Source organism: Camellia sinensis, chromosome 2 (assembly GCF_055761805.1).
Source record: "Camellia sinensis isolate YWXY chromosome 2, ASM5576180v1, whole genome shotgun sequence".
Lineage (NCBI taxonomy): Eukaryota > Viridiplantae > Streptophyta > Magnoliopsida > Ericales > Theaceae > Camellia > Camellia sinensis.
In genome coordinates, this window is record NC_138962.1 from 175,694,296 (window position 1) to 175,838,474 (window position 144,179).

At 38.0% G+C, this 144,179-nt stretch overlaps 2 protein-coding genes, 1 long non-coding RNA gene and 1 other non-coding gene across 51 annotated transcripts; 2 read left to right on the forward strand and 2 right to left on the reverse strand.

The window, feature by feature from the left end:
- Positions 1-7,268: 7,268 nt before the first annotated feature.
- On the reverse strand, positions 7,269-107,051 carry LOC114264260 (subtilisin-like protease 4). Of its 48 annotated transcripts, none has more exons than XR_014362083.1 (9): positions 106,839-107,047; positions 106,601-106,730; positions 106,166-106,279; positions 105,998-106,039; positions 105,129-105,182; positions 103,495-103,558; positions 91,042-91,090; positions 90,787-90,838; positions 87,137-87,609 (listed from the first exon to the last, which is right to left on the reverse strand). XR_014362083.1 is itself a non-coding variant. In XM_082916212.1 (8 exons), the coding sequence occupies exons 2-7, from the start codon at positions 106,617-106,619 to the stop codon at positions 89,367-89,369; spliced, it is 303 nt and encodes a 100-aa protein (XP_082772338.1). In that variant the 5' UTR covers positions 106,620-106,730; positions 106,839-107,051; the 3' UTR covers positions 87,137-87,526; position 89,366. The 48 variants fall into 48 exon arrangements, 20 of the variants coding, with proteins under 20 accessions (XP_082772328.1, XP_082772338.1, XP_082772337.1 ...); XR_014362064.1 differs by adding an exon at positions 89,366-89,393 and having other exon boundaries at positions 90,787-91,090; XR_014362065.1 differs by lacking the exon at positions 105,129-105,182 and adding an exon at positions 89,366-89,393 and having other exon boundaries at positions 90,787-91,090.
- LOC114264262 (uncharacterized) lies at positions 7,603-20,576 on the reverse strand. The gene is made up of 4 exons (XR_014362086.1): positions 20,348-20,576; positions 20,121-20,228; positions 19,945-19,999; positions 7,603-8,192 (listed from the first exon to the last, which is right to left on the reverse strand). It is a non-coding gene; the product is annotated as an uncharacterized LOC114264262 (long non-coding RNA).
- On the forward strand, positions 91,894-94,657 carry LOC145820474 (ethylene-responsive transcription factor 11-like). Its single transcript, XM_082916196.1, has one exon. It carries the CDS (start codon positions 91,894-91,896, stop codon positions 92,611-92,613), a length of 720 nt encoding a protein of 239 aa, XP_082772322.1. The 3' UTR covers positions 92,614-94,657.
- LOC114264275 (small nucleolar RNA R71) lies at positions 97,624-97,730 on the forward strand. Its single transcript, XR_003629922.1, has one exon. It is a non-coding gene; the product is annotated as a small nucleolar RNA R71 (small nucleolar RNA).
- Positions 107,052-144,179: the final 37,128 nt, after the last annotated feature.

A 144,179-nucleotide genomic window follows, 5' to 3' on the forward strand; every position in this document is an offset into this window, starting at 1 on the left:
TCCATTTTCATTCAAACGGCCTTTGGCCCATCACGGTATTCAAACGGCCTTTGGTCCATCATCATTATATTCAAACGGCCTTTGGCCTATCTTTATATTCAAACATATCAAATGGCAAATGGCCTTAGGCCCAATTCAGATATCTCAAACGTATCAAACGGCCTCATACAAAATTAGGCATATAGAATACTCATTCATATTTCAAATCAACAAATCCATGAAGTTTATACAGAAGTAGCATTTGGAAAGTAACATACTTGAAAATATCTTTACTAAGATATTACTCACAGTGATATGCCGGTTGGTTTGCCCTTGTGCTTGACCCTACACATTTCATGAACATAATGGGTCACAAACGATTCAATCCGTTTTTAATTCATACATCCCTTTTAGGCTTCTTTCTTATTATTTTAACTCATTTACAATACTTAATATATGCCTAAGAGTTCTTAGAAATGAAAGAGAACGAAAAATGAAACACAAAACATCTTTACAAAGTTTCTGAAACAGGGCTCCCTGCTCGAGCGTGGCATCTGCCGCTCGAGCGGACCCCTTTGGTCTACAAAAGTGTTGGTTGCCCCACTTTTACGCTCGAGCGTGACTTCGAATGCTTGAGCTGAAATTCAAACTACATGGCTTGGCGCTCGAGCGCGAATCTCCCCGCTCGAGCGAACATGTCGAATTCTGGGTTTTCCAGCAACCATTTTGAGCTTCAAACTTGCATTCAAACTAATGGAACTTGCATATTATGACTCATACTTCACATGCACATCTTCTAGCATGATACAAATGCTAAATTACAACATTATGAAGCTCAAATTTCATGAATTAATTACATGCATGCCCCAAATTACACCCAACTTATTTCCAACATAACAAATTCATGTGTTCAAAACTCATACCTCTATGAATTGTATTTGCATGTGGGATACAACTCTTATTCTCAACTTAAATGATGTAGATGATGATCAAAGGCAGGAATTGACATCAAATTCTTCACGGATCATAAGTATCATGCTCAATCATACAAATTCATGGCAATTATGCACATGCATGTACATACAAGCTCCATATTCATCAATTACATCTCAATTTATGTTCTTGGTTACCCAACTAGCTTGAATACACAAATTTACAAACTTATAGTCATGAATTTATGCTCAAATGCTTACCTAGGAGCTCTAATTACCCAAATTATGGTTAATTCTTGAGTTGATCTTCAAGCTCCTTGTTCAATCTCTAACTTGAGCTCCATCTCTCTCTCTACAACCGGCCCTCTCTCTCTCTAGAGTGTGTTTCAGATTTTGAGCTCAAACATATGGTGAAGTTTAAGTGTATAAGGGCCTATTTATAGGCTCATCTAATTAGACTTGATTAAGGCTAATCAATTGTACCCAGTTCAATCAGTTTAATCCAATTATTTCGCTCTGAATCAGTTTTCAATTAAATTTCACCGTAGGTTCTAAAAATTACGCTAATCACAATGGCGCAGTCAATTTCGGTTTCTGTGGCCGATAAGGCCTTCAATTTTCAGTACAGATTTTTCTACGGTGAACAGATACAAAGCCAAAATCACATATAATCATGAAATTAACACCCAAATTTAAATTAAGCACATAATTACAAACATAATCATGATTAATTAACATAGTACAGGACATGGTTATTACAATTTGAGATTTTTTCCTCTATTTTTATTTTTATTTTTTTATAAATATTTTTTCTTCTATGCTGAGATAAATGTTTGATTTTCAACAAGAAATGGTAAATGGTTGCTCTGAAAATGCTCCTTCAAAAGTAAGTGTAGACAGTTCAAGGATTTTCTGGTGCTTATTACTGTGAAATATTTCATTTTGCCTCTGAAGTCTTTTTTATGCTTTTACTCCAACTTTAGTTCCTCTTCTTATTTTCCTGTTGTTTATCCCCTTCCGTTTTAGAGTTCAAAACAGAAGCGTTTCTTATATGATATTGTTGCAAGTATACCACTTATCTCTTTTCACTTCCTTTGGTTTGTGTGTTTTATTTTGTGTTTATAATTTTTTTTCTTAACTTGCTTAGCAAGGGTGCTTTTATCTAACCGTTGAATTGTTGATAAGGAATTTGTCTGTTAACTCCCTCTTCATTTCAACTAGGAGGCTTCAAGTGTTGGAAAAATTCACAAACTTCATCTAAAGTTCACTCAATTCTTATCCTTTTGTTTTCTTTTTATCTTGAATTTCTTGGAAAGTCACATTAAAAGTAATTTTTTAAAAAAAAATTTACCATGTACATTTATTTTTATATTTAAATGTCAAAAAGTCTCATTCTAAAATTTTGCCCATTCTACAATTTTGCCTTTAGGCTCCTGATGATGGTCTTTGGCAGCCACTGTATTTTTTATTTATTTATTTTTTTTGGGACCAGCAAAACAAAATCAAATTTTATTAAAAATATGAAAAAGTACACCAAAAACTTGGGGAGAGATTGCATCATTGTCAAGAGATTACACCCTAACTACATTAGCACCCAATGCAAGACCAAGAGATTACACCCTACGTATATCAGCACCCAATGCAAGACCAATCATGCACATCCCTAAAGCCAAACCAAAGCAAGAGTTAGAGAGATTCCCAACTCACACGGCAAAAAAAAAGCAAAAGAAAGACAACCAAAAACACATCATAAGGGCAACTCCAGTTCACGAGCCTCCACCTACACAGTCTCTAATCTGCCTAAGATCATACATAGAGTCACTGATCTTAATGAGTTCGCACAGCTTGACCAAGTCAGATTGAACACCCTTGAAGACAAAATCCTTCCTATGTTTCCAAATAGATCATCGAACTGTTAAAAGGAATGGCTCTCCAAATCTTCATTCCATTTTCTTAAATCGAAATCCAGCCCACCATTGGAGCAAACCATCAAAACTGAGCCTCGCATCACACAGTAAGTTCCCCACCAAAACATCACAGCAGACCATACCTTCCAGATCAATGGACAAAACAACAGATGGTTTGCTATTTCAAATCAGATTGAAGGACAATACAAAGAGTAGAAGCATTTCCATTTAGTACACCCAAAAACTTGCTGCGACTTATATATTGCAATCCTAAGTGCTGGATGTCGTGAAGTTGTATAACTCGGTGAGTTCAAAGTCGAATCCACAAGGACCAGTTTGTTCAAAACAATTACCGACCACTAATAAAGTAAAGAAAAATATGATTTTGAATTTTTGAAATGGCTGAATAATTTGTGAAAAATAATTAATTAAAAGATAAAATAAGGTGATTATAAAAAAGGTGCTAAGGCATCAAGAATCCTCCACCAATGCTTTCTTTAAAATATTTTACATTCAATTTATATAATTCAATTGAGACATACACAAAAGGTATTTCCAATCGGAAGATAAAAATGATTATTCTATATAAAAATTAATTCCAAAAAAATTAATTACTTTCACTGATTGATTACACCATAAAAATCTAATTATTTGATTTGCAGGGAATATCAAGCTTCTATCGTGTCCTGAGTCTACAATAGAACAACATATTATACAGAATAAAAAACTTTTCCCAAATAAATAAATAAATCAATCAATTAAAATAATTTGACATTAAAAATCATGATTGAATCATAAAACGTCTATAAAGAAAACATAGGAAACATAGGGGTTTCACCCCTAGCCTTAACAAAGAAAATCAGAACATCATAAAAACAAAAAGAAAATAATATGTATTACGAAACGAATTTTCCGGAATGTTCCTGAATCATCACCTCATCTTCTACCTATCCATCTATTTATAGTATAACATCAGCGCAATAGTGATAAGCCAATTGACGCAATACACCCAATGAAAGCAATCCCTCATTTTACTTTCCTACTTCTTCAGCACCTTACACGTAGGAGAACCAATTGGAAGCTTTGGAAAAGAACAGCTTGCATCATTCTTCCAATAGTCTGAATGGCTGTGTGATGTTGCATCCCTTCCTGGAAAGAGTTTGTTTTCACTTTAGCATCCTTTTTCTTTAATTGCCATTTAGCCCCAACATTTATAATAATTGCAAATTATTCTGTAAATATTAAAATTAAATCATTAAACTCACAACTAAGAATAAAGCAGGGGAATTAAATTAATAAGAGTGTATTAATGATTAAAAATAATAAGATAATTATACATTTTTAACTATTTATCACACCCCCAACTAGCTAATTGCTAGTCCCTAGCAATAAAGGCAACTACAAAAATATAGTTCTTAACAAAAATATGTAAATTATTTTCGCAAGACAACACGACTGCATTTAGCATATGCAATAAGCCTTTAAACCCCTAAGTTATCCTTAGTGGACAAGTAATAGTCTCGTGAAGGTTTCCAGAGATGATATTCACGAACATCCAAAAATTTAACCTCACAATCTCCGTTATTCATATGCACAAAGTTCAAGAACAATAGTCATGAATTTCATTATACTAACAAAAGAATCAGTCAAAATTTAAAATACTAGCAACAAGTAAAGATATCCCAACGTATCCAAAATTTAGGGTGTGTGAATAATCTTAGCCAACATAAACACATTCTTAGCATCAAGGTAAAATGTAACTCAATTGTCTATCTGAAATATGCTTTTGACTCAAAGCTTGCCGGCTTTTACACTCAACAATTGAATCACTCAGAATATGGTGTAAATATCACTCTAAATATATGCGAGCAGAATAATGTGAACCAAAAGCAAAATTTCTCGCATATTAACTTGGTTGAAAAATGCTCATAAGAAAGAATAAATAAATAGTCTCATGGAAGGAATGCCAAATATTGAGAATTAAAATTCACACATTATTAACTATCCATCGTGTCCATATCCAAACCATACCATTCCTAAGATCAAATAGGACTTTTATTTGGTTGTAATGTAAGGGTAAAGGTGGAAAAATCAAAAGGAGGATAAAGGTTGAGGTCTTGAGAGTAATGAAAATAAATATAACACAATTTAGGAGATTATTGCAGATAGTTCATTTTTCCAGACTCCTTCAAAAATTCACCTTTTGTGCTTTTTAGTAAGCAGCCCTATAGTTCAATTTTTCTCTTCTTCTTCTTCTTTTTTTTTTTTTTTTTTTTTTTTTTTTTTTTTTTTTTTTTTTTTTTTTTTGGGTAACCCCTTCTCTACGTCTCCTTTTACATCTCAAATTTCAAGACAAATCAAGGCAAGTTGGATGTGGGGTTTAACAAAGAATGGCTAAATATAGGCTCAAATGGGTTTCAAGGTATTAATGTAACAAAGAAAAATATAAGACTCAAAGAAATAAAGATGGCCTAAAATCATATCTTAAAATCGGTATGGTCCTTCAATTTTTATGATCTCGAGGGAATAATAGTGTGACAACAAATAAATGTATTCTCAGCATTTAACCAAAACAAGGAATAATGAGACTAAACAACAAATTAGTGCACTTCCAAAGAAAAATTAAGAGTAAATGTATAATAACCCTCCAAAGAAAAGAATGGCTCGAAACTCATAGGATTAAGAGTCTCCACTATCATTCTTCAAGATTTTTAAGTCACATCCACGTATCAACTAAATATTGTATTCATGTGGCTAAAGTGCAGTGCAAAAGTTCTAAATATGAACACATGGGATACTTTATCAATGAAGATAGCATAATAAATTTCAACACAATTCACAAGCTAAGACAACAAAAACATCACAACTAAGCTCAATCACTTTAATGCACATATAAGAGATAACTTTGAGTTTTCTTTTTTCTTTTTTATTAATTTTTTTTTTAATAACTAACTCATTGCAATCAACACAAAATGATAATTAATCCCTCCCCCCAACCTAAATCGTGCATTGTCCTCAATGTAAAAAAAACGAAATAGGAAGGGGTTTACCTTAAATGATAAATCATGTTTGCGTTTCTTGCAATGGGTTAGCAATACAAACACACACACACACAAAAAGGAAAATAATGCAAAATGAAAAAGAAACTGAATCCAACTTTTTTACAGATCCTGATAAATTGGTTCACTAAGTTCCATGTTGGAAAATTTTCCAAAAATGGTTTCAGACGCTGTCCATTCATTTTAAAAACATGACGACTTTTTGGGTTTTCAATTTCGATAGCTCCATGAGGAAAAACAGTTTTAACAATGAAAGGGCCAGTCCATCGAGATCTCAATTTACCGGGAAATAATGTAATCTAGCATTATACAAAAGAACTTTTTGTGAAGGTTCAAAAGTTTTTCGAAGAATATGCTTGTCATGAAACACCTTCATTCTTTCTTTATAAATCCTAGAATTCTCATAAGCATCTCTCCAGATTTCTTCCTACTCATTCATCTACAATTTTCTTAATGAGTCAGCTTTGTCTAAGCTAAAATTGAATGTCTTTGTGGCCCAGTATGCCTTATGTTCTAGCTCCACTGGCAAGTGAGAAGCTTTCCCATAGACAAGTCTATAAGGTGACATGCCAAGCGGGGTTTTATAAATTGTACAATATGCCCAAAGTGCATCGGTTAGTCGCAAGGACCAATCTTTGCGATTCGGGTTAACCGTTTTTTCCAAAATATTTTTATTCTCCTGGTTAGCAAGTTCAGCTTGATTACTTGTCTGTGGGTGATACGCGGTTGCAACTTTATGCGTAATAAAATATTTTTTTCATCAAAACTTCAAAAGATCGATTACAAAAATGCAAATCCCCATCACTTATAATGGCTTGAGGAATTCCAAACCTTGATAAAATATTTTCTTTCAAAAATTTTAAAATAGTTCAATGACCATTATGCCTGCAAGGAATTGCCTCAACCCATTTGGAAACATAATCAACAACAACTAAGATATAAAGATATCCAAAAGATGAAGGAAAAGGTCCCATAAAATCAATGCCCCATGATCATTATGCTTGCAAGGAATTGCCTCAACCCATTTGGAAATATAATCAATAGCAAGTAAGATAAAAAGATATCCAAAAGATGAAAGAAAAGGTCCCATAAAATCAATGCCCCAACAATCAAATAGTTCAATCACTAAAATAGGGTTCAAGAGCATCATTTTTCTACGGGTTATCCCTCCTAACTTTTGACAACGCTCACAAGATTTGCAAAAATTATTACTATCCTTAAAAAGGCTTGGCCAATAAAATCCACGCTGCAAAATTTTTGCAGCGGTTTTCTTTGAAGAAAAATGGCCTCCAGGAGCTTCAGAATGGCAAAAGGAGATGACACTATTTATTTCATTATTAGGGACACATCTTCTTATGATTTGGTCTAGACAATATTTAAACAAATATGGATCATCCCAAAAGAAATTCTTTACTTCAACCAAAAATTGCCTTATGTCTTGTGCAATCCATTAACTCGGGATCATGCCTGTAACAAGTTAATTAACAATATCAGCATACCAAGGTAAATCAGTAATAGTAAACAATTGCTCATCAGGAAAAGTATCCTTTATGGGCATTGGTTCTATGGAGTCATCAAACACAAGTCGAGGCAAATGATCCGCCACAACATTTTCTACTCCTTTTTTGTCTTTAATTGTGATGTTGAATTCTTGGAGTAGAAGGATCCACCTAATCAAGCGCTGTTTGGCATCCTTCTTGGCGAGAAGGTACTTTAAAGCTGCATGGTCAGTAAATACAACAATAGGCGATCCAACTAAATAAGCATGAAATTTGTCAAAAGCAAATATTACAGCTAGCAACTCTTTTTTTGTGATAGAGTAGTTCATTTGGGCATTATTCAAAGTTTTACTAGCATAGTAAATGACATATGGCTTTTTGTCCATGCGTTGTCCCAAAACAGCTCCAACTGCATAATCACTAGCATCACACATAATTTCAAAAGGTAAAGACCAATTAGGTGGTTGCATGATAGGGGCAGAAGCAAGCATGGTTTTCAATTTTTCAAAAGCCTCTTGACATTTATTAGTCCATTCAAAAGGTGCATCTTTTAATAAGAGATTACATAACGGTCTAAATATGGTTACTAAAATCCTTAATGAATCTCCTATAAAAACCTGCATGTCCTAAGAATGATCTAACATCTTTAACAGTCTTGGGGGTAGATAGATTTGCAATTAACTCAATTTTAAATTTATCTACCTCAATTCCTTTAGAAGAAACAATGTGTCCAAGTACAATTCCAGAAGTAACCATGAATCAGCACTTCTCCCAATTTAACACAAGGTTCTTTTCTTCACACCTGGCCAAAACTTTCTGTAAATTTGTTAAACAATCATCAAAAGAAACTCCAAATACAGAAAAATCATCCATAAAAATTTCAAAAAATTGCTCCACCATATCACTAAAAATACTCAGCATGCACCTTTGAAAAGTGGCTAGAGCGTTACATAATCCAAATGGCATCCTTCGAAAAGCAGAAGTACCAAAAGCACATGTAAAAGTGATTTTTTCTTGGTCCTCTAATGAAATTTCAATTTGGTAATATCCCGAGTACCCATCTAGGAAACAATAAAATGCATGTCCAGCTGCCCTTTCTAAAAGTTGGTCCAAAAATGACAAAGGGAAATGGTCTTTCCTAGTCATGGAATTTAATTTTCTATAGTCAATGCACATACACCAACCCGTAACAACACGAGTTGGAATCATCTCATTGTTCTCATTTTTTTACCACAGTTATTCTAGACTTCTTGGGTACTACTTGTGTGGGACTTACCCATTTACTATCAGCTATGGGATAAATGATCCCCACATCTAATAGCTTAAGGACCTCTCCTCTCACAACATCTTTCATTGTAGGATTCAACCTACATTGCATCTCCCTCAAAGGTTTGGCATTTTCTTCCAAATAAATTCTATGAGTGCACACCAAGGGACTAATTCCTTTAATGTTTGCAATGGTCCATCCTATTGCCCCTTTATGTTGTCTCAAAACATTAAGTAATTTACCTTCTTGCACAGAGTCAAGTTTAGAAGATATTACCACTAGATATGTGTCCTCGGGTCCTAAAATGCATACTTCAACTTTGCAGGCAAAGGTTTCAACTCAAGTTTTGGTACTTGTTCACTTGATGGCAAAGGCTTACTCATAGAAGTTGGCAATTGCTCAAACTTTGGCTTCCACTTGTAGTCTTTCAATTCTTGTGCAGATTCCAATAAAGAATAAATGTGTGCAATTTTTGAATCTTCATCAAAATCACAAGAATTAACTAAAGCGAGATTCAAGTGGATCAAAAAAATAGAAGTTATTGAAATGCTTTTCAACAAATGTATCAATCAAGTTCACTTCCTCAATCTCATCACTATCCCTTGGTTGTTTGCAAATATTGAAAATATTCAACTCCAAAGTCATATTACCAAAAGACAATTTCATCACAACATTTCTACAATTAATCAAAGCATTGGAAGTTGCAAGAAATGGACGACCTAAAATGACAGGAATTTGTGTGTGTATGCAAAACAGGATGTGTGTCCAATACAATAAAATCGATAGGGAAATAGAAGTTATCTATTTGAACCAACACATCTTCCACAATTCCCCTCGGTATTTTCATAGAATGGTCTGCAAGTTGGAGTGTAATGGTAGGCGGTTTAAGCTCTCCAAGACCTAACTGTTCATAAACTGTATATGGTAAAAGGTTCACACTTGCCCCAAGGTCAAGCAAAGCTTGCTCTATCCTATAGTTGCCAATCACACGAGATTGTGGGGCATCCTAGATCCTTAAACTTTGGTGGGGAAGTTTGCTGAGTTATTGCACTTGTTCTGTCAAACAGGCTTTCTTTTGTACATTAAGCTTTCGCTTGACTGTACACAAATCTTTCAAAAATTTGACATATGACGGGATTTGTTTTATTGCATCCAACAGGGGGATGTTAATTTTGACTTGCTTGAAAAGTTCAAAAATTTCAACATTTTGATTTGATTTCTGAGGGGGCTGCAATCTTTGAGGAAAAGGAGCAGGAATCGGACATCTCATTTCTTCACTTGGCTTGGACTTGTCAATATCATCACCACTCTTTGATTTTGAAATATCCTTAGGCTTTGGGGCCTTCATAGGAATTGTTTTATCAATAATTTTTCCAATACGAAGTGTAGTAATAGGTTTGACATGTTCAAGCTGAGTGTTAGAAGATAAAGAATCACTCACACCATATTGTCCTTGTGGGTTGGGTTGAGCTTGAGCAGGAAATTTACCTTTTTCTTGAATGCTCAATGAATATGTCAATTTGGTGAGAGTGTTCTTAATGTCATTTATTGCCTGAGATGTCTGATTATTTATCACTGTCCATGAATTGTTGCAATGTATCCTCAAGGTTATTCTTTGGTAGGGGAGCACATGGAACAAAATTAGAATGTCCTACAGGTTGTGGGGGTAGTGCAACATTATTACTCCAACTAAAATTTGGGTGATTCCTCCATCCTGGATTGTAAGTCTCAAAATAGAGGGATGAAACAGGCTTTTTAAAAGTGTTTACGGCATTTGCTTGATCATGCAACACGTCCTTAAAAGCTGGAATAGTTGGACATTCATGTGTTAGGTGTCCCACGGTCTCGCAAATGTCACAAATATTTTCTCTTTTAGGCACAGTTGTGATTTCATGAACTTTCCTTAATTCCATGGCCTCTACTTTTCTGGTAGAAGTAGATATCTTGCACTTACATCATCTTCATCTTTTAGTTGGAACTTACCACCACCAGAAACTGTAGAAGAAGGCTTGGTTTTACTAGAATGTCCTACAGTATCAGTGGTATCCCAAGATTAGGCATTCTCTGCTAGTAAATCAAAGTACTCAAAATTCTTTAATATGCAAGTAAGGATTTTCAGAGTCAAGGCCATGAAATTAGGAAGTAACGCAATCATACCCGGTTTAAAATTAAAATTATTTGCATTTGGAGGAAAAATAATACAAGACGGGTTGCAAATAATCACGCAAGGTTCAAACAGGTTGGGCCATTTGAATTTGATTTTCATTACCACCATTATTTGCCATGGTGTCAGGTGTGAGGGTGTACAAATAAATTAAATTCAGACTCAAAGAGATTACCAAACAATGTATCTAAATCAAAATAAATGCTTACCAACCGACCAAGATACCAAATATGCCTGCAACATAAGCAAACTTTTTTTTTTTTTTTTTTTTAAAGTAACAAAACAGTGACTAACTGTAATAGGGGAAACAAAAAAAACAAATAAATAAACAAAAATTATCACAATCACACCAGCAAAAACACTACCCCACTGTTCCGACGCAACAATAGCACTACTTTTTTTTCTTTTCTTTTTTTTTTTATAAAGAAAATCAATTCCTACTTATTAACAAAAATAAAATCAAAAAAAAAAAAAGAAAAAGTGGAACGAGTTTACCAAAATTGCAAGAGATTGCAATGCAAACTTCCTTGGTACTTTTTCAAACAATGATGCAGATCCCCGGCAACGGTGCCAAAAACCTGTTGCGACTTTTATATTGCAATCCCAAGTGCAGGATGTCGCGAAGTAGTATAACTCGGTGAGTCTGAAGTCAAATCCACAAGGACCAATTTGTTCAAAATAATTACTGACCACTCAAATAAAGTAAAGAAAAATATGATTTTGAATTTTTGAAATGGTTGAATAATTTGAGAAAAATAATTAATTAAAAGATAAGATAAGGTGATTATAAAAAGGGTGCTAAGGCATCAAGGATCCTCCACCAATGCTTTCTTTAGAATATTTTAAATTCAATTTATATAACTCAATTGAAACATACACAAGGTATTTCCAATTGAAAGATAAAAATGATTATTCCATATAAAAATTAATTCCAAAAAAATTAATTACTTTAAAAATGTGCTGGATTTTGCATACGAAGATGCATAAGGAATAGCCCCCAAGGCCCGTATTGCGGTCTACAAAGCTTGCTGGTGGAAGATCTATACTTTAACCGATACTCTTGCGGCAATTGATGCTGCCATGTTTGATGGTGTAGATATCTTGTCAGTCTCCATGGGAAACAACTCCCCCAAGCCATTTTACAATGATGTTTACATGATTAGTACGTTGAAAACTGCTCAAAACGACATTTTTGTGACATTCAGCACAGGGAACATGGGCCTGACACCATCAACAATAGTTAACTCGGCTCCCTGGGTGACCACTGTTCTCCAGCATTATTGACAGAACCTATCCTGCAAAGGTCCGACTCGGAAATGGAGAACAAGTCCCCGACAACTCTCTTTACTGTGGTAAATCAGTCACTGATGATGCTTTTCCCCTCCAATTCTATAACACTTGCACCTATGAAACCATACCTTCAGATTCTATCAAGGGTAAAATCTTAATCTACAATGCGAGTGACATTGCTGCTGATGCCATTGCCTTCACTATCACAGAGGCCCAAGGCGTCGGATATATCCAATTGAATGTAAAGGGGGATGAGGACCTGAGTATTCCTCTTATCTGGAACTCACCTACAGTTTCAATAAGTTCTGTGCATTCTGTTGATTTTTTGTTATATATCAATAGCTTGGAGAATGCAACAGCAAGCCTCATTTTTTAATGCAAAACAGTAGTTGGGGAGCATAAGGCCCTAATGATTTTAGGATTTTCTTCAAGGGGGGCCCAACACAATTGTCCTCGAAATTCTGAAGCCAGACCTTTTAGCCCCCGGGGAAGCTATCATGGCTTCGTGGACAAATGTCATGCCCCGTACTATGATTGAGAATGATATCAGACACGATGAATATAATTTCGTCTCAGGCACCTCAGTGTCGTGCACTATTGTTGCTAGCTTCGCAGCGCTTATGCGCAACATTCATTCAGATTGGTCCCTGGCAATAATTAGATCTACAATGATGATAACGTCACTCGACCACAGTAACCGTTCGATATCCAGTAGCAATTTTCAACAGCTAGGAACTCAATTGGACTTTGATGCTGGTCATATTTCCCCACAATTGGCTACAGATCCTGAGCTAATCTTTGATATTGATGGTATAGAGTACATAGACTTCTTGTGTACTTTGAATTACCCTACTTCGCAACTCTACAAAATTGTGGGAGAGCAAGTAATCTGTGAAGAACCAGCTTTTCACCAAGTGTCTCGGCTCAATTATCCATCATTTTCGACCATTTTTAACAAGCTGAGGAGAATGCCAGATTGTGGAGGACCGTGACACACGTGGCAGAGTCAAGGGAAACATACACATTGACAGTGGTTAATTCAAATTCGGATATTATGATTTATGTTGTTCCAAAGCAATTGCAATTTACCAGGGCAGGTGAGAAAAATAGTTATTCGATTGAAATGAGCTTTTTTACTCTAATGGACCTAATAGATTGGATGTTCATGTTCCCATGGAGGTTCTTGCTATTGGATATGTAATCTGGGAGAGTTGTTATCATTCTGTTCGGCTCCCTTTACAGTGGTGTGGTCATTTGAGTAGTTTTTGCAATAAAATGAAATTTTCTACAAATTTTTGCTAATTGAATTCTGAGATTCGATCTTTCAACAAACAAAATAATTCAAGTAGCAGAAATTCGTAAAAAATTTTATTTTATTGCAAGAACTACTCAAATGACCACAACACTGTAAAAAGAACCCGAACATAATGACAACTCTCCCAGATTACATATCCAACAACAAGAACCTCCATAGAAACATGAAGATATAATCTGTTAGGTCCATCAGAGTAAAAAAAAACTCATTTCAATCGAATAACTCTTTTTCTCACCCGCTCTGGTAAATTGCAATTGTTTCAGAACAATAGAAATCATAATATCTGGATTTGAATTAACCACTATCAATGTGCATGTTTCCGTTAACTCGGCCACGTGTGTCACGGTCCTCCATAGTCTCGTTGCTCTCCTCAGCTTGTTAAAAAGGTCAAAAATGATAAATAATTGAGCCAAGACACTAGGTGAAAAGCTGGTTCTTCACAGAATACTTGCTCCTCCACAATTTTGTAGAGTTGCGAAGCAGAGTAATTCAAAGTACACAAGAAGTTTATGTACTCCATACCATCAATATCAAATATTAGCCCAAGATCTGTAGCCAATTATGAGGAAATATGACCAACACCAAAGTCCAACTGAGTTCCTAGTTGTTGAAAATTGTTGCTGGATATCGGACGGTTATTGTGGTCAAGTGACGTTGACGTTGTCATCATTGCAGATCTAATTGCTGCCGGGGACCAATCTGAATAAATGTTGCGCATAAGCGCTACGAAGCCAGCAAGAACAGCGCACGACATTGAGGTGCCTGAGACGAAATTGTATTCAACATGTTTGATATTATTCTCAATCATAGTAGGGGGCACGACATTTGTCCACGAAGCCATGATAGCTACCCGGGGGCTAAAAGGTCTAGCTTCAGAATTTCGAGGACAATTGTGTTAGGCCCCTCGAAGAAAATCCTGAAATCATCAAGGCCCTATGCTCCCCAACTACTATTTTGCATTAAAAAATGAGGCTTGATGTTGCATTCTTCGAGCTACTGATATATAACAAAAAATCAACAGAATGCCCATAACTTATTGAAACCGTAGGTAAGTTCCAGATAAGAAAAATACTCAAGTCCTCGTCCCCCTTCACATTCAATTGGATATATCCGACACATTGGGCCTCTGTGACAGTGAAGGCAATGACATCAGCAGCAATGTCGCTCGCATTGCAGATTAAGATTTTACACTTGATAGAATCTGAAGGTATGTTGTCATAGGTGCAAGTGCTATAGAATTGGAGGGAAAAAGCATCATCAGTGACTGATTTACCACAGCAAAGTGAGTTGTCGGGGACTTGTTCTCCATTTTCGAGTCGGACCTTTGCAAGATAGGTTCAATCAATGGTGCTGGAGCCAATAGTGGTCACCTAGGGAGCTGAGTTGACTACTGTTGCTGGTGTCAAGCCCATGTTCCCCGCCCCGAATGTCACAAAAATGTCATTTTGAGCAGCTTTCAACGTACTAATCATGTAAACATCATTGTAAAATGGCATGTGAGAGCTTTTTCCGATGGAGATTGACAAGATATCTACACCATCAAAGATGGCAACATCAATTGCAGCAAGAGTATCGGTTAAAGTACAGATTTTCCTCCAACAAGCTTTGTAGACCGCAATACGGGCCTTGGGGGCTATTCCTTGTGCATCTCCGTATGTAAAACCCAGCACACCGACATTGGAAATCTCAGCTCCAGAGCAACTGAAGCAACAGCTGATCCATGGCCTGTAGTATCTCGTGGAGACCTGTACTCCCCACCACCATCGACTCGCCGACTGATTAGAGTTTTGATTCTAGAGGCAAAGAAACGGGCACCAATGATTTTATTGTTGCAGTCATCGGCAGAGAAATTGTTGCATTCTTGGCAAATTCCTCAACATTTGCTGCTGTTAAGGGGCAACAGTCCTTCGTCACGGAAGCCTACATTCTCCAACCAAATTCTCCGTGTCGACAAACCCAATTATGATACTATCACCATATCCAGCATGGGGACATAGTCCATAGGATGTGGCGAGGCCAAGAAAATTAGGCATTCATGTCATGTGCAGTTGAGTATCGAGTGTGTCTTCCTCAACTACCATAACCCCTGGAAACAAAGAGATTTTATCAACCTCACGTGTCATGGAAGCTGCAAATCCATGTACAATGTGGGAGTACTCGTATGAAATGTTTAGCCGCTGACAAACTGCATCTAGCATGGACACATGCCATGCACGTCTATTGGTTGCACTTGGCATTAATCCACCATCTATAAGGACAATGTATGGCATGATTGTCGCACAAGACAAACCATGTAATAATTGAAAGAATAAAAACATCATAATTAAAGCCATGTTATTGTTGCTGATATTAGAGATCACACAAATGCTACAGAGATTGAAAGAAGGAAGAGAAATTCTTCACTCTCAATATTTGATTTCACTTACTTAAAACACTTAGGTAGCTAAGGTATTTATAAGCCTTAATACAAAATCTTCAGAAATCTTACACACACACACACACATATATATATTAGACTAGTTGCGAGGTGTCGCGCTTCGCACGAAAGAACATGCCCATGGTTCAAGCAATCTTATATTGCTTGATTTGAACCTATTAGTTATCAATGTACAAAAACATGAGCATAACAAAATGCAATACTTATACCATGTTGAAGGAAAATTTGCTAAGTATTGATAATTTGTGATTTTTTTTTTTTTAGTGGGCTACATAGATGCAAAAACAAAACAAAGATCATTGTCGTATTCCTCCATAACAAGCATGGACAACTCTTGCGGGAAGCACGCAAACCCCAAAGATGAAATTAGAAAAAGTACGTCACATATCATTACCAAAAATTCAAGCAACGCACTTGAAGTAGAAGCATTAATACTAATGTATAAGCTTCAAATTTCTAACCACGCAAGTGTTATGGATATTAACAGAAATTGAAAAGAGTGGTTATGGATGAAATCATTAACATGACATACCTCCTACGTTAATAACTAATATGAAGGTAGAATAAAATGATGGACCGAATTGATAAAAAAACTAACTTAGAACCGAAAACACGAACATTAAAAAAACTTTTTAAAAAAATTTTATACATAGCAATCTCTATACTTTCTAAAATGAATCGATCTGATTATCTCACCAAGGTAATCTCCAAGTTTGTATCGACAAAAGCTTTTAAGATGAATGATTCAATGTTGACCTTTAAAAAAATAAAAAACATTGCTGGACATAAAAATAGACTCTAAGCAACAATTGTTTAACAATTGTATGCTTTATATTTCCATTGACAAATCAAAAAATCTTGATTGGTTACACGAAGTATGATATCTAATTGACAAATCAAAACAGTTTCATGAGGTAAGTTCATAATTGAATGGTATGCCAAATATATGTTTGTGATTTGCATTCACCAACTTTTTTCTCCAATACATGACACACGAACAACTTTATAATTGACCATAGGTAGTAGGCACATATACACATGCTTGCAATGATATGCATAGATATATATACATTTTAAAAAACATGCCCACATTTGAATTTAGTGGTAGTCGATTGTTCTAGTACAAGAAGACAAAACAACAAATACTACAGCTAGGTATTGCATGAAATGACAGATTTGTAAACATACAATGCATTTGGAAGGCCAAAACAAAATTCAAAAGCCATATATATAGAAACAATCTAAAAATGAAAGTTTAACTCATTGAGTTACATTAAAACTATAAAACCAAACAGGGAAAAATTACCGTTAAGTCCTATTTTGTGTTTAATATTACTATTCCTATCAAGTTTTATTATAGACAACTCACAAAATTCAACTTTATAAATTTGATTATAATTTTACCCTTCTCATTTAATATGAATAATAATTTCATAAACAGTTTTAATTATGAAAATTATATTAAACAAAACATAACTAACAATCAGATCAAAAGATCATTTTCTATTATTAGAAACTATGATTTTTTATTTTATTTTATTTTATGGTAGACAATCCAAGAGGGCAAAAATTTATTAAAATTCCATCAATAGTCACAGAAAATAATACAGTGGTGAATTCATAAATTTTTCAATGGTATTATTGAAAATTTATAGGACTAAATGGTTTTATTAAAAGCAAAATAGGACTTATTGATTATTTTTTCAAGAAAGAATAAAGCATAACCAACTTCCAAGGAATAAACTTTTGTAAATGAGAATTTTAGTTCCAAATAAAAATTTTGACTAATCTTTGTCATCAATTTTGCGACCTCACATCGAATTTACACACTTTTTGTCAAAATAAAAATTCAAGAACAGTCCAACCAAATTTTTAAATATGAGGGCATAGGGCATAATCTTTTGAGTTAAATTGACAATGATAAATATCAGTGAAATAGCAAGATGACATTCTTATATGAGCAAGACTTGGTGATTAGTCTAACCAATTATGCAATGACAGTGTTGAGAACAGAATTATCAGGTACATACAATGGTTAACAAATACATAAAAGAACATTAAAATGGTTAATACTAATCACTTTGAAGCCACATTACCATTCAATGTCCTCTTAAATGTTTCCCAATTGCAAAATAGAGCTCCAGAAAAATAAGTCATAGGGTAATGCTTATCACTACTAAAAGGATAGGTCAAGTACCTATATATATATATATAGCATTGGGCCTACAAACAGGGTACTTTGCTCTGAACATGTACTCAATCCTCTAGAAAATTTCTAACATGCATATTTAAAAAGCAAATAATGAATGAAGATGGCAAACATACCTTTCTAAATATCTATCCAGCTTGCAAAGAGTGACTACAAGAGAGACCAAACAACTAATGCAGTCACAGAAATTAAAGCTTGTTATAATCGGCCAAGACATAAAAATTAGAAAATTCAATACATAAAGCAAACACAAAACTATATAGAGAAAAATATTCTACACACCAAACAATAAAGTGATATAGATCTGTGGAAGATTTTTTTATTTTTTTATTTTTATAATCTGGTAGCAAGTCACAAGGCACAGAGGACCGTCTCTTTATCTGTGAAGAAACAAAAAATCGAAGACACAAAAGTAAATGAAATGTGAATTTTATTCCCTTTCCATTTTATGAATTATGAAACTAACCACAACACCTTGTGTTAAGAACTATGGACTGCTAAATAATATAAAAGATAACCTTAGAACTTAACATATACACGACAACAAGCATAACAATGAGGGTTTAGGATTTAGGATTCGTTGAGGACTACAATGGTGTTGTCTATATTTTTCTGAAAATATACTAAAATAGATTCATGAGCATTTAAAAGACTATATGACCACTACCTCTTGTTGTTGTGTGATCAAGGCACAAGGCATGAGGCCATCTTATTCGAAATGGAAAATATATCAACCGATAAAGCAATGAATCAAATGAAAACGTCAATAAATAATGGAGACCTGCAGGTTTAAGCAATAAATTAAGATTCATATGCTGCTAAAGCAACAAACAATGGAACTTGCTAAAGCAATTTCTCCATACTAATTTGTTGTTGGTACAAAAAAAGCTACCAAACAGCTAGCATTATGATGAGCAAACATGCTATGGATTTGACCCTTAGATTTTGTGGTGCTTTGGAGTTTAACCACATATATGAATGTTTCATAAAACTAAAGTTTTGTCAAGATTTGAACCCAATTTCATAATCAACAATGGGAAAAATACAATTGAACAAACAAACAATGGAACTTGCTAAAGCATTGTCAACGAACTTGCGACACAATTTCTCCATAACTAATTTGTTGTTGGTACAAAGAAAGCTACCAAACCGCTAGCATTATGATGAGCAAACATGCTATGAATTTGACCCTTAGATTTTGTGGTGCTTTGAAGTTTAACCATATATATGAATGTTTCATAAAGCTAAAGTTTTGTCAAGATTTGGGGGTTAGCAGTTCAGATTATTTAGAATTAGATTCCTTTATTTTTGTACCATTTCTAAGCAACCAAACAAACCACTAAGAAGTGAGGCAGTAACTTGAAGAAAAAAAAAAGGTTTCTAACAATTTGCTACCCAGAAGAGGTGTTCATTTTCTAGAGTTCCAAGAATTAAAAACCCATAATACCAAAAAGAGGTTGGTCAGTTATCCGAATAAAATATATGAAAATATTTAGTGGGACTCTTTTTGAGGGGTGATATGAGCAATAATTTTTTTTATAAATGTTTCTCAATTTTCTACATCAGGATATGGGTGTTAGTGCTGTTTATCTCTTGGTGATGTTTGTCATTTATGTTCTCCTAGATGAATGCCTAGAAATTCTGCTTAGGTTCATGGTAAATTTGTTACAAACCCGATGCATATTTTTTGTGTTATATCTATTTTAATTAACAATTCAGCACTTGTAGGTTGGTTTCTTGGTATAAATTAGTCACTAATGGATGCTATTCTGTAATGAGTTTTTATTGCCTCTGCCGCTTGAAAACCAGTCAGTCAACCACTTGCCTTATTTTGTACCTTTTGTGGGTAACAAAACAGAGTAGAAAGGGAAGGAAAAAGAGATTACCTTGGTGAGAATCAGTTCAGTTCCTGCTCCACAGTCGTAAATTTCTGTTTGGTAACTGGTAAAAACAACGAAATCAACAAAGAAATAGGAGCGAGGAATTTCATAAATTAATGATTCAAAACCATTGAGGAACAATTGTAAATTTAAATAAAATAAAACAACACAAATTGCAATGCCTTTATAATTTTACTTCACAGGACAATATCAGGAAAGAAGAATTCAAGCACATCAAGGCATTTCAGTTTCATTCCACTGGAAATTGCAATGAAGAAACTGCAAAAGGTCTGCAAAAGGTCTGCAAAAGGTTAAGGAAAATAGGTTTAATTTCGAATATGTCTAAGGAAAATACTGAAACCGAAAAGGGTTGTAAGGGAAGGAGGAAATTGACAAATTGAAATCTTACGTTGCGAGCTATAAATTGAAATCGAAGGGTCGAAGGGTTGATGAAGAGGAGCGTGACGAAGGAGGAAGAGGGTTGGTGTCGATGAAGAGGAGGTGGCGCAAAGGGTGAGAAGAAGGACAATTATGGTAGAGAGGGTAGGTTTTTTTGTTCTGTTCAAGAAGAAGAGCAGAGAGAGAGAGGGAATGTGGGAGGGGGCAGACGTGGGTGGGTTGGCATACATTTTGGTGGCAACAAACATTGATACGAACCATTAATATATATTTAGAATTAATTTAAATCATTAAAATTAAATTTAAATGTATCGCTAATATATTTTAGACATTTAAAAAAATCTTTTTGGGTATTTTGAAAACTTTCTAAAAAATTCAATTTTTTGACTTTTTTATTTTTTTATACAAAAAAATCACAAAAAAAGATTAACTTTTTTAATACAAAAAAACCAAAAAATCACAAAAAAAAAGGACTAAAAAATTAACTTTTTACTAACTTCTTAAAACACCATTTTATCTTATTATATAAATAGATATATTTTATCTATGTAACGTGGCTCCCCCTTGGCTGACTGTTTCTTTATTATTTGACTTTTATCTTCTCTATTTGAAAGGTGGTGGTCCCATCTTCCATCTAAAAACACAGAATAAAGCTTGGTAGTTCAAAATTTTCGAGGCTTGATTGGCCCAAATTGGAAAACAATGTTGTTTTGCTTTGTTTTTTTGTTTTTTTTTTTTCCTCTCTTTTCTTTGAAACATGGAGAATTCTTTTTTCCTCTCTTCTCTGAAACAGGGAGAAGAGGGAAGAGAGAAGAGAGAAAAGAGAAGGAATAAAGAAGAGAGAAGAGAGGCGATGACGGCGTGACGGAGGCGATGACACAACGGTGGGTCTCTTCCTTCCTTTTTTCTCAACAGATCTATGTATGTATACATATACACAGATCTGTGTGTATACACACATAGATCTGTCTCTGATTTGGTTTTGATTTGTGGGTTTGTTTTTTATTTTGATTTGGTTTTGATTTGTATACATAGATGCTGTGGGTTTGTTTTTTATTTTGATTTGGTTTTGATTTGCATATATACACACACAGATCAATTGATTTGGTTTTGGAACTTCATTTTGGTCATGTTTGAAAGAGAGAGAGAGAGAAGAAATTGTGTAGAAGGTAAGGAAGGGAAAGGAAAAAGAAAAAAAAATTCGGGCCATTTGAGCCCTGGTTTTTCGAGCTACGTAGCATGATTGAAAAACACATATCTGCTAAAACAAAATAACAATAAAAGTAGAGTGGTACTCCATGAATTATTTTGAACTCTCTATTTCTTTGGTCATCCATTTATAATTTTTGAAACCCTCAAAATTTCTTTTTCTCCCTTCAAATAATACCAAAATTATCCTTGTGAAAACATTACACCTATTGAATGCACACCCCCAACACCCAAAAAAAATCCATCTTCCAAAAAACTCTAACAAAACTCATCAAGAAGAAGAAGAGCCAATGTGATTACTCTCTCTACTACCTTATCCACCAGTGTCACAGTTGATATGCTCTCTCTCTCTCTCTCTCTCTCTCTCTATATATATATATATCTACATAATTTCTTAGTTTTCTCGTAATAATTTCTTCTCTTGCATGAAAAAAAATTATAATAATTAGTTTTGTTGGTAGATATTATAAAATTATGAGTTCAATAGAGAACTACGCAACAATATTATCAAAGCTACGTGATGAAAAAATAACTTTTGAACTTTATAATGGATTTGAGCTACTTTCAATAACTTCTGCAAGTGTTAAAAATTTTGACCATTCAATGTATTAAGAAATTTCCATGTTCGTACTTGCATTTCCGAACTTGAAAAAATTAAAACTTCTTCAAGCGTTAATAATTTTGACTGTTCAATGTGTTAAGAAATTTTTATGTTCGAACCTGCATTTCCAAACATTACTTATTTGTTCGGGAGGAATGTCTTCCTAAACAAATAAATAATGTTCGGGCCTGTATTCCTGAACTTGAAAAAATAAAAACTTTTGCGAGCGTTAATAATTTTGACCGTTCAATGTGTTAAGAAATTTTCATGTTCAGATCTACATTCCTGAATATTACTTATTTGTTCGGGAACACCATCTTGAGATTATTATTATAATAAAGAAAAAATTAAAAATTAGAAAATCTAAAATAATTTATAAAGTAATAATAGCAGCACACTAAAATTAATGTCATGGGAAACTTGGCAAGTGCGTTAGGTGGGTATGTTATTTTTTTTATAATTTACTTTCTTTTCACATTTTCTCTTTTACAGACAATCAAACAAACAGCTCTCCGAGCTCTCAACATTTGGCGCTTTCCTTTTATCTCAAAATCACGGGTTTTATTTTGCTCTTTTTTTTTACTATGAGGGAGTCACAACCAATAGCTCTCATCAACAAAACTCACCTTCTGGAAGTAACTGACAAAAGTAACATTTGGGGCTTTTCTTCTATTTCAAAATCACGGGTTTTATTTTCTCTTTTTTACTACGAGGGAGTCACACCCAATAGCACTCATCAATGACAAAACTCACCTTTTGGAAATAACTGACAAAAGTAACACTGTAACTCGTTAACTCTCACTTTGTTTTTATTAATTTATTTAAAAATTAAAATATTTTTAGTTAATAGAAAAGAAGAGATTCATTTTTTATTTATTTTTTTTCTTTATGAATTGTAGAGAAGATGACTCACAACATTTGAAAATGTTCTCTCATTTTTGTAACACACTTTGTGTTATATCATGGTGTTAGTATATAAAGAATTTTACTCTTTGTTGCTTTATATATGGTTATTGTTAGTCAACTTTTTTTTTATTATTTCAACAGTTATAACCTGCTTGTTAGAAATTTAGGTTAAGTTTGGCTATCCTAAATAAGTACACACTTTTTATTTTTTTATTTTTTTCCATCATATCATCTCTCTACTTTTCTGCACATCTTTTCGTAAAAAAGATAAAAAGTGCACTTATTTAGGTCATCCCAAACAACCCCTTAAAGAGGAGAGAGATTGAGATAAGTTAGAGTGGCCAGCTTGTTAGAAATTGAGAGAGAGAGAGAGAGAGAGAGAGATTGATTAGGATATGGTAGAGTGTGCTTCGTATAGGCAATCAAGGATGGATGAACAATAGAGTTATTTAGTCAGTCATTGCAGTGTATCTTGAGTATAGTAAAACAATTAGTCTGACGTTCTTCAATGCATCAGAGTAATCTTTACTCGAATTGTCAATTTTGAATTCAAAAAGGTGTTCAAGAAAATATTTTTTTTTTAAAAAAATCAAAGTAAATGTAATAAAATATTAAGTTTGGCACAGTGGAATGGAGTGTTTCTTTTCAAATTTGTCAAGTTCTTATATGTCAACTAAGAAATTTGGCATACAAATTTTTGAAGGTTTAAGTAGAGTTGCTCTTGTACAATTTCATTGTGTGATCTATTGAAAACATAATTTAGATTATGAATTTAATTAGTGATTTGGAAAGGGAAAAGAAAATGATGGGTGAAATTATATTTTATTTACCCTTTCTCTTTGTTTTTTCAAATTTTTATTTAATTCCTGAATAGATCAATGCTTGTAAAATTACACAACTTTTATGGTGGGTGTTAAATTTTTTAGATGTATTTATTAAATGCATTTAAGAAGTTTAAACAAATGTTAATGACAAAAAATACAAATACAAATACATAAATGTTCTATTTTTTTATTTTTTATCTTCAAAAGGTAATCGTTCATCTTTGTACCTAAGAACAATTCAATAGGGCATTTAATATGTAAAAACATAGATACTTACCTCCATTATGAGTGGAATGAAAATGAAATATAGTGCGAAACACAGTAATTGGGTAAATATTAAATTTTTTTTAGATTTAAAAAAATGTAATAAATTATGTAATTTTAACATAATCATATTGAGAGCTCTTCAAAATTTTAATTCTGATAGTACTTAATCAATTTTCATCAATAATTTGTTAGTTGTATCTATAAAAAAAAATAAAAAATAGTGTTATTATATTTTCTATATTAATATATATATTTTTTATTCTCTTTATGTTTGTGTCTGTACGAATATGAAATAATCTTCACTCGTATAATCCTGTTGATCAAACTTATGCTCCTCCAAATGTCGTTGTAATATTTGAAATCACAAACGTGAGCTAGCCGGCAGGTGTGTGCTGGAAACCCCTCCGATGCCTAAGCCAGCAAGTTGACTAAGTAAGTAAAAGCTCTGTGAATTCGGGAGTAAGAATTGCAATACCAGAGATTATTAAGGTTTGGTTTGAGCTTTTGTAAATTTTTCATGGCACAATCCTAGTAGAACTCTAACTTTCTTTTGTAGAGTCCTCATAGGAATTACATTCCTAAAAGATAATACTTATCCTTTGATACTCTCCTCATTATAAGTCAAGTGAGATGACACAACTTTTTGCACGGCTTTTAGCCGAGCGTTCGAACTACTTGACTTTGTCTGCCATTGGCTCAACCGGGCTACACACAGCGCTGTATATAGCTTGCACGGTGCGCAACTATGCTGACATTGTGCGGCTCTTCTCCTAGCTCGATCAATACCTCATTTCTTAGTCTATTTGACCACCTTCCCTTATAGCTCGGTCAAAGCATTGACCACCATTAGGAAGTAGCTAAGTCTAAGAATATGGACATTGTGATAGTTCGGTCAAACTTCTTTGACCGGTTCCATCCACTGTTCGGCCCAAGCTAAGCTCTTCCCAAGGCATAGCCCGGTCCAACTTGCGGCCCAAGCCTCAAAGTCACTTCCATCTAGATTGGCTCAATTTGGCTATAGAAATTACGCTCTCAATGTCTTTATACCATCTGCATTAATTCTGATTTTTTTAGTCTTACTAAAAAAGAAATCAATGTAAGCATGTCAAAACTATAAAACTTATTATATTTTTACTAAAAAAGAAATCAATGGGTTAATATTAGTTGTTGATTATTTTTAAACTTACTATAAAACTTACTATATTTTTACCAATCTTTGGATACCACCTTGCATGGCAACCCAGTTAAAAGTTAGTTTTTAACTTTTAACTCTACTTAAGTCATATCACCTCTAACATTTTTTACACACAAAAAAAAATGTCAAAAAAAAAAATCAAAAAATTAACTTTTAACCAACTTGCTAAATCACCTGTAATTGTTGGATGTTAGTATAATTTTTCTCGTCCAACCCTAGGCATTACATCGACAACCTCACTTGGCTTAGTAACATATAGGTAAACACGGTTGCAGCAGATGTCACCAACTGGATTTGATCCATCATAAACTGAGATATAATCACCTTGGGATTTTCTTTCTCAATTACAGTTGTAGCTTTACTTTCCAGTTTTAGCCCTTCAATGCACATCGAAAAATGTTCGGTAGCTCGAATTTATGTGGCCTAGGTAGCTCGAATGTATCAAAATGACTTCGTTTTACCCATACAACGATGTCGTTTTGAGACATTCGAGCCATTCGAGTCATGAAAATTTGGGCTACTAAGCATTGTTGTTAAACACATGTTAGTTTTTGGTATGTTACAAGATGTTATAAGAATGGACCAAGAATTCTAATTAAGAGGGTAATTTGTGAACAAGTTAGGCCGAGCTAGGAAAAGCCTTCTTTGAAAGTTAGGCCGCATAATGGGCTGAGATAAGAGCTGATGTAGCTCGGTCTTGGGCTAAGAAGACACTAGGTCGATTAGAGATGGGTTGCTAGGGGCTGGACCTAGCTGTCTGAAAGTAGTCCTTTATCAAACCGAGATGTTGTCAATGGAGAGGGCCGAGCTATGTGTAGCTCGACAGGGTGCAATTCGATAAATCGACTTCCGGTCACACGGCCCGAATGGCAGGAGACCGGGATAAGGCAGCTCGGTCAGGAATGTATATCTGAGCATAGGGGAGTGGTCATCTCACTTGGCTTGCAGTGATGAGGGTGTTCTAAGGATAAGCATTATCCTTGGGCATGAGACTCTTAGGAGGACTCTGCTAAGGAGAGTTGGAGTCCTACTGGGATTGTGCAAACCATCTTACTTGGTTGGTCGTGAGTAGGGTGTCATCAGGATAGGCATTATCCTTGGGAGTCTGATTCCTAGGAGGACTCTTAGAAGGAAAGTTGGAGTCCTACTAGGATTATGCTAGGTAGAATCTATAAAAGCTCATGATAGAACCTATGTAAATGTATCACAATTTCTGCTCTCGAATACACAAAGCTTTTGTCTGTTGTCTACTTACTGACTTAGGCATCAAAGAGGTTTCCGGCACACACTCGCCAGCTAGCTCACGTTTGTGTTTTCAGGTAACATAACGACAACGTTTGAAGGAGTGCAAACTTGATCAACAGGATTATAAGATAAGATTATTTCGTGCTCGTACAATTGGCGCCGTCTGTGGGAATAGCTCACAAAGAACAAACCTCTTGATTAAGTTTTCTTTTAACTAAATTTCAATGGCACACAATGAAAACTTGCCACACTCTGCTTATTGATGGGAAAACCCCAGAGGGAGGCAGAAGGCACGAAGGCTTTCCTTTTGTCCTGCCCATGGCGGAGTTAGATCCCTAGCGACAGAACCCGTGGAGGGACACACAAGAACGACGGGGCTCCAATCCTCGTCGCTCCCAAAGCCCTGAAAGGTAAAGGCGGAGGTTGGATCCTCAGGTTCTAGAAGATCAGGTAAGGGAGCAAGACAAATTGATACGAAGGATGACGGCAGACATGGAGACAATGAAGCGCCAGATAAAAAGAAAAGGGGGTGGTAACAGAAGAGGGGCGCAAAGGCAACACACGCTCTTACCACTCAAAAGATCGTGACAGAGAAGTCACACCATCACAAGCTGAAAGTAGAAGCCTCAAGACAGGCGATACATAATCAAAGACTTCCAGGACTCATTACTCCAGGTCTGAGAGAACGAGGACTGAAAAGTCTTATACGGAGGGAAGTAGTTATCGGCCATCGCATTCACACCAAACAACATCTAGGCACACGGAGTTGCCTAGGTCGGCGGACCTGCGTACAGCGCTAGAGGAAAGGGCTCAAAAGAGATAAGACACTCAGGCTTGCGACCCCCGCAGAGTCTCTATGCTACAATGGTTGGCTCCTAGGACACATGGGAGTGTCGAGGTTGGAATATCGGTACCACGCCTTGCTTATGAACCGACAAACAAAGAGTTAGCAAGATTGTAGAGCTCGTTGTTCGTTCTGGTGATAGAGAACGCACCATTACCCTCAGGTTTCCACCAGCCCAAATTCACTACTTATGAGGGGAAGTCAGACACCTACATGCACTTGAGCCATTTTCGCTAGGTTATGGCCGTGTATCGGCGAAACGAGGCTCTAATATGTATCTTGTTTCCTTTTAGCCTTGGTGACTTGGGTTTAACATGGTTTCAAAGGTTGCCAGAAGATAGCATAGCTTCGTGGGCGCAACTAGCGGAGGCATTTGTGACCAGATTTAGAACAAACACCAAGATGACAGTGGAGATTGACAAGCTTCTCTCCATAGACATGGGTGAGAAGGAACATTAAGGTCTTACAATAACCGGTATTGGGAGACTTTTAATTAGATTGGAGATTGTCCCATAAACCTAGCTATCGCACAGTACAAACGAGGTTTGCCGACTGGCAATAAATTAAGGGATTCAATGACAATAACGCCGCCTCTTACTATGGAAGCCCTGATGGAGAGAGTGCACCAACACATCTTGGTAGAGGAAGATGAGATGCGCACTAAGGCAGAGTTCGATACAAACAGCGATGTCGGACAAAACACCTTCAGTAAAAGTTAACACGATCGATAAGAAGGACCAACCTCGCAAAATCTTTGCCCAACTGGGGGCAAAGTGGGTTGACGGGTTTGACCAACTCTTTCTAACAAATCTGTGCCTAAAAAGGGGCAAAGGGGGTTGGCAAGTTTGACTAACTCTTTCTAATTTTTTTTTAGACTTCTTGCCCAACTAGGGGGCAAAGGCGGTTGGCAGGTTTGACCAATAAAACCTTTTTGCACCCTTCAGCTGAGGTCAAGATCTAGGCTAAAGGCGGTTGGCAAGTTTGACCAACAAAAATTTTTAGACTCTTTGCCCAATTAAGGGGCAAAGGTGATTAGCAAAGGCAGTTGGCAGGTTTGACCAACAAAACGTTTCTGCACCCTTAAGCCGAGATCAGTTTCTAGGCTAAAGGCGGTTGGCAGGTTTGACCAATAAAACATTTTTGCACTCTTTGGCTGGGATGACAGTTACCTCGGCCAAAGTAGGTTGGCAGGTTTGACCAACAAAATTTTTACACTCTTTGATCGGGATGACAATTATCTCGGCAAAAGCAGGTTAACAGGTTTGACCAAACAAATTTTAGAACTCTTTGATCGGGATGACAGTTACCTCGGCTAAAGCAGGTTGGCAGGTTTGACCAACAAAATTTTTACACTCTTTGGCCGGGATGATAGTTACCTCGGCCAAAGTAGGTTGGCAGGTTTGACTAACAAATTTTTTGGATTCTTCAGCCGAGATGCGTATCTTGGCCAAAGAAGGTTGACAGGATCAGGTAAGGCCAAGCTAATTAGTTTGACTAGACATGTAGTCGGAATGATGCAAAACAATGAAAAAGAAACACAGTAACCGTGCCAAGGGGTCGAAAATTTTCATTAATTATAAGATGATTACAAAAGGTGGGACATATAGCCCGCCTACACAGAAAGAACGACTCGTTGTACGATTGCGAACTTGAAGGATATATATGTTGAAGGCAAAAAGGCGGGGCTATTCAAATTTTTGGCATGACTGCTGTAACAGGAGAACGGGGCTAATGGGGGCACGCCACATATCCTTGGAATGATGTCGGGTTAGATATGCTAGATTAGTGGAAGGACGTGCTGAGCAACTGACAAAACTTATTGAAATCGAATAACTTTTCTAGCTCGGCATAGTTGGGCGTTCTTAGCTCGGCTAGAAGAAAATAATCCCAAACATGCTACGCAGATGGAATTAAGGGACAATTGAGAGGGTAATTTGTGAACAAATTGGGCCGAGTTAAGAAAAGTCTTCTTTGGAAGTTAGGCCGCGCAATGGGTCAAGATAAGAGCTAATATAGCTTGGTCTTGGGCTAAGTAGACACTAGGTCAGTCAGAGATGGGTTGCTAGGGGCTGGAGCTAGCTATCTAAAGGTAGTCCTTTATCAGACCGAGATGTTGTCAATGGAGAGGGCCAAGCTATGTGTAGCTCGGCAGGGTGCAATTTGGTAAATCGGTTTCCGATCACACGACCCGAATGGCAGGGGGCCGAGATAAGGTAGCTCAGTCATGAATGTATATCCGAGCATAGGGGAGTGGCCATCTCACTTGGCTTGTAGTGATGAGGGTGTTCTAAGGATAAGTATTATCCTTACGCATGAGACTCCTAGGAGGACTCTGCTAAGGAGAGTTGGAGTCCTACTGGGATTGTGTAAACCATCTCACTTGGTTGGTAGTGAGTAGGGTGTCATCAGGATAGGCATTATCCTTGGGAGTCTGATTCCTAGGAGGACTCTTATAAGGAGAGTTGGAATCCTACTAGGATTGTGCCGTGTGGAATCTATAAAAGCTCACGATAGGACCTATGTACAGGTATCACAATTTCTACTCTCGAATACACAGAGCTTTTGTCTATTGTCTACTTGCTGACTTAGGTATCGGAGAGGTTTCCGACACACACCCGCCGGCTAGCTCACATTTGTGTTTTTAGGTAACATAGCGACGACGTTTGAAGGAGTGCAAACTTGATCAACAAGATTATACCAGAAGATTATTTCGTGCTCGTACACTAATATAGGAAAGATGACATATATATTAACAAAAAATTTAAAATAAAAGTATAAATTACAATATTAATTTTAACGATATAAATTTTGAAAAATATTATAAAAAACATGTATAAATAAAATAGTTTCATGTTGAGTTACACAAAAATAGAAATTGCAAGACAGTCATGAACCTTAGTTGTGAAAAATCATTTTATTTTGAGATTATATTTTGTTCAAATTGTTAAATTTTGTAGTTCAACCCCCATGTTTTCATAAATATAGATATTTGGACTGTCCAACCACTTAATTCTTTTACAACTTAAAGGTATAAATATGTATATTTTTAAAATAATCAACAACTAATATTAATATACGAATCCTTTTTGTCCCCCCTTTAAATCCATCATTGACTACATGCATATATATATTGGAAGTAAATATAATTTCATTAGTTAAGTAGATTTTGTACGAGTTTTTGTATTCAAATTGTAGCTTGTTCACTAATAAAAGAAAGGCAAATTACACTTTGTCCTTTTTATGTTTGGTTATTTTTTTATTTTGACACTTAAAATTTATTTATTTATTTTTCATTTTGACCCTTTATATTTCAAGTTTTTTTTTTTTTTTTTAAGTTTACTCATAAAACTAATATATGTTCAAAATTAAACAGAAAATGTTACACTAACTATCACATAACATAAAAAAATATATTATTATATTAAGATTTGGGTTTGTATCAGATATGTGAGTTATATATAATAAAAAAAATTTATGCTACGTGGTTATCAATGTGGCATTTTTTGTCTGATATTGAACATAAATTAGCTTTATGGGTGAATTGGAAAAAACTTAAGATGAAGGGTCAAAGTGAAAAAAAATAAATTTTAAATGCCAAAGTGAGAAAATAACCAAATATAAGGGAGGCAAAATGTAATTTATCCTAGAAGAAATTACTTTTGACAAACACTACAACAAAAAGCAGATTTGGCGACTAAAACTGGATTTTTCGTCGCTGAAAGTAGTAGAATTGGCGACAAAAATGGAATTAGTCGCCAAAATTGGTCCCTTTTGCCGACTAAAAGAGTTTAGTCGTCGAATATAAGGGTTTTAGCGACTAAAAGGCAGTTTAGTCGTCGAATATAGGGGTTTTAGCAACTAAAAAATTTTTAGTAGCCAAAGGTTAAGGTTTTTGGCGACTAAAAACATTTAGTAGCCAAAAGTATAGCTTTTGGCGACTAAAAAACAATTTGGTCGCCAATTCTACGTGTTTTCGCAACTAAAAACAGTTTGGTCGCTGAAAGTCAAGCTTTTTGGCTACTAAAAAAAATTAGTAGCTAAAAACAGTCAATTGGCGACTAAAACTCACTTTAGTAGCCAAAAGGGAACGTTTTTGGCGACTAAAAACAGGTTTAGTCGCCAAAAGGGGACGTTTGTAGGCGGAAAATATTTTTTTAGCGACTGAAAATTAATTAGTAGCCCAAAATTATAGAATTGGCGACTAAATAATTTTTTTAGTCGCCAAAAGTGATCTAAATTTTTTTTACTAAATAATTTATTTTTTTACATAAATTATATTGAATATATATAATTATATTTATATATATAGTTTTGTATTAATATCGGTCAAAGTAATATATAAATAATATATGATGCATTTATATTCATGTGATGTTGTAGTGGCATAGTGGGGAGAGTGTGCTGGTAAATTATTGGAATGTGGGAGGTCTCAGGTTCAAAACCTGGGAACAATAGAGGGTAATTTTTTTTTTTTTTCAAATATGCTTTTGGCGACTAAACTCTGTGGTCGCCAAAAGATTGACTATAGGCGACTAAAGTTTAGTCGCTAAATGTATAATTTCCAAAAATGGAATTAACTATTGGCGACAAATTCTTTAGTCGCTGAAGACCTGTATATTGCCGACTAACACCTTTTTAGTCGCCAAAGATATTCGCGACCGTTTATTCGCGACAAACCGGCGACTAAAATATTTAGTCGGGGAAAGTGAAAATTTGACTTTTGGCGACTAAAAAAGGACTTTTGGCGACTAAAAATTTAATCGCCAAATGTGTGTTTTCTTGTAGTGAAAGAACATTACCATTTTATTTTTTTTGGTACATCGAAAATAAACTACAAACACGACGGACTAAGTTATCTCTCTAGACATTCCTATCATGTCTGAAACTAGTAGATTTCTTAGTTTAACCGGTGGATTGTTGAACACCAAGATACCTTTCATCTTCTTCTTAGATAGGGTGCTATTAGTAATTTTCTTTTTTTTGTTTTTTGAAATTCATCCATTGGTGATAACAGAAAATTTAAAATTAACTTGGTTAAGCAAATATATTATAATAAAAATTGTAAAGGTTAAAAATATAATTAAAAAAGATAAAAAAAAATAAAACTAAAACTAAAATCTTACCGCGCAAGTATGGATTATCGCGGCAACCATTACCAGTGCACCCGCAACTCAAACAACGAGGGGCTCGGATGCTGATTGCTTTTATCTTTCTATCACTTATATATATATATATATATATATAATTTTTTTTGATGGTCGTCACTTCGATCCTCTTATTTGCCACAAAACCAAAGTAGCAACTCTTCTATATTTATAGTTGCATGGGTAGTCATATCAACAACAAAATTGTATAGAATTATTATATTAGTATTGCTATTTAAGATAAATAATTAAACTTAATTTTTAAAATTGTATAGAATTATTATATTAGTAGCAACTCTTCTATATTTATGTCAATTTCTAACTGGCTACATGTGATTGGTGGGAAATTATTTAATGCTGGAGCATTGCTCTTTTTCATTTATAGGTTAGATACATCATCAAGAGTAATGTTAGAGACCTCAAAAATACTATTAAAATTTCTACCAAATATCTCACATAGGTGTGGGACCTACATAATGTGGGTCTCATGTGAGTTTCACACCCATGTAAGATATTTGATAGAATTTTCGAGATCTCTAGTATTTTTGCATCATCAGTTATCTTATATAACTCTAACACAAATTGTGGATCCCATAGTTTAGATCAATAATTATTATTTTGAAGCACCACTTAGTAATACTCCAAGAGTATTGAATAATTTTCCTTCTGTATTTAGAGTAAATTATATGAGAAAAATAATTCTTATTGTGAGAGATTTTAGAAGTAAAACTAATATGTCATTTCTTTAAAGGGAAATATATTATTTATTTATTTTCTTTAATTTCTTTATAATATAAAATGGTGACAAAAACAAAAATGTTTTAGACCCCAAAATTTGCCCCACAATAATATAACATTAGCGATTGGCACATGCTATGCATGTGTAATTCAAATAAATAAAAGTAAAATAAAATATTTATTATATATTGTGTGTCACTCAAATAGTAAGAGTCTTCTTTAGTAAACCAAATGTTCAAAGTTTGAATCCCATCCTTTCCATCTATTTAATTTTTTTATTTTAAATAAAAAAATGAGGGACACATGACATAAGAAGAAGCAAGTAAAGGTTTTGACACCAAGTTCACCCTTCACTTAATATAATAGTTTAAATTGTAGGTTTAAAATTTTAATTTATCATATACTCATATAGGTAGATTGTAGAGATCCTAATTTTTTTTTGTAATTACACTTGAAACCCTGAGCCTTAGGTTAATAGCATTTTAGCCATAGTTCCGTAAAAGTCTGCGTAAGGGCCCAAGTAAAGAATAAATTCTCCATGTGTTACCATAATTAAATCATAGAACACCACTTTATGATTGGAACTATCCTAAAACTTGATTTTATTTATTTTACCTCATAATTTCTAAATTAATTCACATTTTATTTTTATTTCTATTTTTTTTTTGTTTTTTAGTGCTCTTTCATTTATTATTTATTTGAATAGAATACTATTGTTTATTTGAATATATACATAGTTTATATATATATATATATATATATAATATGTTGGTGGAAAAGTTGATTGGATAACAACAAACCAAAAATAAAATAAAAAAAATATAAAAAAATAATATCTAGATATTTAGTTCACTTAGCCATTAAGCTACCTTATACTCTATAAATTGTGAGTTTGTCCAAATCCACTCCCACGTTTTTGAACAGCCCAAGGAGAGGGTGAGAGAGGGAGAGTTGGCTCAAGGGAAGTAGAGAAGTAAGAAGAAGAAAAAAAAAAAGAAGAGAAAAAGAAGGAATTCTTGAAGGTAAGAACATACCTCTCCCTTAATTTCTCCAATCCTTTCATCAACTCATTCTATTGTCTATTATGGCTCTTGTGTTACAAATTAATGATAAATAGGATTTTTGGTGTGTGTGAAAGTATGGGTATGATATAGTGTCATTGTCTTACAAATTTGTAAAATTAAGCACTGCTGCAACTTCTCTAATTTAAAAGAAATATCAAATCTATCTAATTCTCAAATCTGAATTTATTGTAGAATATTTTATGTGTTTAGAGCTTGTGACAATTTTATTAGCTCCTAATTGTGTGTTTTTAGGGCTTGGATAATTTGTTGAAAAATATGGTCCTGAGTCTCTGAAAAACAGTCCACTTTTAGCAATTTTATAAAATTCTAGAAAAATCACCTCATGTTGGTTCTTCTGTCAAAATTTAGAACTCTGAGTCCTCTTTCCAACATATTTTATTTGAGTGAAAACCGTCGGGTAGATTGAGAGAAAAGCTAGTTTTCCTAAAGGGTGACAAATCTGGACAGGTTTTCGAATATAGTTTGTAGATGAATTTTTGGGAGGGGCTGTGCAACTTTTGAAAATTGGAACTGAAACTAGACAGATTGAATATTGTTTCTGTGAAATTTCAGCCCCTAATTTGACCTAGAAGTATTTTTACCAAAGTGTTCTTTTTAGCCCTGCAGAACCGAACAGTGCTGGAAATTGTGTTCTATTATGTTAATTGTCTCTAAGTATTTCAAAGCATTTCTAATGTTGTTTTCTTGCCTTAGTATACTTATAAATGATGATCATAGATTATATTTCCTCTCGTATGTTTTTCTCATACTCTTTTATATGACCGAATTACTGAATGTGACTGACTTACTTGGCAAAAGATCTAATAAACGGGAAGTGATAAAGGGTTGGCAATGGGTGACGTTCATCTTAGTGTTTTAGAACAATTTTATACATATGCATGACATGAATTATGTTGGGATTAATACCAAATGAGTTAAGTCTTGTGTAAGCTTTTTGAGCGAGCCCCTAGGTTGACACGGACGTATTCAGACTCTATGCGGTGGTTTCAGGGTGTAAGCGAGCCCTTTGGTATGGTATGTGCAGGGTGTAAGCGAGCCCTAGGCACGATTTGGGGTGTAAGCAAGCCCACTTGTTTGGCCGTCCCTTTTGAGGTCCATCGATGTCGCTGACCGGTAAGTAATCGGGAGGTGGGCATGGGTGGTAAGGTCTGCAAAGCCGCAAAAGGGAGAGTTCTGAGTAGTCCGGCGTTTAATCTTGTGGTCGGGTAGAAGGATCTCTTTGGGGGGTTCTAGATGCCTAGTCTAACTACTAATTCATAAAACCTTAACGTAAGTATGTTATGTTACCTGATTTGTTTTGTGTATGATTGATTGATTGATAGAAGATATAGGGGTGTGTGTGTTTTTACTGGGTATTCCAAGCTCGTGGCGTGTTATGCCAGGTGATGTAGCAGCTTACGACGGGGAAGGTTATTCTGAAGACAATCAAGATGAAGTTTTAGAGCCGTGGTTCACTTGAAAAATTTGGACTAGTAGTTTGTTTTTGTTTTCTTTCCTTTTACCTTTTGGTTTGATAGTGTTTTGTAAACCTCTAGTGGAACTTAAATCAGTTATCTATGTTATAACTCTGCTTATATGTGTATATTAAAATATTGTGGTTATCTCTTTTGTTTGAGTTGTACTTTATATATTTCTCTTGTGGTCTCAAATTTTGGGGCGTGACATAGATCCAACTCCCTTGCCACAAGATGAATTTGTGCATCTTAAATTTGGAGTCTCTAACATTTCTCGATAAAAAAATAATGACATATGACATTTTTCTAAAACTAATGGGTAAATTACTCTACACTTTGCACTAAGTCTCATTTTGATTCTTGTACATAAAATCATGATAGTCAACCTCCTATACTTCTAATCAAATCTCACTTTGGTCCCTACACAAGTGTCAGTGTTCTCTTTGTGTTATTGTAACGCCTCAAAAATAATTCGACATGAACTACTCACATTAATAAACATTCACTAAACAATGGCAATGATCCTTCCATCTTTCTATGTATATAATAAATGAGTTTAATACAAAAGTTCCATACGCGACATACATTCACAACATAAATGAATACATGAATCTACAGCATGTGAAGCGTCTAATCTCGAAAACAAATAAATGCTCTTAAGGGCTTACATCTTCCAAGGCAATAGCCCGATTACATAAAATGGTCTCTCGGACCCATATAAATTAGCCTTTGGCTTTACAAAATTCACAACAAAATAAAAGAGCTATTTACTCTTCACAAAAATATCCACGCCCTCAATTCGGCGGGATCGCCACATCTTTACCTGCACCAAATCTCATAGAGGTGAGCATAAAGCCCAGTAGAGAATTCTAACAAAGTATATGCAGTTATGCAATTCCCAATAAAAATGCAAATGTCAATGCTATGCCATGCTCTTTTGAGGAAAATATCATTTCATGCTCTTTTGAAGATTTCAAATTCTCAATTATAAACTTGCAATCTCAAGACATTTCAGACTTCCAGTTTTAATCAATAGGGGCGGTAAATACGACACTGGTAATCCCTAGGTTGGTGTCTACAAGTAGACTCTACGAGTTCTACCAAATTGTCATTTTTACCGGTATTAACCGAATGGCTCGACACCTATCCACGTGGTTTTCTGGTCTTTCACCATGGACACTCAGGGCTACTTAAAAAGATTCATCTACACCCCCCAACCGAACTTACCACCGTATTTACCCCTTTCACGTTTCCATAAATCATATCACCACGTTATTTTCTTTCATGAAATAAATATCTTCAATCAGAATTTACAATGCAAAAATGATAAATGAATGAATATGCAACACAATGATTTTCTATAATTCATAACATTTCTCCATTCAAGTAACATGGCAACGATATTGAATAAATACATTTCTTATTTTCTTTCTTCAATGTTATTTCACAAAATAACATATATACCTTTAACTCATAGCAATTCCCGCAATCCATGGCACATACAAATTTCTCATTCCTCAATCTTACATGCTCATGTAGTATATAATAACTTCATAAATAATTTCTCATTCTCAAAGCCTCTACAATAACATCAACAATTACATTTTCCCATTACCTCTTTTCATTACTCTTTCCCAAGATAACCATATGTTATCTACACTTAGCCACAATTTCACTTTTCACAATTCTTAGCAATATAGTCTCATCAATACAACATGTAATGTTTTTCAATATTAATTCTCACAATCCATAATGCACAACAATTATCTTCTTCCACTTAAATATTTCCATACATTCAACAATAGTTTTAAAAATAAGTCCTCCACTCTTTTATATCAAGAAAATTATCATATCTTTATATCACATCGTGAAATCCACACTCATTTACTTAATTAAACACAAGAAAAAAAGAAGAATTTCATAGTTTGTCTCATATTTTAAAACTCCCCCAATTTCTAGGGTTCTTTCTCAAAACCCAAAACACCTCCCATCTTCATGTGAAAGCTCATCAAAATCATTTTTTTCTTATATCATAGGTAAAAGGCTTTAAGGATCAACTTAAAACATTTCAAGTTTAAACCCTCATTTTTGAAAAATTTCATCACTTTGAAACAAAAATTAAAATTTCATAATGGAACCAAGATAAACATAAAATCAACATTAAACTTGTCAAAATATGTATATATAACTCAAGAATGTCCCCACCTCAAGCTTGATGAAGAAAGAGGAGATGAAACCCTAACTTTGATGAAAGATTCTTCAACTTTCCACAACACCAAGAGGAATTCAAGCTTGATCTTCAAGATTTAGAGAGAGTGATGATGATCTAGACCCAAGATTTGCAAGAATCAAAGTGTTTTGGGTGTTTGATGATGTTTTCTAGAGAGAAGGAGGAGAGAATAGGGTTTAGTGAGAGAGAAAGAGAGACCCAAAAATGAGATACAATTTGGCCAAACAGAGAAATAAAAACAGAGCCTCGGATTTGGGCCTTTCCCGCATGTGTGGAGCCTACTCCCGCACGTGCGACACCTCCTCACGCATGTGCTTTTTTTGCAGTGTGCAACCCACTGAAAAATCCCCTCTCTCCGCACGTGCGGCTTGTCTTCCCGCACGTGCGACCCCCACCCCGCATGTGCGGCTAGGGCCCCGCACGTGTGGCCCAGGCCCAGCAGTTCGAAATTCTCCGGTTCGGCTCCCGGGCACCTCAGACTCGACCGCACCCTCTCCGGAATGGGTGAAATTCAATCACCGAACAAAACAAGAATGAGAACTTTATTTGAGTACGACCTCCGAACGTTTTAAACCCAACGAGCTAAAGAACGGAGTGAAGAGGAAAGAAAAAGGAAAAGAGGGAAATGACCCGGTCACTATAGTTACTCCATTGTTTAATCCTTAACAAAATCTAAATGTGTGACAAGAATGTGACAATGAAATGAGAATAAGAGAGAAAAATCATCATCTTTTCTCACCAATACACAATTTGTCTTACATGATAAGCACGTGAAAGTTATAAAATACAACATATATATATATATATATATGTGTGTGTGTGTGTGTGTGTGTGTGTGTTGAAAATTAGGACGAAGAGGCAATAAAATAAACCTTTTGAAATCAAAAAGGTAGTAGAGAAATCGAAGAGAAAAGAAGATGAATTTACTTTGAAAAATAGAGTTTAATTATTTCAATTTATGCAATACCCTAATTCATCTCCTTAATCATTCACATTTGCATTTTGTTCTAACATAATATAGTCATAATTTGATATGAAATTTGCGACGAAATGTGTATAGGTAGAAAATGATGGTGATGTTTTTGCTTTTGTCCTCATTTCGTGGTCATATGCTTGTCAAATTATTAACTTATATGAAAGACTAATATGGTGGAGTAACAAAATGAAGACATTAATACTTGACTAGACCTGCAAGGGGTTAACTATCACGATTTCATGTGTAAGTGCTAAAATGAAATTTAATGCTAAGTACAAGGGTACAAAGTGTAATTTACCCAAAACTACTTTTTATTTTTTTTGATGGGCCACTTTAAATAGGTTCATTGCTCTGGTCCAATATACGGTTATTCCAACATGGGCTACATGAATCCCTAGTAATATACCAGATAAATTGATAAGTCGAGTATTTCCAGCCCACCAAGAGAAACCGGCGGTTTCTTTGTCATGACCAGCTAAATCTCAAGTTTCATTAATTTCAAGTTGAGAAATGTTAGGTGCACAGAGGATTTGGTGACACCACCCTCATGGAAAAGGGTTGTGTATTCTGTGCACCAAACCTGGTATGCACATAGCATTGTTTTTTCAAGTTAGATGGAGAAATCATACACAACCATGTAGTAGATTCCAGTTCCTCAACATATGAAAAGGCGGATTAGGGGCAGATGTAATTTTTGGACTATTGTTTTTTTATGATTTTATTAATGCTTTCAAAAGTAAATATTGGGAAAGATTTCATGTTTTAATATTATAATTAGAAAACGTATTAGATCTTGTTAAGGTGTGTAAGGACCAGATTATTGTAAGGCTCAGAGAAATTTAAACTTTTAATTTCTATAGTATAGAGATAGTTACCTATAAATAATTCTAATAAAGTTTCCTAAGAGTTTCTTATACTTCAATTACAGCCCTTGTCGGTTAATTTTTCTATGTATTTGGTTAGCTGAGTTTGCGTACACCGATTCTCGATCCAACTAGAGATTTGAGAGGTAGACTTTTTAAGGCTCTGTAGATAAGGTTTTTGTCTTAATATTTTATATAATTTTGATTAATTAAGAATGGTATTGCATAAAAAATACAAGTTTGTGTGCACTAGACCCAATCTAACTTGAGATTCGAGAGATGGACATTCAAGCCCTAATATATGATATTTATGTGTTTATTATTGTGTTTTATTTATTTAAATTATTTTGAAAATTTGGGAATTTAAAAAAGTGTTCAAAATTGTGTTTTTCCTGCACAAAAATTGGGATGCTTTTGAAGGAAAACTTGAAGGGAAATTCTACTTACACAAGAATTTCAACTCTTTACACCTATTTTTATTTTATTTTTATTACAATCTTCTTCTTTGATAAAATTAGTTTTTAGACATTTCTTTACACACCCAACCCTCTCTGCCTCATGCCACCATAGCTGTTGGCACTACCCAACTCGTCGACGGCACCACCCTACCCAACTCAATGCTGATACTCACCTCTCTTTCTTCCACCGTCGCTACCCTCCCTCTCCGTCACCTCCTCTTTGATTTGGGTGGAATGGTGATCCATGTGTTCCTCAACAACATCCATGGGGTGGACCAATAAATGGGTCATTGATGGACTATTCTTCCCCCACCCATGAAAACCATCTGTGAAGAAGAAGAAGAAGAGGGTCGGTACCCACCCCTGAAATCATCTTCTTCCACCACCTCCCTCAACCACCGTCAACACCTCCCTCAGTGCCTATGCTATTTCCATCTCCCTCCTCCCTTTCCTTTTTCTCCCAAAACCATCCCTTCCGGTACTTTCTCGCTCTTCCTCATCTTTGTGGTTATATTATACCTAATATATATGTATCTCTGAACTGGTGGTTTGTTGATTAAGAATCTCTTCATCCCCTTCTTCTAGTTACAATTCCCCTACCTCCGTAACACCTAAATCCACCACCTCTGAAACCCTTAATTCTCTCTCTCTCTCTCTCTCTCTCTCTCTCTCTCTTACGTGTGCGATGACTGGGTTACGGTACAGAATTCACAAGGTGGATAGATCGGGGAGAAGAGTTCTTACAGTGGTTGGGTTGAGGCGGAGAGTTCATAAGGTGGCTAGGTTGGGACGGAGTGTTCGCACGGTGGAGATCATAGGGATGTGATCCAGATGATGGTGGTCACGATAGGGCTGTGAAGGTGGTGGCAGTTGTGGTCAACAGCGGTGGCAATTGTGGCTGGCAGTGGTGACAGTGGCAACTAACGACAACCAAGAAAAAAAAAAAGAGAATAGTGGAGGAGAGAGAGAGAGAGAGAGAGAAGATGAAAATGGGTGTGAGGAGAGGTAAGGTTGAAAAGATGGTAAAGTTGGCATATTGAAAAGTGTAGAGAGAGAGAGAGTAAAAATTTAATTGATGTAATGAGAAAATAGGTCTAAGGAGATAGAATAGTGGTGTGAGTAGAATAACCCAAACTTGAATTAGCTTATAGAAGCCCTTGAAGGCAAAATGACATCTTTGCCACCACTTTTGTGGTTGATTTTGCATTCTCTCTTCTAGTTAATTCTTATTCTTTTTGTAGTCTTTACTTTCTTATTTTGCTCAGTCCCCACATTCCAAGTATCAATGGAAGACCCTTACCTTGACATGCGTGCCATGCTTTTTTGTGTGATTAAACCATTTTAATTTTAGAATCCAAAATTTTATTTTTTTCAGTGATTTTTTTTTCTTTTTATCAAATTTTTTTGTTCAATCATTATCACATCCATATCAAATTAGCAGTGTGAATATATTTGAATAAAATGGGTTTTAATACTTGGGCAAAATCAAACTTTTTCTTGAAAAAACAAATGTTCAAGTATGTTACTTCACACCCATGGTGTGAGTGATCTTTTTTTTGAACGAGATGAGTGATCTTGCTTAGAAAATTTTGTTATCATATTAGAGAGAGAGAGAGAGAGAGGAAGAGACTGAGAGGAAAGATAAACTCTATATTAATCATTAGTATAAATAATTAATACAAGACTCCTTTATATAGGAGGAGAGAGAGCTAGGTATGGTAATCCTAAGTATGGTAATGAATACAATATGGACATAAATATCAAGAGAATATATATACTATATTTTATACTCCCTCCCTCCCCTCCTATAAGCTCAAGATGGAAAGGAAAATATCAACTTGAGCTTGGCAAGCAAATCAGAGTAGTGTCCATGAGGATGAGCCTTTGTAAATATGTCGGCTGTCTAATCGGTAGAGGTAACAAAGAGAAGATGAATAGTGCCATGAGCAACATGCTGCTGTATGAAGTGACGATCTATCTCAATATGCTTGGTGCGATCATGAAAAAATCATTATGTGCAATTTGAATGGCACTTTGATTGTCACAATAGAGATGGGTGGCAGCAGGATGAGAAACTTCCAGATCAAAAAGAAGCCAACAAAGCCATACAAGCTGCTGAGTAGTGTCATCAAGAGCACGATACTTAGCCTCTGCACTAGAATGAGCAGTAAACATTTGCTTTTTGCTATGCCAGGCAATTAGAGAGTTGCCTAAGAAGAAGCAAAACCTCGTAGTAAAGCGACAGTTAGTAGGATCCCTTGCCTAATCTACATTAGAAAATGCATGTAACTGTACAGAAGAGTGAGCTGAGTAGAGAAGCCCATGAAACATAATGCCTTTGAGATAGCACAAAATGCAAACCAAAGCATCAAAGTACGGAGATTGAGAAGCAGCCATAAACTGACTAACAATGTGAACAATATAAGTAATGTTTGGATGAGTAATTGTGAGATAAATAAGACTGCTAACTAGTTGACGATATAAAGTAGTATTATACAATAGATGACCATTAAGAGGAGTGAGACGAGTCTAAGGATCAATTGGAGTAGAGGCAATCTCGCAATCGGTGAGATCAACACGAGCCAATAGATCTGAGGCATACTTGGTCTACGAGAGAAAGTAACCAAAGAAATCATGAGAGATTTCCAATTCGTGGAAGTAGCTAAGCAAACCCAAATCCTTCATCACAAACTGACGACTGAGAAACTGTTTAAGACTAGAGATACCCACTATGTCATCTCCAGCGATGATCATATCATTCACATAGAGAAGAAAGAGAATAGTACTATTCTCCATCTTACGAATGAATAGGGCAGAATGATAAGCACTGCAAGAGAACCCAAAGTCACGAATGGTAGAACTAAACTTTGCGAACCAAGCTTAAGGAGCTTGTTAAGCACGATGAAGTTTGTAGACTTTGGATGACAGAACAGAGGAACCAAGAAAAGGTTACATGTAAACTTCCTCAATGAGATCACCATTGAAAAAAGCATTCTTAACATCCATTTGACAAAGACTCCAATGGCGAGTAGTAGTAATTGCAAGTAAGCTGCGAACGAAAGTAAAATGAGCAATAGGGGCAAAAGTCTCCTCATAGTCAATCCCATATTCTTCAGTGAACCCTTGGGCAACAAGACTAGCTTTTTAACGCTCAATAGAATCATCAAAATGGGTCTTGATCTTGTAAACCCATTTGCAGCTAACAACACTTTTGCTAGGAGGAAGATCAATTACATCCCAAGTATGAGTTTTATCACAAAGAGGATTAGAATAGACATTTTGATGGGAAGTAGGTTCATGAGAAGAAAAGATAGTGGAACCAACAATGAAATCATGAAGAAGTACAGAAGGTTGTGTTACTCGAGTAGAATGACGAACAGGTAACTCTGGTGCAGAAGATGATGTAGTGAAATCAATGAATGCATAAGGCTTATTGTGAGAGGGAATACAGACATGAATAGGAGATGGAGTAGGAGCAGGAGCAGAAGCAAGAGTAGGCTCAATATTAGGGAGTGGTGCAGCAGGACCAGGAAGTGGTGTAGTAGAACCAAGAGATGGAGCAGAATCCTCAGGATAGACCGGAGTCATCATGTTAGAAATGACGTTTATATCAAGCTCATCATACAAAAAAGAAGGATCGGTAAAAAATAATGTGGGGTGAGGAGTGGACAAATGAAACTTAGATATAGAGGAGAACATCTTGTGTTTGCAAAATACCACATGACAAGAGACATAGAGATGATGAGAAAAAGGATCCCAACAACGATAACCTTTATGTTCAATCCATACCCTAAGAAGCAACACAAATGGGTGCGAGGTTCTAATTTGGTACGCTCATGTAGTTGAAAAAGAACAAAACAAGCACATCCAAATACATGAAGACCAGTATGAGCAGGAGGTATGCCATACAAATGCTCATATGGGGTTTGATTGTTGATGGTAGGGAAAGGGACATGGTTGGTAGTATACATAGCTGCAAGAGCAGCTTCCCTAAAAAAACGTCTAGGACAAGAAAAAGATATTAAAAGGGCACAGATAGTGTCTAATATATGGCGTTATTTACACTTAGCACGACTATTTTGTTGGGAGGTACCGGGACAAGAACAATGAGAAAGAGTGCCATTTTGACGAAGGAATCTCAAAAAATGAGTTTCTTTATATTCCTGAGCATTGTCAGCACGAAAAATTTTGATAGTGGAAGAAAATTTAGTTTTGACCATTTATGAAAAATCACAATATATTTGCTATAACTTAGAGTGAGATTTCATAAGAAATATCCAGGTAAAACGAGTGAAATCATCGACAAATGTGACAAAGTGTTTAGAACCCCCCATGGTGGCATTAGGTGAAGGCCTCCAAACATCAGAATGTATGAGATCAAAAGTGCATGAGACATAGGAGTACCAGTATTAAATGGTAAAGCAGGTTGTTTCGCAAGTTGACAAGATAGACAACTACTTTATTATTTGGAACAAGACTTTACTAACCACTCGAAACTAGAGATTGCAAACAACCAAAAGATACATGACCTAACCAAGAATGCCATAAACTAAGAAGAGAACTACTAGTGGCATGAGCAGCAGTCTGGACAGAGGAGGAATTGGATGAGGGAATGTAAAGATGGATGAGCTCATACAGACGTCCATGTCGACGACCTATCCCAAGAGTCTGTCCCGTCTTCGGATCCTACAGAACACAACTATTTGGAGAAAAGAGAACAGTGAGACCAAGATCACAGAGTTGACCAACAGAAATAAGATTAAAGGTAAGGTTTGGGATTAGATAAGTGTGACGAAAAGAGACATTAGAAGTGAAAACATGACCTCTATGACTAACATGCATTTGGAAACCATTAGTAGTGTGAATAATAGGCAAAGTAGAAGAAGATGTAGTGGAAGAGAAAAGTGTAGGGTCAGAGGTCATATGGTTGCAGCAAGCTGAATCACAATACCTAGAAGAAGTACTTAGAGTGACTAAAAGAGCAGTAGAGGGTGTACCAAAAATAGAGTTAGAAATAACCTTTTTTACTATGGCTTCAATATCATGATTAGTGCAGGTTGGTGAAGGTTCAAGACTAGCAGAAAAGCCACCTAGAGAATGTTGAGCATGTGGCTTGCGATTAGTAGTAGTGAAGGAAAAGTGAGCCGAAGAATGATACTGACTATGAAGCGTAGGTGGTTGTAGACACCTCATTTTTCACCGTCCTAAAGACTTGGGTGCCTCAGGTTGATCACCCGATGATGAAATACTACACTGTACATACGCTTAATTTTCTCAGCAAGAAGCCTCGGTTTTTTAGTTTCAGAACTTAGAATCTTGCACCACATTTGGACCAAAACCTGATTTTTCCAAGCCTGGCCACCCAGAGGCTTGTTGGCCAACAGGTGGCCGGCTAGCCAGAAAATAGTGGCCGGCCGTCCCCTACCTAGCCGACCAGCCAGGTCTTCTGGTAGAACATATATTTGTTGGCAACTGTCCCCTCATATGCATGCATTACACCAGATGGCTCAATACAGATCTTTCCGAGATAGCAACTAGTTTTTCTATATATAAAGGACCATACCTTATGTTTTTAGGTTAGAAAAAAATACCAAAGCTCAAATTCTTGAAAATCTCTCTCTCTCTCTCTCTCTATATATATATATATATATATATCTTGCAACACACATACACCTTACCTATACTTCCTAAACCAATATTTCAGCTCTCATTGCTGAGGTTCTTGAGTCTAAATTTCAACTCTTGAGGGTGCTCACTTGTTAGTTTGTGAATCAAAGAGTTACTCCTCTTCAAGAGGTATAACCTTGGCCTTCTTTACACTATTTCTCCCATTTTCTTGTTGTTTTTGTACTGTTTTTACACTATTTTTATGGGCTGAAACTTGTGGCTTAAAGCTATCAAAGGTGGAGGGGTTAACTACCCTTCTTTGAACCTTGTTCTTTAAGCTTTTGCCCTTGTTTCCCACTTATTTCTCAACTTTTTCCAACTTTTTACCACTGTTTTTAGGGGCTAAAAATGTGGTTTTGAGGTCTAAAAAGTGGAGGGGCTAGCCATCCCTCCTTCAGCTTGCTTACTAGCTTTATTTCTCTCTTATTTTAGCTCATTTTTTCTAGCTTTTCCAACTTAATTCCAGCATTGTTTTTGTGAGTTTTAAGACTATTTTAGTGTGTTTACTTCATTCATGCTTTGTATAGTGTGCTTGTAGTGTTGTAGTCCTCATAGGTTTGGTGGTTTAGGCCTTAGACAACAACTTATTTGAGTTGATAGCTTTTATTTTATGCTTTTCATATATGTGTTCACACTTGCAATAATCATCTCTATAGCCTCCCTCATTTATTGGTTTTCTTTGATTGAGAGTCGTTTCAAGCGAGTGTTGTTTAAGGCATGTGAAAGAGACCCTTCCATACTTAATGGTTTAATCTCTTTGGAGGTTCATTACTGAGATATTACATCTCTCTCATGCTAAGAACAACTTCTTGTTTGACATTTCTCTTCATTAGTGGACTTAACTATCACTCTTTGGACTAAAATGACTAAAGAATGGAAAGGTAATTAAAGAGGCTAATAAAATTGGACTGAAATGGTAACAAGAGTAATAAAATTGGTTTGGGTTCAATCGGACGTTAATTGAACTCATTGAGTCTTGAAATCATTTAATACTCTTTAGTGATGAGAATGGTTCAAGAATCAAGGTCTACCACTTTCCTTGAGGTAACTTCATGATAGAGAGGAGGTTACGTTGGTCTTTTCTTTCTATTTATTGAGACTTTGTCCCATCGATTCATAGTTCATCATGCAATGAGTTTGTGTCAATTGAAGGAATACAAATCGAGTCTACCCCTCATTTGATCTGTTTAATGATAAGGAGAGGTAGAGAGGACAAACATCCCCTTAAAACACTCTATTTGTGCTCTGTTTCTTTTCTATTGTAGTAGGGCAGTGTCAAAAAACAGTGGTTGGCCGGCCACCTAACCATCCGGCCAACCACTTTTCAAGGCCGGCCGGCCACTCTATTTTATGCAAACAGTACCATTTTTATGGAAGAACAGAGCAGAGGCTGGGGTGAATACAAATAATTTTTCTGATTGCGAAACAGAACAACTTTGGCAGCAAAACAGAGGGGTTTTTGATGGAAATTCTTGTTCATGCATAGGCGATTCTTTGCTTCCTGTAGTTTGTTAAATTAATGCTAATAGTAGTATGTTGTATCTAAATTAGTAGCTTCATTTGAGCTTGTAATAGTTAGTTCATTAAATTAGTTAAATTCTTTTGAGTTTGTAATAGCTAGTTAACCTAGTTAATTGCTCTTAGATTAATTCGTGTGTTGTAAGTAGTTTAATTCTAATTTGTAATAATTAGTTAGTGTAGTTAATTATTTGGTGTTGTAAGACATTTATTAGGACCCTCCTGAGCGAGGGCAAAATTGTAATAACGTGTATGTATTCCAACCCCCATTTCTTTCTCTATTTTATTTACCTGCTTATAATAGTAGCATCATGTTTTACATTTTCATGTCATTGCCATGACTTATATTCATGTTTGCATGTATAAGGTTCGACTCATCATACTAATCAAATGTCAATTTCAACTCTTTTAATCGAATACGTGCTTTTATCGCATGCCTTAAATTGACTCACATGTCATGCTAGTAGTTGAGCCTATTAACTGCATGTTGTATGCGTTGCATTAGTCATGTTGCATTGTTTAGGATCATCCATCTTTTCTAACTATTTTTTTTTTCCTTTGGCTCGCCTCGGATATTTGGGGTAAGCATTTTTTGCTTTAGCATATTGCATGTGTACGATTATTGTCATATCAAGATGTTTACTATGAGGCTAAGTGCTTAATTGATATATCTGTTTGAATGTCGGTGGATGAAGGCTTTTTTTCACTTAAATTGGGATGATTTGATTAAATGTACATATAAGATCACTTTTTCAAGTGGCACATATTCAAAACACTTTTCAAAAAAACATGAAATCGAAGCGTTCCAAAGTGAGCGAATTAGTCTATACTTGTGTGCATCATATAGTAATGATAGCATAATAATCGGAACAAGAGCATATAATGTACGTAAGAATCACATAATGATTAGGAGAGGCCGATCTTTGATTGGGTGAGTGGGGTGCTTAATTCATGACATTTCCTTCTCATACCTAAGTTCCCGAGTCGAGACACTTTGGTGATGACGGATAAGTGGCCTTTGGGACGAGTCATGGGTTTCCTAATTTTTTCAAAAATATTTAGGTGGCGACTCTAAAATCTGGTAAGGCAGTCTATTTTTGGCATTTTTGATTAAAAATTAATTTTTCAAAAGATTTGCTAGATTTGGACTCTTTTATGTTTATCCGTTTCACATTGCACTTGTGAAACCAGATTCAGATCCACGAGAGTCCAAACTGTAGGGTTATCGTATCCGAGGAGACTAAACCCCTTCGAGGAGCATGAAAAGCAAGCTACAGTTTCTGGCAACTCTGCTGGGGATTTAGAGAACTTGACTTGAACTTCATGATGTGAAATTTTATCTATACTTATATGTTCTTTACATTGCATTTGCGTTGTTACTTTAAGTCACTGTGTTTTCCTTCTACTAGTCCTGGACGATTTGTCGGAGGCTTGCCCAAAAAGCTTGCCAAAAGGTTGACCGATCGTGGGCTTTGCCATGTTGAAAACACAATCCTTGGATTTGGATTACTGCTGTACCTCTTGATCCTGCTTTCACTTCTTGATGTTAGGTGTGAGAGTTATATTAGGTAATCTTGTCGAGGTACTCCTTTTGACCATTTGGCCTAACTGCATATAGTAAAACTATAGTAACTGTTCCAAATTAGGACGGGATGTTACCCATACACAGGATGTTGTGAAACTACTTGCTTGAAGTAGCAAAACCCTAGGATAGGGTAACCCTACCTAGGGGTGTAACTATGGCCCGGCCCAGCTCGACCCATGTCTGGCTTTGCGGGCTCCCGCCAAAATTCTGGTTGGGCTTGGCCGGGCCGACCCATGGGCAAAAAATTAGGCCCAGGCCTAGCCTTAGGCCCAAGGGTATCCGGGCCTCGGGTAGGCCTGTGGGCTAGGCCTAACCTCGAGCTTGGGCGGGCCTAACCATTTTTTTTTTGTTTTTTTAATTTTTTCTACCAAAATTTTATTATTTTCTACTAAAAAAGACACTGGGCCATGGGCGGGCCAGGCTGGGCTTCAAAATGATGGCCCAGGCCCAAGCCCAAGCCCAAGCCCAAGCCCAAGGGCTCGGGCCCAAACAAGCTGGGCCCATCCCGGACCGCCCGTTGGCCGCGGGCCATTTTTACAATCCTAACCCTACCCCTTATAGGGGTGTTTTGGCTCTCTTTTACTTGATATGTGCTTTTACAATGAAACTGTATAGGAACACATCATATCAGTGGTACAAAGGTGATATCAGTTTGTGGGGTCAGAGTTCAGTGGAGAATGCAGTGCTTTGTGGGGGCCGAAATGATGTCCGATTTTCATTATTGTTTTCATTTTATTTATTTCTTTTGCTAGGTAGTTTGTAATCATAGCTTTAGAAAGACCTAATATCCCCTAAGTTTTGTGGACCCGCTCTGGCACACTTTGCAATACCCAAGACCTTGTTGGTCGTCAGCCAGTGTTAGTCTCGCTCCCACCAGTTGTGCAATGAAGAAGAAATAGGAAATTCTCATAACCAGCACAGATCACTCAACAATCACCTGTCCGCTCTCACCCACTCAGCTCACCAGCATCTAACTCTCCCAGACTTGTAATGGCTCAGAGTGCAGAAGAGGTGGCTGCAATGATGGCATCTTTTCGGCGAACCATGGACACCTTGAATCAAAGGATAGCTGCTCAGGATGAAACAATCGTTGACATGCGATGCCTATCTAGGGCATCGACATCCACTGTACATCCAATCTCGGCTGCCTAGCCAAATCAAGATCCACCTCCACCAATCAAAAACCCTCAGGTCCCGGATCCTCAAGAGATGCTTGCATAGGCTCTGGCTTTTAGGCCTTTGGCACAGCCTCATGGAGGACTTCTTCCTTTCGACGTCAACAACATTGATCCAGCTATGATCAAAATCGCCAAGCTAGAGAAGGCGCTAAAGAAATCCCAAGGCTTCAACTCCATCCCGGATATTGAAGATGGTTATACCGATGCCTCGGCCAGATTGTCGAAAAAGTTCAAAATGCCTCACATCGATAGATTTGACGAAAGTGGAGACCCTATTGTACATGTTCGTTTTTTCTCAGATATTCTGGGGCCAATGGGCCTGATTCGGGCTAAATTATCATTGCTCAGAAGAACTTTATCGGACATGGCAGCTATTTGGTGCGCCAAACTAGATGATTCTACTAAGCGAAATTAGGAATAACTGTTTAAGGGGTTTGTTAACCAATACTCATACAATACTCAGATAGAAGTAACAATCAGTGAGTTAGAAGTGACCACTCAGAATCCCAAGGAACCCTCCATTGACTTTGTTGCAAGAAGAAGGGCAAAGGCAGCCAAGATGACAAATAGGACCTCGGAAAGGGAACAAGTCCGGTTGGTAGTGTAGAATCTTAAGTCGAATATGTTACAAAGAATGATAATTGCACCACCATCTACATTTGCTTCTTTACAGAAGTTGGGGGTCCAAATTGAAAGTGCGTTTAAGAAAGGCATCATTCAGAGATCTAGCGAACCTGCGAAGAGGCCGTTTACCAGGAGTACCAATGCTAGCAGTAGCACTATTCCTCAGCCTGCAAAAATCAGCACCGTCGCCACTGCAACCAACATGGCTGATCTCTTCATCGATACAACTTCACAACCTACCAGTCCAAACCGAAACCAAAGAGTCTTTACCCCCCTTCACATGAGCCCAGCTTGTGCTCTTAAACTGCTAATGGAAAAGGGGCACCTTAAACCCCTTGACCCTCGAGCTCTCCCTGACCCACTACTACCTAGGCACGATTCTACCCAATACTGCATTTTCGATCAACAACATCGTCACCCTATTGATCGTTGTTATCGCCTACGTCATGAGATCCAGGATCTCATCGACAATAAAATCATAGCTCCACCCTCAACTCCACTCGCAAAACCAAATGTAACCACCAATCCACTTCCCGCTCACAACCGAGTCCCCCCGTCCAAAAACATCAACCTTATCCATACACTACTGCCCACCTTTAACCTTAATGCATATATCACCCCATCTCATCACCTAAGCCTGAGGTGGTTATTCTAGAAAGCATGGATATGTGCATGATGGATATAACACCTAAAACCCAATCAAGGCCTGTGGTGGCGGGAACGGATGAAAAAAAGAATGCACCAGAGAAGGGATTGTCTGACACCCAAGTTATAGAGAAGGGGGCCTCACTCGCAGAAGAGTATGACTCCAGCCAGTACATTGTGGCTGTTGACCAGCCAAAGCCTGTGATCATACTGCCAGATTCGTTCAGCATTAACGCCATTGAGGAAGATGAGCTGGGGTAAAATATGAATGTTTGGCCTAAACAAGGCCTTAACAACCTGGTAGAATTAGAAAAAGACCTGGTAAAACTAGAGGATGATTTGGAGAACCTCTACTTTTTCAAAGAAGAGGATGTGGGTAGCGTACAAAATGGGTAGTGGGATCTAAGCCAGCTTGAATCCAGCAATGAGTAGTCAAGTGAAGATGAATCTGATGTGAAGGAGCAAGCAAAGGATGAGATTGTCAAAAAAGATGAAGTGAGTGACACTAGCAAGGTTGAGGTCGTGCCTATGACTGAGAAGGAACGAGAGTTGGAGTAGTTCCAACGAGAAAGAACATAAAAAATCTAGAGGAAGATAGCTCGGGAGCAGGAAAAAGGGAAAAGAAAAGAAGAGGCCGAGTTAACAGCAGACAATGTCCAAGCCTCGGGAAAGCTCAAATGGGAATCCAGTGACAAGGAAAGGATGACAAGGAAGCTCAGGCAATACCGAAATATAGAGATTGAATCTGTTGTAGAAGAGGAGTGGTGTGCCACTAGAGGGCATAACGTAAATATGATCCGGGTGGAACCTGATTACAACCCAGCAATGACTGTAAAGGAGTGGTGGCAAGACAGTGATTTGAGCCATGCGTATACTGACAAAGAGTGGAAAGCCGATACCCCTGATGATACGTGGTATGCAGAGGAGATTAACCACATGACCCGAAATGGTCGGTATTTCAAACCCCCGACCCTAAATCAGCCAGAACCTTCTGACAGAGAGGCTGAAAAGTTAAAAAAGAAGGATGTAGAGGAAGACCTGGTCTTAAAGCAACTTAAAAAGATCCAGGTGGATATATCAATTTGATGGCTGCTGATGGTTGTCTTTCACAGATAAAAATTTGCCACCTGAGGGTGCTAATAACAACTGACCCCTGTATGTGACTTTGGAGAGCTAGAAGAAGTGGATCCCGGTGGTACTAGTGGACACCGGCTCGACAATTAATGTGTGTCTGGCAAGAACCGCCTATGCCATGGGTTTGAAGCCAGCTGACTTCACGCCTACAACTCAAGGTGTTCGAGCCTATGACAATACCAGCCGAGATGTCATGGGGACTTTCAAGAGCCAAATACTGAACAGCCCGTCCGAGCATGAGGTTGAATTTCATGTTATGGATGTACCAGCAACCTTCAATCTGCTCTTGGAAAGGCCTTGGTTGCACTAGATAAGGGAAATTTCATCAACGGTTCACCAACTGGTGAAATATTCATTCAAGGATGGGATTGCTACTGTTTACGACAATTCCTCTATTTACCCCAGGGAACTACCATGCCTTTGTTAGAGATATTCAATGGAGAAGAGGATGTGTTGCTCTCCGGTTTTTTCTTGGCAGAGGCCTATCTGGTATAATCTATCATGGCAGAGGATGACAGGAACTATGTGAGCACCCAGTCCATTTACATGATGACTAAGCAAGGACATATTCTCGGATCAGGACTGGATGAAAGTGGCAAGTAAGGAAATACTATTGCCAGAGAGATAAGTCACAACCCCCATACTTTTGGGCTGGCGTACAAGCCGACTGTAGAAGACTGGAAGAGAAAAGGGGATGAGTTGAGAGAAAGAGTTAAAGCAAAAAAGGCCGGGAGGCAATATGAACTAGTCCACAAGCCCATACAAGGAACCCTGAACGGACGCTTTGTCCGCCAAGGGGAAGATTTCTTTTTCTGTGGATTCCCAGAGCCATGGATCGAGCAAAAAACCAAGATGAGGTACTCAGGATTTGAGATCTTCTTTGATCACCATTTTCCAGACAATGCAAAAGAAGAGAAGTAGATTGACCCGAGTATCCATACAGGCCAAGGCAGAAACACCAACTCAGATAGCATTGAAAAGGAGTTGATAGGGATGGCACTATTTGACCTACTCATGGATTCCAATGCTGAGGCTGAGTCCATTAACTTGGGGGATAGTGTTATTATCTCTATGATCGAGGATAAACCAGTTGCAGATTACTCCGGTCTTATCGTGGACGTAGCCAAGGCTCCACGCTTGGTCTGGCAATTTAAGAAGGGCATTATTGGTAGTGCGGAACCGGATAATGAGTCCAAATCTTATTCCACCGAGTCTATGGAGTCGAGATCAGATTTGGGTTCTTCTGAGGAGTTTGAGTTGGGTACTTCCAAGGGTGGTAACCCAGATACAGTTCAGACTCCCGTGGTTCTGAATCTGATTTCATAAGTGCAATGTGAAATGGATAAACACAAAAGGGTCCAAATCCGATAAATCTTTTGAAAAATCAATTTTTAATCAAAGATGTCAAAAATGGACTGCCTTGCCAAATTTCAGAGTTGCCACCTAAATATTTTTGAAAAATTTAGGAAACCCATGACTCATCCCAAAGGCCACTTATCCGTTATCACCAAAGTGTCTCGGCTCGGGAACTTAGGTATGAGAGAGGAAAGTCATGAATTGAGCACCCCACTCATCCGATCAAAGATCAGCCTCTACTAATCATGATGTGAGTCTTATGTACATTATATGCTCTTGTTCCGATTATTATGCTATCGTTACCATGTGACGCACACAAATATAAACTAATTCGCCCACATTGGAACACTTCAATTTCATGTTTGTTTGAAAAGTGTTTTGAATATATACCACTTGAAAAAGTGATCTCATATGTACATTTAATCAAATCATCCCAATTTAAGTGAAAAAAAAGCCTTCATCCACCATCATTCATACAAGTATATCAATTAAGCACTTAGCCTCATGGTAAACATGCTTGATATGGCAACAATCGTACGCATGCAATATGCTAAATCAAAAAATACTTACCCCAAATATCCGAGGTGAGCCAAAAGAAAGAAAATAGTTAGAAAAGATACATGATCCTAAACAATGCAACATGACTAATGCAACGCATACAACATGCAATTAATAGGCTCGACTACTAGCATGGCATGTCAGTTAATTCAAGGCATGCGATAAAAGCACGTATTCGATTAAGGGAGTTGAAATTGACATTTGATTAGTATGATGAGCCAAACCTTATACGTGCAAACATGAATATAAGTCATGGCAATGACATGAAAAAGTAAAACATGATGCTACCAGTATAAGTAGGTAAATAAAAGGGAGAAAGAAATGGGGGTTGGAAGACATACACATTATTACAATTTTGCCCTCGCACAGGAGGGTCTGAATGAATGTCTTACAACCCCAAATAATTAACTACACTAATTAATTATTACAAATTAAAATTAAACTACTTACAATGCACGAATTAAACTAAGAGCAATTAACTAGGTTAATTAGCTATTACAAACTCAAAAGAATTTAACTAATTTAATGAACTAACTATTACAACTTCGAATGAAGCTACTAATTTAGATACAACATACTAGTTTTAGCGTTAATCTAACGAACTACGGGAAGAGACGAATCGCGTATGCATGAACAAGAATTTGCACCCAAAAACCCCTCTGTTTGCTTCCAGAATTGTTCTGTTTCGCAGTCAGAAAAATTATCTGTTTTCATCCTAGCCTCTGCTCTGTTCTGCCATAAAAATGGTACTATCTGCATAAAATAGAGTGGTCGAGCGGCCTTGAAAAGTGGTTGGCCTGATGGTTAGGTGGCCCATCGGCCACTGTTTTTGGACACTATCCTGCTACAATAGAAAAGAAACAGAGCACAGACAGAGTGTTTTCAGGGGATGTTTGTCCTCTCTACCTCTCCTTACCATTAAACAAATCAAAGGAGGGGTAGACTAGATTTGCAAACCATCAATTGACGCAAACTCATTGCGTGATGATCTATGAATCGATGGGACAAAGTCTCAATAAATGGAAAGAAAAGACCAACAAAACCTCCTCCCTATCATGGAGTTATCGCAAGGGAAGTGGTAGACCTTATTTCTTGAACCATTCTCATTACTAAAGAGTATGAAATGATTTCATGACTCAATGAGTTTACTTAACGTCCGATTGAACCCAAACCAATTTTATTGCTCTTGTTACCATTTCAGTCCAATTTTATTAGCCTCTTTTAATTACCTTTCCATTCTTTAATCATTTTAGTCCAAAGAGTGATAGTTAAGTCCACTAATGAAGAGAAGTTTCAACCAAGAAATTGTTCTTGGCATAAGAGAGATGTAATGCCTTGGTAATGAACATCCAAAGGGATTAAACCATTAAACATGGAATGGTCTCTTTTGCATGCCTTAAACAACACTCACTTGAAACGACTCTCAAACAAAGAAAACCAAGATAGGAGGGAGGTTACAGAGATGATTATTGCAAGTGTGAACACATGTATGGAAAGCATAAAATAAAAGTTATCAACTCAAATAAGTTGGTGTCTAAGGCCTAAGCCACCAAACATATGAGGACTACAACACTACAAGCATATTATACAAAGCATGAATGAAGGAAACACACTAAAATAGTCCTAAAACTCACAAAAATAGTTCTGGAATTAAGTTGGAAAAGCTAGAAAAAGTGAGCTAAAATAAGAGAAAAATAAAACTAGTAAGCAAGCCGAAGGAAGGGTGGCTAACCCCTCCACTTTTTGGACCTCAAAATCACATTTTTAGTCTCTGAAAAAAAGTTGGAAAAAAGTTGTGAAAGAAGTGGGAAACACAAGGGCAAAAGCTTAGAGAACAAGGTTCAAAGAAGGGTGATTAACCCCTCCACCTTTGATAGCTTTAAGCCACAAGTTTCATCCCATAAAAATAGTGTAAATATAGTACAAAAACAACAAGAAAAGATAGGGGAAAAGTAGTGTAAAGAAGGCCAAGGTTATATCTCTTAAAGAGAAGTAACTCTTTGATTCACAAACTCACAAGTGAGCATCCTCAAGAGCTAAAATTTAGACTCAAGAACCTCCGCAAGGAGAGATAAAATATTGGTTCAGGAAGTATAGGTAAGGTGTATTTGTGTTGCAAGCGAGAGAGAGAGAGAGAGAGAGAGAGAGAGAGAGAGAGAGATTTTCAAGAACTTGAGCTTTGGTAATTTTTTCTAACCTAAAAACATAAGGTATGATCCTCTATATATAGAAAAAAATGGTTACTATCTCGGAAAGATTTGTATTGAGCCAGCTAGTGCAGTGTATACATATAGGGAGAACACTAGCAACAAATATTTGTTCTACAGGAAGACTTGGCCGGCTAGTCAGGTGGGGGACGACCAGCCACTTATTGGCCAGCAGGCCTCTAGGTGGTCAAGCTTGGAAAAATTAGGTTTTGGCCCAAAAGTGGTTCAAGACTCTAGGCTCTGTAACTCAAAAATTGAGGCTTCTTGCTGAGAAAGTTGAGCATATGTATAGTGTAGTATTTCATCATCGGGTGATCAACCTGAGGCGCCCAAGTCTTAAGGGAAATAAAAAATGGGGACTGTTGATGGTGGATATATCAATTTGGGGGCTGCTGAGCAGGTCAAGCAGTACCTTCAGAACCTACCTATATTGTCGCCACTAGAACTGGGGAAGCCACTGATCTTGTACTTCTCGGTAACGGAATCCACCTGTATTGTCGCCACTAGAACTGGGGAAGCCGCTAATCTTGTACTTGTCCGCAACGGATTCGACCATAGGGTGTATGCTGGCACAAGAATTAGAAGCTATAGTGGAGAAGGCCATCTAGTATCTGAGCAAAAAGATGCTGGATTACGAGTCCCACTACACTTCCCTCGAGAAAGCTTGTTTGGCTTTGGTATGGGCAACAAGGAAGCTGAGACACTACCTATTAGCTCATTCTGTAATTTTGGTTTCGAGATTAGATCCCATCAAATATCTCTTTAAGAAACTGGCATTTACGGGTAGGCTAGCAAAATGATTGCCTAGCGGCGAAGAGAATCCCTAGGACAATGTAGAACACCACGCACAATTCTGAACCTATCTTCGCAAGTTTTGCGAATGAAACTACTTGAAATTTTGAAATCATGAAGGACTCTGCAACGACAATCCAAAATTCACTCAAACTATTTAGGGGATCCTTCTCAACTCTCGTGCTTATTATCAGAATCTCATTCAAAAAAAAAATAAAATTGGAGCTTTTCTATTTTCAAAAAGGTCGCACATATATTACTATAGGCACAACAAAATGAAAACTGATGCAATAACACAAGAAAGACAATGAAAATGAAACTCACAACTAAACTATTTACAAGACACCACTCAAAACAAAATCAGTACCCTTGAAACAGAAGGGGTTTTCACTCTCCAAGTCTATCTGCAGATTGCAAAAACAACTTCAAGTAGCCCACGGGAGGGTTCAAACCCACTTCAATTTAGCAAGATTAACATCCACACCCAATAGGACTGATTTCAGACTGTCAAACTAAGTCCCACAAATTAAGCCTCACAATCACCCTTGTTGTCCCCACACATTTCATTAACCGTGCTGGATGGGGTCAAGGTTGGTTATTGGCAAGCCACGAATGGGATTTATGCTATGGGATGGAAATCTATTCTGATCAGGGGGAGGGATACTGATAGCTTTGGGATTTTCAGGTGGGGTGATGACCTTTTAGTCAATCAGGTCTTGAATTTCATGGCGAAGGCGAAGGTGAAAGCAATGGTCAGTTTGATGACCGTACTACTGGTGGAATATGCAATATTGGGTAAGGTCATGTCTAGGTAGGAGAGCATTAGGGAAAGGTCGAGGATTGAGCGGTTTGAGATATCGTTTCTCCATCAGTACCTTCAATGCATGGGAACTAAGTTTTAGTTTCCTCGGATACGATAGCCCTTATAGTTCAGACTCCCGTGGTTCTAAATCTGATTTCACAAGTGCAATATGAAACAGTGAAAACATAAAAGAGTTCAAATTCGGCAAATCTTTTGGAAAATCGATTTTTAATCAATAATGTCCAAAATGGACTACATTTCTAGATTTCAAAGTTGTCACCTAAATATTTTTGAAAAATTTAGGAAACCCAGGACTCATGCCAAAGGTGACTTGTCTGTCATCACCAAAGTGTCTTGGCTCGGGAACTTAGGTATGAGAGGGGAAGGTCCTGAATTGAGCACCCCACGCACCTGATCAAAGATCGACCTTTATTAATTATGCTGTGATTCCTATGTACAGTATATGCTCTTGTTTTGATTATTATGTTATCTTTACTATGTGATGCACACAAGTATAGACTAATTCGCAAAATTTGGAACGCTTTGATTTTATGTTCGTTTTGAAAAGAGTTTTGAATACATGCCACTTAAAAAAGCGAGCTCGTATGTACATTAATCAAAATCATCCAACTTAAGCGAAATAGCCTTCATCCACAGGCATTCAAATAGGTATATCAGCTAAGCACTTAGCCTCATGGTAAACATGCTTGATATGGCAACAATCGCATGCATGCAATATGCTAAAGCAATAAAATGCTTACCCCAAATATCCGAAGCGAGCCAAAAGAAAGAAATTAGTTAGAAAGAATGCATGATCCTAAACAATGCAATATGAAAAATGCAACACATACAACGTGTAATTAATGAGCTTAGCTGCTAGCATGGCATATGAGTCTACTCAAGGCATACGACAAAGCACGTATTCGAGTAAGGAATTTGAAATTGACATTGATTAGTATGATGAGCCGAACCCTTATGCATGCAATCATGGATATGTACACATGGTAATGATATTAAAACAAAATATGATGCTACCATTATAAGCGGATAAATAAAAGAGAGAAAGAAATGGGGGTTGGAAGACATACACAATATTACAATTTTGCCCTCGCGCAGGAGGGTTCGAATGAATATCCTAATTAAACTAGCTATTACAATACCAAATAATTAACTACACTAACTAATTATGACAATTTAGAATTAAAATACTTACAACACACGAATTAATCTAAGAGCAATTAACTAGTTTAACTAGCTATTACAAACTCAAAAGAATTAACTAATTTAATGAACTAACTATTACAAGTTCGAATGAAGCTACTAATTTAGATACAACATACTATTATTAGCATTAATCTAATAAACTACGGGAAGCGAAGAATCGCCTATGCATGAACAAGAATTTCCATCCAAAAACCCCTCTGTTTTGCTGCCAGAACTGTTTTGTTTCGTAGTCAGAAAAATTATCTATTTTCACCCCAGCCTGTACTCTGTTTTGCCATAAAAATGGTACTGTCTGCATAAATAGAGTGGTCAGACGGCCTTGTGTAAACACCCCATTTTTTACGGCCCTTAAGACTTGGGCGCCACCAATTGATCACACAATGATGAATGTGTATGCTTGTCAAATGCTTGATTTCTTCATTAGGAAACCTCAGTTTGAACCTACAAACCTTGTGCCTTGTTTTGAACCAAAACAATAGTTTTTTAGGCCTGAGCATCCAGGGACCTGCAGACCCACTAGTATGGCCTGCTGCCCACTGTTAGTGGCCAGCCACCCGCTTTTAGTGGCCTGCTGGCCACTTATGCCTACAAACCCACTTGTGACTCCAGCCACCCACTAATGTGGCCTGCCGGCCACTTGTGTAAATTTTCAGATCTTTTTGCCAGCTGTGCCAGCTATCTCCACAGATGCATGCATTGCACTAGGTGTGTATGTATAGATATTTCTGAGGTGGTCTTATATATTTCTATATATAGATGACTCCCTTTCATTTTTTTAAGGTTAGAAAATTTTGGAGAGCAAAAAGTTTTGGAAAATATTTCTCTCTCTACATTTCTCTCACTCTCTCTTGCAATCTACATAACCTTTGCCTAGACACTCTAAACCAAACCTTGAGGGATCTTTGCTGAGGTGTTTAAGCTTGAAATTTAGTATTTAAGAGTGTGAAATTAGTGGTTTGGAAATTCAAGGGATCATTCCTCTTCAAGAGGTATACATTCTAGTTCTTTTGTACCATCTCTTTTTCATCTTTTCTTGCTATTTTTGAGTTGTTTCTCACCTATATTTTTGGGCTGTAACTTGTGGTTTAAAGCCATTAAAGGTAGAGGGGTGGATCACCATTCTTTGAACCTTGTTTCATAGGCTTTTACCCTTGTGTTTCCAACCTTTTTATCAACTTTTGTTGAGCTTTTTACCACTGATTTCAGAGGTTTTCATGGCTAAAGTTCATGTTTTGAAGTCCCAAAAAATGAAGGGGGTAGCCTCCCCTCCTTGTGCTTGTTTACTAGCTTAGTTGCTCCATGTTTGTAGCTTACTCTTTTAGCTATTTTTACTTTAATCCCAGCATTATTTTAGTGTAAATTAGGGATGTTTTTAGGAGTTAGCTTCATTCATACTTTGTATAGTATGCTTGTAGTGTAATTGTCCTCATAGGCTTGGTGATTTAGGCCTTAGCCACCAACCTATTTGAGTTGATAGTATTTATTTCTTGCTTTCCATACTTGTGTTCACCTCCAAGTATCTCTGCAATCTCCCTCATTTCTTGGCTTTTTCTCTTTGTTTTGAGAGTTGCTCCAAAAGGAGTGTTGTTTAAGCTTGAAGGGTGATATTGTTCTTAATGGTTTAATCCCTTTGGGGGTTCATTACCAATGGCATGATCTCCCTCTCATGCCTAAAACAACATTTGGTTTGGTACTTCCCTCCTTTAGTGGACTCAAAGCTCATTATTGGACTTAATTGACTAATGAATGGAAGGTAATTTAAAAAGGGGTAATCACTGGTTTAGAAAAGGAACAAGATAATAAAATGGTTTGGGTTCAATTGGATGTTAATTGAACCCATTGAGTCTTGAGTCGTTTCATACTTGTTAGTGACAAAAACGGTTCAAGAATCAATGTCAACCTTTTCCCTTGATCAATCCATGATAGGGAGGAGGTTTTGAGAGTCTTTTATTGTGCATTTATCAAAATTGTATCCCTTGATTCATAAGTCATCACGCAATGAAATTGCATCGATTGATGGCTCGCGAATCGAGCCTACCTCTCCTTTGAGCTGTTTGATGATAAGGAGAGGTAGGGTAGACAAACATTCCCTGAGAATGCTCTGTTTGTACTCTGTTTATTTTTTGTTGCATCAAGAGAAATCCAACATTAGTGGCTAGCAGACCACCTTTACTGGGCAGTAGGCCACTATTAGTGGACGGTTGTCCACTACTTCTGGCCTGCCGGCCACTTTTCCTAGCATGACAGTGAACTGTTTCCTACAGAACAGAGCAGAAACTGAGGTGAAAAAATAAGTGCAATCTCCTGACTATGTAACAGAAGCATTTTGGTAGCCACACAGACGCATTTTTGGGTGGAAATCCACATTCATGCATGAGCCATCCCTAGCATTTCGGGGCCTGTTACATTTATGTTGTTAGTATATTGTACTTTATGTGGTGAACTTGTAATAGTTAATTACTTAGTTAGTTCAATTCCCTATTTGTAATAATTAGCTAGTGTAGTTAATTTGTTTCATTTGGTTTGTAATAGATAGTTAATTTGTAGTAATTAGTTAGGACATTTATTCGGACCCTCCTGCATGAGGGCAAATATGTAATAATGCGTGTATGTCTTCCAACCCCACGTCTTTCTCCCTTTTATTTCCTCGCTTATGATGGACGGTTTAGAGCATCACATTTCATTTAGCATATTCCATGATTTGCATCCACTTGTCTTGCATGGATCGAGGCTCGGTTCATCATTCTAACAAGCATTGTTGTTTATTACTTCATTGAATACGTGTTTAAACCGCATGCTATCAAATTGATTCACATGTTATATTAGTAGCTGAGTCTATTAATTGCATCTTGCATGTGTTGCCTTAGTCATATTGAATTAATTAGGGGCATGCATGTTTTCTAATTATTTCGCTTGTTTTGGTTCGCCTCAGAGTACTAGGTGAGCATTTTATTACTTTAGCATATTGCATGAGTGTAATTGTTGCCATGTCAAGCATGATTACCATGAGACTAATTGGTTAAGTGATAAATTGTTTGAATGCCTGTGGATGGAGACTAATTGCTGAAACTGGAATAGTTTGATCGAAGTACACATGAGATCACTTTTTCCAGTGGTACATATTCGAAATAATTTTCAAAACACACATGAAATCAAAGTGTTCCAATTTTTGCAAATTAGTCTATACTTGTGTGCAACACATAGTAAAAATAGCCTAATAATCGGAATAAGAGCATATAATGTAAATAAGAATCATATCATGATTAGTAGAGTCCGATCTTTGATCGAGTTAGTGGGGTGCTCAAATCATGACCTTTCCCTCTTATACGTAAGTTCCTAAGCCGAGACACTTTGGTGATGACGGATAATTGGCCTTTGGCACAAGTCTCAGGTTTCCTAAATTTTCCAAAAAAATTTAGGTGGCGACTATGTATTTGGCAAAACAATCTATTTTTGGCATTTTGATTCAAAATTGATTTTCCAAAAGATTTGTTGGATTTGGACTCATTTGTGTTTATCTATTTCACATTGCACTTATGGAATCAGATTCAGAACCATGGGAGTCTGAACTGTAGGGCTATTGTAGCCGAAAGGAGCATGAAAAGCAAGCTACGCCTTGAAAAGTGGTCGATCGGATGGTTAGGTGGCCGGCCGGCTACTATTTTTTGACATTGCCTTGTTGCAACAGAAAAGAAACAGAGCACAAACAAAATGTTTTCAGGGGATGTTTGTCCTCTCTGCCTCTCATTATCATTAAACAGATCAAAGGAGAGGTAGGCTCGATTCCCAAACCAGTAATTGACACAAACTCATTGCATGATGATCTATGACTCGATGGGACAAAGTCTTAATAAATGGAAAGAAAAGACCAACAAAGCCTCATCCCTATCATGGAGTTACCTCAAGGGAAGTGGTAGACCTTGATTCTTGAACCACTCTCATCACTAAAGAGTATGAAATGATTTCAAGAATTAATGAGTTCAATTAAAGTCTGATTGAACCCAAACCAATTTTATTACTCTTGTTACCATTTTAGTCTAATTTTATTAGCCTATTTTAATTACCTTTCCATTCTTTAATCATTTTAGTCCAAAGAGTGATACTTAAGTCCACTAATTAAGAGAAGTGTCAAACAATAAGTTGTTCTTGGCATGGGAGAGATGTAATGCCTTGGTAATGAACCTCCGAAGAGATTAAACCATTAAGCACGGAAGGGTCTCGTTTGAAATGACTCTCGAACAAAAAAAATCAAGAAAGGAGGGAGGGTGCAGAGATGATTGTTGCAACTGTGAGCACATGTATGAAAAGCATAAAATAAAAGCTATCAACTCAAATATGTCGGTGTCTAAGGCCTAAAACACTAAACCTATGAGGAGTACAACACTACAAGCACACTATACAAAGCATGAATGAAGTAAACACACCAAAACAATCCTAAAACTCACAAAAATAGTGCTTGAATTGAGTTGAAAAAGCAAAAAAAAAGTGAGCTAAAGTAAGAGAGAAATAAAGCTAGTAAGCAAGCCTAAGGAGGGGTGGCTAACCCCTCCACTTTTTGGACCTCAAAACCAAATTTTAGCCTCTGAAAAACTCTGAAAATAGTGGTAAAAAGTTGGAAAAAAGTTGAGAAAGAATTGGGAAACACAAGGGCAAAAGCTTAGAAAATAAGGTTCAAAGAAGGGTGGTTAACCCCTCCACATTTGATAGCTTTAAGCCACAATTTTCAGCCCATAAAAACAATGTAGAAATAGTACAAAAACAACTAGAAAAGATAGGGGAGAAGTAGTGTAAAGAAGACAAAAGTTATACCTCTTGAAGAGAGGTAACTCTTTGATTCACAAACCAACCAGTGATCACCCTCAAGAGCTAAAATTTTAGCTCAATAACCTCATCAAGGATACTCAAAATTTTGGTTTAGGAAGTGTATAGAGAGTATATGTATATTGCAAGATAGACAGAGAGAGAGAGTGTTTTGCAAGGTTTTGGCTCTTAGGAATTTTTTCTAACCTAAAATGAAGAGGGATGGTCAAGTATATATAGAAAAACAGGTGCCTCTATTCGAAATATCTGTATTGAGCCAGCTGGTGCAGTGCATGCACATAGAGGAACAGTTAGCAGCAAAATATCTGCCAGCTGATAAACCTGGTCGGCCGGCCATGTAGGGGGATGGCTGGCGACTAAAATTGGTATGCCGGGACACATGGCCATTCGGCAACTTGAAATGGCTGAATTTCTCATCAACTAGTTAGCCGACCACTGTAATTGGCCAGCCAGCTACTTACGAAAAAAATATGTTTTCAAGCCCGACTTCAAACGAGAATGTCTCCCTCATCTGTACTCGGTTTTAGGTGATTCTTAAGTCTAAATTGCAGCCCCAAAAGTCTAATTTCCAATGGTGGTGGTTTCACATCTAAATTCTAAGTATACAAAGAGATATACCTAATTTAGTGAAGGCTTCTCATTTCTTTCTTAATGGTTTGATGCTCAACTTTTTCCTAAACTAGTTTTCTTCCCTCCCCTCCTATTTCCTTCAAATTCAAAGCTATAAATAAGATGCTTATAATGATTTTTCAAAGATTTCATCTCCCTTCCATTTATTTCCACTTTGTCATTACTCGGTTTACTAAAAAGTACAATATTTTAAATGAAATGCGAGCCTCGAAACATCGTAGAAACATTTGGAAAAAAATATTTTGAAAATAGGGTTTTAAAGTCTAAAATAGTTTTGGTCAAAATAAGGCATAAGGTTGGGATCAGAAGCTCAAAAACCGAAGCCTTCTTGCTGAGGAAATCGAACGTTTTGTACAGCATAACTTTTCATCATTGAGTACTCAACTTGAGGCACCCAAGTCTTAAAGGCGGTCAAAAATGGGGTGTCTACAGCTGCCCTTCTTTGACAGAACTCGAATAGTCATGAAATTACGTAAGTGAATGTCAAAGCCCAAAGGCAACCTATTTTGACAAAGTCGTAAGACTTGGGCAAACAAACAAAATGGAGATGAAGTTGGTTAAACCCGAGGGTTTCTTACGTATCCCTTTGCAAGGAATCAAACTAGCGTAGTTCAGGGGCAGATTGCAAAATGATACACAATGTAATAAAATAATCTAACCACAAGCAGTGGAAAACACACAAATATCATAAAGGAATGGAAATGCAAATCAAACTATGTTTAACACAGAAAAGGTGTCAAAACCCTCAAACCACAATTCTTGTGGAATAGACGCGTACACATGCAGAACTATGCATTTCATAGAAATGGTACAAGTAATTGGGTGGGATGATATAAGTAAGGAATGATCTGCTGGGGAAAGATAATGATCCTAAATGTTGAATGCAACAAGACAAAGTACGATACAATGGATGCAGTGAATAAGGGGCGTAAGCCGAACCACATCTTACCTAGAAAAGGTATGGACACAAAACAAACCACGTCTAATACAAAAAAGGTACCAGAACCCTCAGACCACAATTCCTGCAGAATAGGCGCGTACCCATGCAAAGCTATGCTTTAACGTGAGAAAGGTATGATCACATGCCAAACTAAGCTCAACATGGAAAGAATGCAGACAATAACATGGTATGATGTAATGGATGTACGGATAATACAGTAGAGGCATGCGATAGATATTATATGCAATGCGAAAGAAGTACTAGATAATAGATGCGATGTAGCAGCTAGGAAGTGGTGCCTTAGAAAGCACCTTAAAGGGGTAATTGGCGATGACTCATCTTATGCTGCTAGGGATTTTCCTCTTCTTCTTGGTTTCAAGACTTCTTCCTGCATCTTGCGCTTCTAAACCATAGGTACTACTTTTCTTCCTTGCCATGTTTGCAACTTTTCCTATTCTCCAACAGGGTGACAAACTAGGTTGGTTTAGTATCCAGAATTGAAGCGCATACAAGCTACATCAACCTATAGGGCTGCCATACAGATTTCAAGGCGAGGATACACCCCTGGGTATTCAAACCAAACTTTAATCTTGAAAATTCCAAACCTTTGCATTCTAGGCCTTAGCCATTTGAACTATAGTTTCCACCGTCTCAGTTGATCTCCTAGAAACTCACTACAAACACAGTCAGGTGGCTATACTAGACTACCTGAAGTCATTCAGCCACGACAAAAAGAATTGCACCTTTAGAGGATTTAAGGTCTCCTAGACCCTGTGAGTGCACAAGACAGTGCGGGAGAGGTACACAAGACAGTGCGAGGTGAATGAATGCATAAAACAGTGCAATGTAAGTGCACAAGACAGTGCTATACAAGGTGAATGCATAAAACAGTGAGATGCAAGGTGCACAAAACAGTGCGGTATAGGTGAATACACAAAACAGTGCGATACAAGGTGCACAAAACAGTCCGATACAAGCAAAATACATGCATAACTGGGTTCCAACATCGGACCGCGGCGTGAAAGAACAAAAAACAAAGTGAAGTATAGCTCAACAGGAAAAGCATGTTTATGTCGAAACCTCAAAAATTTACTTTTTTTGAGCCATCCAAAGTGGCTATCCAATCCTTGAGCTTCTTGGCCAGGAATATCTCCATTTCAGAGGAAAAAGCAGCACAAATGAAGTTCTATCGAAGAAATAGCGAAGGAAGGCCTTTCATAGAGGATAAGGCTGTGTAAGTGTCAGCCAGCTATCCACCCACAGCACCTAGCTGGCTGGCCACTTCTTCCGGTCGGTTGTCCTTTCAAGTGGTCGGCCGACCAATTATGTTGGCCATGTAACTGGGCAGTGTTGTTTTGTTCTGGTCTTTTTGCTTTGAGGTCTTGTTTTGAATCTTCTATTTTTAGCAAGTGTAAATAGCTGTGTTTAGGTTGTTTTTAGTTTGTTTTTCATTTATCGAGTTGTATTTTACATTTTGGGTTAGTTGTCGGCTCAATAGCCGATTACGAACATCATTCGAATGCAAGCATTTTACACGCTTAGTTCCAATTTTATGCAAGTGTGGTGCCATGCTCGAGATGCAAAAACAAACTCCTTTTATAAAACTGCAGGGTTTTTACCCTAATGGTAGGTGCGAATGATTGTCTTACAACACCAAAATAATTAACTACACTAACTAATTATTATAAATTAGAATTACACTACTTACAACACACGAATTAATCTAAGAGCAATTAACTAGGTTAACTAGTTATTACAAACTCAAAGGAATTTAACTAATTTAATGAACTAACTATTACAAGTTCAAATGAAGCTACTAATTTAGATACAACATACTACTATTAGCATTAATTTAACGAACAGTGAGAAGCGAAGAATCGCCTATGCATGAACAAGAATTTTCACCCAGAAACCCCTCTGTTTGGTGCCAGAACTGTTCTGTTTCGTAGTCAGAAAAATTATCTATTTTCACCCCAGCCTTTGCTCAGTTTTGCTATAAAAATGGTACTGTCTGCATAAAATAGAGTGGCTAGCCGGCCTTGAAAATTGGTTGGCCGGATGGTCAGATTGCCTGAAAAGTTCTAAGTGCCTCACATTGATAGATTTAATGGGAGTGGAGACCCTATTGTACATGTTCATCTTTTCTCAGATGTTCTGAGGCCAATGGGCCTGACTCTAGCTCAGAAACTATCATTGTTCGGAAGATCTCTATCGAATGTGGCAGCTATCTGGTATGCCAAATTAGAGGATTCTACTAAGCGAAATTAGAAAGAACTGTCTGAGGGGTTTCATACAATACTCAGATAGAAATAACAATTAACAAATTGGAAGCGACTGCTTAAAATCCCAAGGAATCCTTCATCGACTTTGTTGCAAAATGGAGGGCAAAGGCAGGCAGGATGACAAACAGGCCCTCGAAAAGGAAACAAGTCTAGTTGGTAGTTCAAAATCTTGAGCCGGATATGTTACAAAGAAAGATAGTTGTACCACTGTCTACATTTGCTTCTCTACATGAGTTGGGGGTCCAAATTAAAAGTTTGTTTAACAAAGGCATTATTCAGAGAACCAGCGAAAAGGTCGTTCACTAGGAGTACCAATGCTAGCAATAGCACTATTCCTTAGTCGGCAAAAATCAGCACCGTCACCACGGCAGCCAACATGGCCGATCCCTTCACCGTTACAACTTCACAACCTACTGGTCAAAACTAGAACCAAAGAGCCTTTACCCCCCATCACATGAGCCCAATCCATGCTCTTAAACTGCTAATGGAAAAAGGGCACCTTAAACCCCTCGACCCTTGACCTCTCCCCAACCCACTACCACCTAGGCATGATCCTACCCAATACTACATTTTCCATCAATAGTATGGTCACCCCACTGATTGTTGCTATCGCCTACGTCATGAGATCTAAGATCTCATCTACAATAAAATCATAGCTCCACCCACAACTGCACCCACAAAACCAAGTGTAACCACCAACCCACTTTTCGTCCTATCAAGGTCTTCTTTTAGTTTTTCTTTTGAGTCGATTGTAACAGAGGACCCGAACTTTACTAATGGGAATACATTAGATTTCACTTACTTCTCTGTTCCTTTGGTTTGTTGCACTAATCTTGATCTTCAAAATTTTGACTTAAACAAAGAGAAAGAAACTCCTCGGGCTTTGAAACATTTGGTTGACCAAGAGGAGGAGATGTGTGTTAAGCTCTGCACAGACAAAATCATTGCAATTAATGTGGGTACTAAGTAGGATCCCTGCTTGGTTCAGATTGGGTCCACGTTGTCTTTGGAGGAACGCAAGAGTTTAATTGCTTTATTAAAGGATTTTAAAGATGTTTTCATGTGGTCCTACGAAGACATGCCTGGAATCGATCCTTAGATTATACAGCGCCGGATCCCTCTTGACCCAGAGGGCTAACCAATAAAGCAAAAACTCTATAGAGTCCATCTAGACTGCGCGTTGAAGATTAAAGAGGAGGTCACCAAACAGATTGATTCGGGTTTCTTGATGGTCTCTGAGTACCTGACTTGGCTGGCCAATATCATTCTGGTTCCAAAGAAGGATGGCAGAATCAAAGTTTGCGTCGACTTTCGGAATTTGAACAGAGCTAGTCTGAAAGACAACTTTTCATTGCCACACATCGATGAACTGGTAGACTTCACCGCAGGCTACGCGTTGCTTTCATTCATGGATGGGTTTTTTGGGGTATAATTAGATTTTGATGGCACCGGAGGACAAAGAGAAGACTGCTTTCACCATGCCATGGGGTACCTACTGCAACAGAGTCATGTCTTTTGGGTTGAAAAATGTTGGGGCTACATATCAGAGGGTTGCGATCACAATCTTGCCCGACATGATCCGTAAAGAGGTTGAGGTGTATGTGGACGATATGATTAGGAAGTCCAAAGAGCTAGAAGGTCACTACACCGCACTGAAAAAATTCTTTGAATGAATAAGGGAGTACAGACTGAGGTTGAACCCACAAAAATGCACTTTTGGGATAACTGCAGGGAAAATGCTTGGATTTCTGATTACGTAGAATGAAATTAAAGTAGATCCATCTAAAATCAAAGCCATCTTATAAATGCCACCACAAAGGATTGAAAATGAGGTGCACGGCTTTCTGGGCAAAATGCAATTCATAAGATGGTTTATCTCAAAATTAACCTTGACTTGTGAACCACTATTTGGTCTTTTGAAGAATGGGAAGAAGTTCTAATGGGATGATCGATGTTAGTTTGCCTTTGAGAAGGTTAAACAGTACCTTCAGAATCCACATGTATTGTCGCCACCAGAACCGGGGACGACGCTGATCTTGTACCTGTCGGTAACGGATTCGACCATGTGGTGCATGCTGGTGCATGCTAGTGCAAGAATCAGAAGCTAAAGTGGAGAAGACCATCTACTATTTAAGCAAAAAAGATGTTGGATTACGAGACCCGCTATACTCCCCTCGAGAAAGCTTGTTTGGCTTTGGTATGGGCAACGAGGAAGCTAAGACACTACCTATTAGCTCATTCTATAATTTTGGCTTCAAGATTAGATCCCCTCAAATATCTCTTTGAGAAACCGGCACTTACAGGTAGGCTAGCTCATTGGTTGCTTCTTCTCTCTAAGTTTGACCTCAAGTATGTCACGCACAAATCTGTCAAATAGAGGGCAGTAGTTGAATTTTTGGCAGACCACTCAATGGAGGGAGATAAAGTAGTAGAGTATTTATTCCTAGATGAAGACATTTGACAGGTAGAAAAGGAAACATGGACAATGTACTTTGATGGAGCATCTAACTAGTATGGTTATGGGATAGTTGTGTTGCTCATAGCACCCGATGATTCCCATATACCCCTAGCTCTCAAACTCCAGTTCAAAGTGTCCAATAATGAAGCAAAATACGAGGCATGTATCGCTGGTTTGGAAGCTATCCTAGAACTAGGGGCAATAAGGTTGGACATTATCGAAGAGTCAAACTTGGTTGTTTCTCAAGCCAATGAAGATTGGAGGGTCAAGGAAGAGAAAATGAAGGTTTATCATTAGACTTTGGATGTTCTGATTCCGAGGTTTGAAAACTAACGTTTACACATCTGCTAAGAGAAAATAACTGGTTCACTGATGCATTAGCAACTCTATCTTCCAATGTAGACATCATGCTTTGAGTCAAGCTGCGTTCGATCATCATTAAATAGAAGTATACACATGCCCATGAAACCATCACTGCAATAGATAAGGGTCAAGACAAAAACCCCTAGTATTATGACATTTGGAATTTTCTAGAGATGGATATGTATCCACCAGGGGCAAATGCTAAGGATAAATGGGGAATACGACTTCTGGCCATCCAATTCATCATCTATAGAAACAAGTTGTATAAGAGAGGCCATCTAGGAATGCACAAGCTCTACGTTGAAGAAGAGGAATCGAAGCGTCTCATGGAGGCCATTCATGGAGGAGAGTGTGGAGCACACATGAATGGTGTGATGCTGCTTAGAAAATCCTCAAGCTAGGCTATTATTGGTCAACTGTGGAGGAAGACTGTATTAACTTTGTTCGGCGCTGTCACAAATGTCAAATTCATGCTAATTGCATGAACATACCACCGTCAAAGCTTTACAACATGACTTCACCATGGCCTTTCTCAGTCTGGGGAATCAATGTCATTGAGGCAGTTTTGCTAAAGGGCTCAAATGGACATGAGTACATTTTAGTGGCGATCGTCTATTTTACCAAGTGGCTGGAAGTTTAGTCTTACTCTATATTGAAGGCGTCACATGTGGCCAAGTTCATCAAGAACAACATCATCTGCAGGTATGGGGTGCCAAATGAGATCATCTCGGACAATGACTCGTACTTCAAGAAAGAGGTGGTAGATTTTCTTGAAAAATACAACGTGATTTTTCATAAGTCATCAACTTATAGACCACAAACCAACGGAGCTGTTGACGCCACTAATAAGAATGTCAAGAACATCCTGCGGAAGATGGTTGAGACTTACAAGGATTGGCCTAAGAAACTGTCGTTTTCACTCTGGGGCTACAGAACGTCAATTTGAACATCTATAGGGGCAACCCCCTATTCTCTGGTGTATAGGATGAAGCTATTCTGCCAATTGAGATTGAAGTGTCGTCGCTATGGATTATGGATGAATATCAGATAGCGGAGACGGATTGACAGAAAAGCAGGTTCGAAGAATTGATGTTGTTCGACGAGAGGAGGCTGAAGGCATTCTATCATATCCAAGGGTATCAGCACAGAATCGCTAGCGCCTTCAACAAGAAAGTCAAGTCCAGAAATCTCCAAAAAAGAGATATGGTGCTCAAAGACAATCGAGCCCCCATCCATGACCCTAGGGGCAAGTTCAGGCCCAATTGGACTGGTCCTTACATTATCAAATCTATCTGGTCAAGAGGAGCAATTATTCTTATGGATTTAGATGGCTTGGGGTTCTCACAACCGATCAACAAGTTGAAGAAGTACTATCCCCGAGAGGCTTGCTAGGTCGAAAACCCGAAAGGGCAACCTAGGCAAAAGTTAGAGCATGGAAAATTAGAAATAAAGAAAAATTGAGCTCACAATGTTGAAAACCCTGAAGGGCGATTTTGGCAAAAGTTAGAGCGCAGAAGGAGAGTGTTAATACATGAGCGAACCTGAACCGAACTACGTAAGGCTTAATTCCCATCTTTGGGATACGTAGGCAACTTCATCCCGAAGTTCGGCCATAACCGTCTCCAACTCATCTGTCCTGTCCACTTGGTTGATCAGTCCATCTTTTCCATCATTTGTTAGCTTGGTTGCGTTATCTCTATTTGGCAGGAGGGTTAGTTACAAGATAAAGCAGTGATGTTGAATGCAGTTATGATCTTCTAATTTGGGTTTTACATCTTAAGGACTGATTCCATGTGTGTCAAGCAGTGATCGTTTCCAAAAATTATTTTGAAAAGTTTTAATGAATTGATTTTCTCAAAATTTTACCTTTTACAACTTAGACTATTTTTTAGACCAAAAGGGAAAAATTTCAGTACTCACAACTTCAATCCCATCGATTTCAACACGAGTACATTCTCCAACTCTCTGATTAAATCAAAGTTGCTTTTACATCATAAACCTTGAAAAGAAAATTCAAAGAAATAAAACTAGGGGCACAGCTAAGTCAGGCGGTCCTATGTCTTCTGCTCGCACTCGTGGACGTCTCTGCAGCCAAAGATGGCCCAACTTGTGCCTTGTCTTCGAGCCAAGTCAAGCACTCACCAGAAAGGGCATAACAGAAGCTAGGGGTAGGGGCAAGAAGTTCTCTTATCCTCCAAGCAGTGAGGTACTGAGTCAAGTACGAACCCCGAGCAGCAAATAGAGCCGGGTATTCCACCCCTTCTTCCAGGCAAGTCTAATCATGTCTAAACTGGCGTCTGAACCTGAATGGAAAATAGAACACGCAGTGTGTAAGACCAATCAATTGTATACCTAGATGTCGGGACATGTTGTAGCTCATCTCCCCTACATTAAGCCAGGGGCAACGCTAAGTGATGTCAGCAGCGGATCTGTTGCACATCCAGTCGCACCACAAACCCTCTGAAGGGAAGTCCATTAGCCACTGACGAAAGAAATAGGCTTTGGCTAAATACGCGGGACAAGGGTCCACCACTTTCAACTTATCCATCAACCACACTTAGGAAGGGATGAAAAATAAGAGAGATTAAAGAATAGAGAGATGCACATTGACAGAAAAGTAAGAAAAGTGAATCAAGGAAAAATAGAGAATGAGTGTAGAGTGATGTGAGCATCATAAATAAGAAGGGTGGGAAACAATACTTAGAGAAGCAATGGACTCCCTACAAACCTAGTGGACTCTCGCCGATAAAAAGCATCTAAACCCATCAGGGTCTTGGCTAGTGCCAAACCAATGCAACTCTTACCCTTTTTTAGACGTTGGGCCACTTCGATTAACCCAATGCTGGCTCCGCCGCAACTAGAGGCAAGAAGGAAGTGTGCGAGAAAGCATAAACAGAGGACATGTTGGTGATAACCTCACCAGAGAAGGTCACCCCTGTCCCCAATACCTAAAAATTGGTGAATCAAACCGGGAATATCTAACTCCCCGTCGTGACCCAAAGATCAAGCCTCATGTAGAGTGAGCCCACACATTTGTTCCAGGGCCTGTGCATGGCCAAAATGGGGCTGGGTTATAATTTCCTTGTCATGCCTAGACTTCATCAAAGCCTGAAATTCTTCGAGTGCAGGGCACATCTCTTGTGCTCCGAAGCGAAATACATGCATAACCGGGTTCTAACATCGGACTACAGCGTGAAGGAACGGAAAACAAAGTGAAGTACGACTCAAAGAGAAAAGTACGTTTATGTCGAAACCTTGGAAATTTACTTTTTCTGAGCCGTCCAAAGTGGCTATCCAATCCTTGAGCTTCTCGGCTAGGAATATCTCCATTTTTTAGAGGAAAAAGCTACATATATGAAATTCTGTCGAAGAAATAGCGAAGGAAGACCTTTTATAGATGATAAGGTTGTGTGAGTGGATGCCAACTGTCCACCCACAGCACCTGGGCGGTCGCCCAGCCACTTCTCCTAGCCAGCCATCCTTTCAGGTGGCCGACTGGCCACTTCACTTGGCCAGTTGTCCCTTCAAGTGGCCAGCCAACCAACTCTGTTAGCCAAGCAGCTGGCCAATGTTGTTTTGTTCTGGTCTTTTTGCTTTGAGGTCTTGTTTTGAGTCTTCTATTTTCAGTAAGTGTAAATAGCTGTGTTAGGTTGTTTTTAGTTTGTTTTTCATTTATCGAGTTGTATTTTACATTTTGGGTCAATTGTTGGCTAAATATCTGATTACAAACATCATTCAAATACAAGAATTTTACACGTTCAGTTCCAATTTTATGCAAGTGTGGTGCCAATGTCAAGATGTAAAAACAAACTCCTTTTATAAAACTGCAAGGTTTTTATCCAGATCATAGTTTTTACAAAAGAAAAAGTACAAGTGTTTCCAAAATAAAAGCAAAGGCCTATCTGAAGCTATACAAGTGTTACACTACCAAAGCAAAAAGAAAAAAAGAAAAGAAAATACAAAATTGAAGTCAAGCTCGAGAGGCCCTCTTCGTCCTCTTCCGTGGGAGGGACTTGGGAGCACTGTCGCCATCGGTACCACTATTATCAGAAGAATCAGACTTAGAGCCGGGATCGCCCTCTCAACTCCCTGACTCAAAGCCAATCTTGGCACCCTCCACCCTTTCTGCTTGAGACTCAGTTTGGCATAGAGCTTTTTCCCTCTCTACGTAAGATGTAGTTTGTCTTGCACCCTCCACCCTCTTTGCGTGAGACGCAGTTTGGCATGGAGCTTTTTCCCTCTCTACGTGAGATGTAGTTTGGCTTGCACCCTCCACCCTCTCTGCGTGAGACGCAATTTGGCATAGAGCTTTTTCCCTCTCTACGTGAGACGTAGTTTGGCTTGCACCCTCCATCCTCTTCGCATGAGACGCAGTTTGGCATGGAGCATTTTCCCTCTCTACATGAGACGTAGTTTGGCTTTCACCCTCCATCCTCTCTGCGTGAGACATAGTTTGGCATGGAGTCTTTTCCCTCTATACATGAGACGTAGTTTAGCTTGCACCCTCCGCCCTCTCTGCTTGAGACAGTTTAGCATGGAGCTTTTTCCCTCTTTACATGAGACGTAGTTTGGCTTGCACTCTCCACCTTCTCTACCTGAGACACAGTTTAGCTTGGAGCTTCTCCCCTCTTTACGTGAGACGTAGTTTAGGCTTGCACTCTCCACTCTCTCTGCGTGAGACGCAGTTTGGCATGGAGCTTTTTCATCATTCCTACGTAAGACGTAGTTTGGGTTTGCATCTTTGACCCTCTCTACGTGAGACATAGTTTGGCTTGCATTTTCTCACATCCTTTCTATGTGAGACATAGTTTGGTTTGTATCTCTCATCCTCCTTTCATGGGAGCCATGTTTGGAATTGTTGTTTGCTTACTTTTTCCGTATGGGACACGGTCAGATTTATTTTGATTTAAGCTTGAGGCTTGTTTCATTCTTGTGCCGTCATCTTGTCATATTTATTGTCCCATTGCATTGTCTTGTATGATCATGAATTTTCAAAATAACCATCTTCGCAAAGCGTGTAAGTCCAGCTTTCAAGTGTAGTCTCTAGCATATCATTTACACCTTGCCCCTGAACTATGTTGGTTTGATTCCTTGCAAAGGGATACACAGGCAACTTTCAAGTTTAACAATTGCATTTTCATTTTGATTGCTTGCCCAATGCGGCCGTGTCAAATGGGTCGTCTTTGGGCTTTGACATTCACTCACGTCATTTCATGACTTCGAGCTTTTTCAAAGAAGGGCAATTGTAGAAACCCTATTTTTGACCACCCTTAAGACTTGGGCGCCTTAGGTGGATCACCCGATGATCAAATTCTACGCTGTACACACGCTCAATTTTCTCAGCAAGAAGCCTCGGTTTTTGAGTTTCAGAGCCTAGAATCTTGAATCACCTTTGGACCAAAACCTGATTTTTCCAAGCCTAACCACCCAGAGGCCTACTGACCAACAGGTGGCCAGTTGGCCAGAAATGAGTGGTTGGTCGGCTGGCTAGGTCTTCGGGTAGAATAGATATTTTTTGCTAATTGTCCCCCATGTTCATGCACTGCACCAGCTGGCTCAATACAGATCTTTCCGAGATAGCAACTAGTTTTTCTATATATAGAGGACCATACCTTATGTTTTTAGGTTAGAAAAAATTACCAAAGCTCAAATTCTTGAAAATCTCTCTCTCTCTCTCTCTCTCTCTCTATCTATCTTGCAACACACATACACCTTACCTATACTTCCTAAACCAATATTTTAGCTCTCCTTGTTGAGGTTCTTGAGTCTAAATTTAAGCTCTTGAGGGTGTTCACTTGTGAGTTTGTGAATCAAAGATTTACTCCTTTTCAAGAGGTATAACCTTGGCCTTCTTTACACTACTTCTCCCCTATCTTCTGTTATGGGTTGAAACCTGTGGCTTAAAGCTCTCAAAGGTGGAGGGGTTAACCACCCTTTTTTGAACCATATTCTCTAAGCTTTTGCCCTTGTGTTTCCGACTTCTTTCTCAGCTTTTTTCAAACTTTTTACCATTATTTTTCAGAGTTTTTCAAAGGCTAAAAATGTGGTTTTGAGATCCAAAAAGTGGAGGGTTTAGCCACCCCTCCTTAGGCTTGCTTATTAGCTTTATTTCTCTCTTATTTTAGCTCACTTTTTCTAGCTTTTCCAACTTAATTCCAACACTATTTTTGCGAGTTTTAGGACTGTTTTAGTGTGTTTACTTCATTCATGCATTGTATAGTATGCTTGTAGTGTTGTAGTACACTTGCAATAATCATCTCTGCAACCTCTTTTTTTGGTTTTCTTTGTTTGAGAGTCGTTTCAAGCGAGTGTTGTTTAAGGCAAGCGAAAGAGACCCTTCCAAGCTTAATGATTTAATCTCTTCGAAGGTTCATTACCAAGGCATTACATCTCTCTCATGCCAAGAACAACTTCTTGTTTGATACTTCTCTTCATTAGTGGACTTAACTATCACTCTTTGGACTAAACTGATGAAAGAATGGAAAGGCAATTAAAAAAGGCTAATAAAATTGGACTGAAATGGTAACAAGAGTAATAAAATTGGTTTGGGTTCAATCGGACGTTAATTGAACTCATTGAGTCTTGAAATCATTTCATACTCTTTAGTGATGAGAATGGTTCAAGAATCAAGATCTACCACTTCCCTTGAGGTAACTCCATGATAGAGAGGAGTCTTGTTGTTCTTTTTTTCCATTTATTGAGACTTTGTCCCATTGATTCATAGATCATCACGCAATGAGTTTGCGTTAATTGATGGTTTGCAAATCAAATCTACCCTTCCTTTGATTTGTTTAATTATAAGGAGAGGCAAAGAGGACAAACATCTCCTAAAAACACTCTGTTTGTGCTCTGTTTCTTTCTGTTACAGCAATGCAGTGTCAAAAAACAGTGGCCGGCCACCTAACCATCTGGCCAACCAATTTTCTAGGCCGACCGGCCACCCTATTTTATGCAGATAGTACCATTTTTATGGTAGAACAGAACAGAGGCTGGGGTGAAAACAAATAATTTTTCTGACTGCAAAACAAAACAGTTCTAACAGCAAAACAGAGGGGTTTTTGGGTGGAAATTCTTGTTCATGCATAGGCGATTCTTCGCTTCCCGTAGTTCGTTAAATTAATGCTGATAGTAGTATGTTGTATCCAAATTGGTAGCTTCATTTGAACTTGTAATAGTTAGTTCATTAAATTAGTTAAATTCTTTTCAGTTTGTAATAGCTAGTTAACCTAGTTAATTGCTTTTAGATTAATTCGTGCGTTGTAAGTAGTTTAATTCTAATTTGTAATAATTAGTTAGTGTAGCTAGTTATTTAGTATTGTAAGACATTCATTTGAACTCTCTTGTGCAAGGACAAAATTGTAATAATGTGTATGTCTTCCAATCCCCATTTCTTTCTCCATTTTATTTACCTGTTTATAATGGTAGCATCATGTTTTACATTTTCATGTCATTGCCATGACTTATATTCATGTTTGCACGCATAAGGTTCGGCTCATCATACTAATCAAATGTCAATTTCAACTCTCTTAATTGAATACGTGTTTTTATTGCATGCCTTGAATTGACTCACATGCCATTCTAGTAGCAGAGCATATTAACTTCATGTTGTATGCGTTGCATTAGTCATGTTGCATTATTTAGGATCATGCATCTTTTCTAACTATTTTTTTTCCTTTGGCTCGCCTCGGATATTTGGGGTAAGCATTTTTTGCTTTAGCATATTGCATGCATACGATTGTTGCTATATCAAGCATGTTCACCATGAGGCTAAGTGCTTAATTGATATACCTGTTTGAATGCCGATGGATAAAGACTTTTTTCACTTAAATTGGGATGATTTGATTAAATGTACATATGAGATCACTTTTTTAAGTAGCACATATTCAAAACACTTTTCAAACAAACATGAAATCAAAGCGTTCCAAAGTGGACGAATTAGTCTATACTTGTGTGCATCACATTGTAATGATAGCATAATAATCGGAGCAAGAGCATATAATGTACATAAGAATCACATCATGATTAGTAGAGGCCGATCTTTGATCAGGTGAGTGGGGTGCTCAATTCATGACCTTCTCCTTCCATACCTAAGTTCCCGAGCTGAGACACTTTGGTGTTGACCGATAAGTGGCCTTTGGCACGAGTCACGGGTTTCCTAAATTTTTCAAAAATATTTAGGTGGCAACTCTGAAATCTGGCAAGGCAGTCAATTTTTGGCATTTTTGATTAAAAATCGATTTTCCAAAAGATTTTCTGGATTTGGCTCTTTTGTATTTATCCGTTTCACATTGCACTTGTGAAACCAGATTTAGAACCACGGGAGTCTGAACTGCAGGGCTATCGTATCCAAGGAGACTAAACCCCTTTGAGGAGAACGAAAAGCAATCTACAGTGGTCCAGAAAAGCCACCGTGCTGAGAAGAACTGTCTAAATGATCTATTTAATGAACAAACTAGGAGTCACAAGGAGGGACCAGTGATGTCGGAGTAGAATTGGGGAAAATAAAGTGTACCAGTGAATTAGGAGGGTCAAAAATAGTTGGTACCGGCTAAATCAGCCTAAAAATAGATGTCTAGGTGCAAAAATAGGCCAATAATAAGGTGTGGCGCACAATAGCAGAGGAGACGCGGCGCATGATAGTGATAAGGGCGCAGGGGCATTGAAGCTGAGGCACGACTTACAATAGCAGAGGAAGTACACGGTGCACGACACAGAAGTGTTGATGACGTGCTCAGAAGCACGGAAGCTAATGTTAGATAGGGCAGACGTAGGATGACATCAGCAATGAAGTCATAGAGGCACATCTAGGTTGAGATGGTGCAACATAAATGGTTGGAACACTGCTAGGGCTTATGTCAGCAACACAGAGTGCTAAGAGAGAGCGCGTGAATACACATGGAGAGCTTGGAGACAATGCCTCTCTTTGGGTGGCACGTAAGGGAACGCTAGAAGTCCAATAAGATGTTTCTGGCGGTGTTAACTTCTTCTTAAGGAGATGAACAGTCTAGTGTAGTCAAATGGTTAAAACAGTAGCGATACATAGAAAACAGTATGAGAGGATGATTTGATGATGATAGAAGTAGTTTGATAATGAAGCTGAAGAATAGACGAGGAGTTTAGGAGAAAACCCTAAACAGTATGAGCGGATGATTTGATGATGATAGAAGTAGTTTGATAATGAAGCTGAAGAATAGACGAGGAGTTTAGGAGAAAACCCTAAGCTTTGATACCAAGTTATAATATTAGATAGAGGAGGAGAGTGAGAGAAAGGAGAAACGCTATATTAATCATTAGTGTATGAACAATGAAAACAAGACTCCTTTATATAGGAGGAGAGAGAGTTACGTATGGTACTCCTAAGTATGATAATGAATACAATATTAGCATAAATATGAAGAGAATATATATACTATATTTAACAAATTTCATGAATTTTCATAACAAAAATAAATAAATAACTTTCAATTGAATCACTTCACACTTGTGCTAAAAATCAATGGGAAATTTTACTATAAACACCCTCTACCATATACTCCTTTAAATTATGTCATTTTCTTATTTAGTTATGACTAATTTTTTCTTTACTTATGACTCATGAGATCTTTGGTTATATCTCATGTGTTGTTGGATTATGAATTTTTTTTTTTTTTTTAGTTATGACTCAAAAAATATAAAAATATGTTATTTTTTTTCTTTAATTATAAGGTCCATACTGTATACACCCTTTAATTATAAGGGGTGTGTACGATAATTTTTTCCAAAACAAATATATAAGAGTGACCTTTGCTAGTTATTTTCATGGGCCAGTCCATGGGGCTGTTTGTTGTGGCTTATTTTGGCCAACTTATATATTCTAGATTTGGAAAAGATATTTTGGACTATTTGGTTAAACTTATTTCAAATAGCTTCTAATTCTAGCAACTTATTTTAACTAAAAAAAGTTGATTTTGAGAAGCTGCTCATCCCTTGCTTCTGATTATCAATTTCTGTTGTGGACATGTTAATTTAAGATTATACTCTTAGATTTTTTTTTATTTTCTATTTTTTAAAAAATAGAAAAAGACCCAAATGGATTATGGATTATGGATTATTATTATTATTATTATTATGAGAAATCTAGACAAGTAGTGAATAATAAAAAAAAAAGTTAATTTAAAAAGCTATTTCACAGCTTATTTAAAAAACACTACTCAACAACTTAAATCTATAATCCAACAGTTACACCGAACAGATTAACAACTTCTAATTAAAGTCATAATCTATAATCTGTTAAATTATAATCTATAATCTGTTTTAACAATTATACCAAATGGGGCCCATGTGACACGAAAAGTCTTGGCCTTACATGGCATTAAAAGTGGCCCGTCCAATGGCCCAAAAATTCTTTGCCATTTGTGGCACTTTCAAATAGCCCATCTAGTGGTCTTAAAATAAAGTGCCTTTCATTGTGCTAAAATGGGCCCACCTATTGATCCAAAATGAGGGATTAAATTATTTAAATGAGGGTTTCTATTTAAATTTATTTTATTTCTTTAGATTATCATTCTTTCATTTTTTTTTTAAATTCTAATTTTGTTCAAAGATAAAATTCCATTTCTACTCTCATCTCTAACCCTCTAACCCTAATTTCCGAAACCCTAACCCTAATTCTATCACCTCTGGTATGCCGGTCGTCCACTACATTGGTTGTCCACCTTCCCGTCACCCCCAACCACCACCATTATCCCAACACTCTTCTCTCTCTCCTCCTTCTTGTTTCCACCACTACACCGCTACTATCACTGCTAACCACCCACCGTTGCTGTCATCACCGTCTTACTCATCTTCTTTCATTTTTTCTTCTTATTCTGCCTCTTCTCTTGAAACCCTAACCCTAGCCCTTTTCTTCTTCTCTCTTCTCTATCATTTCCTTCTCTCTAAATCTGATTTGAGATGGTTGGGTCACGACGGTGAAAGGCAAGCAGGGGCGACGACATGGCTAGATCGCAATGTCAAGAGGTGACAGCGATGGCGAGAGTTGATGGGCTAGTAGGGACGACGACATGGTTGGGTCGCAATGGAGCATGGGGTGACACATGAGAGAGGGCGGCAACGATGACTAGAGGAGGTCGTTGTTGGAGGAAATGAGTCATCGGCGGTGGTAAGAGTGAGGGGAGAAGTAGAAGATAAAGAAGAAGAAAATGAAAGAAGGTGGTGGCAAGAGTCTGCAAGTTGGCCACTAGAGATAACGGCGATGGTTGTCAGAGTTGGTGGGGATGGGATTAGGGTTAGGGTTTGGGTTTGGCATTAGAGACTAGGGTTTGGGTTTGGGTTTGCGCTTAGGGATATAGTTGGTATTAAGGTGGAGGTTCAAAGAAAATGGAGGGGACTCGTTTTGTTGGGTGAGGGTTCAAAGAAATGGGAAAGGGGGGATAAAGTAAAAAAGTAAGGCTAAATAACAACCCTCCATTTAAATATATAATTTATTCTCAATACACTTTATATTTATCCACAAATTACCCTTGAATAATATAATATTTTAATTTTATGGTACAATCAAATATTAACCTTAATATAAAATCAATAAACTCTCCCTCTTCTCTTCTCAACCATTCTCAAGCACGTCCCAGCTACGTCATCTTCTTCCTAGTCTTTTCATTGCAAATTACTGAAGAAGAAACACATTGGGTCCAAGTTGAAGAAGGAGAAAGATGAAACAAAGAATGGTGGTTTGGTTGGGAATGGATGCACCAGATCATCCTTAAATAGGTAAAATCCTCATGTTTGGTCTTCCAGTGCCAAACAAGATTGTTTGTTCGGACTTTCAAATCTAAATAGTATTGACGTAAAACAATTTGAATACTCATTTTTATGTGGAAAAAAAAACAAGTAAATTAATAATTGTACTTTGATATTTATGTGAATATTTATCTTCTCTTTGATGGGTTGTTTCAAAAAACAGTTTTGATTATTATTATCATCTATTGTTTGATTTTATTCAATTTTTCTTTTATTTACAAGTAATAACAAAATAAGAAAACAAAGATATTGATGCTTATAGTGAGTTTTGGTGGGGTAGATTGGAGTTTGAAAGTGAGGAGGAAGAAGAAGAGAAAATAATTGAAACTTGAGAAGAAAATGAAAGCAAGTTTAATTGCCACCATAGTGGTCTTAAAAGAAATCCAATGTGGATTAAATTGATTAAAAATCAACTTTGACAATTTAGGATTTGGGGATCCTACAGGCTACAGTACTCAGGCACAACAAGTTGTTGTGCTTCCTTATAGACCATCGTTTCAAATCTCTTTCGATAATCCAAACTATCATATTGTAAGGTTCGTCGAGTAGATTATCCATACAAAAATTCAAATTGATTGGATATCTGCAATCCTATAACAAAAGTACATTTGTTTTCATAAAAATTAACGGTTAACATAATTTTCATAAATTTTTAGGACCTAATCATGAGGTTACGAATATTCGATTAACTTGATTTTTTACATGGATAATATTTTCGACGAACCCTACAATATGAACAATTTAGATTATCAAAAAACACTCAGGACAATCTCCCACGAAAGAGCACAGTAGGCTATTGTGCCTTGAAGGCACAACAGCAGCCCCAAATCCAACAATTTATGCCTTGTCAAAGGAAAATTAAAAATTTTGAATCATTCATCTTTTCAAAGTTAAACCCAGGCTCTTTTAGAAATACGGCAGATTTAATTTCGATTTCGATTCAAACTTGTTTCCTGATTCAGAATCCATTCTATTAGGTGCAGTCACAAAATCAAAGTTTCAAAATCCAAACTAAATTCCAAGTTCTGATGAACTACGTTGACTTGATTTTGAATGAAACTTGTTCCGTGGATACTTAAACAACCTATTCCATTGGGTGCAGTCACAAAACGCTATGAACTCAAACGTTCACTAAAATTCCAGACTCTCAAAAATCAAGGTCTTAAGTTCATTTATGAACTTCGACAGACTTGATTCTGTTTCAAATTTGTTCTTTAATTTGGATATGAAGGCAACCCATTCCATTGGGTGCAGTCATAATCATTGTGACTCAGGACATGATCCCTTTCAGAATCCTTTCAGTCTATCTTTTTTTCCTTTTTTTTTTTTTTTCTTCTTCTGTTGATAACTCAGGACATGATCCCTTTCAAGTTAGAAGAAAACCAAAAACTCCCACAAGTGTTGCATCCGCATAACCAGTGACTGAAAGGATGTCTTCTTCAACTTAAAGGATTTTTTATCACCAAGGAGTCTCCTTCCAAATGAATGCCCCAATGCCCCAGCTCTCTAGCCAAAATCACAACTTTCCATGCACTAATTGGTTCCATAAAATCAGCACCAAATTTTTTTTTTTTTAATCAGAAAAGCAAAGCGAGAATTTATTAATGAACAACAATGCAGAAAGCATCAGCGTGAAACCCCTCCATCACAATTAGTTTGGCATGAAAAAGGCTAGCCCAATCATATGCTAGCACAATCCCCGAACAATGCAAAATTGGAGAGATTCCAACTAGCAACAAAAGAGAAAAGGAAGGCAAAGGAGCATCATAACATAAATAAAATATAGCAGCCAGCCCCAATAAGTGTCCTCAAACCCTCCCATCATCATGGAATTCACACGGCAATATCAGAGCCATTGGTATCTTGGTGTGCGTTTGGTCTCAACCAGACTTAAAACAAGTGGCTATGAACAGCTTAAGGAGAGGATGATTAGCCGCATTCAGAGTTGGTCTAATAAGTTTTTGTCATATGGAGGGAGGCTGCAATTATAATACAGTCTGTGTTGTTTGGAATCCAGGTGTACTAGGCCACAGTACTCATTTTGCCTAAGAAAATTTTGAAAGATATTGAAAGTCTTATGCGGAATTTTCTATGGTCAGGTATTGAATTAAGTTCGAATACAGCTAAAGTTAGTTGGAAACAGATTTGCTGTCCTAAAGTAGAAGGTGGTTTGGGCTGAAGTTCAATGGATTAAAGCCGCAATCATGAAACACAGTGACAAATGTTGCCTACAGAAGAGCAGTTGTGACATTGTTAATGCTGCTAGCCCACTTGATAGTCTCTCACAATGACCCTCACACCTGCTAGCACAATTCCTAAAATGGCACCATCGAATTTCAGGTTATACCAAAAATGAGGTCTTTACAGTCGGATCTTCATATCATGTTGTTTCGGGATTGGAAAGCTCAAGAGGATTATCATCGGAACCAGCTCAGTTGCAGCATTTTTGGAATTCAGAGTATCTGTGAAGTACCAAATAAAATTAAACTTTTTGTGTGGAAGTCCTGTTAAAAATACTCCCTGTCAAGATTCTTCTATGCAAAAGGAAAATTGTAACAGAGGTTGCGCCCTTTGGTGTGGACTCCTCATATAGAAATGGACATCCATTGTTTAACTAAGAGATTGTGAATTTGCAGCTAAGATGTGGAATGCCAGTGCTTTAGTGTTTTGTAGCAGCAGGAAAATGGCTGGTTTTGCTGGAATGTAGTACTTGAATTCAATGTCATCACCCTGACCCGGATATAGACGAATGTTTTTTAATCTTTTCCACATCATAAGGCGAGAAGAGCTCATCAACAACATTTGATTTCCATCTACCCGTTGAATTGTTGATAAGGAATTTGTCTGTTAACTCCCCCTTCATTTCGACTAGGAAGCTTCAAGTGTTGGAAAAATTCACAAACTTCATCTAAAGTTCACTGGATTCTTATCCTTTAGTTTTCTATCTTGAATTTCTTGGAAAGTCACATTAAAAGTAAATTTTTTTAAAAAAAAATTATGTAAAAATTTACCATGTAAATTTATTTTTATATTTAAATGTCAAAAGTCTCATTTTAAAATTTTGCCTTCAGGCTCCTGATGATGATCATTGGCAGCCACTGGTTTTTTTTTTTTTTGGACCAGCAAAACAAAATCAAATTTTATTAAGAACATGAAAAAGTACACGAAAAACTTGGGGAGAGATTGCATCATTGTCAAGAGATTACACCCTAACTATGCTAGCACCCAATGCAAGACCAATCATGCGCATCCCTAAAGCCAAACCAAAGCAAGAGTGAGAGAGATTCCAACTCACAGCAAAAAAAACATCAAAAGAAAGAACCAAAAACACATCAAAGGGCAACTCCAGTTCACCAGCCTCCACCTACACAGACTCTAATCTGACTAAGATCATACAGAAAGTCATTGATCTTAATGAGTTCGCACAGCTTGACCAAGTCAGATTGAACACCCTTGAAGACAAAATCATTCCTATGTTTCCAAATAGATCATAGAACTGTTAAAAGGAATGGCTCTCCAAATCTTCATTTCCATTTTCTTAAATCGAAATCCAGCCCACCATTGGAGCAAACCATCAAAACTGAGCCTCGCATCACACACTAAGTTGCCCACCAAAACATCACAGCAGACCATACCTTCCAGATCAATGGACAAAACAACACATGGTTTGCTATTTCAAAATCAGATTGACAGACAATACAAAGAGTAGAAACATTTCCATTTAGTACACCCAAAAACTTGCTGTGACTTTTATATAACTCGGTGAGTCCGAGGTCGAATCCACAAAGACCAGCTTGTTCAAAATAATTACCGACCACTCAAATAAAGTAAAGAAAAATATGATTTTGAATCTTTGAAAGGGTTGAATAATTTGAGAAAAATAATTAATTAAAAGATAAAATAAGGTGATTATAAAAAGGGTACTAAGGAATCAAGGATCCTCCACCAATGCTTTCTTTAAAATATTTTAGATTCAATTTATACAACTCAATTGAAACATACACAAAAGGTATTTCCAATCAGAAGATAAAAATAATTATTCCATATAAAAATTAATTGCAAAAAAATTAATTACTTTCACTGATTGATTACACCATAAAAATCTAGTTATTTGATTTGCAGGGAATATGAAGCTTCTATCGTTCCTTGAGTCTACAATAGAACAAGATATTATACAGAATAAAAAAAAAATCCCAAATAAATAAATCAAGCAATTAAAATAATCTAACATTAAAAATCATGATTGAATCATAAAATGTCTATAAAGAAAACATTGGGGTTTCACCCCTAGCCTTAACAAAGAAAATTAGAACATCATAAAAAGAAAAAGAAACTAATATGTATTATGAAACGAATTTTCCGGAATGTTTCTGAATCATCCCCTCATCTTCTACCTATCCATCTATTTATAGTATAACATCACCGCCATAGTGATAAACCAATTGACGCAATACACCCAATGAAAGCAATCCCTCATTTTACTTCTTCAGCACCTTACACGTAGGAGAACCAATTGGAAGCTTTGGAAAAGAACAGCTTGCATCATTCTTCCAATAGTCTGATTGGCTGTGTGATGTTGCATCCCTTCCTGGCAAGAGTTTGTTTTCAATTTAGCATCCTTTTTCTTTAATTGTCATTTAGCCCCAACATTTATCCTAATTGCAAATTATTCTGTAAAAATTAAAATTAAATCATTAAACTCACAACTAAGAATAAAGCAGGGGAATTAAAATTGATAAGAGTGTATTAATGATTAAAAATAATAAGATAATTATACATTTTTAACCATTCATCACACCCCCAACTAGCTAATTGCTAGTCCCTGGCAATAAAGGCAACTACAAAAATATGTAAACTACTTTCGCAGGACAACACGACTACATTTAGCATATGTAATAAGCCTTTAAACCCCTAAGTTACCCTTAGTGGACAAGTAATAGTCTCGTGAAGGTTTCCAAAAATGATACCCACAAACATCCAAAAACTTAACCTCACAGTCTCCCTTATTCATATGCACAAAGTTCAAGAACAATAGTCATGAATTTCATTATACTAACAAAAGAATCAGTGAAAATTTAAAATACTAGCAACAAGTAAAGATATCCCAACGTATCCAAAATTCAGGGGGTGTGAATAATCTTAGCCAACATAAACACATTCTTAGCATCAAGGTAAAATGTAACTCAATTGTCTATCTGAAATATGCTTTGACTCAAAGCTCGCCGGCTTTTACACTCAACAATTGAATCACTCAGAATATGGTGTAAATATCACTCTAAATATATGCGAGCAGAATAATGTGAACCAAAAGCAAAATTTCTCACATATTAACTTGGTTGAAAAATGCTCACAAGAAAGAATAAATAAATAGTCTCATGGAAGGAATGCCAAATACTGAGAATTAAAATTCACACATTATTAACTATCCATCATGTCCATATCCAAACCATACCAAGATCAAATAGGACTTTTATTTGGTTGTAATGTAAGGGTAAAGGTGGAAAAATCAAAAAGAGGGTAAAGGTTGAGGTCTTGAGAGTAATGAAGATAAATATAACACAATTTAGGAGATTATTGCAGATAGTTCATTTTTCCAGACTCCTTCAAAAATTCACCTTTTGTGCTTTTTAGTAAGCGCACTCCCTATACTTCAATTTTTCTTCTTCTTTTTTTTTTTTTTTGTAACCCCTTCTCTTCATCTCCTTTTACAGCTCAAATAACAAATTTCAAGACAAATGAAGGCAAGTTGGATGTGGGGTTTAACAAAGAATGGCTAAATATAGGCTCAAATGGGTTTCAAGGTATTAATGTAACAGAAAAATATAAGGCTCAAAGAAACAAAGATGGCCTAAAATCATATCTTAAAAATTGGTATGGTCCTTCAATTTTCACGATCTCAAGGAAATAATAGTGTGACAACAAATAAATGTATTCTCAGCATTTAACCAAAACAAGGAATAATGAGACTAAACAACAAATTAGTGCATGTCCAAAGAAAAATTAAGAGTAAATGTATAATAACCCTCCAAAGAAAAGAATGGCTCGAAACTCATAGGGTTAAGAGTCTCCACTATCATTCTTCAAGATTTTTAAGTCACATCCACGTATCAACTAAATATTTTATTCATGTGGCTAAAGTGCAGTGCAAAAGTTCTAAATATGAACACATGGGATACTTTATCAATGAAGATAGCATAATAAATTTCAACACAATTCGCAAGCTAAGACAACAAAAACATCACAACTAAGCACAAGCACTTTAATGCACATCTAAGAGATAACTTTGAGTTTTCTTTTTTCTTTATTTATTTATTTTTTAATAACAAACTCATTGCAATCAACACAAAATGATAATTAATCCCTCCCCCCAACCTAAATCGTGCATTGTCCTCAATGTAAAAAAAAAAAAAAACGGGAAAGGGTTTACCTTAAATGATAAATGATGTTTGCGTTTCCTGCAATGGGTTAGCAATACAAAAAAAAAAAAGAAAAAAAAAAGGGTAAATAATGCAAAATGAAAAAGAAACTGAATCCAATTTTTTTTTTCAGATCTTGATAAATTAGATCACTAAGTTCCATGTTGGAAAATTTTCCAAAAATGGTTTCAGACGCTGTCCATTCACTTTAAAAACATGACCATTTTTTGGGTTTTCAATTTCGACAGCTCCATCAGGAAAAATAGTTTTAACAATGAAAGGGCCAGTCCATTGAGGTCTCAATTTACCGGGAAATAATGTAATCTAGAATTATACAAAAGAACTTTTTGTGAAGGTTGAAAAGTTTTTCGAAGAATATGCTTGTCATGAAACACCTTCATTCTTTCTTTGTAAATCCTAGAATTCTCATAAGCATCTCTCCGGGTTTCTTCCAACTCAGTCATTTGCAATTTTCTTAATGAGTCAGCTTTGTCTAAGCTAAAATTGAATGTCTTTATGGCCCAGTATGCCTTATGTTCCAGTTCCACTGGCAAGTGAGAAGCTTTTCCATAGACAAGTCTATAATGTGACATGCCAAGCAGGGTTTTATAAATTGTACAGTATGCCCAAAGTGCATCGGTTAGTCACAAGGACCAATCTTTGAGATTCGGGATAACCGTTTTTTCCAAAATATATTTAATCTCCCGGTTAGCAAGTTCAGCTTGATCACTTGTCTGTGGGTGATAAGCGGTTGCAACTTTATGAGTAATAAAATATTTTTTCATCAAAACTTCAAAAGATCGATTGCAAAAATGCAACCCCCCATCACTTATAATGGCTTGAGGAATTCCAAATCTTGACAAAATATTTTCTTTCAAAAATTTTAAAACAGTTCAATGATCATTATGCCTTCAAGGAATTGCCTCAACCCATTTGGAAACATAATCAACAACTAAGATATAAAGATATCCAAAAGATGAAGGAAAAGGTCCCATAAAATCAATGCCCCATGATCATTATGCCTACAAGGAATTGCCTCAACCCATTTGGATACATAATCAACAGCAACTAAGATATAAAGATATCCAAAAGATGAAGGAAAAGGTCCCATAAAATCAATGCCCCAACAGTCAAATAGTTAAATCACTAAAATAGGGTTCAAGGGCATCATATTTCCACGGGTTATCCCTCCTAACTTTTGACAACGCTCACAAGATTTGCAAAAATTATGGCTGTCCTTAAAAAGGCTTGGCCAATAAAATCCACACTGCAAAATTTTTGCCACAGTTTTCTTTGAAGAAAAATGGCCTCCACAAGCTTCACAATGGCAAAAGGAGATGACACTATTTATTTCATTATTAGGGACACATCTTATGATTTGGTCTGGGCAATATTTAAACAAATATGGATCATCCCAAAAGAAATTCTTTACCTCAACCAAAATTGCCTTCTGTCTTGTGCACTCCATTAACTCGGGATCATGCCTGTAACAAGTTAATTAACAATATCAGCATACCAAGGCAAATCAGTAATAGTAAACAATTGCTCATCAGGGAAAGTATCCTTTATGGGCATTGTTTCTATTTAGTCATCAAACACAAGTCGAGACAAATGATCCGCCACAACATTTTCTACTCCTTTTTTGTCTTTAATTGTGATGTTGAATTCTTGGAGTAGAAGGATCCACCTAATCAAGCGCGGCTTAGCATTCTTCTTGGTGAGAAGGTACTTTAAAGCTGCATGGTCAATAAATACAACAATAGGCGATCCAACTAAATAAGCACGAAATTTGTCAAGAGCAAAAAAAATACTACAGCTAGCAACTCTTTTTCTGTGGTAGAGTAGTTCATTTGGGCATTATTCAAATTTTTACTAGCATAGTAAATGACATATGGCTTTTTGTCCATGCGTTGTCCCAAAACAGCTCCAACTGCATAATCACTAGCATCACACATAATTTCAAAAAGTAAAGACCAATTAGGTGGTTGCATGATAGGGGCAGAAGTAAGCATGGTTTTTGTTAGAATTTACCATCACCTACCACCACTACCACCTCACCTACTCCACTAAACCTAACCCACTACACCACTACCACCTCACCTACTCCACTAAACCTAACCCACTACACCACTATCACCATCCACTACACACCATCCACTACACCTACATCTATATAAGGAACCATTTGTAATAGACAGAAAATAACATCAATATATCTATCAATAATATACATCAATTTATTTTTACATTCATCAATTTATTTTTGCATGGTATCAGAGCGAGGTTGAGAAACTAATAATTCTGCTTCACCGGCGGGCGGCAGCCTCGCCTTGGCCGCCCGCCGGACCTCTACACATACCTTCACTCCGCTGCCACAAATTCCATAACTGAACTGAACTCTTGTCAATCTCCGGCCACACCTCCTGTGGTGTCCGCTCCGCCGGTTTCAGCTACACCACACCTCCCGTCTCCCTCTCTCTTTCACACACAATCAATCACACATATTTCCAACTGTGTATGTATAGGTGACGAACTGTGTATGGCGCCCAAGGAGAAATTGGACGGCGGAGCTGTGAAGGCCACCGCCACCGCCGCCGCGATCGGCAAAGAGGCGCATTTTAGAGGCATACGGAAGAGGCCGTGGGGCCGCTACGCTGCCGAGATCAGAGATCCCGCGCGCAAGAGCCGCGTCTGGTTGGGGACCTTCGATACGGCGGAGGAGGCGGCCAAAGCCTACGACACCGCCGCCAGAGAGTTTCGCGGTGCTAAGGCCAAAACTAATTTTCCTCAACCGGAAGAGAATAATAATGTGAAGATCAATGAAATCAAGAAAGTGAATTGTAATCGGAGTCCGAGTGAGAGCAGTACCGTCGAGTCTTCGAGTCGCGAAGGCTTCTCTCCGGCGCGGATGGTCGATTCGTCGCCTCCGCTCGTTCTCAGTCTCTCTCACGGCTGCGGATTTACCGGATTCGGCACCGCTGCCTCTAGGTTTCCGTTCCAGCAACCTCAGTTTCATGCTTCTCCGCCGATCGGAGTTTTACCTACGGCCGCGAATCAACTCTTCTATTTTGACGTGATTTTGCGGTCAGGGAGGATGAATCAGGACTTTCTTCGAGATCTCCTCTGCGACAATATTAATCTCTATCCCAGTCTTCCTCCTTGGCTCCCCTATTTACAGGACCAAAATTCCTCATGGAAGCCCTATTACAACCATATTCAAGATTTTGGCTGCAGCAATTTACAACAGTTGCACGTCTAGGAATTGCAGCAACACTGTTGAGAGCATGAGCACATTTGTAAAGATGCTTATCACGAGGCATTAAAGAAAGTATACCATGAGCAGAACCTAAAGAAGATAGCTGTCACCAAACACTTTACAGCCATTCTCTCTCAATTCGGAGAACAAATTTTCTCTCTCTCTTTACTTTTTCTCTCGCCCACGTTGCCTCCATTTCTTTATTTTATTTTATTTTATTTTATTTTTTTTATTTATTTATTAAAAAAAAAAAACCAACACCATTGCTGTTTTTCACAACGCCGTGTGATAAAGATTTGCACACCAAACCTTCCCTTCTTTTATTCATCTGAGGGATCAACCCCAATCACACTTACAAAAAAAAAAAAAAAAAAAAAAAAAAAAAAAAACCACTCCCACAGTGGGATTTTTTCTTTTTCCTTCTCTACTCTACTGCAGGTCTCTTCTTCTTGCCTCCGTCCTGGGCGGTCCTTGACGGTGCTACCTCTGTGCTTCCCACTCCACTGGGCACGATCACTACTCCCTGCTCCTCCACTGCAGCATACGGCGGACCTCCAAATCGGAACATCACAGTGGCCTTCCGCTTCAGCTCCTTGTTTTCTGCCTTTAGCACACTCATCTCTGCTCGCGCATCCTTATACATGTGTTGGAGCAGAGCCAGCTGGGAGTTTAACTGTTGCACCTCATTTGTCCTGCTCTGCAGCCGGTGCGACAAGTTTGTGACCGCCGTCATGCTTTCCACACATAACTTCAAAGTATACTGATTGGCCTCCACATCCGACTGCACTGCCATTCTTTGCTCCACCGACCGCATCGGAAAGTTCAACGGAGCAAACTCCGGGGCGCTTGGTTGAGGTTCCAGTGCCACCGCACCAGTTCTCTCTCTTGTTGACTCGTTGAGGTCAGGAAAGAGAGTGAGCAGACTCCGGGAAGATGAAGCCATTTTCTGGGCCACAGAGTGTTACAGAGTATCTCTCTCAGAAATCTCTCTCAGACAACAGAGTATTACAGAATATCTCTCTCAGAAATCTCTCTCTCAGAATATCTCTCGCAAGTTTTTTTTGTCTCCGCCTCTGCCTCAGCCTTAGCCTCCGCTTATAAAGACCATGACGACGGGGCAGCCACGCGTATCGCGCGCCACTTGACGCCAAACGACAAACGAGCACGCCAACCAAGACACTCACGTGCCTCGCCATCATGTCCGGCACACCTTTTGATAAATTGGGCACGCCTTTTGATGGCACGCCTTTTGAAAAAATTGGGCGCACCTTTTGAGGGTGCGATTTTTTTTATGGGTCCGACAAGACTCTGTAAACTGTCCCGACATTGATTCCGGTTAGCTCCTTCATGGGTCCGACAAGACTCTGTAAACTGTCTCGACATTGATTCCGGTTAGCTCCTTTATGGGTCCGACAAGACTCTGTAAACTGTCCCGACATTGATTCCGGTTAGCTCCTTCATGGGTCCGACAAGACTCTGTAAACTGTCCCGACATTGATTCCGGTTAGTTTCTACAAGGGTCCAGCAAGACTCCGTAAACTGTCACAACAACTGTCACAACATTGTCTGCTACAACGGTCCGACATAACCCCATAAACTGTCTTCTACATCGGTCTGACACCGCCATCCAGTGTCCTCTACAACGTTATGACACCCCCATACAGTGTCCTCTACAACGTTATGACACCCCCATACAGTGTCCTCTACAACGTTATGACACCACCATTCAGTGTCTTCACCAATGGTCTGACACGACCATACAGTGTCTCCTATCCTTTTTTTTTTATGTATTTTCTTGTTTTGTTCCTCTCTTCAAACTCAAGTTGGTTAGTTTCTATCCTCCTTGAGTTTGCGGGGGGCTGTTAGAATTTACCATCACCTACCACCACTACCACCTCACCTACTCCACTAAACCTAACCCACTACACCACTACCACCTCACCTACTCCACTAAACCTAACCCACTACACCACTATCACCATCCACTACACACCATCCACTACACCTACATCTATATAAGGAACCATTTGTAATAGACAGAAAATAACATCAATATATCTATCAATAATATACATCAATTTATTTTTACATTCATCAATTTATTTTTGCAGTTTTCAATTTTTCAAAAGCCTCTTGATATTTATTAGTCCATTCAAATGGTGCATCTTTTAATAAGAGATTACATAACAGTCTAGATATGGTACTAAAATCCTTAATGAATCTCCTATAAAAACCTGCATGTCCTACGAATGGTCTAACATCTTTAATAGTCTTAGGGATAGATAGATTTGCAATTAACTCAATTTTAGATTTATCTACCTCAATTCCTTTAGAGGAAACAATGTGTCCAAGTACAATCCCAAAAGTAACCATGAATTAGCACTTCTCCCAATTTAGCACAAGGTTCTTTTCTTCACACCTAGACAAAACTTTCTGTAAATTTGTTAAACAATCATCAAAAGAAACTCCAAATACAAAAAAATCATCCATAAAAACTTTTAAAAATTGCTCCACCATATCACTAAAAATACTCAGCATGCACCTTTGAAAAGTGGCTGGAGCGTTACATAATCCAAATGGCATCCTTCGAAAAGCAGAAGTACCAAAAGGACATGTAAAAGTGGTTTTTTCTTGGTCCTCTAATGAAATTTCAATTTGGTAATATCCCGAGTACCCATCTAGTAAACAATAAAATGCATGTCCAGCTACCCTTTCTAAAAGTTGGTCCAAAAATGGCGAAGGGAAATGGTCTTTCCTAGTCATGGAATTTAATTTTCTATAGCCAATGCACATATGCCAACCCGTAACAACACAAGATGGAATCATCTCATTGTTCTCATTTTTTACCACAGTTATTCCAGACTTCTTGGGTACTACTTGTGTGGGACTTACCCATTTACTATCAGCTATGGGATAAATGACCCCCACATCTAATAGCTTAAGGACCTCTCCTCTCACAACATCTTTCATTGTAGGATTCAACCTACATTGCATCTCCCTCGAAGGTTTGGCATTTTCTTCCAAATAAATTCTATGAGTGCACACCAAGGGACTAATTCCTTTAATGTCTGCACTGGTCCATCCTATTGCCCCTTTATGTTGTCTCAAAACATTAAGTAATTTACCTTCTTGCATAGAGTCAAGTTTAGAAGATATTACCACTGGATATGTGTCCTCGGGTCCTAAAAATGCATACTTCAACTCTGTAGGCAAAGGTTTCAACTCAAATTTTGGTACTTGTTCACTTGATGGCAAAGGCTTACTCACAGAAGTTGGCAATTGCTCAAACTTTGGCTTCCACTTGTAGTCTTTCAATTACGGTGCAGATTCCAATTAAGAACAAATGTATGCAATTTTTGAATCTTCATCAAAATCACAAGAATTAACTAAGCAAGATTCAAGTGGATCAGAAAAATAGGAGTTATTGAAATGCTTTTCAACAAATGTATCGATCAAGTTCACTTCCTCAATCTCATCACTATCCCTTGGTTGTTTGCAAATATTGAAAATATTCAACTCCAAAGTCATATTACCAAAAGACAATTTCATCACACAATTTCTACAATTAATCAAAGCATTGGAAGTTGCAAGAAATGGACGACCTAAAATGACAAGAATTTGTGTGTATGCAAAACAGGATGTGTGTCCAATACAATAAAATCGGCAGGGAAATAGAAGTTATCTATTTGAACCAACACACCTTCCACAATTCCCCTCGGTATTTTCACAGAACGGTCTGCAAGTTGAGGTGCAATGGTAGTCGGTTTAACTCTCCAAGACCTAATTGTTCATAAACTGTATATGGTAAAAGGTTCACACTTGCCCCAAGGTTAAGCAAAGCTTGCTCTATCCTATAGTTCCCAATCACACGAAATTATGGGGCATCCTGGATCCTTAAACTTTGGTTCACCTAATTGTTCATAAACTGTATAGTTCCCAATCAAAAAGGTTTTCTTTTGTATATTAAGCTTTCACTTGACTGTACACAAATCTTTCAAAAATTTGGCATATGACGGGATTTGTTTTATTGCATCCAACAGGGGGATGTTAATTTTGACTAGCATGAAAAGTTCAAAAATTTCAGCATTATGACTTGATTTGTGAGGGGGCTGCAATCTTTGTGGAAAAGGAGCAGGAATCGGACATCTCATTTCTTCACTTGGCTTGGACTTCTCAATATCATCACCACTCTTTGATTTTGAAATATCCTTAGGCTTTGGGGCCTTCATAGGAATCGTTTTATCAATAATTTTTCCACTGTGAAGTGTAGTAATAGATTTGACATGTGCAAGTTGAGTGTCAGAAGTTGAAGAATCACTCACACCATATTGTCCTTGTGGGTTGGGTTGAGCTTGAGAAGGAAATTTACCTTTTTCTTGAATGCTCAATGAAGATGTCAATTTGGTGAGAGTGTTCTTAATGTCATTTATTGCCTGAGATGTCTGATTATTTATCACTGTCTGGCCTTGCATGAATTGTTGCAATGTATCCTCAAGGTTATTTCTTTGGTGGGGGAGCACATGGAACAAAATTAGAATGTCCTTGAGGTTGTGGGGGCAGTGCAACATTATTACTCCTCCAACTAAAATTTGGGTGATTCCTCCGTCCTAGATTGTAAGTCTCAGAATAGAGGGATGAAACAGGCTTTTTAAAAGTGTTTATAGCATTTGCTTGATCATGCAACACCTCCTTAAAAACTGGGATAGTTGGACATTCAAGTGTTAGGTGTCCCATGGTCTCGCAAATGTCACAAACATTTTCTCTTTTAGGCACAGATGTTATTTCATTAACTTTCCTTAATTCCATGGCCTCTATTTGGCTTGGTTTTTACTAGAATGCCCTAGAGTATCGGTGGTATCCCAAGATTGGGCATTCTCTGCTAGTAAATCAAAGTACTCAAAAGCTTCATCGGGATCTTTATTCAAAAATTCACCGTTACACATCATCTCTACGAATTGGCGCATTTGAGGAGTCAAACTTTCATAGAATAAACCAATAACTCGCCAAGATTCGTAGCCATGATGTGGACAAGAGTTTAACAAATCCTTAAAACGTTCACAACACTGATAAAAAGTTTCATTTTCTTTTTGAGAAAAATTCATGATCCGTCTTTTCAAAGAATTTGTTCTATGTATTGGGAAAAAGTTCTTTAAAAATTCAGTTTGTATCTCTTGCCAAGTGCTTATTGATCTAGATCAATGAATTTAACCATGTTTTTGCCTTATCTTTTAGAAAAAAAGGAAATAACTTCAGCCTTACAGTCTCCTCACCATAGGTTTGGTCAAGAAAAGTAGCACAAACTTCTTAAAATTCTTTAATATGCAAGTAAGGATTTTCAGAGTCAAGGCCATGAAATCTAGGAAGTAACGCAATCATACCCGGTTTAAAATTAAAATTATATGCATTTGGAGGAAAAATAATACAAGACGGAGCACTACTCCTTGTGGGTTGCAAATAATCACGCAAGGTTCGGACAGGTTGGGCCATTTGAATTTGATTTTCATTACTACCATTATTTGCCATCGTGTCAAGTGTGTGAGGGTGTACAAATAAATTAAATTCAGACTCAAAGAAATTACCAATCAATGTATCTGAATCAAAATCAATGGTCACCAACCGACCAAGATGATCATGATACCAAATATGCATGCAACATAAGCAAACTCTTTTTTATGTGTGTAAGATTTCTAAAGATTTTGTATTAAGGCTTATAAATACCTCAGCTACCTAAGTGTTTTAAATAAGTGAAATCAAATATTGAGAGTGAAGAATTTTTCTTCCTTCTTTCAATCTCTGTAGCATTTGTGTGATTTCTAATATCTGTAACAATAACATGGCTTTAATTATGATGTTTTTCTTCTTTCAATTATTACACGATTTGTCTTGTGCGACAACCAGGCCATACATTGTCCTTACAGATGGCGGATTCATGCCAAGTGCAACCAATAGAAGTGCGTGGCATGTGTCTATGCTAGATGCAGTATGTCAGCGGCTAAACATTTTGCATGAGTACTCCCACATTGTACATGGATTTGCAGCTTCCATGACACATGAGACTGATAAATCTCTTTGTTTCCGGGGGTTATGGCAATTGAGGAAGACACACCCGATACTCAACTGCACATGACGCGAATGCCTAGTTTTCTTAGCCTCGCCACATCCTACGGACTACGTCCCAATGCTGGATATGGTGATGGTATCATAATTGGGTTTGTCCACACGAGAATTTGGCCGAAGAATGCAGGCTTCCGTGACGAAAGACTGTTGCCCTTAGCAACAGCAAATGGTGAGGAATCTGCCAAGAAGGCAGCAATTTCTCCACCGATGACTGCAACAACAAAATCATTGGTGCCCGCTTCTTTGCCTCCGGAATCGATGCTCTTATCGGTCGGCGAGTCGATGGTGATGGGGAGTACAAGTCCCCACGAGATGCTACAGGCCATGGATCAGTTGTTGCTTCAATTGCCATTGGAGCTGAGATTTCCAGTGTCGGCGTGCTAGCCCCTAAGGCCCGTATTGCGGTCTACAAAGTTTGCTGGTGGCAGATCTGTACTTTAACAGATACTCTTGCTGCAATTGATGCTACCATCTTTGATGGTGTAGATTTCTTGTCAGTCTCCATGGGAAATAATTCCCCCAAGCCATTTTACAATAATGTTTACATGATTAGTACATTGAAAACTGCTCAAAAGGACATTTTTGTGACATTCGGCGTAGGGAACATGGGCCTGACACCATCAACAATAGTGAACTCGGCTCCCTGGGTGACCACTGTTGGCTCCAACACCATTGACAGAACCTATCCTGCAAAGGTCCGACTCGGAAATGGAGAACAAGTCCGCGACAACTTTCTCTACTATGGTAGATCAATCACTGATGATGCTTTTCCCCTCCAATTCTATAGCACTTGCACCTATGACAACATACCTTCAGATTCTATCAAGGGTAAAATCTTAATCTGCAATTCAATATGCAATACGAGCGATAGTTGCAGATTAAGATTTTACCCTTGATAGAATCTGAAGGTATGTTGTCATAGGTGCAAGTGCTATAGAATTGGAGGGGAAAAGCATCATCAGTGATTGATCTACCACAGTAGAGAAAGTTGTCGCGGACTTGTTCTCCATTTCCGAGTCGGACCTTTGCAGGATAGGTTCTGTCAATGGTGTTGGAGCCAACAGTGGTCACCCAGGGAGCCGAGTTCACTATTGTTGATGGTGTCAGGCCCATGTTCCCTACGCCGAATGTCACAAAAATGTCCTTTTGAGCAGTTTTCAATGTACTAATCATGTAAACATTATTGTAAAATGGCTTGGGGGAATTATTTCCCATGGAGACTGACAAGAAATCTACACCATCAAAGATGGCAGCATCAATTGCAGCAAGAGTATCTGTTAAAGTACAGATCTGCCACCAGCAAACTTTGTAGACCGCAATACGGGCCTTAGGGGCTAGCACGCCGACACTGGAAATCTCAGCTCCAATGGCAATTGAAGCAACAATGATCCATGGCCTGTAGCATCTCGTGGGGACTTGTACTCCCCATCACCATCGACTCGCCGACCGATAAGAGCATCGATTCCGGAGGCAAAGAAGCGGGCACCAATGATTTTGTTGTTGCAGTCATCGGTGGAGAAATTGCTGCCTTCTTGGCAGATTCCTCACCATTTGCTGTTGCTAAGGGCAACAGTCTTTCGTCACGGAAGCCTGCATTCTTCGGCCAAATTCTCGTGTGGACAAACCCAATTATGATACCATCACCATATCCAGCATTGGGACGTAGTCCGTAGGATGTGGCGAGGCTAAGAAAACTAGGCATTCGCGTCATGTGCAGTTGAGTATCGGGTATGTCTTCCTCAATTGCCATAACCCCCGGAAACAAAGAGATTTATCAGTCTCATGTGTCATGGAAGCTGCAAATCCATGTACAATGTGGGAGTACTCATGCAAAATGTTTAGCCGCTGACATACTGCATCTAGCATAGACACATGCCACGCACTTCTATTGGTTGCACTTGGCATGAATCCGCCATCTGTAAGGACAATGTATGGCCTGGTTGTCGCACAAGACAAATCGTGTAATAATTGAAAGAAGAAAAACATCATAATTAAAGCCATGTTATTGTTACAGATATTAGAAATCACACAAATGCTACAGAGATTGAAAGAAGGAAGAAAAATTCTTCACTCTCAATATTTGATTTCACTTATTTAAAACACTTAGGTAGCTGAGGTATTTATAAGCCTTAATACAAAATCTTTAGAAATCTTACACACATAAAAAAAAGTTTGCTTATGTTGCATGCATATTTGGTATCATGATCATCTTGGTCGGTTGGTGACCATTGATTTTGATTCAGATACATTGATTGGTAATTTCTTTGAGTCTGAATTTAATTTATTTGTACACCCTCACACACTTGACACGATGGCAAATAATGGTAGTAATGAAAATCAAATTCAAATGGCCCAACCTATCTGAACCTTGCGTGATTATTTGCAACCCACAAGGAGTAGTGCTCCGTCTTGTATTATTTTTCCTCCAAATGCATATAATTTTAATTTTAAACCGGGTATGATTGCGTTACTTCCTAGATTTCATGGCCTTGACTCTGAAAATCCTTACTTGCATATTAAAGAATTTTAAGAAGTTTGTGCTACTTTTCTTGACCAAACCTATGGTAAGAAGTTTGCAGATTAAGATTTTACCCTTGATAGAATCTGAAGGTATGTTGTCATAGGTGCAAGTGCTATAGAATTGGAGGGGAAAAGCATCATCAGTGATTGATCTACCACAGTAGAGAAAGTTGTCGCGGACTTGTTCTCCATTTCCGAGTCGGACCTTTGCAGGATAGGTTCTGTCAATGGTGTTGGAGCCAACAGTGGTCACCCAGGGAGCCGAGTTAACTACTGTTGATGGTATCGAGCCCATGTTCCCCGCATCGAATGTCACAAAAATGTCATTTTGAGCAGCTTTCAACGTACTAATCATGTAAACATCATTGTAAAATGGCTTGGGGGAGTTGTTTCCCATGGAGATTGACAAGATATCTATACCATCAAAGATGACAACATCAATTGCAGCAAGAGTATCGGTTAAAGTACAAATTTTCCTCCAGCTAGCTTTGTAGACGCAATACGGGCCTTGGGGGCTATTCCTTGTGCATCTCCATATGCAAAACCCAGCAAGCCGACACTGGAAATCTTAGCTCTAGCAGCAACTGAAGCAACAGTTGATCCATGGCCTGTAGCATCTCGTGGAGACCTGTACTCCCCACCACCATCGACTCGCCGACCGATTAGAGTTTTGATTCCAGAGGCAAAGAAACGAGCACCAATGATTTTATTGTTGCAGTCATCAGCGGAGAAATTGCTGCTTTCTTGGCAGATTCCTCACCATTTGCTGTTGTTAAGAGGCAACAGTCCTTTGTCACGAAAGCCTACATTCTCCGGCCAAATTCCCATGTAAACAAACCCAATTATGATACCATTACCACATCCAGCATTGGGATGTAGTCCGTAGGATGTGGCGAGGCTAAGAAAACTAGGCATTCGCGTCATGTGCAATTGAGTATTGAGTGTGTCTTCCTTAACTACCATAACCCCCAGAAACAAAGAGATTTTATCAACCTCACGTGTCATGGAAGCTGCAAATCTATATACAATGTGAGAGTACATGTACAAAATGTTTAGCCACTGGCATATTGCATCTAGCGTGGACACATGTCACATACTTCTATTGGTTGCATTTGGCTTGAATCTGCCATCTGTAAGGACAATGTATGGCATGGTTGTCACACAAGACAAACCATGTAATAATTGAAAGAAGAAAAACATCATAATTAAAGCCATGTTATTGTTGCAGATATTAGAGATCACACAAATGCTACAGAGATTGAAAGAAGAGAAATTCTTCACTCCCAATATTTGATTTTACTTACTTAAAACACTTAGGTAGTTGAGGTATTTATAAGCCTCAATACAAAATCTTCAGAAATCTTACACACATACATATATTAGACTAGTTGCGAGGTGTCGTGCTTCGCACGATAGCCCATGCCCATGGTTCAAGCAATCTTAAATTGCTTGATTTGAACCTATTAGTTATCAATGTACAAAAACATGAGCATAACAAAATGCAATACTTATACCATGCTGAAGGAAAATTTGCTAACTATTGATAATTTGTGATTTTTTATTTTTATTTTTATGTAGGCTACATAGATGCAAAAACAAAACAAAGATCATTGTCGTATTCCTCCATAACAAGCATGAACAACTCTTGCGGGAAGCACGCAAACCCCAAAGATGAAATTAGAAAAATATGTCACATATAATTACTAAAAATTCAAGCAACGCACTTGAAGTAGAAGCATTAATTCTAGGGGTACTTATGTGTAGGTCCTAATAAGTGGACTTATTGTCTAATAGGTCCTATGGAAAAAATTTGTCACAAAAAAAGTCAATAATTGTAAGTTTTAGCGACAATTTATAAAAATCATGACAAAAAAAGGTACTAATTGTCAATTTTTAGCGACAATTTTACCAAAACTTATTTTTAATAGGACTTGATGGGAATTAAGTCCAACTATTAGTAGTTTACCCTTAATTCTAATGTATAAGCTTCAAATTTCTAACCAAGCAAGTGTTACGGATAAAATCATTAACAGAAATTGAAAAGAGTAGTTATGGATGAAATCATTAACATGACATACCTTCTACGTTAATAACTAATATGAAGGTAGAATAAAATGGACCGAATTGATAAAAAAAACTAACTTAGAACCGAAAACACAAAACACGAACATTAAAAAAACTTTTTAAAACAAATTGATACATAGCAATCTCTATACTTTCTAAAATGAATCGATCTAATTATCTCACCAAGGTAATCTCCAAGTTTTGAGGCATTGGCGAAAGCTTTTAAGATGAATGATTCAATGTTGACCTTTAAAAAAATAAAAAACATTGCTTGACATAAAAATAGACTCTAAGCAACAATTGTTTAATAATTGTATGCTTTATATTTCCATTGACAAATCAAATAAATCCTGATTAGTTACACGAAGTATGATATCTAATTGACAAATCAAAACAGTTTCATGAGGTAAGTTCATAATTGAATGGTATGCCAAATATATGTTTGTGATTTGCATTCACCAACTTTTTTCTCCAATACATGACATATGAACAACTTTATAATTGACCATAGGTATAGATGCATACGTAGGCACATATACACATGCTTGCAATGATATGCATAGATATATATACATTTAAAAAAACATGCCCACATTTGAATTTAGTGGTTGTCGATTGTGTCTAGTACAAAAAGACAAAAGAACAAATACTACAACTAGGTATTGCATGAAATGACATAGATTTGTAAACATACAATGCATTTGGAAGGCCAAAACAAAATTCAAAAGCCATATATATAGAAATAATCTAAAAATGAAAGTTTAACTCATTGAGTTACATTAAAACGATAGAACCAAACAAGGAAAAATTACCGTTAAGTCCTACTTTGGATTTAATATTACTATTCCTATCAAGTTTTATTATGGACAACTCCCACAAAATTCAACTTTATAAATTTGATTATAATTTTACCCTTCTCATTTAATATGAATAATAATTTCATAAACAATTTTAATTATGAAAATTATATTAAACAAAATATAACTAAAAATTTGATCAAAAGATCATTTTCTGTTATTCGAAACTATGATTTTTTTATTTTATATTATGGTAAACAATCCAAAAGGGCAAAAATTTATTAAAATTCCATCAATAGTCACAGAAAATAATACAGTGGTGAATTCATAAATTTTTCAATGGTATTATTGAAACTTTATAGGACTTAATGCTATTATTAAAAGCAAAATAGGACTTAGTGATTATTTTTTCAAGAAAGAATAAAGCATAACCAAGGAATAAACTTTTGTAAATGAGAATTTTAGTTCCAAATGAAAATTTTGACTAATCTTGGTCATCAATTTTGTGACCTCACATCGAATTTACACACTTTTTGTCAAAATAAAAATTCAATAATAGTCCAACCAAATTTTTAAATATGAGGGCATTGGGCATAATCTTTTAAGTTAAATTGACAATGATAAATATCAATGAAATAGCAAGATGACATTCTTATATGAGCAAGACTTGGTGATTAGTCTAACCAATTATGTGATGACAGTGTTGAGAAGAGAATTATCAGGTACATACAATGGTTAACAAATACATAAAAGCACATTAAAATGGTTAATACTAATCACTTTGAAGCCACATACCGTTCAATGTCCTCTTAAATGATTCCCAATTGCAAAATAGAGCTCCAGAAAAATATGTCACAGGGTAATGCTAATCACTACTAAAAGGATAGGTCAAGTACCTATATATATATAGCATTGGGCCTACAAACAGGGTACTTTGCTCTGAGCATGTACTCAATACTCTAGAAAATTTCTAACATGCATATTTAAAAGGCAAATATTGAATGAAGATGGCAAACATACCTTTCTAAATATCTATCCAGCTTGCAAAGAGTGACTACAAGAGAGACCAAACAACTAATCCAGTCACAGAAATTAAAGCTTGCTATAATCGGCCAAGACATAAAAATTAGAAAATTCAATACATAAAGCAGACACAAAACTATATAGAGAAAAATATTCTACACACCAAACAATAAAGTGATATAGATCTGTGGAAGATTTTTTATTTTTTTTTATAATCTGGTAGCAAGTCCCAAGGCACAGAGGACTGTCTCTTTATCCGTGAAGAAACAAAAATCGAAGACACAAAAGTAAATGAAATGTGAATTTTATTCCCTTTCCATTTTATGAATTATGAAACTAACCACAACACCTTGTGTTAAAAACTACGGAATGCTAAATAATACAAAAGATAACCTTAGAACTTGGCATATACACGACAACAAGCATAACAATGAGGGTTTAGGATTTAGGATTGGTTAAGGACTATAATGGTCTTGTCTATATTTTTCTGAAAATATACTACAATCGATTCAGGAGCCTCAAATAGAAATCCCAAACATATAGTTAGTACCAATATATTGTACATTTAATTATATATCAAAAAAGGAAAGAGTTACAAACACACTGAAGTCAGTTTTGTAATTCCACACATTTGAAAATATCCTAAAGATCCTTCAGAATAACAAAACCCCAAGCAAATCAACTAGACAAGAACTATATTCATACTAAATGGTTGCAATCTGCAAATTGCGCACAACATTGAGTGGAACAAAGCACAGTTTCTCTTTCACATCATGCATGATGAAGGGTCTCATCCAGAGTAGCTTAATATTTTGTCAGAAATGAAGAAATAGAAAATAGAATAAGTGAAGAAGATGAAACGATACCTTGGACTTTGGCAAGAACTATACAGTTGAACTTTGCTCCATCTACAAATTAACCAAAAAACCAAGAGCTTATGCAATAACTACAAAAGAAGCAGATTCAATCATCTTTTGCTAGGAAAATAACTCTGAGGAAAGAAGCATGAGCATTTAAGACTATATGACCACTACCTCTTGTAGTTGTGTGATCAAGGCACAAGGCATGAGGCCATCTTATTCGAAATGGAAAATATATGAACCAATAAAGCAATGAATCAAATGAAAACGTCAATAAATAATGGAGACCTGCAGGTTTAAGCAATAAATTAAGATCAATAGTTGCATGAATACGACCACAAATATAAGCAAGAATGAATAGTGGACAAAACAGTACATGTAGGTTTACTTCTGATGCAGGTAAGAAAGATAATAGATTATATAGAAAACAACCAAGAAAAATCGAAGCCATCAATCAAAAAGAAAATAAATTTTAAAAACACTGCACCATTGCAGATTGAATTGCAAAGGACAAAAAACAATAGCAGAATTGATAAACACAAAGCATGAAAGCCACAATACATCATTTAAAATTGATGGGAATAGAAAACATAGAAGATTTTTTTTTACCTTGCGAGCTATACATCATTTTAAAATTGATGCCTTTATAATTTTACTTCACACGACAATACCAGGAAAGAAGAATTCAAGCACATCAAGGCATTGCAGTTTCATTCCCCAGGAAATTGCAATGAAGAAACTGCAAAAGGTTAAGGAAAATAGGTTTAATTTCAAATAGGTTTAAGGAAAATACTGAAATCGAGAAGGGTTGTAAGGGAAGGAGGAAATTGACAAATTGAAATCTTACCTTGCGAGCTATAAATTGAAATCGAAGGGTTGAAGGGTTGATGAAGAGGAGCGTGACGAAGGACGAAGAGGGTGGTTGTCGATGAAGAGAAGGTGACGCAAAGTGTGAGAAGAAGAACAGTTGTGACAGAGAGGGTGGGTTTTTTCGTTCTGTTCAAGATTAACAGAGAGTGAGAGTGAGAGTGAGATAGAGAGGGGGGTAGGTGGGCAGCCGCGTGGGTAGGTGGGCAACATCATTGATACATTGGCCCTGTTTGGTAGAGCTGTGGGAAAGTGCTTATAACTTATGCCTAAACAGCTTATAGCTTATAACTTTCAGCTTAAGCTGATTTCCAGCTTATTCTTAAAGCATCTCCTGCCCCACTTAAAGAATAAGCTGTTTTTTGACTTCCACAAAGCTATAAGCTATAAGTTAAACCAAACACATCAAAATAGCTTAAATTAAGCTGAAAGCTGAAATAAGCTGAAATTAAGCTGTACCAAACAGGGCCATTAACGTTTGAGAAAGATTAACAGAGAGTGAGAGTGGGAGTGAGAGTGAGAGAGGGGAGATAGAGAGGGGGGTAGGTGGGCAGCCGCGTGGGTAGGTGGGCAACATCATCATTGATACATTAACGTTTGAGAAGACTTTAAATAATCAAAACAACAATGATTCATCCCACTAAAAACACCATCACTAATAACATTAATGTATTAAAAAAATAAAAAAAAATATAACTTCAAGATCAAAATACCACATCATTAATGACGGGACCCACTGCCACCTAATTAGTGGGAGCACTAATTAATGCTCCAAAGCATTTTTCTAATCAAAAATGCGCCGGACCCCAGTAAACCTCACCCCACCGACCCCCGCCACGTGGCACTGCAGGATTGGAAGAAAAGAAAAAAAAAAAAAACAAAACAAAAAACTGGCCAATAAAAGTCCACGTCACTGGAGTGTGTAGCAGCGTTGTTAAATAATTTGATTTTTTGATTTTTTTTTTTTTACTATTTTAATTTGATTTTTTTAATCTCTTTAACTTTTTGTTTAATTTTTTTTTTATTTTTGTAAAAAAAAAATGTAATAATTTTAATTTGAATGTGATATTTTATCTTACTGATTTATGTAGTCAATTTTAATTTTTTTCATATTTTTTTAACTAAAAAATCAAAATCAAACATAGCTTTAGGCGGCAACCAACATTGATATGAATAATTGATATATACTTAAGATTAATTTAAATCATTAAAATTAAATGTATCTTTGATATATTTTAAATATTTTTAAAAACCTTTCTGTCTTATTATATTGATAAATATATTTTATCTATGTAACGTCCCCCCCCCCTCACTGGTTGTTTCTTTACTATTAATGTTTTGGAAAGTTGGTAAAAAATTAATTTTTGACTTTTTTAGTTAAAAAAATTAACTTTTTAGGTAGTGACTTGGATAAAAAAAGTTAATTTTTTTAACTAAAAATCTAAAAACTAACTTTTTTCGAGCTTTCCAAAGTGAGCCATTTGATTTTCATCTTTTATATTTGAAAGATGGTGGTTTCATCTTCCATCTAAGAAACAGATGTGCTAAAACAAAATAATAATAAAAGTAATGTAAGTGAGTTAGGTGGGTATGTTATTTTTTTATAAATTACTTTCTTTTCACATTTTTTCTTTTACAAACAATCAAACAAAGCTCTCACCATTTGGGGATTTTCTTTTATCTCAAAATCACGGGTTTTATTTTGCTCTTTTTTACTGAGGAGTCACAACCAATAGCTTTCATCAATGACAAAGCTCACCTTTTGGAAGTAACTGACAAAAGTAACAATTGGGGCTTTTCTTTTATTTTAAAATCACGGGTTTTATTTTTCTCTTTTTTACTATGAGGGAGTCACAACCAATAGCTATCATCAATGACAAAACTCACCTTTTGAAAATAACTGACAAAAGTAACACTGTAACTCATTAACTCTCACTTTGTTATTATTAATTTATTTAAAAATTAAAATATTTAGTTAATAGAGAAGAAGATATTCAATTTTTATTTTATTTTTTTTCTTTATGAATCGTAGAGAAGATGACTCTCAACTTTTGAAAATATTCTCTCATTTTTGTAACACACTTTGTGTTATATCATGGTGTTAATATTTAGGGTTTGTTTAGAATGTGAGTTGGGTCATTCTATTTACACACTACTTTTCCTCTCAAGGCAAATCATTGATTAATTTATTTTTTATTACAATTTTAACCTTAAGTGAAATGACTATAGAGGACAAGTTATGATACACACCATTTGTGTATTTACCATAAAGAACAAGAATCAATATAATATAATTCATCATTTTCAAACTTGTTCCTTACATATCTTCTCTGTTAAGAATCTAAAAATCCTAAAACCAAAATCAAAAACCCTTCAACAAATAATCAAAAATATAGTATTATTGAAGATTTTGATTGGATTCAATGAATGATGCATCTGACAATTCTCATTCGGAAGAATGGTGCAATGAAAAGTTTTTTTTTTTTTTTTGGTTATTTTTGTCTTCGTTTTCGTGTATGAGTGGTAAATCGTTGTTCGATTAACCAGAGGTGAATAATATATCATTATTCGACAAACTACAATCGAACAACTTACATATGTTCAACAGATTACAATTGAACAAATTACATATATTCAACAGACTACAATCGAACAACTTACATATGTTCAACAAACTACAATCGAACAACTTACATATGTTCAACAGACTACAAATCGAACATATTCCATTTGTTCGACTATCGAAAACCGAACAAATGTGTTCGGATTACTACGGTCAAACTATTTCATTTAATTCAACTCTGCACTTCCGAACAGCTAATTTTTTTTTTTTTCGAAACCGTGCATCTGTGGAATGCAGTAATGTTGGATCTGGGGGTCTTGTTGACTACACGAGTCAATTTATTACTAATGAGGTAGTCTCATGTTAAAAATTAATAGTTTTTTCTTTTTGTTTTCGAATGTTTAATGACTTTGTTGAGCACCAACACAGTGTTCATCGCTTGAAACTGAGAATGGAGGGGGGAAGATGGACGAAGGTGGGTGTGTGGGGGTGTGTGAGTGAGTGAGGATAAATATGGGAGTTTGTGTGTATATTGTTGTGGATGGGTGTGTGAGTAAAGACAAATATATAAATTTGTGGTGTGTGATGAGCAAAATATATATTTACTAAATTATTAAAGGTGTGCTTTTAGAAGTGGTTTGCCTTAAGATAATTTATGGTGTGTAAATAGAGGCACCCATGTGAGTTGGTTTTTTGATTTTTTAGTTTTGTGACTATTTTAACCTAGGGCTAAAAAGTCTCGTTCGGGATAGGCTTTTTGACTTTTTTTTATTTTTGTGAAAGAAAAAATAAAATAATTATGATTTAAATGTGACATTTTATTTTATTGAACTAAAAATTATTTTTTGTCTATTTTAACCAAAAAAAACCCCACTTAACTTATGTCATAAAGAATTTTACACTTTGCTGCCTCATAGATGGTTATTGTTAGTGGACCTTTTTTTTATTATTTCAACAGTCACAACCTGCTTGTTAGAAATTTAGAGAGACAGAGAAAGATTGAGATAAGTTAGAGTGGCCTGCTTGTTAGAAATTGAGAGAGAGAGAGAGAGAGAGAGAGAGAGTGATTAGGATATGTTAGGGTGTGCCTTTTATAGGCGATCATTGATGGATGGATGGTAGAATTATTTGGTTACAAAGACTGGAGTGTATCTTGAGTATAATAAAATAATTAATCTAACGTTCTTCAATGCATCAGAGTAATCTTTACTCGAATTGTCAATTTTGAATTCAAAAAAGTGTTCAAGAAAATATATATATTTTTTTAAAGGGGAATTGACCAGTAAATCCCATTGTGTCATCTTGTAGATCATGTGGTCCTAATTGTTTTCTTTTAAACCGTTTAGTCCTTTGGATTGTTTGTTTACTATTTTGCCATTAAAGTGTTAATTTGAGTTTGTAGACCGACATGTATTTATGGGAAGAGGTGTATGAGATCCACGTTCCAAAAAAAAGGTAATAGTACTCTTTTGGACGGTGTAGGTTACAGGCGCGTGATGTGGGACGTGAAATAGATGGAGTGAATGGGGTTATGTCACGTTGGGGGGGGGTGTTGTTACGTGACTCAACCCACCAACCCAGAAATCCAACTTGCTTTTTACATTCATATTTACAGATGGGCAATCATCTCCCATTTGAAAAGATGAATTAGTGGTGAAGGGCCCTACGTTTTGTTACAATTATCCACTTTTGGTAACTTTGAAGATTGAAGGTGAGTACTTCGATTTGTTTGGGAAGATGATCGATAAGCCAGTGATTCTCACTGGGTTTCTTCCATCGGAAAAACCAAACAAAACCCGAATTGCCGCCACAAACGATGGCCCGTGGAGTAAGATCTTCGAATGGTTGGATGAACAGAAACCCAAATCCTTGGTGTTCGTTGGATTTGGAAGTGAATGTAAAATCAACAAAGACCAGACTTAGGAGATAGCCACTGGGGTAGAATCATCGGAATTGCCATTTTTATGGGCTCTGAGAAAAAACCAATGGACTTGTAACTGATGAATTTCAGAAATGAAGATAAAGCATATGCTACCAGCTTTAACCTCTGAGTACATGCCTATTCTCACTTTTCTTTAATTTGTTTTCTCTCTCTCTCTCTCTCTCTCTCTCTCTCTCTTCTTGTTCATCTTTCAATTTGATTTTCCATTTTTTGAATTATGTCTGCTTTGATCACTAATAGTCGAGAAAAACCCGGTTTGTGATCATAGAGGAAAATACTCTCACACAACCATTCAATTTTAGAGTCTTTGGTTTCTGGGTCTCTGCTCCCATAGAAAATAATGGTACTTTGCTTGTGTTTGTTCATGCCTAAGTACTGCCGGAATTCAAACGACGGACTTCTGGCAGAGGAAGTGTCTGCATCAGATGGGCACCGCAGATCGAGATTCTGGCTCACCCGTCAAGCGGAGGCTTGTTGTTTCATGTTGTGTGGGGTTCGATGATTGAAACATTGCAATTTCGGCATTGTACAGATTGAGGGAATATTTGACAATGTTGTTCGTTGTTGGGTTCACGTTGTTGTTCATTGTTGGGTTCACGATGTTGTTCATTGTTGGGCATTGTATAGATCAGAGGCTCGTTGTTTCATGCTGTGTGGGGTTCGACGATCTAGATGTTGTTCAATGTTGGGTTCACATTGTGCTTTCATTCGAATGTTGTAATGTTCACAAAAATCTTTCCGCCCACATCCCCCAATGTATCACACCCCAAAACATGAGATCCAAATTACCAAATGTGGATGAGCAAACGTATCCCACAAAATCTGCATTCAATCCCAATATACACCTCTATAGAAAAAACAAAAAAGAGGCCAAACCTGTCCACACACATATCACATAAATTCAAAATGGGACCTGGCTGTCCACAAAACATGCCAAACAGGACTTGCCAATCCAAAAGAATGAATGTGGGACCAAATGGAGTAATACATTGGTAAATAGGACTTTCTGATAATTTCCCCTTTTTTAAATCAAAGTAAATGTAATAAAATATTAAGTTTGGCTCAATGGAAATGAGTGTTTCTTTTCAAATTTGTCAAGTTTTATATGTCAACTAACAAATTTGGCGTACAAATTTTTGAAGGTTTAAGTAGAGTTGCTCTTGTACAATTATATTGTGTGATCTATTGAAAACATAATTTAGATTATGAATTTAATTAGTGATTTGAAAAGAGAAAAGAAAATGATGAGTGAAATTGTATTTTATTTACCCTTTCTCTTTGTTTTTTCAAATTTTTATTTGATGCTTGTAAAATTACACAACTTTGATGGTGAGTGTTAAATTTTTTAGATGTATTTATTAAATGTATTTAAGAAGTTTAAACAAATGTTAAAGACAAAAAATACAAATACAAATACGTAAATGTTCTATTTTTGTTTTCAATTTTATTTTTATTTTTATTTTGTTTTTATATTCAAAAGGTAATCGTTCGTCTTTGTACCTAAGAACAATTCAATAGGGCATTTAATATGTAAAAACGTAGATACTTACCTCCACTATGAGTAGAATGAAAATGGAATATAGTGCGACAGTAATTGGGTAAATATTAACTTTTTTTAGATTTAAAAAATATAATAAATTATATAATTTTAATGTAATCATATTGAGAGCAATATTAAAAATCGGAGCTTTTGCGACGGTCATAAACGTCGCCAAAGGTTCACATATCGTCGCAAAAGATTGTTCGCGACGAAGTAGCGATGGGAAATGGGGGGTGACGGAAGGGGGTGTGACAAAAGGTATTTGCGATGGTTACAAACCGTCGTTTCCCTGTAGCGACGGCTAATCAATAGTTTTTGCGACAGTTTAACCTGACACAAAAAAGAGAAGAAAAACTTCATTGTTTGTGACGATGTTGATTGCCGTCGCCAAAAACCTTTTCAGCGACGGTATTTGCCATTGCAAAAGGTATTATTAGCGACGATCTAAAACGTCGCGAAAATTTTAATTCTGATAATACTTAATCAATTTTCATCAATAATTTGTTAGATGTATCTATAAAAAAAAAATAGTGTTATTATATTTTCTATATTAAAATATATATTTTATTCTCTTTATGTTTGTGTCTGAACAAGTACGAAATAATCTTCACTCGTATAATCTTGTTGATCAAACTTGTGCTCCACCAAACATCATCGTAATTCCTGACATCACAAACGTGAGCTAGCCGGCGGGTGTATGCTGGAAACCCCTTTGATGTCTAAGCCAACAAGTAGACTAAGAAAGTAAAAGCTCTATGAATTCAGGAGTAAGAATTGCAATATCAGAGATTAAGGTTTGGTTTGAGCTTTTGTAGATTTCGCATGACACAATTCTAGTAGAACTCTAACTCTCTTTTGTAGAGTCCTCCTTGGAATCTTATTCCTAAAGGATATGTTTATCCTTTGACACCCTCCAAACTACAAGTCAAGTGAGATGACTCAACTCTTTGCATGGCTTCTAGCCGAGCAACTAAACTACTTGACTGTGTCTGCCATTGGCTTAACTGTGCTACACATAGCATTGTTTGCACGTTGCGCCACTGTGTTGACACTGTGTGGCTCTTCTCGTAGCTTGATCAATACCTCCTTTCTCAGTCTGTTTGACCGCCTTCTTTTATAGCTCGATCAAAGCATTGACCGCCATTAGAAAGTAGCTAAGTCCAAGAATAGGGGCATTTTAGTAGTTCGGTCAAACTTCTTTGACCGGTTCCATCCGCTGTTCAACCCAAAGCTAAGCTCTTCCCAAGGCATAGCTTGACCCAACTTGCAGCCCAAGCCTCAAAGTCACTTCCATCTAGCTTGGCCCAATTTGGCTATACAAATTACCCTCTCAATGTCTTTATACCATCTACATTAATTTTGATTTTTTTAGTCTTACTAAAAAAGAAATCAATGTAATCATGTCAAAACTATAAAACTTACTATATTTTTACTAAAAAAGAAATCAATATTAGTTGTTGATTATTTTTAAACTTACTATATTTTTACCAATCTTTGGATACCACCTTGCATGGCAACCCAGTTAAAATTTTAAGTCATATCACCTTTTACATTTTTTACACACAAAAAAACAAAAAAATCAAAAAACAAATCAAAAAATTAACTTTTAACCAACTTTCTAAATCACCCATAGTTGTTGGATGTTAGTATAATTTTTCTCATCCAACCCTAGGCACTACATCGGCAACCCAACTTGGCTTAGTAACATTAACATATAGATAAACACGGTTGCAGTAGACGTCACCAACTGGATTTGATCCATCATAAACTAAGATAACAATCACCTTGGGATTTTCTCTCTCAATTACAACTGTAGCTTTACTTTCACTGACACCAACCAACTCAGGTCATTCCAATTTCAGCCCTTCATTTCACGTCGAAAAATGTTTAATAGCTCGAATTCATGTGGCTTGAATAGTTCAAATGTATCAAAACGACGTCGTTTCACCCCCACAACGACGTCGTTTGAGACATTCGAGCTATGAAAATTTGGGTTACCAAGCATTGTTGTTAAACACACATGTTAGTTTTTGATATGTTACAAGATGTTATAAGAATGGACCAAGAATTCTAATATAGGAAAGATGACATATATATTAACAAAAAATTTAAAATAAAAGTATAAATTATAATATTAATTTTAATGATACAAATTTTGAAAAATATTATAAAAAACATGTATAAATAAAATAGTTTCATGTTGAGTGACAAAAAATAGAAATTGTAAGACAGTTATGAACCTTAGTTGTGAAAAATCATTTTATTTTGAGGTTATATTTTGTCCAAATTGTTAAATTTTGTAGTTCAACCCTCATGTTTTCATAAATATAGATGTTTGGACTGTCCAACCACTTAATTCTTTTACAACTTAAAAGGTGTATATGTGTATAATTTAAAAATAATCAACAACTAATATTAATATACGAAGGGAATTTGTGGAATTCGATAGCCCTTTTTTGTCCCCCTTTAGATCCATCATTGACTACATGCATATATATATTGGAAGTAAACATAATTTCATTAGTCAAGTAACTTTTGTACGAGTTTTTGTAGTCAAATTTTAACTTGTTCACTAATAAAAGAAAGGTAAATTACACTTTGTCCATTTTATGTTTGATTATTTTTTTATTTTGATACTTAAAATTTATTTATTTTTTTCCATTTTGACCCTTTATATTTCAAGTTTTTTTAAGTTTACTCCTAAAACTAATTTATGTTCAAAATTAAACAGAAAATGTTACGCTAACTATCACATAACATAAAAAATGTATTATTAAGAGGGCAATTTATGTCTAAATAAGGCCGAGCTATGGCCATCTATTGAATGGGCCGAGCTAGGATCACTAAGGGTCACTGGGCCGCGCTATGGGCGTAAATGAGAATGGATTAAGCTCGGTCGTGGACTGGACTGGTATTCAGCCCAAGGCTTAAACCGAGGTGGTTTTATAAAACCAAGATCAGGGTATGATGGTGCGGGGTTCCGGAGTGGTTATCTCTGTCCAAGACTGCCCTGGTTCTGTCTGCCGTGGGGCAAGACCATGTTAGCTCGATTGAGTTGCTACCGAGCCGAGGTAAGGGGGTTTGAGCCATCTCACTTGGTTAGTAGTGAGTAAGGTGTTATCAGGATGGGTATTATCCTTGGGAGTGTGATTCATAGGAGGACTCTTATAAGGAGAGTTGAATTCCTACTAGGATTATGCTAGGTGGAAGTTATAAAAGCTCATAGCAAGACCTATGTATAGGTATCACAATCTTTATTCTCAAATACACAGAGCCTTTGTCTATTGTCTATTGTTGACTTAGGCATCGGAGAGGTTTTCAGCACACACCTGTCAGCTAGCTCACGTTTGTGTTTTCAGGTAGTAAAGCGACGACGTTTGGAGGATTGCAAACTGGATCAACAAGATTATATGAGAAGATTATTTCATGCTCGTATAATTGGCGCCGTCTGTGGGAACACACACAAAAAACAAAACCTTTTGATCAAGCTTTCTCTTTAGTTAAGATCAATAGTGCACAACGAAGACTTAGCACATTCTGCTATTGATGGACAGACCCTGGAGGGAGGTGGAAGGCGCGTAGGATTACCTTTTATCCCATCTATGGCAGAATTAGACCCCCAACGACGGAACCCACGAAGAGACACGCGAGAGAGATATGGTGAAGGAGCAAGACAAATTGATACGGAGAATAGTGGCAGACATGGAGACAATGAAGCGCCAAATAAAGGGCAAAGGGGTGGCAACGGAAGAGGGGCGCAGAGGCAACACACACTCTTGCCACTCAGAAGATCGTGACTGTCACGACCCAAACCCGGCCCTATGGGTTTAGCACCGTAACCGGCCAGTAATCCGAGATTACCGAAGGCCTGCAGAACAGTAGTACAGTAAAACAGAGTACAGGGCCTAGCGGAAGCCAATACAGTAAATAAATAATGTCCAACGAGCTGTGACAGTCTGTATGCCAAAAAGATTTTTGCATGCATTCATACGTAAACAGTACAGAACAGTATGCACAATATTTACAATCATTCAGACTAGGGACTTCATCCCCTACGAAACGGTACAGTAAACATTCAGTCTATACAAAACAGTAAGACAGTACAGAAGGGGAATTCCTAAAACACCCCTAAGCCTTAGCAGATAGGCTCGGAACCTCGCAGTGAGGCACATAGGCTGGCTTGACAAAACTGGAGTAACCCCGACGCTCCTAGCCGCGGTCTGGTGCCTGTACACCTACATATATATATGAGTAGTGAGCTAAAGCCCAGTGAATAACATAATGCGTAAAGAGGTTATGAATGAAATGTCCTTACAGTAATGAAATCAGTTCATTAAACAATACTTCAGTTTTTCAGTCAGAACAGTTATTCAGTCATATGTGGTACATCCATTAGCATAGCAGTAAACAGTAGGTCTTAAAGACCGAACAGTAATGATGGCCATCAATCAGTAAACAGTAGTGGTTCCACGAGGGAACCGACAGAGATCTCTGTAACAGTAAACAGTAGGTGCTAAGGATGCCACAATACAGTTCAGAAGATAGGACATACATTCATTCAGTAAACAGTATCAGTTCAGTATTCAAAAGATAATCATTTGAACATATCTTTACACAATTGTTACTCACAGAGTTTGGGCTACAGTATGCTAGAGCGTGTCTCCCCAGTCGCCAACCCTACACAGTTCACAGGTTGAACACACACTAAGCTACACAGCTGGGAAAGATAATAGCTTAATCCCTAATTTGCCTTGGTGTGTTCTACATCTATATCCTCATTAAGATGTCTTAAACTAGGCCTAAGAATGCCTAGAATGGGATGAGGATGCAAAGATGTACTTTTAAAACATTTTCAGAAAAACAGAGTCCCGCTCGAGCGCAGGTTTCCCCGCTCGAGCGGTAATGCAACAAAGGTACACGCTCGAGCATAAAAATTTCCCGCTCGAGCGTACTGTAAAAGTACTGGATGGGTGAAATCTCCGCTCGACGCCCGCTCGAGTTTGAGACATGACTCCGCTCGAGCGCCCAATCCTCCGCTCGAGCGGACTGTAAAATAGTGCAGAGAGATGCTAGATGCTCGGATTTCACGCTCGAGTGTAACTTTCCCCGCTCGAGCGGAAGTGCAAAATCTGGGAATTCCAGATTGCACCTCCAAGCTCAAACTCACCTTCAAATGCATCAAAACCAATCCTCTTGGGCCCATTTTCTGGAAAACATTTATAAACACATAGAATAACGTGGTTCAAAGCTCAATTTGAGAAATCAAAGCCCAAGGGTGTTTAATTCAAACCATTTTCCAAGAACAATCCTCAAACATGACATGCATGATCTTAAATCATTTTCAAAGCTTTAATGCTGTTTCAAAAGAGCTCAAACCTTCAAAAACAAGATGAACTCATGGAGTATAACCAAAAGATGGACATGCATGTGAGGTATTATGAACTACCACCTCAAAACTTCAATATATGTACATGCATGCAACAATTAAGCTTCAACATAGCAATTTGAGCCATAGGGTGGCTCTAAACTTCAACTTAGCTCTAAACCATGCAAGAATCACCTTAAAGACAAACAAAAAGATGAAATTCATACCTAGGTTCCTTGAATGCAAGCCTAGAGGTTCAATTTAGCAATCCACACGTCAATTAGCAAGCAAATCTCCAAGTTCCAAGCAATACAAGATGAGCAATACAAGATGAAAACCAAATTCCCTCACTCTCTTTCTCTCAAGGTCGGCTAAGCACAAGGAGAAATGGCTGATGGAAATGTGTATGTGTGAGTGTAATGAGAATCAAGGATGACCCAAGTAGTGGGCCACTTAAGTGGCATTAAGGTAATTAAGCCTAACTCTTTAATTAGCTTGTTTTAATCTAATCTAATCATACCTAATCAGTTTTTCAGGTAAATATACCATAAAATCACATTAATTATGAGGATTATAAAACATCAATCAATTCTCGGTTCGGCCGCGGATAAGGCCTTCAATTAGCAATTTAAACATAAAACGTGAACAGATCAAATAATAATCAAACAGATAAAATACATATTAACATACATACTCAGTCAATTCAGTTCCAGTTTTCAGTCAGTCAGTTCAGTATTTTTAATCAGTTCAATTATCAGTCATAATCAATTCAGTTTAACGGTAATCAATGTTTAACGGTAATCAGTGGTGAGGGTTGTTACAGTGACAGACAAGTCACACCGTCACAAGCTGAAAGTAGAAGTCTCAGGACAGGCGAAACACAATCAAGGACTTCCAGGACTCGTTACTCCAGGTCTAAAAGAACGAGGACTGAAAGGTCCTACATGGAAGGAAGCAGTTATAGGCCCTCGCACTCGCACCAAACGACGTCTAGGCACACGGAGTTGCTTAGGTCGGCAGACCTATGGACAATGCTTGAGGAAAAGGCTCGAAGGAGAGAAGACACTCTGGCTCGTGACCCCCGCAGAGTCTCTGCACTACAACGGTTGGCACCTAGGATGCATGAGAGTGTCGAGGTTGGAAAACCAGAGCCGCACCTTGTCTATGAACTAGCTGACAAAGCGCTAGCAAGGTTACAAAGCTCGCTGTTTGTTCCGGCGATAGAGAACGCACCATTACCCTCAAGCTTCCACTAGCCTAAATTCACTATTTATGAGGGAAAGTCGGACCCCTACATGCACTTTCGCCACTTTCGCCAAGTTATGGCAATGTATCGGCGAAACGAGGCTCTAATGTGTATCTTGTTTCCTTCCAGCTTTGGTGACCTGGGTCTAACATAGTTTGAAAGGTTGCCAGAAGAAAGCATAACTTCATGGGTGCAATTGGCAAAGGCATTTGTGACCAGATTTAGAATAAACACCAAGACGCCAGTGGAGATTGGCCAGCTACTCTCCATTGACATGGGCGAGAAGGAAATGTTGAAGTCTTACAACAGTCAATATTGAGAGACTTTCAATTAGATTGGAGATTGCCCCACAGACCTCGCCATCGCACAGTACAACCGGGGTTTACCGACAGGTAACAAGTTGAGGGATTCAATGACGATGATGCCACCCCTCACAATGGAGGCCCTAATGGAGAGAGTACATTAGCACATTCGGGTAGAGGAAGATAGCGCCCGTGCTAAAGCAAAATTTGACGTAACAGCGATGTCGGATAGAAAGACTGCAGCAAAAGTCAACACTATAGAACAACTGAGCAAGAATAGGCAAGGCAGACAAGCCAACAAAGAGGACCCCCAAACAAGGAAGTTGAGAGTCCGCATTGCCATTATCATGGTATTCAACAAACCTATTTACCGAATTCTTAACGAGATACGCGACGAATCTTTCGTTCGACGGCCAGCTAAGTTGGGAGAAGCACAAAGGGGCTACGATAAGAGGTACCATTGCACCTTCCATGATGAAAAGAGGCACCGAACTGAAAATTGTACACCATTGAGGCAACGTCTGGAGGAGTTAGTGGCCGCTGGTCACCTAGACCAGTATATAGAAGGGTAAACACAGCCAGCACCCCAGGACCGCAACATACCGAATAGGATACCAGTTGACGGTCCACTCCAAGGCGTAATCAATGTGATACATGGGATCGTCGAACCTGAGTGGGTATGTGAGCTCAGGGGGATGATCAAAAAGGCTGAGCACTTGAGGGAGGTACTAAGTGCACAACCTACCATCAAAAGGGACAAAACGGAGGCAACGAACGTCATCTCCTTTTCTGAGAGGAACCTAGCAAGGTTACATTGCCCTCACAATGACACGCTAGTAGTCACTCAGCACGTCAAGAATTTTGACATCAAGCGGATTCTGATTGACCAAGGGAGCTCGTGCGAGATAATGTACTACGAGACCTTCAAGTAACTAAAATTGAAGGACAAAAACTTAGTGCCCGCAACATCTCCCATCGTCGGCTTCAACTTAATGCCAGAATGGCCAGTTGGCAAGATAATTCTACCAGTCAAGGCAGGAACAATGACAAAATAGGGGTAATTTTGGGTATTGAAGGTCCCTTCCACCTACAACATAATCTTGGGAAGAGCATGGTTGCACGCCATGCGATCGGTGGCATCAACCTACCATCAGGTATTACAGTCCCCCAACGAAACTGGAGAGATTGAAGAAGTCTTAGGAGACCAAAACATGTCGAAACAGTGCTTCGTCACAGTAAACGACAGCCGGGTTGCAAAAGGGTTTGTACAAATGGTAGAGGAACCAGAAAGTAATGAACTGTTTGCAGATGTCGACAAAGAAGCCGAACAAAAGGCAGTGGAAGACTTGGTAGAGGTAAGGATAGATGAAAAGAACCCAGAAAAGTTCTTTTTGCTCGGCTTGTCTTTGTCCAGCACTGAGAGAATAGGGATCATGGAATTTTTGACCTCTAAACTCGAAGTGTTTGCCTGGACACTGTATAACATGCCTGGCATTGACCCAATTTTCATCTGCCATCAACTTAATGTCCATCGAACTGCCAGACCAATTATTCAGTGAACTCGCTGATCGGCACTCCACTACGCAGAGATAGTTACGGAGGAAGTGGGAAACTTGCTGGAAGTAGGAGCAATCAGAGAAGTACACTATCCCCGGTGGATTTCCAACATTGTAGTGGTGCTGAAAAAGAACGACAAATGGCGCGTCTGCGTGGACTACAAAACAATCAACAAGGCATGCCCAAAGGACAACTTTCTTCTACCACGAATAGACCAACTGGTGGACCTAACAATAGGGCATAGCCAACTTAGCTTTCTTGATGCGTATCGCGGTTACCATCAGATTGCTATGTATGAATCGAATCAGGAGGTTACGTCGTTTACAACACCTAAAGGACTGTATTGCTACAAAGTCATGCCCTTTGGCCTAAAGAATGCAGGGGCTACATTCTAATGGATGATCACCAAAATGTTTGAACCATTGTTAAGCAGAACAATGGAGGCTTACATAGATGAGATGGTGGTCAAAAGCAGAGATGAGAGGACCATCTCAAGGACCTAGATGAAATGTTTCAAATTTTGAAGTCCCATAAGTTGTGTCTGAACGTATCTAAGTGTGCATTCGGCGTAGGGTCAGGCAAATTCCTGGGCTTTCTAGTGGCCAACTAGGAAATAGAAGTTGATCCCTCTCAGATCAAGGCTATCCAAGATCTCGAAAGGCCCAACACAGTCAAAAAGGTGTAGCATCTCACTGGCCTAGTAGTCGCGCTCAATCGGTTCATAAGTCGGTCGTCAGATAGGTGACGATCATTCTTCCAGGCATTGAAGGCCAAGTTTGAGTGGAATGATGAGTGCGACCGCGCCCTAGAAAGCTTGAAAGAATACATGACCTCTCCTCCATTGTTAGTAACCCCAGTACCGGGAGAGGAGCTCTTTTTGTACTTAGCAGTTTCCTAGCATGCAGTTAGCGTAGTGTTGGTAAGAGCTGAAGGAATACAACACCTGCCTATCTTTTATGTGAGTAAGACATTGTTAGGCGCTGAAACAAGGTACCTGTCGTTGGAAAAGCTAGCCTTAGCTTTGATGATGGCTTCAAGAAAATTGTCGCACTACTTCTATGCCCACACTGTGATCGTCTTGACGACCTTCCCCTTAAAAGCCTTGTTTGAGAGGGTTTTCTGAATAAATTTTGAAGTGGGCAGTGGAGTTGGGGCAGTTTGACATTAAGTTTCAACCAAGAATCGCAATAAAGGCCTAAACTTTGGCGGACTTTGTGGCTAAGTTTGCACCAGGCAGTCAACATGTTTACCCAATCAATTTGACCAAAGTAACCGAAAGAAGGGGGGACAGTGCCGCAGGAATGGCGTAGCCCCCAAAGCAGGACGCTCAACTATACAGTAAGCTATTCAGCCCTGAACAATGGAAAGAAAGAAGAGACCGCGGCATTGCTAACAAGGACTCGCCAAAAAGTAAAGAATTGAGACAATCAGACAGTGAAGATCAAAGCCCAACGACAGACATTAACCTGGAAGAAGACATCAGCAACACCCTTGATCTTAAGACATCATCCAATCCCTCCACTTGTTGGAAGCTATTCGTCGGAGAGATGTGGAAACTCTTCATGGATGGAGCATCCAACAGGCACGGTGCAGGACTTGGCATAGTCATCATCTCACTGGATGGCCTGACAATTGAACAAGCAGTCAACCTTGGCTTCCCAACATCCAATAACGAGGCGGAGTATGAAGCATTGCTAGCAGGTTTAAAATCAGCACTTCGCATGAAGGCCACCGAGTTGATGGTGTACAATGACTCCCAACTGGCAGTCAACCAGATTTCAGGCAACTACGAGGCAAAGGATAATAGGATGGCTAAGTACCAAGAGTTGGTCAGAAAGGAGATCATGAAGTTCGAAGTAGTCCGGATAGAGCAAATCAACCGAGAGGAAAATAGTAAAGCTAGTAAAGTGGATGAGCTGGCCGGTTTTGCGTCAATGGCAGATACATTTATCCCACACCCATTGCTGATTGACTTTCTACCCAGACTAAGTATTGAAGAATCCGAAGCGACCGAAGCATGTTGTGCCAAGCTAGGCCCTTCCTAGATGGATCCCATCATAGTATTTTTAAAAGATGGCATCTTATCTGAAGAAAAGAAAGAAGCCAACAAAATTAGAGCAAAATCACAGCGATTTTGGCTCTCTTCATCACTAGCATTGTACAAAAAATCCTTCATAGGACCTTACTTGAAGTGTGTCCATCCCCGTAAGGTCGAGGCATTTTTGTTCGGAATACATGAAGGCGTCTACAGAAGTCACCAAGGCGAAAGATCGCTGGCTTACAAAGCAATTTCAAAGGGATATTGATGGTCGTACATGCAAGTAGATTCAGAGAAGTACATCAAGAGATGTGAGAAATGTTAGAAGTTCGCACACCAAATACATCAACTAGCCAGAGAGCTTCTACCATTGACCAACCCATGGCCCTTCGCAATATGGGACCTAGATATAGTAGGACCACTCCCAACTGCACCCAGCAACAAAAAGTTCTTTCTCGCAGCAACGGACTATTTTACAAAATGGGTAAAGGCAGAAGCACTTGCATCTATAAAAGAAAAAGACGTTAAGAAATTCGTCTAGCAGAACATCATAACTCAGTTTGGCATACCCAAGGCTCTAATATCCAATAACGGCACTCAGTTTAATGGCAAAATCTTTAGGGGCTTTTGTGAGGAATATAAGATAGAATTTTACAACTCCACACCGGCGTACCCCCAAGCTAATAGCCAAGCTGAGGCTTCCAACAAAGTAGTCTTAGACGGTTTAAAGAAAAGGTTGGAAAGAGCAAAAGACAAGTGGGCTGAGGAACTTCCTCATGTTTTATGGGCTTACCGTACCATACATCGGCGATCAACTGGAGAAACACCCTTTTCATTGGCCTATGGCATAGAGGCTGTAATCCCACTGGAAGTAAGCCTCCCCACTATTAGAAGCAAGAATTTTGATCCAAACTTGAATGGTGAAGCCATAGCCCTCAAACTCGACCTTACAGAAGAAAGAAAAGAAAAGGCATTGGTGCACATTGCCTCTTATCAAAAATAATTGTCCATAAAATATAATAAAACAGTGCACCCAAGACAATTTAAGATTGGAGATTGGGTACTACGCAAAGTAATGGGCAACACTTTGGTACCAAGAGATGGCAAGTTAGAGCCTAACTAGGAAGGAACATACAAAGTGATTGGTCTAGCAGGAAAATGGGCATATCACTTAGAAGATATGGACAGCTAGGTTGTTTCCAGACCATGGAGCACGGCCAATCTCAAACTATTTTATTTTTAGATTTTTCTTAAAAACACTTGTAATTTTTCTATTTTCAATAAAACAAGTAGACTTTTTTTTAGCAAAATTCCTTTCTGTTTGTAAAAATGGTTTGTACTTATTGTCGACTGGGGGTAACCAAGAAGGTTGGCAGGTTTGACCAACATAGTTCTTTTCTTGAGCTGAGATAAGAATCCAAGCTTAAGAAAGTTTGCAGGTTTGACCAACATTTAGCTCGTCCCTAAAGCCGAGATAAGGATCTAAGCTGAAAAAGGTTGGCAGGTTTGACCAACACTTTTCTCTCTTCAGTCGAGATAAGGATCTAGGCTGAAGAAGGTTGGCAGGTTTGACCAACACTTTTCTTTCTTCAGCCGAGATAAAAATCTAGGCTAAGGAAGGTTGACAGGTTTGACCAACACTTATCTAGATCCTGGAGTAGCCATCCAGCCAAGATGCTTATCTCGGCCAGAAAAGGTGGGCAGAATAGGGGAAGGTCAAGTTAAATTAGGCTAGCTAAGCTTGGAACAAAGTACAGTGACTAAACAAAAAGATGTCAAAAAGCAAACAAAAGATTCATTCATTAGAAATCCATTACAATAAGAGGGGCTTGTAGCCCGGTTAAGAAAATCAGGAAAAAAGATTGTCCAAATCCGCTTCCAGATTAACCCGGGCTTCACTACTTGGTAGGCCAATTTCGGCAATGACTTCCTGGGCTACGTCGGCCACAAGCACCCCTTCAATTGTACTTAGCACCGGTTGGCTGAGCGGATCCACCTGAGCTGCCTAAGAAGACTGGAGACCGAGGTCAGTGTTTATTGGCGAGGCATTATTGGGTTCAAAGGATTCTTCTTTTTCCCCTTCTTGGAGAAACTTTTGTTGGACGTGTTGGTGTAGTTTTCCATGTAACTTGGTATGAAGTAAGGGGGAGGGTTTAGAAAGACCTCGGTGTCTTGCCGCTGCCCGAGCTTGACAACCGCAGCCTTTCAACCGCATTTGAAAAAAATGTCTTTAGCAACCTCACACTGCAAAACATAGGTTACTTCCCCTTCTTTGTAACCTCAGTCTTCAGCATCTTCCATCTGCTTCTTCAGCTCGGCGACGTCGGCATTCTTCTTCTTTTCCAACTTGGTTAATTCACGCAAGTAGCGATCTTTTTTCTCGGCCAGTGCTTTTTGCTTTTCGGCCTCTGCTATGTTGACTAGTTTGGTCAGATGCATGTTTTCGGATTCCAGCTCGGTGAACTTTAGTTGGGCCTCCTTCAGTTTAGCCGCCCTGGCGTTTGCATCAGCTACGGTCGACCCAACAGTCTTGCGGAGTTCAAGCACACGCTTGTGGGCCACGTGGTTTTTTTGCAAAGCCTGTAAAGCAGAATGGCAGTGGTCAGGATAAACCGAGTAGATAGATGAAAATTTGGATATGAATAGGTGTGAAGAAAAACTCACAAGCACCATGGACTTCGTCGCCGAGCGAATAGCTTTAAGCTCGGTCAAGTGATCATGGTGATCCATGTCTGCTGGTAAGCAGACACTCTTTGAAAGATTAAATGCAAGTAGATGGTCCTTCTCGGCCACCACTGAGTCCTCAGTGGATACAACTCAGTTTTTGTGGGATATTAAGGGTGTCCAGGCAAAAGGGCTAGTTCGACCTAAACGGGCAGGCTCAGGGCTCGGTGGCGGAGGGTGTGGTAATGTGGTCACTTATTCATCTACCAAATGCTGCGGTACGGTCAACAAGGCGCACGCACGTTTACTTGGCCTGGACGTTGTGGCCCTAGTGGTTGGAATCGCGACCATTGTTTCGCGCGGTTGACCGGATGGTACTTCTTCAGTTTGGTGACCAACAGAGGTTTTCTCAGTGATGAGAGCTCGCACGACCCTTCGCTTTGCCATTTCTTGTTCCTCAGTTAGGAGAATTAGATTGATCTGGGGAAGAGTCGGGTCTGGCTTGGGTGAGGGTTCTAAAAGGAAGTCGGTTACTCTTGTTTTCCTTTTTCCACTATAACGACATGTCGACTGTACATCGAGCAGCTCGGCCCAGTCCCGATGTTAGTATCATAGCGCGGCTCGGAGTGCGTCTTGATTCGCATAAGCGTAAGTTGTTTTCAGGTGGTTCAAATATGCATAACGAATGAAGATAACAAGGGTTAGTACGGTAGTAATTTTGATGAATAAATAAAGATGAAACTGAGCTATCCTTACCAGCTGTTCCCTTGTTCCAGTTGATGTTGTAGCCCTGTATCTGGGCTTCGTGATCTTCAAAGTTCGCAGATACCCAGAGAAAATCATCGTCATTCAGGTCTTTATCAGATGTGTTCTTGATGATTTGCTCTCGGTCCCTTCTTACTGTAAGATAATATACCCAACCATCATCATTCTGACCGAGCGAATACTGGTGAAAGAGCTCGGCCAGTCTGAGGTTGAGGCCAAGACGACGATTTAGTTTGGCTATGCTATTTATTATTCTATAAGTATTAGAGGATAGTTGTGTGGGGCATAGCCTAGTCTGCCTAAGGAATTCACAGATCAAGGGTTGGACTAGGAATCGAAGTCCTTCATCTACAATAAACACCACGGTGAATGGAACAAATCCGGACTTGCCCCGTGGCGTTGTGTCTAGCTCGGCTAGGGAGAGATGAACGTTATTTGGGATGTGGTATTCCCTTCGAAATTTTGTCATGGCCCCAGGTGAGTCCACCAGGAATCGATATTTACCCATTATACTTAAAATTGTTATATTACAAATGAACGTGGATGCCTAGCCTGGCGCTGATGTAGCTTTGGATGGCTCGGTTAAGCAAAATCGCCCTGGGGCAAGGTGCAGGGGTTTGCCTGGCCAACCTAGTCAAGTCTGCAAAGTGGAAATAACAAGAGTTATGCCTAGTTAATGGCCTGGGCTAAGTAAAATAGAAAAAGAAAAATAAGCCTTGCTTGGCTACACCTGGGTTACAGACCATTCCCAATTCGGTCAAGAAATAGGACCGGCTAACGTTTATAGCTCGGTTATTGATCAGATAGCTCGGTTTATTATCAATTGCATTTTTTCGGTCGGGTATAGGCCTAAAGGTTGCAAACAGTTGCCTAGTTCGGTCATAACATGATTTGGGATCAACAAGAAGTAGTTCTAGACTAGTTCTTAGTCCCAATCAGTGTGTTTCCAGGTTTACTCATGGTGTTTCAAGATTTTTTGTATATATTAGTTTAGACCTCTATGTTCATAAGTACATATTTGGTAACTGACGCACTATCTTTAGAAATAAGCAGAAATACCTACAAGGGTGAAGGACTTACTGATTGTGGAGTGAAATCCGAATCCAAGACGAATGTAGGTAGTGTTGAGTAAAGCAAGAGATGCATAGGCCCAATCTTGAGCACAGGAAGGTTAGGGGTTGAAGCTTAGAGGAACGAAGGCTAGCAAGAGGGAAGATGAACAGTAAGTGGCCTTTCAAAAAAGTGAAGCAATATAGTTAGGGCAAAAATGGGCGAAATCGTTTTGAAGTTCAAGAAGAAGAGATCAAATTAAACCAAACATACTAGTAACCAGTGATTATTTCAAACACACAGTTTTCATTTTTGAAGTATTACTATATTAAAAGATTAAAAGAGCTGCTCACTTCAAATAAATTTGTTATTTGTGGTTATAAACTTAATTCTCGTAACCAGCGATCAATATAAAAATAAAAAACATAGTTTTAGGTACTCCATCTACTACAAAACAAGTGTACAACTATAATACAAAAAGGAGGGAACTGCTACCTCCTTATGAGTCTTATTCTTCATCAAAAAATTGTTTTTCATTCTATCCGAACCTTTTGAAGAAATAACTATATAAGTGCTACCTCAAATTTGCCCGCCATTATGTTAGGGACACTAATTGTGGACGCCTCCTCTGCATCATCTTTTGAATTCTTTACAATTATAACATGACCTCATTCTACACACACACACATATGTTATGTGGTTAGTCTACCTTTAACCCTTCACTGTCCACAATGCCTGCTATGTCCTATGCACTTTAAACTCCAATTATAACCTTAAGCCTGATTTCATTTACCCTCGGGCTAATTCCTAATCGTAGTAATCTCATGCCCACATACACACACACATCTATTACATACATTATATACATATAGATACACTAGTCTGCACACCACATGCCCTTGGTACCTACTTATGCACGTAGATGTTACTTCTTTATGAAATTTGCAAATCTAAAGAAGTTTATATTTGTCAATTCTCTTCAAGTTCATAAAATATGCCAATTAAAAAGTTGCATTTGTGTCCAACAAAAATAGAAAAAAAAATAAAATAGGTATGTCATGTAAAAAGCTTGTGATAAGTCAAATAAACTGTAACTCTTCCCACCTAACCGTAAGTCTCTATCTCAAATCTAACTCATTGCACCTTTCCATTGATCTATATGAATTATGTCTGGCTGCCTTTCATCAAATCAATCAAGATCCATTAAACCTCAAACCCATCTCACAACCCCTCTCTATTTCTCCACATTCTGACACTAACACTAAGTTGGACCATGATATATAAATCTACATAAAAGTCATGTTCAAGTAGTAGTTGTATCAATGCAGGCTGGTGAAGTTGTGAACTGGAGCCTGAACCTTGGTATTATTTGCAAAAGGTGGGGCTCTCAGGCTTGAACCAGCATTTCACACTAAAGTGAACAACCCAATCTTCTAACATTTTTTTCTGGGAATTAATCTTTTAACACTACACCAAGTAATGGCTCCTTAGATATGGATTCATGCACAGTTCTATAAAGTTACCAGAACATGTTCCAACAAAAACAAAACAATCAGTATCCACCAAGTAAATTAGGAAATAAATAACACAATAGCTTTAGCCTTTACATTATACCTCTGAAACATAACAAAAAGCTGAGAAGCATTAACTTACTTGATCGATTATGGGGAAATTTACGAGTAGCCTTGCCATCTCCAATATCAACATTGAATGCTGAGGAAAAAGCATCAAAATTATCACGACAAAAATGTGAAGAAGAAAAAAAGATGCATGCATATTAAGATATTGTTCACAACACGGGTCATCCACTTGAGTGTTAGCTTATAATACGAATTGTCTTCATAAATGAAATCAATATCCATTTGTAGTTGCAGTGAAAAAATTCTAACCAAAAAACATATGTATGAAGTAAACTAATAAGAAATGCATTGTGCAATCCCTAGGGTGTACAACATTCCAAGATCCATACTATAAAACATATCCTTCGAATATTTAGTGCATAAAAAATAGAACTTCGTGAAATTTGTACTGGAAAAGGAGACATCATTTCAGTCTAAATGGTACATTCATACAGGTGTAGAGGCAATAACGTTTTCCCTCCACAAGTTAAGCAAATCCTGAGCCTCTTAAGTAACTAGCAGTCAATGAAGTACACTGGTGAAGGCTTAAGTGACACCATCACACTTAAATAGGTAATACTTGACGAACCTCACACCTTCCCCTAGTGGCCAATCTACAAAATTTTCATCACGGGGACCGGAAGCGGTATATACATGCTTGCAAGCATCTAAAATCTCACAAACTATCATCTCCCTCAATAAATGCTTGCAATTTCAGTCCTATTTTAATTTCCTCAAACTATTGTCCCCTAAACCAAATGCCTGTAATTTGCTAAAGAAAGAAGATACCATATTTAGATAAACAAAATTTGAAACAACAAGTCATACAATTCAATTCTTGTGGTAACAACCAATATTTCAATAAATTTGATGAGAATGTTCAAATAAACAAGGACAAACTGATTTAAGTAAAAGAAATAATATACATTAAATTTAATGATTGCATTTCATAGTCAAGTATTACCAAAAAGATGATCCTCCAAGCTACCCATTTGCATGTACTCATAAACCAAAAGTTTTTGAGAAATCAACAATTTCTAAACACAAAATTTGGATGGCCTGTTTTGAGCTTGAATTTGGGATTTCTGTGTAGAAACCAAACCCTGGAAGTTTCGAAATCAAACTACAACAACCAAACCAATTTCATAAATCAACACGAAATTAAACTGAATCAAACATACAAAACCGTAAAGCAACAATCAGAAAGGGGGAAATAGAAGAAGGGAGAGAGAGAGAGAGAGAGAGAGAGAGAGACTCAGAGAGACTCAGAGCGAGATAGCTCAAGCGAGAGAGAGAGACACACACAGGCAGACCAAGAGCAATAAAGAGAGAGAGAGAGAGAGATAGACACACATAGACAGACCGAGAGCGATAGAGCAAGCGCGGGCGTGCTAGAGAGAGAGAGAGAGAGAGAGAGAGAAAGAGAACATGTGATCTCTGGTTGTGGCGGTGGTGATTTGCGGTAGTGGTCGTGGCGATGTGCTGCGGATAGGTGCTTTTCTGTGAGGTTTGGCGATGAAGGACAGTTTGTGTGAAAGGTTTGAACTTGTTGTCTAACAAAGAAAGGGGCGGGAGCCAATAAATGAATTCCCTCTTTTTTCTTTTTCTTTTTTATCTTCAACGACTAAATTTAGTTTTGGTCGAAAAATATACATATATGACGACTATTAAGTTTTGTAGCCAAATCTAAATCAACGGTGACTAAAATCTTTGTCGCCAAAAGTTTTAATTTGGCGACTAATAAATATTTTGGTCAGAAAAAGTAATATAAGCACGACTAATTTTATTTTGTCACTAAAACTTAATATTTGTCGACTAATTTGTTTGGTTGCCAAAGAGAAATTAAAATAATATGCCTGTTTTTGGCAACTAAATGTTTTTTAGTCGGTAAAAAGTAATATTTCCTGACTAAAAATATTTAGTAGCCTAAAACTTAAATTAACGCTGACCAAACTTTAGTCGGTATTTGCCAAAATTTAGTTCAATACCACCAAAATGGCGTAGTGTTATTATCTGTGACCAAAATATTTTAGTCACTAAAAGTTTTTTCATTCTCATTTTTTTCTTTTCTTTTCCCTCTTCGACTTTTGCTGACCAAATTTCAATTTTGGTCGCAGAAAATTATATTTTGGCAGCTAAAAAATATTGGTCGGCAAAACTCCAAACCTTTGCCGACCAAATTTTTATTTAGTCGCCAAATGAAATTCTTTTGAGACTAAATAAAAGTTAGTCGGAAAATTTGGTCGGGAAAAATGTAATTTCTGTAGTGAGTGAATCAGAGGATCGAAAATAGTTGGTACTAGCTGAATCGGCCCAAAAATAGATATCCAGGTGCAAAAATAGGCTAATAATAAGGTGAGGCACACAATAGTAGAGGAGACGTGGCGGGCGAAAGCCATAGGGGTGCAGGGGTGCTGAGGTTGAGGCACAACATACAATAGCAGAGGAAGTACACGGTGCACGACAGCGGTAGAGGCACAAGAGCACTGATGACGTGCGTAGAAGCATAGAAGCTGATGTTAGATAGCGTTGATGTAGGATGACGTAGCAATAAAAGCACAAAGGCACAGCTAGGCTGAGACAGCACGATATAAACGGCTGGAACACTGTTAGGGCTTATGTTAGCAACACGGAGTGCTAAAAAAGCGTGCGTGAATGCACATGGAGAGTGTGGCTACGAGGGGGCGTGACACGCCTCTCTTTAGGCGACGCGTGATGGCACGTCTGAAGTCCAATAAAGATATTTTTGGTGGCGAACAGTCTAGTGTAGTCAAATGGTTAAAATAGTAGTGATACACAGAAAACAGTATGAGCTGATGGTTTAATGATGATAGAAGCTGTGTGATAATGCAGTTGAAGAATAAATGGGGAGTTTAAGAGAAAACCCTTAGCTCTGATACCAAGTTATAATATTAGATAGAGGAAGAGAGTGAGAGAAAAGAAAAACTCTATATTAATCATTAGTGTATAAATAATAAATACAAGACTCCTTTATATTGGAGGAAAGAGAGTTACGTCTGGTAATCCTAATTATGGTAATGAATACAATATGGATATAAATATGAAGAGAATATATATACTATATTTAACAGATTTCATGAATTTTCATAACATAACTTTTAATTGAATCACTTCACACTTGTGCTAAAAATCAATGGGAAATTTTACTATCCACACCCTCTACCATATTCTCCCTTAAATTATGTCATTTTCTTCTTTAGTTATGACTAATCTTTTCTTTAGTTATGACTCATGAGATCTTTGGTTATGCCTCATGTATTGTTGGATTATGACTTTTTTTTTTTTTAGTTATGCCTAAAAAAATATAAAATTATATTATTTTTTTCTTTAATTATAAAGTGCATATTGTACACACCCTTTAATTATAAGGGGTGTGTACTATAACCTTTCCCAAAACAAATAGGGGAAGTTTCTGGCCGGTCCCATTTTTCAATCTTAATACCCATCAAGTCCTCTCATTTTTGTTTTTCAATTTTACCCTTGGTTATCACAAGCGTGAAACACACCGTTGCTCACAACTTCTCTCCCTCCCAAATGTGTGCGTGAAAGACACACGATTTCTCAATCATCTTTCAAACGGGTTTTATCGATTTTGAACAATCCACGAGATCTCTAGCATTTTCATTCTGAAAGGATCTCTCACACCTTTGATCCAAAGTGCATAGAAATCAAAATTTTGAAGCGATCTCCATTGTTTTGATCAAGATGTGTTGATTGAGATTCGAACAAACTCATCTCTGCTGGTTTGGTTAATCTCTGATAATCATTCCGATAAAACATGAGTCATACTCATCTTTCATTCTTCTTTCATAACCCCAATTATGTAAATTAAATGTGACTTGAATCTATGTATGTTGATTTTCTATATTAAACTAAGAAGAATTTATCAATCGTATTCATCTTCATGTTCATTTGCAATTTGCAATTTGCAATCTAAATTTTTCTATATAGTGATAAATTTGATTAATTTGATTATCCTAATTGAGTGATACATTCTTCATAGTTTGCCTAGTTCAGTGATAAATTCTTCATGTTGATTTTCTATATTATACAGTGATAATTATCAGTCATATTCATTTTCATCATGATATCTTTATGCTCATTTGCAATTTGCAATCTATATGCAATGATATATTTCCTTAATTTTCCTAACTGAGTGATAAATTCTTCATAGTTTGCCTAGTTCAATGATAAATAAGATTAATCTTCAGTGCATAACCTTTGTTTACCTTTTCAAATGAGTGATATTAGTTTTGGTTATGTTAGGACCCTAAGCAAATGGTAGAGGACACTCATTTGATATGTATTTCTAAAATACATAAAATGTGAACTAGGTCAAGTTAAAAGCAAATAGAAAATTTTGACAAGAAGTTAGTCAAATTTATCACTCAAGCTAGATTATGGTTTGTTAGTTCGAATTTTGATGGTTATCTAACACGTGTTCTAGTAATCTAATCAAAACTTGTGTATTAGAATTGAGGTTATCTTACTATAGTTAGACCACATTTCAACAAACCTCTTAACTAGCACAAACAAGTTATGATAAGTTTTGAATGTAAAATAGAATGAACAAATTTTTTATCTTGTCAAAGATAAAACCATATTGTGCACCAAAATGTCTATTATTAAGATAATAATGTATCTTAGATGTAAATGGTGCTTCAAATAACCTTTGCTTTCTTAACTTAATTCATGTGTATAGCTTTTGTATAACCATTCTTAATCTTCCACGTTTTGATTGAGATTTGGAAGAAATCTAGATTCCGAAGACATGTCTGGCATTTTTTGATATACTTTTCTCTCCCAGTTTAGTTGATCTCCGATAATCAAGCCGATAAAACATGAGTAATACTCATCTCCCCTTCTTCTTTCATAATCCTAATTACATAAATGAAATTTGACTCCAACCTGTATATGTTGATTTTCTGTATTATGCAGTGATAAATTATCAGTTGTATTCATCTTCATCATGATATCTTCAGATTCATTTGCAATTTGAAATCTAAATTTTGCTAATGATAGATTTCCTTAATTTGACTAATTGAGTGATAAATTCTTCATAGTTTGCCTAGTTGAGTGATAAATTCTTCTTAATCTTCAGTGTATAACATTTGTTTGTTTGCTTAACTTAATTGACTAATAAATCTTCATGGCATTTCATCCGTAGTAGAAAATTATTTATTTATGCATTTTTGTTTATGTTGTGAAGTTGAGTTGATTGTTGGTAAATTGTAGGGCTATTCAAATTATTGACCGACTCGGCTGAACCGTTCGACCCAAGCTAAACAGAGGCAAAACGGTTGGCTTCGTCACAGAGAACGGTCGGTTGTGGTTGAAAAAATTTGGAATATTTTTTTTAACGGTCGGATATGGGTTGAGAAAAGTAGAACCGCCTAAGTCGAACCGACCGACATTTTATTAAAAGAATAGCCACAAATTTAGGAGGCATTTGAAATGTATCTCTTTGTCATCTGTCTTTCCCACTAACCAATGTTTGTCTCTTTCTATCCGAAGAAAGACTTTTTCGCTAACCTATGTTTATCTCTCTCTATTTCAATATTTAACTAATACAATATTTGTCTTGGAAGTACACAAAGTCTTGTCATAGAATATTCCTACTTTTTATACATTCAATGGCCCTTATTGTCTCTATCATAAACCCTAGGATGACAAAAAAGTGAAATATGTTTCACTTTCTTCTCTACTTTTTTTTTCTATCATTTTTCTTCTTTTGTTTTGAAGACGCACTCCTCTCTCCATTGCTTCTCTCTCCCTCATTTGTTTCTATTTCTCTTTCTTTTTCCTTCTGTATTTATTTCGTAACTGGTAATGGCTGTGGCGGATGAGACAGTTAACAACGGCGACGATGAGTGATAGCGATGATTGCAGCAGCAACGAGCAATGGCGGTGGGGTAAATGAACGGCGATGGTGATTAGTGATGACAATGGTGATGAGTGTGACATGTTGAATTTGTCTATCTTCTTTCATTGTTTGCATTTTTTTCATCTACTCTCTGTCATAGGTTTATATATATATATATATATATATATGTATGTGTGTGTGTGTGTGGGTTCAATTTCTTTTTTCACAATTTTTTCTCCACCTTACCAAGTATTAGAACTCGACTGATCCAACCATCAATCTGAAGTCTTTGATTCGGTCGATTTCGATCCACAGTTCAGTTGATAATGGATGGTTGATATTTCAACCCGAAGGTGTCAGTTCGGCTGGCGGGCCATAGATAAACCCGAGCCGTACCAACCCATGAAAACCCCTAGTAAATTGAATCTGGTTAGCATTTTGTGGTTTTAAATCAATTCAGTAAGTTTTACTTTTTGGAGAATAAGTGATATTAGTTTTAGTTACTTTAATAGCCTAAGGGGATGATAAGGGACACTCATTTGATGTGCATTTCTAATATACATAAAATGTGAATAGGTTCAAGTTAAAAGCATATTTTCTATGTTGTTTAAATTTATAGCATATAAATTTTAATTTTAAATTTGTAAAATATGTTATAAATTTAAAATTATCGGTAGTGTGGGGAAGTGGTTTGGAAATACTCTTCAGATCCTGGGAGACACTAGTGATCCTCAGCTAGTCACCTGAAAAGATACAAGCACTCCGGTCGGGGGTGTCGGAATTAGCACTCCGACAGACAAGTTAGTTCAGACACTCAGGATAGCTTACTTTCTAAGTCTTTGTGAAGTGATTCTTACATACCTTTCTATAACCGTTGTTCCTGTATTTATACCTGTTCTTTTTTATCCTCGGGGCCAGGGCCTACTTTTTGATCATTGCCCTTTCTTTCATTCGGAGCTACTGATCTCCATCTATTTGGCTTTACTCACGTATTCGGCGTCCTGGTCACGCAATATGAAGCTGGATAGTATCTAATTTCTGGAGCGCGCATCCTCCGACTCTTCTATTTATTCGGCTCCCACAATTGCCCCCCAAGCATTTCACCGACGACAGTTGGTTGGAGTGCTTGGTTTTGAATTCCTAAAAGTTGGAGCCAAAATTTGACGGTTGGCGCCAAAATTTGACGGTTGGCCTCATCCTCCTGCGGACATCTAGGTGCACCCCTTTCGATTGTCGTGTCGACTCCCCACCCCCTCGTACGTGTCTATTTATTGTGATTTAAAATTTTGAGGTCCTTTCCAGTGTATATTTTATGATGCTCATCCCTGGATTGCCTTCTGGATCGTCCCCGAAACTCTCCTCCGATATCCTCTTCGTCCTTTGTAAGTTTTCTCCTTCCTTGATTCGAGGACTCTTTCTGATTTATTCTTTCCTCGGCATATTCTCATAGACTAGGATATGGCGAAACATTTAAAAGACCTCCTCTCGTCAGATCGTATTGCTGGCTTTAAACGCCATTTCTCCATTCCTGATGATGTCTATTTGTCGTTTGTGGCAGACGGCACTCTTGATATGGAGAGGGAGGATGAAATCACGATTGTCTTTCCTATTTTGTCAATTGCAGAGGGTGGAGTCCATTTCCCCCTTCACCCGTTTCTTAGGGCTGTGCTTCGCCATTGGGGTTTAATCCCTTCCCAATCTAATGTGAATTTCTTTAGAGTCATAATGGGGGTTATAGCGCTCAACCGTCGCCTAAGAATTAACCTTGGCATTCTAGCCATCCGGCATTGTTATGCCTTGGCTAAGTCTTCTGGTCGGCATGGGCGATTCTTCCTTAGGGCCAAGGATGTCGACCATCAGTTGATAACTATGCTTTCCAGTTCTAGAAAATGAGTTGATGGTGTTATGGTCGTTGTCCAGGGTAACTAGGAATTTGGCGAAGGGGAGGATCACGCCGACCCTATTCCTAGACGGAGGGGCGAGCCAGGTAGCTGATTGCTTTCTCGCTTTTATTATTTATTCGTTTTTGTTGTAAAGCCTCTTTTTTGAAATGTTACGGCTTGGCTTGTGTAGGGAGAAATTTGAAAAAAGTTCTGTCTTCAACTGACGGCGCCATTCTTTCAGATATCGAAGTCGCGCTCAAATATTTCGGCCATCGAAGTATTCAGAAACAAGGCAGGGCGGCCCACATTCTACTTCGTTACAAGCTGACATATACGACCTTCTCGGCGGCGGAAAGCATCCCGGTTCCGGAGGGTGAAGATTCTCTCATCGCTCTCATTTTGTCCAACTTCAAAAACTTGAGGCAAGTTGGTTTTGGAGGGTCGGATTCGGAGCGGGGTGTAGCTAATGTTACCGAATCAGATCAGTTCGAAATCGAATCTGACGCGGTATTGAATTCGGCCGATCCCCCATCTGCTTCGGGCTGAGGGGATCTTTCGCTTGACGACGTTTTTCACGGTTTAGAGGATATTCCCGCTGCAAACCCCGAAGACATGATCGGGTTAAGCCTGACAAAACTTGCCAGGAAGGCGAATGCGGAAAGGTTAGCTGCGCGGCGAAGAGCGGAGGCCCTTCCGTCTGAAGCACCACCCGCCACCACATCTTAATTTTCCCTGCCTGCTAGCAAATCAGAGTCCTTCCGCGTTATTGAGGTGGAGACGGCAGAAAATCAGGATGCCGAATCTACCTTGATCGTGCAGGCTAACCAAGAAGTCGAGGCAGAGAAACGCTGCGCCGAGTTTGAAGCCGGCGTAGAAGAACATGGCAAACGTCTCGATTAGAGGGATCGGACGTAATCATTCCTTTGTCATTCATCCGATGATAAAAAATGTGCTGGTTTCTTCTGATGCTTCGGTACTTAAAGATCCAGAAGTCGCATTCAGCTTGGCTACGTCCGTGTCTTTGCATTCTGACAAGGAGGCTTTTCCGGGTGGAAACGGATCTAGATGAGACAGCACTGGCCGCCCAATCGGCACTTTTGGTACATATTCGAACTTAGCTTCACTTAATCCAAATACTATTGAAGTTATGGTTCTAAATTCTTGTTTTACAGACCGTCGGATGGATAGCCGATATGGGCCATCGCCATCGCGACGCCGTCAAACAGATTGGTCATTTACGCGAGGAAGTTGAAGGCCAGAGGAGAAGGGCCGAGGTCGAAGCGTTGAGGGTGGACAACAAAGCCTCAAGGGCTGACGCCGAGATGGAGAAGGCTCGTTGCGCGGATCAATTGAGGTCGGATGCCGAGAGGAAGGCGGACATGAGCGAAGATGCGCTCAAGTTGGCCTAGAAAGTGATCTCCAAACTGGAGGTTAAGTTGGCTGAAATGAAGACGGCGAAGGAATTAGCTGAATCGGAGTCTTCTAAAGTATTCGAGGCTGGGAAAAATGCTGGGCTCGCCGAGTACATGAACCAAGTCCCCAAGTTTAAAAATTGGGGATTCAAATATGGCTGGCACAAAGCCCTTGCTGCTGCTGACGCTTCATTGATTCTGCCAATACCATATGAGCAAGTGGATGTTGAGCCATTGGAGTTTGATTCCGATGGTTGATCTGGCCGACTGACAGTTTTTAGGATGTCGCATGTATTTTTACAGTTTTAATTTAGTATTTTTCATCTTTTGCAACAGTCAGTGTTCGTTTTTTGAATGTATTTTTACAATTTTAATTTAGTATTTTTCATCTTATAGCTTTCTGTTTGGTAACTTGAGTATATAAAATTTCCAGAGTTGTGCTCAACTGGCTAAGGAAGATGTTGTTGATGAATGTTATTGCTTTCGGTTATGGTTAGATCGGCTGCTTAGCTTAGGTATTTGGCCGATCAGATCTGCCCTTGCCTTAGCCAGGGCGCGAGTTTGGGAAGCCGAATGGCGTAACTCGTGGGCTGGCTAAGGCACACATTGATCAGCGCTTGCGCTTGAAAACATGGCGGACCAAATTAATAAATCTGCCTTGGCCTTAGCCAGGGCGCGAGCTTGAGAAACCGAGTGGCGGAACTCGTGGGCTGGACAATTGTCATCCTACTTTTGACGTTTGGGATTACTGACGTTGCCTCGGGAGAGCTGCATACATTGAAGGATAAGTGGCGCGGGTGCACGCTAGAGGCCCTACTTATTTCCATTCAGGCAACTTGGGAGGGACAAAGATTGGCTGAATTAGACGCCGCAATGAGTCGCAGTAGCGAGCCTATGCGTATGGGAAGAAGAACGTCCAAGGATCAGGAAACACAGCAGCCCCTTAGTCGTCGAAGTGTATCGCCCCGAAAGGACAGGCAACAATGGGGAAATTCTCCGCGCCCGCAACCGAGAATCGAGCCTGATGCGACGCCACGACCATTGGGTTTTACGGTTCTTGTGAGGAATAGACCAATGACGGAGGCGGATTCTATCATTAAAGACCCAAGTGTAGCAGTCGAGTTCGCTCAACAAATCTTCCTGCTAAAAGTCCAACAATCGATGGTCGGACGTCAAGATTTCGAAGTATTTCGAGACGGCATACATGGGGCCGTGAAAGGACTATATACTGCTCACGAAGTCGGCATGCGTCTGCGGGAAGCGCGACGTGAGAGTGAGAAAAGGGACGAAAGGAATCGCAGTCTGGAGATTCGCGCAGAAAAGGCTGAGCATGAGCTTCGAGAGCTAAAGAATGTTCAAACGAGCGCGTCGGTGGCGGTCGGTCAATCTAAATTGGTCGTTGAGAGAGTGACCCAACGGACCTCGGGTTATGAAAAGGGGTTTCAGGACGGCCTGAAGGTTGGGATAGAGAAGACTAAACGAGACCTTGCCAAGGAGGTTTGCCGATGTGAAAATCGTGGATTCAAGCACGGCTGGATCAAGGCCCTTCAAACCGAGGAAGCTCTCAAAGCCGTGGGCATTGATTCAGCCTCGCCCTTGTATCATCGCCACTAGTTTCCTTATTCCAATTTCGAAATTGAGAAGAGCGACGATGAGGGCACCGAATGAATAGATTTCGCGCCGAATAAATAGAATTTCTTTTATTTTCAACGTTTGTATTCGGTCTTGAAATGTTGTGTTTAATTAATCGTATTATTTTAACTTTCTACTAGGGTTTGTGTTGCGTGGCGTAAATATTTAAACATGTATTGACCGGCTTGAATTAAGAACGATTTTTTGAATATGTATTCGGCCCTAAGGTGTCATGCACCGATAGGCGCTCCGAATCCGGAGACTCGATCGGTCCTAAGGTGTCATGCACCGAAAGGGGCTCCGAATCCGGAGACTCTAATTTTGCCAATCGTGATATCCACGAAGGGCGCTCCGAATCTGGAGACTTTAATCGGCCCTAAGGTGTCATGCACCGAAAGGGGCTCCGAATCCGGAGACTTAGTTGGCCTTATGGTGTCATGCACCGAAAGGGGCTCCGAATCCGGAGACTTTAATTTGGCCAATCGTGATATCCATGAAGGGCGCTCCGAATCCAGAGACTTTAATCGGCCCTAAGGTGTCATGCACTGAAAGGGGCTCTGAATCCGGAGACTTAGTCGGCCCTATGGTGTCATGCACCGAAAGGGGCTCCGAATCCGGAGACTTTAGTCGGCCCTATGGTGTCATGCACCGAAAGGGGCTCCGAATCCGGAGACTTTAATTTGGCCAATTGTGATATCCACGAAAGGCGCTCCGAATCCGGAGACTTTAATCGGCCCTAAGGTGTCATGCACCAGAAGGGGCTCCGAATCCGGAGACTTATTCGGCCTTAATAGGCTTGGTTGGCCCTACGGCCCTAATTAATCAAGGCTTGGGAGCGGGCTGGCGAAAGTAAGAAACTTTGTATTGCAAAGGTGGAACATGTACAAGTATCAAGCCCACAAGTCAGGTCAATGATAGAATTTACGTAAATGTGTTGAATTCCAAGGCCGTGGCAGGCTTCTTCCTAACATGTCTGAGAGTCAATATGCCCCTGTTCTTGCGATGGATTCTATCTGATAGGGGCCGTCCCAGTTTGGACCCAATTTTCCATCGGTCGGCCTCCGGTCGGCTGGAAGTACCTTCTTCAGGACAAGCTCTCCTGGCGTGTATCGGTGTAACCGAACTCGCTGATTATACGACTTGGCGAGCTGCTGCTGGTACCGTGCCATAGATGCCAAGGCGCGGTCCCTTCGTTCCTCAATGAGGATCAGATCCAGGGCAAGCATCATGCCGTTTTGGCCTGTGTCAAAAACTTGCGATTTCAGAGTTAGGAGGCCGATTTCCAGGGGTAAGATTGCCTGGGTTCCGAAGCATAGAGCAAACGACGTTTCTCCAGTGGATCTCCTCGGCGTAGTACAATGAGCCCACAATACACTCGACAATTCTTCCACCCATTTGCCTTTAGCTTTTTCCAGCCTTTTTTTTATGCCGTCCAAGATGGATTTGTTAGAGGTTTCGGCTTGACCATTGCTTTGGGGGTAGGCTAGTGTCGAGAAGTAAGGCCGAATGCCATATTTGCTGCATAGCTCTCGATAGACGCCACAATCGAACTGGGTGCCATTATCTGAGATGAGAGCTCTCGGAATGCCGAATCGTGTTATGATATTTCTCCATACAGAGCGTTTAATGTCGGCATCTCATATATGTGTCAAAGCCTCCGCTTCGACCCATTTTGTGAAATAGTCTATCGCGACAATTAAGAATCGCTTGTTCCATGGGGCCCTGGGCAATGGTCTTACGATATCAAGTCCCCACTGAGCAAACAACCAGGGGCTGGTGATAGAATTCAACTCTTCGGCAGGCAGATGGGTTAATGGGGAGAACTTTTGGCACTATTCGCATTTTTTTACATAACTCTCCGCGTCAGCTCTCATTGTCGGCCAATAGTATCCCTGCGTTATAGCTCGATGGGCCAAGGAGGGTCCGCCAGAATGGGCACCACAACTGCCCTCATGTATCTCTGTCAGAAGCCCCTCCACTTTGTCGGGGTGCACGCATTCCAAATATGGACCAGAGAGGGACTTTTTGTAAAGCCCTCCTTGCGGATCCAGATAGTATCGCAGGGCTTTATTTCACAGCTTGTGAGCTTCTTTTTTGTCCTCTGGGAGTTGTTCAGAGGAGAGGAATGCAGCAATGGGGTCCATCCAGCTTGGTGCGGATTCTATAACGTTGACATGGATTTCATTCGGAGGGCCAATGCTCGGCTCTGGGACGAAACCTACTTCGATGGTCCGCTTGATCTCAGAATTGATGGCGGAGGCTAGGCACGCCAAGGCATCCGCGTGTGTGTTCTGGTCGCGTGTTATTTGGTTCAGTTCGTGATGGTCAAATTTTGCCAGCAAGGAATTGGCCATTTTTATGTAGGCCGCCATACGGTCGTTTCTTGCCGCGTATTCCCCTTTTAGCTGATTGATTACCAATTTTGAATCACAAAACACAAGCAGACGCCGAGCGCCAAGAAGGTGCGCATTCCGCAGACCGGCTAGAAGGGCTTCGTATTCGGCTTCGTTATTTGATGCTTCGAAGCCAAGCTTGACGGCCTGCTCAATTACTGCGCCGTCTGGAGACATGATTACAACTCCGGCGCCACTGCCCCTTTGGTTAGATGATCCATCACAGTACAATTGCCAGATATCCCCGACATAAATTCTCCAGTCCGGCTTTGGTAGAACTTCAGCCTTTGGTCGAGCTTCATCAGGTTTGAGGTTGGTGAGCTCGCCGATGAATTCGGCAACAAAGTCGGCTAATACCTGCCCCTTGATTGCAGTTTTAGGTAAAAATTGAATGTCGTATTGGCCGAGTTCAAGAGCCCATTTTGAAACACGTCCTGATGCTTCTGCACTTCGTAGTACTGATCGGAGGGGATAATCTGTTAGCACCCCAATGCTATGTCCTTGAAAGTAATGCATCAGTTTTCTTGCCGCCATGACTAGGGCTAAGATGAGTTTTTCCAGCGGAAGGTAGCGAGTTTCGATGTCAACCATTGCCTTGCTCACATAATACACTGGTCGTTGCTTCCCCTCATCTTCTTTTAACAGTACGGTACTGACGGCCCTATCGAAAACTGCCAGATATAGGATGAGCGGGTCACCAGCGGCAAGTGTTGTCAAGGGAGGTACTGAGCGGAGGTAGGTCTTGAGTCTGTTGAAATCTGTTTCGCATTCGGCGGACCATTCAAAAGCCTTACCCTGCCGTAGTGTCTGAAAGAATTGTCGGCAGCGATCTGTAGACCGACTGATAAACCTGTTGAGTGCAGCGGCCATCCCCATCAACTTTTGGACTTCTTTTACTGAGCGGGGGGAGCCGAGTTCCAAGATTACTGTGACTTGCCTTGGGTTGGCTTCGATTCCTCGGTGATTGATGATGTAACCCAGGAATTTGCCAGAGCCGATTCCGAACGCATACTTGGAAGTGTTCAGTTTCATTCTGTATTTGTGTAAGATGCTGAATGTCTTTTCTAGATTGGCTATATGACTCTGTTCTTCTTTGGACTTGACCACCATATCGTCGATGTATACTGCCATAGTGTGGCCGAGTTGCTCTTTGAACATGGCGGTGACCAATCTTTGGTAGGTTGCCCCTGCATTCTTCAGCCCAAAGGACATAACTTTGTAGCAATAGGTTCCTCTTGGGGTGAGGAAGGCAGTTTTATCCTGGTCATCTGGATGCATGGCGATTTGATGGTAGCCTCTATAAGCGTCAAGGAAGCTCATGCGTTGGTGTCGTGCCGTCGCATCGACGAGCTGGTCGATTCTAGGTAGATGAAAACAGTCCTTGGGGCAAGCTTTGTTCAGATCCGTGAAGTCGATGCACACTCGCCAAGTCCCATTTTTCTTCTTCACCACCACTGTATTGGAGA

Excerpts from the sequence above, each read along its gene's own strand:
- LOC114264260 (XM_082916198.1), bottom strand. Across the intron at positions 106,040-106,165 it reads TGATCACACAACTACAAGAG|ATGGAGCAAAGTTCAACTGT; the intron begins GTAGTGGTCATA and ends GTTAATTTGTAG. Across the intron at positions 91,091-105,997 it reads AGTTCTTGCCAAAGTCCAAG|CTTTAAAGTACCTTCTCACC; the intron begins GTATCGTTTCAT and ends TTGACCATGCAG.
- LOC145820474 (XM_082916196.1), top strand. The coding sequence starts at position 91,894 with ATGGCGCCCAAGGAGAAATTGGACGGCGGAGCTGTGAAGGCCACCGCC.